We start from the raw sequence: 144,179 nt of genomic DNA on the forward strand, positions 1-144,179 counted from the left end.
TTAATCATACAACTTATATATATTATACTGTTTAGAATAAAACAAAATAATAATAATAATAATAATAATAATAATAATAACAATAACAAAAGCTAGGATTACACACAAGCCTTAAGATATTTATTTTGCTTCTTAACTGTTTTAAGTGATTTAAATTATATTCTTCCCCTTTATCTATAATGATTCAATACACATCTAAAATTTAAAATCACTCATTATTTTCTTTATAAAATTTTAATATATTACAAAAGCTATATCTCATGGATAAGGATGTGCCTTGAATCAATTAAAATGGTTAAGAAACAATTACAAAATTATAATTTTGCCTTTTTTGGTAGTAAAATATAAGGAAATTAGAATTTTAATTATTACTAACATTATCCAGTGATTGATTTATATGATTAGTTAGGGGGAATTCTACTGTGGTCAGCTTCATTATGACCACCACTAATTTGCCTAATTTTTCCTATTTTGTAAAATCTGGTCAAACCCCTTTTTTACAATAATTTTTTTTTTATTTCTTTTTCAATCTTCCGAAATTCTTTTTTTTTTTTTTTTTTTTTCTGATTTCGAAAATATTTTATTGAAATTAGTTTTTAATGAAATACAGAAATAAGATTAAATTACAAAATTCAAAATCAAAGATTGTTCTTCGTTGTTCTTCGAGCTTTTTGAATGTTGTTCCTTCTTCTATGGATGAATTTCACCACCAATTATTGATTTGTGTCCCTTAAGAGTTAATTGTGCATCGATGGATATTCAAAATATGGCCTGCCAGATCTAAACAGCAAATTCAAAACTTGAAGATATCCTTCCGAGTTCTAGCAAATTTGGGATTGTTGTTAAATTCTAAAATAATTGTTTTTTATCGTAGAATATTCATCTTTTGATGACAAATTGTTGATTTCATGCAATTGAAATAAAAAATTTTAAGGACACGGATCATTAATTAGTGGTTAAATTCATCTATAGATGAAAAACATTGAAGAAGGTTGAAGAACAACGAAGAACACTGAAGAACACATTTTGATTTTGATTTTTTAAATTTAATCTTATTTTTGGATAAATAAAAGATGTTTTTAACAAAATAATTGAGTTAAGCACACAATTAATTACTCAATTCTTTAAAATTTCACCTTTTAGGTACTCAATTCTTTTTACTTTGCTTTTGGGTACTGAGTTAAGAATTCAAGCCAAAAAAATTAAATCAACTAAAGAATTGAGTACCTTGGGTTAAAGAATTTAGTACCCTTGGTTAAGTATGTGCGCCCCACCCGATTAAAAAATTAATATTTATATATATAAAAAAAATGCTCAATTGCTCATCTCTCTCTCTTTCATACAAGGTGGAAATTTAACGAGTAATTATTTCATTATGTTTGTAATTTTTACCCCATTTCAATCCCTAATTTCGTTCTCTATTTTCTAGGGGTTTTCTCAGATCCTCTGATTTTGATTTTTTCGATCTTCTTGTTTTTTAGGGGAGTAACTCAGCAGAATCTAACTTCATCGACCGATGGAAATCTTCGTCTCGAGGGGGGTTTCTCGGATCGTTTGAATGAATCTGGTACTCCACTTTCTTATGGATGTCATGTACGGAGTATGCAATAATACACACTCAAATGCATAATATACCTTCAACAAAAATCTGTATTTACGTTTTTTTTTATCTTATCTGATACCCAACAAAGATATAAGAACTTCCTAAATTTTATGAACCTGAAAATTTTCCAATATTTTCAAGCTAAATCTTAGATCACATCTAGTCGCAATGATTTTAACTTAACATCCTTTTTGAGAAAAAGTCTCCAATCTTATCAATTAGATCACCAAGTTTATACCTACAGCATGTCAATTCGGGTAGATAAATGCTACTTGTTTGGGGTAATTTTACCCCGCCACGTGGTCCAATCAGAGGATGACACGTGTCAGCTCCAGATTGGTCTAAAATAGACTAATCCTTGCTTGACACGTGTCACTCCAGAAATAAAGGAAAAATGGCGGCCTTCAGGCCCAAATCCCGAGGACGCCGTAAAACGGCGCAGCCCACCAATGATTAGGGTTCAGTACCCTAATCAGGGGCACAATTCTCAAAGTCCCTATAAATAGGGACATGTCCCTCATTTTGAGGAAAGGTTTTACCATTTATTACACAATTCACTCTTTGATAGAGACATCCTGAGCTTGGAATCCGAGCAGATCCCTACCTAAATTTCCGCACCTCTTTTCTCCCTTCAAGTTTCTAACTTGTGCGTCGGAGGCGGAGCACCACCCAACTGGTGTCTCCGTTTGTTTTGCAGGTACAGCTCACCCCGGATCAGTCTTCGTGTTGTAACTCTCCCGAGGGACAAAAACAACCAAAACATTTGGCGCCGTCTGTGGGGAGAGTACCTCGAAGATGGTTCAAGAGTCTGTATCACCCCTCAACCGTCTGGGCGAAGACCCAGACGTCTTTACAGACCATGAGGAGGATGAGGATCCTCAGGTCGAAACCTCTACAGCTGAGGACAGCTCACTCAGAGTCAAGCGCATCCGGCCCAGAGAGACTCTGGAGCGGGGTGCCTCCCAGGCGGGTCCAAGCAGACCTACTGGGCAGCCGGAAGGGGCAACCCAAACGGCAGCTGGATCGGCCCCTGTCACCCGAGACGAACTCATGAGGTTCATGACGAGTTTCAAGGGTGAAATTACAAAGCTGATCACCAAAAGCCAGGCTGGCCCAAGTAAAGGTCAGTCGGCGAAGAAGACTCCTCCAGAGAAGGGGAAGTCAGTCAAAAACCGGCAGCCCACTCCTCATCCAAAGGAGAAGGCAGCCGGGACCATTGATTGGTCGAAAATTCTCCTTCCTGGGGGGAACACCAATAACCCTCGCCGGCCCCATCAGCCGGTGAGAAGTAAAAAATCAACTCTCGATGCCCGGGAAATCATCAACCGGAAGAGAAATCAATCGCTGTCTGAGTCGGCTTCAACGTCGAACTTTCCAGACAGCTTCAACAATATTTCTGCAGGGAGTGCACCCTCCTTGCATGAGAGTCAGACAGGCGGTAATACCGTCCATTTTGGCCCTCATAGGATTGGAAATGTACCGTATGTGCCTACTCAGGCTTACGGGCAATATCCTCCTCACTTCATGCAGCCGGCCTTCTTTGGGGGTCAGGCGGCATATCCAAATGTCCAGCCATTGGACTGGCAGCTTCGCTTGCTGCGCCTGGGTGAACAACCTTCTGCGTTCACTCGGGAGATAACCGAGGCGGCTCAGCCGGCCAAGGTTAAGAATGTGTTGGTTGGTACCTATGATGGTACCACCAATCCGGAAGATCACCTCATGGCTTACACCAACCTCATGTATCTACAGGGGTTGGATGATGCCACTTGGTGTCGATGCTTCCCGGCTACATTGAAGGGCATTGCCCAACAATGGTTTGGCAACCTGCCAGCCGGGTCTGTAGATAGCTTCAGGAAGCTTGCCTTCTTGTTTGCTTCAAACTTCTCGATGAACATCCCTGCTAAGAAAACAAGCCTTGATTTGAGCACTGTTAAGCAGGGAGAGAGAGAAGGGCTGCGCTCATATGTCAGGCGGTTCAACCTGATCCGAATTCAGATTCAGGGACTGTCTGATGAGGTAGCTTTTACAGACTTTTTTAAAGGTCTGAGAGACGGGTCGACCTTTAAGTTCGACCTAGTCAGAAAAGGGGCTTTCACCCTACAGGCGGCCCTGAGGGAGGCGGAAAGCTACATTCAAGCTACCGACCTCTGCTCGCCTGGTAGCCAGTCAGACTCCAAGAAGTCTGACAAACAGAAAGACAGCCGGTCAGCTCAGCCGGCTAAAAACAAAGAAGAGAGCAAGAAAAGAAAAGAAATCTGGGCGGTTACTGACTCTGACCAGCCGTCCCAGAAGAAAAAGAAAGAATTTAAACCGTACGTCCCAAAGTACGAGTTTAATAAAGACTGCAACTCCATCTTCATGGAGGTAAAGGACCGGCTGTCCATTGAGAAGCCGAATCCTATGAAGAGTTCTGTCCAGTCACGGAACAAGAATAAATTCTGTCAGTTCCATGAGGAGGTCGGCCATGACACCAACGACTGCTTCAGTCTCCAGCGTGCGTTGGACCGTCTGGCTGACAAAGGGCTGTTGAAGTCCTACGTTTCCAAGTCCCCAGCCGGGGCAAAAAAGAAAAACAAGGGTCAGTCCTCCGAGACTACCCCCCAGCCTGCTAGTAGCTCGGATACCGATAAGGAGCCGGTCTACACTATAGCAGGCGGGTTTTCATGTGGTGGCCCTACCATCCGGGGCACCAGGAGCCATCTTCGAAAGATGGACAAAGATGATGATGAGCAGGCGGAAGCCATCTCCTCCTTCCCAGACGTCTTGATCACTGAGAAGGATAGGGGCAGTGTTCGCCGCCCGCATGATGACCCGGTGGTCATTGAATGTAAGGTTGCCAATCAGCTGGTTGGACGGATCCTTATAGACACCGGCAGCTCATCAGATATCATCAGCCTCCGGTGCTTGCACAAGCTGAAATACAACATCAGCAGCATGCATCCGGTCACCCACCCCTTGGTTGGTTTTGGGGGTGGGATGGTCTACCCAGCCGGGAGAATTGATTTACCCATCCGGCTGGGAGAGAAAGGTCAGGGACGACATATTGTCGTCAGATTCCTGGTCGTTGAGGAGTTGACCGCCTATAACATCATTCTTGGCAGGCCAACCCTCAACGTAGCCAAGGCGGTAATCATCTCTTCCCTCATGCTCATCAAGTATGAAAAGGATGACGGCTCTGTTGGTTCCTTGAATGGGGATCAGAAGACGGCCCGAGAATGCTATCTTTCGGCCGTCCGAGATACCGTGGCCCCAGGCGGTCAGGAACCAATAGACCTTGACACCGTCAAGGATGCCGACCCAGCTCCTGCCCCATCAGCAGCCGGAAAGAAAAGAAAGGCTCCTCTGCTGGCGGAGGTGAAAAAAGAGAAAAAATAGCAATCACTGACCGGTGAACGGTCAGATGAGCACCGTCCCCAACCGGCTGGTGAAAGCATTGATCTCGTACTGGACGACAGCCGTCCAGAACGCACTGTTAAGGTTGGGACGGTTGCTCATGCTACCTTGGGTGCAAGCTTGCACCTTCTGCTGAAAGAATTCAAAGACATTTTTGCCTTTGAAGTGGAAGAGATGCCAGGCGTCAGCCCGGATCTTGCTGTCCACAAAATCGCCGTGGACCCCAAAAAGAAGCCCATCCGGCAAAAGAAAAGAAACCACGGCGAGGAAAGAAGTCAGGCGGCAGCTGCCGAAGTCAAAAAGCTGCTAGACGCCAGGTTCATTCGGCCTTGTAATTTCCCCGACTGGGTGGCCAATGTGGTCCTTGTGAAGAAACCGAATGGGACCTGGCGCATGTGTGTTGATTACAAAGACCTCAACAAGGCGTGTCCAAAGGACAGTTACCCGCTTCCAAAGATCGACAGTCTGGTCGATTCTACAGCCGGTCACGCCTTGATGAGCTTTATGGATGCCTACTCCGGCTTCCATCAGATACCCCTGTGGAAGAAAGATCAAGAGAAGACGGCCTTCGTCACTGATCAGGGGCTATTCTGTTATACTGTGATGCCGTTTGGCTTGAAAAATGCGCCTGCCACTTTCCAATGGATGATTAATACGGTCTTCATTAATCAGATTGGGAGGAATGTGGAGGCGTACATTGATGATATGATAGTCAAATCCAAGCTACAGACGGATCACCTTGCTGATCTCCGAGAAACATTCACCACCCTCAGGCGGCATAAGGTTATGTTAAATCCTAAGAAATGCGTCTTTGGTGTTAGGTCTGGGAAGTTTCTCGGATTCCTGATTGATCAAAGGGGGATAGAGGCTAACCCCGAAAAGATACAGGCGGTGATTGACATGAAGTCACCCCGCTCTGTTAAGGAAGTTCAGAGACTCACCGGTTGTCTGGCCGCCCTGGGGAGGTTCCTCAGCCGGTCAGGTGACAAATGCCTCTACTTCTTCCAAGCAATCAGGAAGAAGACTAGATTTGAATGGGGGGATGATGCTGAGGCGGCGTTCCAGAGGTTGAAAGAGCATTTACATTCTCTGCCTAGGTTGGTCAGTCCTTTGCCTAGGGAAACGTTGTACATGTACTTAGCCGTCTCAGACCATGCCCTCAGCGCCGTTCTCCTTGCTGAGCGAGACGGCGTTCAGCTCCCGGTTTACTTCATTAGCCATGTTCTTAAAAATGCTGAACTCCGGTACCCCATGGTTGAAAAATTTGGTCTCGCCTTGTATATGGCATTCAAAAAATTGAAGCCTTACTTTTTGGCACATCCGGTGGTGATTTACACGGACCAGCCACTCAAGCGGCCAATGTCTACCTTGGACTCATCCGGGAGAATGTTGAAATGGGCTATTGAAATGCAGAGCCTTGAAATCACTTACGAACCAAGAAAGGCAGTGAAAGGTCAGGCGTTTGCCGACTTCATTGTGGAAATGACTCGTCCGGTGGCTCCGGATAATCTTGATCAGGTTTGGAAAGTGTACGTAGACGGGAGCTCTACAAAGAACGGCTGTGGTGCAGGGGTAATTTATGAGTCTCCTGAAGGAGACAGGTTTGAGTATGCACTACGCTTCAAATTTCAGGCCTCTAACAATGAGGCGGAATATGAAGCCCTGCTAGCCGGCATACGCATGTGTAAGGCGGCAGGGGCCATGAAAATTGACGCCTACTCTGATTCTCAGTTGGTTGTTAGCCAGTATGAGGGAAGCTACGAGGCTACCCATCCGGCTATGGTTAAATATCTTCAGGCAGTCAAAGAAGAGACCAAGGCGCTTGAGGAATTTCGGCTGAATCAGGTGCCTAGGTCGGAAAACAACCAGGCGGATGCATTGTCAAAACTGGCATCTTCCGCCTGCCATGATACGCCTCGGTCAGTCTTCTGGGAAGTTCTTGAGAAAAGAAGCATCTATGAGGATCCCATTGGAATTCTGGACCGAAGCTCTACCTGGATGGATGACATCCGGGCCTATCTCTCAGACGGCACACTCCCTGATTCGCCACAGGAAGCAGCCGTCCTGAAAAAGCGAGCTGCAAGATTCGAGTTGAAAAATGGAGAGCTCTTCAAGGCGGGTTTTCTGAAGCCTTTACTGAAGTGTGTCACCCCAGAAAAGGGGAAAGAAGTTCTCGAAGACTTGCACTCGGGGTTCTGCGCTTCTCACATAGGCGGCAGGTCCCTAGCCGTCAGAGCCAGACGACATTACTTTTGGCCCACTCTTGAGACGGACGCCAAGGAGTTGGTGAAGAAATGTGACAAGTGTCAAAAATTTGGCAAACTCATTCACCGTCCGGCTACTGATCTGACGTCCATCCACAGCCCAATCCCGTTTGCAAAATGGGGCATGGACATTCTAGGTCCTTACACGCCTGCTCCAGGCGGAAAGCGCTATATCTTAGTGGCTGTGGATTACTTCACCAAGTGGGTTGAGGCTGAGGCGGTTAAAAACATCAAGACCTCAGACGTAATTTCCTTCATCTGGAAGAACATCATCACCCGGTACGGGGTACCCATGTCCATGGTTTTTGATAATGGTCCTCAGTTTGAGACGCCTCAGCTAAAAACTTGGTTGGGAGATCAGGGGATCTCAAGCTATTTTGCATCTGTTGGCCGGCCCCAAGCAAACGGCCAAGTTGAAGCTTTCAACAAACTCATCTCAGACGGCATTAAAAAGAAAATAGAAAGAGCCGGAGGTTTATGGGCAGAAGAATTAATCCATGTCCTGTGGGCCATCCGGACAACAGCAAAGGGGGCAACCGGCGAAACCCCATTTCTCATGGTTTACGGTGCTGAAGCCGTCTTGCCCATCGAACATTACGAGCCGACTCTCAGAGTCATGTTGTATGATGAAGAGGCAAACTGGGAAGCAATGCGCCTGGCATTGGATTCACTCCCAGAACGCAGGGGCAATGCCGCCTTGCGTCATGAGATTTACCGTCTGAGGATGACGAGAGCCTACAACAAAAAAGTACACAAGCGTCCCTTGAAGGTTGACGACTTAGTGTTACGAAAAATGGAGGCAACCGGTAGGGCCAATGAGTTGGGAAAGCTAACCCCAAATTGGGAAGGCCCCTACCGGATCTATGAAGAAGTAAGGGACGGCACCTACCGCCTGGAAACTCCAGACGGAAGGCGCCTGCCTAGAACTTGGAATGTAGACAATCTTAAAAAGTACTACTTCTGAGAAGGTAAACTTTTTGTAAACAGTGTCAGTTAATGAAGATTCAGGCTTTGTTTGCAAAATTATCATTTGATTATCCATCCGGGTAATATCCAGGCGGATTCCCCATTTATCTAAGTTTGATACTTAGTGAAGGTTTCGTTTGTTAGTCCGCCTGGGTAATACTCGGATCTCTTGTTTATTTAAGTTTGATTTTGTTTATTCAATTGTTTGGCAATCCGCCTGGGTAATACTCAGACGGATTCTCCATCTACCTAAGTTTGATACTTAGTATGATACTATCCGCCTGGGTAATACTCAGACGGATTCTCCATTTATCTAACTAAGTTTGACACTTAGTATGATCAAATATTTGTTTGTCCGTCTGGATATTACCCAGATAGACTCGTATGCTCACAAAACTAAGTTCGATACTTAGTGTAAATTCAACACTGATTAAGAAACTAAGCACAAAAACGTTTAGTGGCTACACAACCGGTCTCAAAAAGGACCAGAGGCTAAAATGGCCGGATGGTTGCTATTTTTATAAAATCGCCTGTCCCAACATGGACAAAGGCGTCCGGCGACACCCCTCCGGGTGCAATCGTCGCAGAGAGCGGATTATCTGTCGGTTCTATGTACCCATACAGACGGCAAAAATTGAACGACCAAATTGGTCAACTCATAGCCGTCTGACTAAATAACCTACGAAGGACGAAATTCCTAAATACCGGATGCCCATATGCATCAGTCGGTAACCGGCTAAAGTTCTCACTTGGTTATTTATTTTAAAATTGCACCTCACCCCAATTGGGGCAAGAGGTCAATGGCTATGAAATCTCTACCAAGACGGGCAAAAGTCGTCTGGGTATTGACTGAACGCCTGTTGATGTACGGTTGTGCACTTGGTTTGGGGCAATCACTATTGTGATTGATTGACTTACAAACATACCATGCTCTTTGCAGCATCAGACGTTTTCAAGTCAATCAACCAGCTCCAATTGAAACCAATCACACAGCCGTCCAGGGGCAAAGACAGCCGTACTACTGATTAGTTAGGCAAGAAATCGCCGCATGCTTTTGATAAGTTAGGCAAGAAAATTTAAATGCTGAAAGATCAAAACCGACTTAGTCGGTGTAATTCATAAAGTCCATCCAACCAAACGGTTGTAATGGATCAAATGTTAACCGGACCCCGTCCGGGAGAAAGAAATTGTTAATTAACACGGCTCCACAGCCGGTAAATACAAGAATACTCGGCACGCAGGCCGGAAAAAACAAGTCTTGGCATACAGCCGCTGAATCAAAAATAAAAAAGAAGCAAAGGTTGGCATACTGCCGCTGAGTCACTTCTGGCTCGCAGACGGGGCCCCCTGGCCTGCAGACGGAGCCTCCTGGGTCTCCCCCTTCTCCTCATCATCTGAGGGAATTTGGTGTGCTTCGCCGGGACCAGGAAGCTCAGGCGCGGCTGGCTCGCTGCTGCTGAGCCAAGCTTCAAAGGAGGCAGGCTCTGGCTCGCCCTGCTCTCTCAAGTACACCACGTACTCGGCATAGCTATGTGCCACTGCCTAGATGCGATAATCAGCTTCTGGATACAAGGCAGCCCAAGCAATCTTCATACGGGCGTCGTTGTCAGCATCACTCTCAGCAACCAGGCGGTTTTGCTCCGCCTCCAGGGTTGATGCAAAGTTTTGCTGAGCTAGAGCAGCATCCTTCTCCAGCCTCTCAACCTTGGCTTTCAGTTTGCCAAGGTCCGCCTGAGCCTTCTTGAGCGCCTCATCAGCCTTCTTGGCGCTCTCGTCTGCCTTCTTCTGGGCCTCCTCCGCCCCCTTCTTGGCCGCCTCAGCATCCGTGGCCCGCTGGACGGACGCCTTCAGATCTAGCTCCAGCTGCTGGATTTTAGACGCCTGTGTCATAATTATTGCTTTAGTTTCAAGTTCATTTACGATAGTTGAGTGCAAAGCAATATTATCAGCGTCTATGGCGGATTTCTTGGCCCTTTTTACCTCTTCCCGTTTGTGGGAATAAGGACGTTTGAGCCCGTCCACTCGCAGCATGGCCTGCAAAAGCAGGCAGTATAAGAATTACAGGCGGGATAATTACTTGGAAAAAATAACAGTGAATTACCAAGTTTCTTACCTCAGCCAGAAGGGACAGAATGCGTTCAAGATTGAACGTCTCTATCCCAGGGATACTGTCCTTATCCCTTTTCCGGACGGCATCCAGCATGGCCTTGGCGTGCTTCTGGACGTCTGGCCAGCGAGGAGATTGATCTGCACCACAATCAACACGTGATGAGTGCGAAACTAAGGCAGCACCTATCTGTTGCCGACCGTCTGAGGATGACGTCTGTTGGGAATGGGATTTCACCCGTAAAGGCCACCCCAGCTCAAGCGGGGATTCAAAAGGGTTCTTACCTTCAGAGCCGTCCAAGCGGGAAACGCTGGCAGGCGTGGTAAACCCCGCGGCTGGTGATAAGGGGTTGACGAGATCAAAGCACACACTGCCGCCTATCTTCTCGAACCGCCCCGCAACCCGCATTGTTTTAGCCCCGGCTGAGGCGCCAGGGGTTGACGCAGAGGCGGACTTTTTTATTTTATTAAGGGCGGCTGGGGCCTCCTCTCTAGCCCGTTTGAGGTTCTTCTCAAACGATTTCCCAACTTCTCCCCCCTGTGAAAATACAAGTCAAGGTTAGTATCCGGGCAAGACAGTGTATAAAATACTTAAGAAAAGGTCAGGCGCTCGATACCTTGGCCCTGAGCTCGGCCGCAGCTTTCTCCGCAAGATCTTTGCGGATGGTCGCAGAAGACCGCTTGGGAGTTTTCTCCGACTGCAACATGTTTAGCGCCTCTTCTGCAAAAAAGAAGGAAATTGATCAGAATCATAAATCAATTCCGATAGAAAAATACTACAGACGGTGAGAACCCAGGCGCATACGTTTATCAAACATGTGCCCTAGCCCGCAGGCGGCTAGGAAACATTCATCCCTGAACCAGGCGCTCTTGGGAATCCAATTCTTAGGGACTTTTATTGTTTCCCCGGTTGACAGAGTTGCGTCTGTGAGGCCGAAGAAGTCGGCCTCGATTATTTTGTCAAAGTCTTCCTCTGGGATCCGGGGAAGAGCACACTTCCTACCCAACAAGTCGGGCTTCTTATTATACAGACGGAATTCATAGTTCTCCCGTCTGGTTGGGGCCGACATCAGGTAGAACCTGTGTTTCCAACCGTCGAACTTGGAAACCTTGTCCAAGGTCATCATGTATTGCGGCTGTGTGGTTAGAGTATACCACGCTCTCCAGCCGCCTGGGCTTCTGCTGAGATAATGCATGCTTGCAAAGGCCTCCCAGCCGGGGTTAAGCCCTTGGAACTCACAAGCGGCAACATACCCCAGAACGTTGGTCCAGGAGTTGGGGGTAAGTTGCCAAACCCCAAGGCCGTAGCCTCTCAAAATCGCCCTCACCGCCTGGTGAAGTGGGAAGCGAAGGCCGGCTTTGAACGCCGCCTCATAACAGCCAAAATAGCCGTTGGCGTTTTCTTGATCATCCCCCCAGGCGATGGTGCCCAGCTCAGGCGGCACCCGGATTTTATACCCGTCTCCGAGCGGGTGCATTTTCTTAAAATTCTCCAAGTTCTCCCCCATCTGGAGTCGGTCCTTGGAAGAGACGTGGATGCTGAAGGGATCGTCCTTCTCGCTCCACTTTTTCCTTTCTTCCTCCTCGCTATCCGGAAGAGGGGGCAGGTCATCGCTGCTCTCTGAGGTAGAGGCGGAGCTGTCACTCCCCGTCTCCCCCTCACTTTGGTCCATGGGGGCAGAGGCGGCCTCGTCGCCGCCTTGGTCACACTCTTCCAAGAAAGAGTCAGCAGGGGTTGAGGGGGCACGCGGAGGGGATCTCTCCAGAGCCGTCTGGTCTCCCTGGCCAGACGATTCTCCCTCAGGCGTTTGGCCGCCTGAGCCTTCGCTCCTATAATTCGGATCAGTAGCTGTCTGCTTTATCCGAGCCATGGTGTCCTGCACAGACACATAACTGGTCGGAATCCTTGGCAAAGGGTGGTCCCAACACCCCGAGCCGGCACTCCCAGTCCTAGATTCAGCCGTCCCTGGTGACCGGCTGGACTCTAACCTAGGTTGTGCCGTGTGTGTTGGTGATGCATCCATTTATTGCAAGAAATATGTACAAACGGGGAAAAAAGAAAAAGAGCTGAGAGAAACAGAGACGGTACCTTTGGATTTGATATCTGAAGGCGGGTCCGGCTGGGTTGTGGAAGAACAAAGTTTCTTGCTCGCGCCTGATTCAAACGGGTGTCTTCTGCTCTCTCGAAGTTTCTCTCTCGAAAATTTTTGTAAACGTACAAAATTATGAGGGTAAAACGGCTATATATAGAGGGTAAATTTGGGGGCATTCCCGTAATTTACCCGGAAGATGGACGGTTACCCTGAAACGGTAAAATTACCGCCAACCGGAGCGTGACATGTGTCACAGATGCCACGTGGCGTGCCACGTCACATCTGTGAGGGGCAAATGTTTGGGGTAATTTTACCCCGCCACGTGGTCCAATCAGAGGATGACACGTGTCAGCCCCAGATTGGTCTAAAATAGACTAATCCTTGCTTGACACGTGTCACTCCAGAAATAAAGGAAAAATGGCGGCCTTCAGGCCCAAATCCCGAGGACGCCGTAAAACGGCGCAGCCCACCAATGATTAGGGTTCAGTACCCTAATCAGGGGCACAATTCTCAAAGTCCCTATAAATAGGGACATGTCCCTCATTTTGAGGAAAGGTTTTACCATTTATTACACAATTCACTCTTTGATAGAGACATCCTGAGCTTGGAATCCGAGCAGATCCCTACCTAAATTTCCGCACCTCTTTTCTCCCTTCAAGTTTCTAACTTGTGCGTCGGAGGCGGAGCACCACCCAATTGGTGTCTCCGTTTGTTTTGCAGGTACAGCTCACCCCGGATCAGTCTTCGTGTTGTAACTCTCCCGAGGGACAAAAACACCCAAAACACTACTGAACAGAAATCGAATCAACTCATAAAAACCAAAAACACATAACTAATCGTAATTTTGGAAAACAATGATGATGAAAACCAGCATGTTTTCATTTCTACTTTGTTTCGCATTGTTTTATCATCAAGTATTATCTGATAATCTTATTGATCAGCAGGATGTCAACTCAAACTCAAAGGTAACATACACTTCATAAATTCGTAATTATCCAGTAGTTATTGTTAAATGAGTTAGCAGCAACTTAGAGAGTATAACAAAAGTTTTTGTTATAACATTGTTGGGGCCCACATACTTAACCAAGGGTACTAAATTCTTTAACCCAAGGTACTCAATTTTTTAGTTGATTTAATTTTTTTTCACTTGAATTTTTAACTCAGTACCCAAAAGCAAAATAAAAATAATTGAGTACCTAAAAGGTGAAATTTTAAAGAATTGAGTACCTAATTGTGTGCTTAACTCAAAATAATTTCAAAAAGAATTAAAAATATTATGTATATAATTTCAAAAAATCAAAAAATAATTTCTGGAAAATAGAAAAGAATTTAAAATAGAAAAAATTTAAAAACAAGCTTTGACTAACTATTTAAGGAAGGAAAAATTAGCCAATCATATTCAAGTAGAGTGATGGTTATAATGAAGCTGACCATATTATTAATATGTTCTCCTTAAAATAATTATATTAAGTAAAAATATGTTAAGTTTAATAAGAATAAGTTATGTTCAGTAAAAATAAGTTATGTTCAGTAAAAATAAGTTATGTTCAATAAAAATAAACTCGGTAATAATAAATTCAGTAAAAAAAAAAAAAAAAAAAAAAAGTCAAGTTCAAGATCACTAAATATAAGAAAGTTTAGATTTAGTAAAAATAAGTTAAGTTCAATAAAAATAAGTTAAGTTAAGTTTGATATTTTTGGTCATCTATTTTTTTAGAACTAGGTTAGATCCCGTTCGATGCACGGTGATCTTTATATATAGTTATATATTATTGATTGAGAAATATTATAATCATATATTAGTCAGAAAATAATAAAAGTATGTGATATATTAATTTGATATTTGCAATTTTAATTGTAGCTTCCAATCTAATATACTTCGTATATATATAAATGGGAGTTTTTTCCCGAGTTTTTGAAGAGCCACATAAGATTTAATTTTCTTTGCGCGCTATGTAGGATTATAAATTTTTGTTGTAGCCAATTAAATAAGAGATTATTAGTTTATTTTAGAATTAAATAATTCAAATGCCACATAGGAAAAATTGGCGAATGAAATTTTAAATATTATATATTATTATTTAATGTTAGGAGTTTTAACTAAATATATAACAAAATTTAGCACATTAATACAAAAGAAAAAAAAAAATTATTTTAAAAAAAACAAACAAACCGTGCATTGCACGGGCTTCATCTAGTACACAACTAAAACAAAGTAGGCAAAAAATCTGAGCAATATTTTTTTTATTGTAAAATAGGTCTCTTATTATTTTATATATTATTATATTGCCCAATTTTTTTAGAAAGATTTGTGGATGAATCTTTTATTTTAAATATAATAATTATTACGTGTCAATATGGAATATGTACAAAAAAAAAAATATTATGATTTTTGTAAATGATTTTGTTTCCTTAATTATTTTTTTTTTTAAAAAAAAAAAAAACTAAGGACACACCAGAAGATGACACGTGTCACCGTTGGTATGTCTCTTTTTTTTTTTTTTTTTGGTGAAAAAAGAGGGGGCTAAGCCCAATAGGAAGAGACAAAGAAAAATAAGAAAAACAAACAGAAACAAGTCAAAACAAGAACAAACGAAACTAAAACTAGCCCCTAGCCTCTACTTGTTGACAGACACAAGCCGAGCTCGAGCTACGCCTCCCAAATCCTCCAATAAAACAGCACGAAGGTCCAACGGGACCGCCTCCAGAATCACCAACCTTTGCTCTAAATTAACCCCAAAGTTAGCTAACCAATCAGCCGCACGGATAGCCTCACGAAAGCAATGAGACACTCGCACCACCCAACCTTCGCGATCAATTAGAGCACGACACTTACGAACCACATGAATAAAAGGAGAGTGAGATGGACAATCTTCCATCAACAAACGAACCACAACCTCAGAATCCACCGATAGTTGAATCCTTCTATGCCCACTGTTCCACGCCAAAGCAAGTCCACGAAGAACACCAAACAGCTCTGCTTTCGTACAGGAGCAAAAACCACAGCTAGACGCAAACATCTCGAAGAGCTCACCATCAGGGCCTCTAATAATGCCACCCGCTCCTGCTTTCCCCGGATTTCCTTTAGATGCTCCATCCCTATTCAAACGAACCCAACCTATATCAGGAAAGTCCCATCTAATATACTTTTCAATTCTGACTTTTCCTTGATTTATCAATCTCTTGCTGGCAGAATCAAAAGCATGTCTAATATCCCCAATTCGAGCCATAACAAACGCCACTTGATCAAAAGGAATTTCAGCTTCTCTAGCAAAGCAACGTTCATTTCGCCAGCGCCAAAGCCACCACACTATAACAGCAAAAGCCGTAGCTCCTCCATAAGCATCATCTGCTTCTTGACCATCTATATTTTTCATAATCCAATCTTGACACGAGGTATTGATGATTGATTGATTGATTAAAAAAATATATTTGAGTATATTTAAAGATTTTATAGATACCGTGCTTTAGAAATTTTGTAAAGAACCAAATGAGTTAAAAAAAAAATATTATACTTGTATTGTATAGAGGCCTTGGGCCGAGCTTTGGTGCTTCTTTTCTAGTCAAGGGAGTCCTTCCTAGAAGATTTGTCTCGCTATATTAGAAGAGGTAAGTTGTATTTTCTCTCTTTGGTATAATAATCCTTACTTATCAAAAAAAAAAAAAAATCTATGAAGCGGATTATTCCCTTAATACAAAGCAAAGAGTTTAAACTCTTAATACTCCCTCCGTCCCTTAATAAAAACCTTGAAATCCCAGAATTAGAGAAGGAGGTTATTGCGTTGCTGAAGCGGATTAAGAAGTTCTCAACGACGCAAGACATCGGGGCTCGTGCTGCGGCTCATATCTTTACTAGGGTAGACTTTGTTATAGCTAAAGGAGTGAGGATCCAGATTGTATCTTGTCAACGTTGTTCGTGACTGTAATCCCCCGTATTTAAAAAAAATATTATAAATGAATTTTGATTTTATTTATAATATTTATGTGTGTTTTTCCGAGATTTAAGTTTTAAAGTTCCAAATTATTTTTGGGTTGATGATTGATTTTGTTCTAAAAGGATTTTTAATTGTCCATTCTACAATTTATGCCATACATATTAAACAAAGCTAGCCCATTTCATTTACCTAATTGGCCTATTAATTTTATGAGGCACAATCTTAAAACTAACCCTACACCACTCTCTCTCCTATAAATACCCCATACATCCCCAAAATTTTCCCCACACAAAAGGTTAGTCTTATTTTTCCTCCTCTTTATTTTCTTTATTTTATTTTTCCTTTATTTAGTTTTTCCTTTTTTTTTTCCTTTCTTTTCCTTTTTTTTTTTCTTTCTTTTCTTTTTTCTCCTCCTTCCTACGTGAGCCATGCTCACAACTTACCCCTGCTGCCGCCACCTGGTGGCTGCTGCCGCCCCCCTGCCGCCGCCGCCGGCAACCCTGCCGGCCCACCAGCCCAGCAGCTGGCCCACGTGGCCTTTACTTCTTCTTCCTCCTTTTTATTTTTATTATTTTGTATAATTTTATATGTAATTGTTTTGGGTTTTGTTTTTGTAGTATAAAGATTATATTTTTAGTATCAAAATCATATTTTTAATAGTTTAAACTTATAATTTACAGATTATAATGTTGATTTAATTTTCAGATTTTATAATTTTTAAATCTAGGGTTTTAATTTAATCAAATTGGTATTTTAGGGTTCTAATGAGCAATTAATTTGGGGCTTTTGTTCCTAGTCAATTTCTATTGATTAATTAACCATAAAAACATGTTTTAAAAGGAAGTTTTAAGGACTTTTAATGTAGATAATTGCTAGAAATTTTTGTAAGTATTAATTTGTGATTATTGGTTGTTTTCTAGGAGGTAATTTTTCTCTAGGAGACCTTTAATTAATTAAAAGTGGCGCAAATGATTGTTTATACGAGGTACGTACATGTCTACTTCGTTGCAAGTAGTATCATGTTTAGGTACCAAAAGGAAAGAACTTAGTTTCATGATTAGAGAACACTTGGATGGAAATTGTTTGGTTATATATTTAATTAATTCATGTATTTATGTTTATGAGGCATGTTTTGGTGAATTAATTATGCTTGTATGGAATTATGGATGCAAGTATGTGGAATTATATTGGATTAATTGTTTGTATGGAATGTTGATACAAACATATTTTATTGGATTGGTTTGGTAACCACATTTGGATTATTAAAGGATTGGAATTGAATGGTTTAAGTGGAATGAATTTATTAATTATTCCACAAGGTTATTATTATTTATTTATTACTCAATCATAACTTGTTAGTATGTTGAGTAAAGGTGGATTAAGCCGAAATGGCTAGCTGGGTTGACTATGTTCAACAATTTTGAATAATTTGGAAGTTTAATTGGAATTAAAGGTCAATTTGTGATGTGATCACCATTGTCCTAAATAAGATTAAAAATGAATTGATGTATGATTGTTATGTATGGTCTTCTTGATTGAGTCGGCTATTAATTAAAATTGTAATCACGTAAAGTGAAACATGGATGAGCAATAAAACTCTGGAAAGCGTGCACTTCTAGAGTATTGACAATTATGGGTTGGGGTACACAGTGGTAGCCCGTGGCTTTTCGAGGCTTGTTTGATCAACATGTCCTCTTCTCTTTTGGTACTTACATTTTATTTTATAATGAAAGTTAGATGGGATCCTAGACTAACTTTGTGAGAATAGAGTCGCGCCCATTCTTGCATCACGCTAAACTTTTATTTCAAATGGTCATTTGGGACCAAAATGATTTGGTGGATTGGACAACCTCGTCTATTGCTTACCCCAAACTAAATAAATTAAATTAATTAAATTATATATAAAGAGTCAAGTGTTTGGAATTAGTTCATAAGTATGTTGAGTCAATTGAATTGTTTAAGTGTGGAGTCTTGATTATTGAATTCACATTGTATGTTATTTACTTTAATTAGTTGAGCATGTTAGGTTTTGTGCGTTGTAGCTTGTATGTACTCAGCTTTGCTTATTGCGTGCTTTTGTGTGTGTTTTCTTTGGTCATGGTCTTCGCCTTTCAATGACCCTGTGATGATCCAATTATTACACTTGTATTATTGGGGAGCAGTATTGCACAGGTTAGCTTGATGATGTGAAGTTCGAGATTTGACAATCGCATTGTCAAGGGATGGTGTGATTGAGTGTATTCGTTCTTTGTGTCGAACTTATTTATGCTTGGCTATTTTAATTATGTTTTGGGATTTTGAATATTGGTTTGGTTTTAAATAAGGGCCTTATATGGTTCCAATTTGTAAGCTTTAATTTATTGATTTTCTAAACTATGTTATTTTAAAGACTTAAGTTTGATTTTCCGCTGCGATATTTTGATAAAGCCTTAACGTTTTAACACGTGGCGGTAACATGTCAATGGTTCTCCACTATTTTATTTAAAGTAAGTGGTTTGAAAAAGGGAGAATTATTGGGGTGTTACAGTGACACCCTTGTTGATATTTGTTTTCGGTCTGGGATTTCTGCTCGAAAGGAGGTTAACGTTAGGTTGACTGGAGGGAACGACGGGGCTCTTCGTCCAGCATATGTGTTGCTTTATTCCTGGGATAAAGGCCTTGATGTATGTGTTGACTTGACGGGGTTTTCACCTTGACACAATCGGGGCTGTCTGACTTCGTTCCCGGTCGTGTTGTGTCTGTGGCGGCTCAGCGAAAGCGGGACAAGTATGAGGCGTGTTGTAGGGCGACTATTGGTTATGGTTTTCTTCCTTTCTCCTTTTCTTCGTTGGAGAATTAGAGAAGGATGTTGTTGCGTTGCTGAAGCGGGTTCAGGTGTTCGCTAAGACTCAGGATATTGGTGCTCGTGCTGCTGCTCACATGTTCAGCAGGATCGGGTTCACTATAGCTAGAGGGGTGGGGGCCCAGATTGTATCTCGGCTCCCCACCAATTTCTTGTAAATTGATTGACTTTGTAGGTTTTTTAATAATAATAATAATAATAATAATAATAATAATATTATTATTATTATTATTATTATTATTATTATTATTATTATTATTATTATTATTATTATTATTATTATTATTATATTATAGTAGTAGTAGTAGTAGTAGCAGCAGCTGAGCTAAATGTAGCTGAACTCAAGCCCAAAAGAACATGGCCTATCTACTTATACTCTCTCCGTGTTATTTTAAGTGTTACACTTAATCCAGCTGTGTTTTAAAGTGTTACACTTCTATTTTTGGCAAAAAGGCTACATTAAAATATTATATCTCTCTCCACTCATGTCTCCACCCAAACCCACTACTACTTTTTTTTTATTATATCTCTCCTCTTACATTCATTATTTTTCAATAAACTATTAACTCTACTATCTTTCTTTTAGAATTTTTCAATATTCCAATTACCCCATTTACCTCTTATTTTATTTAAGTCAATAAAATTGCCTAAAACTATGTGCCGATCAAACTGTAACACTTAAAAAAAACACGGAGGAAATATATCTAAAACTCAAGGCAAACAATTGCTATCTCGCCACGTGTCACTATATCTTCTATCATTATGCCATGTGTCATCCTCATTCTTCAGTATCTGAAGAATAAGGATGAATTTGTTAGTCATCCAATGAATTTAGAAAAGATGGTATTGCATTAACAGGTTAAGAGGCAAGTTTAGAGCAGGAATTTATCTGCACATTCTCTGACGGATGTGAGAGAGCTGAGATCAAGCTTAAGAACATCGATTCGAGCAGATTTATTATCTTTGAGAATCATCTCCTTGGCTTCATTAGCAGCTTTCAAGTTCCTTGCAGCAATTATGACATGGGCATTCCGAAGTGCCAACACTCTTGCTGTCTCCAACCCTATTCCACTTGCTCCTCCTTCACATTTGCAATTTCTTTTTCAGTTTTCAATTCTACTCCAATTAATAAAATGAAATTAAATATAGAAGCACCTGTACTAGGGGAATACAAATAGAAATTTGTCCTTGAACATGTAGTATTTGTCTTCTTCAACTAGCTTACCAAGATATCCTTGATTATTCAGCAAATTTACCAAAAAAAAAAAACAAATGATATATTTCCTCCTATCTTTTTTAGGTGTAATTTTGTTTGATATAATACTATTCACACACTTTTATTTGATCGTCTTACATAACTAATGGGATCTTGTCAGATAAGTCTCGAAATATACTTAGAAAATAATAACTTTTTACAATTTTTGTTAAACATAATTTAAGATATTTATGTTATAACACATGCATTGACAATTTTTTTTTTTTTTTAAAGAAATACATTGGTTTGACAAATATAAAATCAGTATATCACTAACGTTGTGAACATGTATACTTTTTCTTGTGTTACACATTGGTTTGCCCACGTTGAAAGATTTTTTTTTTTTGTTTTCAATCCAATATTCCGTATAAAGCAATTGGAAAGTCTACTCAAATGTACTTTAATCTCAGATATTATTTCCCAAAAGAGTAAAATATAAAGTGATAAGTAAACATTAATGTTACTATTATGTCAACTGTGAGTGTGATGAACTGCTGATAATGACAGCTTCTTGTCTCATGAATTAAACTGATTAGATAGGGAATAGTGACATAATAAATGTACGTATTTTCCAGCTTCCAACCTCCACCCTAATAAATGTACGTATTTTCCAGCTAATTATTTCCAACCCACAAATTACACAAAAACTGTATATGCTAACAGTACAAGAAAATAACCTTTTCGTAGCGATTATTTTAACCTTTAGTATCGATTGTAATTGCAACAAAAAGCTTTCCCAATGAATATTCATTCGATACAATATCCCCCGTTGCCTTATGCAATCTCAAACTCTTATATTAAATGTTTCACCAATAAGTTATGACATATTATATGTATTCTTTGTCAAACAATATTTATACATCTAGTGTTGAAAAGGCTTTTCGTATCGATTTTTAGGATTTAGTGGCGATTGTAAATGATACGATTTCTCAAAATTATATAAATGTGTAAATATAGTGTTGATATGTATTATTATGTTTTCCGTATCGATTTTATATGGGAAAACCATGGCGATTGTAAAATGATACGACTTCCTTAATTAATTCACAAATAGACTTGCATATTGTAGCGAATGTACAATCACTACGAAATAATCGCTACGAAAAGACATTTTTCTTGTAGTGTAAGTTAATTTGTAGGTCCAATACTGGTACTTGGTAGAAGCTCAATTTTGGGATGCAAGTAGTAACTTCAATGTTGCCCCGTCCTTGTGTTATGGAACGAGGGGAGTAGCATTTTTCATGACGTACTTTTCTTCAAAACAACTGCCTCATTAAAAATACTAGATGAAGCCCGTGCGATGCACGGTTTGTTAGTATTTTTTTAAAAAAATATTTTTCATATTATGTGATTTTTGTTATTATATTAGCTTTAAAATATTAGATAAAATTCTTAATCTCAAAAGATAATATTTTGTATTTTATTAATTTAAACTTTAGTATCTTATTCGTCAATTTTGCTTACATGGCATTTGAATTATTTAATTGTAAAAGAAATTAATAATCTCTTATTTAATTGACTACAACTTAAATTTATAATCTTACATGGCGCGATAAGAAAATTAAATCCTACGTGGCTCTCTAAAAACTCGGGGAAAAACTCCCCTTTATATATATATATTAGATTATTAATTAGCTATAATAAATTGCGTTAGGAATTTTGTGATGAGTTGTGAAGTATAGATATATATTTTGTTTATACATAAAGTTTCTTCTAATCAAGGTGTATCTATTTATGAGAGATAGAAAGTTACAAGTTTACTAAGTACAATAATCTTACATTATTTATTAAAAGGTAGAGCCATAGAACGGATAGGCCTTCGCTTTACATTAATATTATTTTCAACATTTTTCCGTAAATCTATACACTCCATATATATATATATATATATCAAATGTTCTTGTTGACAATTATTTATTTATATTTATTTTTTGTTTACTAATTTGTTCCATTAGATTGTTATAATTTTTTTTTTAAAATTAAGGGAAATTCTCGATGGTAGCCTCCAACTATTGCTTATTCTCAATGGTAGCCAATTTTTTTTTGGATTCTCAATGGTAGCACTCTACTTTTTAAAAGTTACAACCGTAACCTTATTAACTCTAAACCGATAAATATCTGTTAACTTTAATTATAGTCAATCATTTTCTTTCTGTTAACCATTTTCTCTCTCCTCCCCTTCATAAATCTTCCATGGCAGCCACCTCCACCTCCAACCCCTCCACCACAACACCCTCCACACTCCACGATACACCCACCCCTTCTCCGTCCCCCTCCCCCCGTCCAGTGCAATGCCACCCCTTCAAGTCAATTAAACCAGCCCACAACGACAATATAACACAATTCCGCCATTTTCATCTCTTTGAAGCTCCCTTCAAAGGCATAATCTCTCAATTTTATTTGGCATTGTTTCTTGCTTCTTACAAAATTGTGAAAAGCTCACCAAACCTTTTTATTCCAATTGCTACCCCGTCATTCTTGGGATTTTGATCCTTTTCCTTTTCCTTCACCGCTACCTTCGCCGCCATTGCCGTCGTCCTCTAAAAGTCATATAGCTCCTTTCTTTATCAATAATAATCTACAATTTGTATTCTCGGAATCTCCTTTCTACTTGTACAATCATTTTAAGGGTTTGTTTTACCGACAGGACAAAAGGAGTTTCTCCGTCAAGCTCCGACGATGAACGATGGTGGGTCAACTGTGAACCACCCAATTTGGCATATAGCTACAATTGGGCTTCCACAATCTGTAATTGCTTCAATAACTACTTTCAAGTATACAAAAAAAAAAAAAAAAAAAAAAAAAATGAACGGGTTTTTTTTTTTTTTTTTTATGGTTGCGATATATCGATCTTGTTCTGTTTGTTTGACCTAGTTTGGTGAAGCTGATACTTATATATTGTCAGTATAGTCATGCTTTTCATATTTAATTTCTTGTATTGATACTTAGTTAAGGTTTTATAAGAATTGCCCTCATTTGTCGGTTTGCTGTTTTGAATGAGATTGAAAGGGGTAATTCTGGTACATGTAAGGGGGTTGAATTTCAGTCGCTTGACAATGGAGGGAGGGAGGAGGGTGGCTCGACAGTAGAGGGAGGTGGGAGGGTGGCTGGGAAGTGGAGGGGGAGGAGGGTTTTTTTTTTTTTTTTTAATTTTTAAAAAAGCTAACCTTGGTTTAGATTAAGGTTAGATTTAACAGAAATTTATCAAAAATACATAATAAAGGTTACGGTTGCAACTTTTAAAAAGTAGGGTGCTACCATTGAGAATCTAAAAAAAATTTGGCTACCATTAAGAATAAGCAATAGTTGGAGGCTACCATTGAGAATTTCCCTAAAATTAAATATAGTTTTAACCAATGTTAGGCAATTATTATATCAACAATCTAACTTTTGTTTTGATGACAAGAGAAATAAAACAAATAAAATTAATGTTTTTAATGAGAATTATTTAAAAGTTAAATATACCCTGAATCTTTTCAACTGGAAAAAGTAATCAATGTAACAATTACTTCTACTACATATAGTGCTGTCAAATTTCAAACCGAAACCGTTTAAGTGCCCGAAACCGACCGACTCAAATGAGAACCGAACCGATTAAAAACCGAATTTTTTGAAACCGAAAACCGACCCGAACCGTATTTTAGTAAACCCGAAACCGAATCGACCCGAGTAATGGTAAACCGTTTAAGAACCGAACCCGTTAACAAACCGAACCGAATATAAACCGAACTGAATGAAAACCGAACCGAAAAAGAACCGAACCGTATCTAAACCGAAACCGGTTCCAACCCGAAACCGTTTAAACTGGCAAAAAAACCGGTTACACCGAACCGTTAGCAAACTGCTACCCGTTTGCACCGAACCATTTAAAAACCGAACTGATTGTAAACCGAAGTTATAAACCGAACCGTTTATGAACCAAACCGCTTCTAAATCGAACCGTTTACAAACCGTTAGTAATCAAAACTTCACTTACAAACCGCTGCTTATGCTTTTTAGTCAATTGCATCCAATATCAGAAAAGCATACTTACAATTTAAACAAGTAGGTATATATCTCTGAGAGACTGAGATAGATAATATTAAATATAATTTAGGAAATAGTCTATGCAACTTATATGGCATGTGGGCAGTGTGCCTAATTGCCAAATTTTGTCTGCTCAATCTGGTACAAAATACAGTAATATATATTACATGTAACATTTGATTAAAAGAAAGAGAGTATTAAGTTACAATTTATATACTCATATGTAATATTTGGTAGCAAGACATGATAAAAAAAAGGGGATATATTGAAACATCTGAAAGTTGATCATGTTACGAGTTTTGGAAGCAATTACATACAAATAGTTGGGAAATCTTCCTGCCCAACTAGGTCCTTAGCCTCACAAAAGCCTACACTAAAAATGGTTGTGCTATTTTGCTACAAGCATATATGAAGTCTAACAAAGTCCTAAAACTGTAGACATGGCAGCAGCAGAACAGCATACAAGCAGAACAGCAGACACAGCAGAACAGCAAAGACACACCAGAACACAGCAGAACAGCAGAGACACAGCAGCAGCAGACATGGCAGAACGGCAGACACAACAGAACAGCAGACAAGCAGAACAGCAGCAGCAGAACAGAAGAGCAGCAGACATGGCAGAACAGCAGCAACAGAACAGAACAACAGACATGGCAGAATAGCAGCAGAAGAACAGAAGAACAGAAGAGCAGCAGAACAGAAAAGAACAGTCAGCAGACATGGCAATAAGCATCAGCAGACATTCACCCCAATGTAGCATCGCCTAGGCTTGAGGAAAAAGAAAAGCTATATGTGAGCAAAATTCAGGAGGGAGGCAGGAGGAAAAAAAGCTATTTAAAATAAAAAAAAAAAATTAAAGGACGTCAATACCTTCCGAATTAGATGCAAAAATTTCATCTATCACTTCTTTACCAATTTCAAGGACGTCTTCTTCAATATCACAATCATAACCACGTAACCAATTTTGTGTGGTAACCAACGCCTCAACATTCTTAGGCAAAAGCGCACTCCTATACTTGTTTAAAATACGACCACCCATGCTAAAAGAAGACTCAGAGGCTACCGATGTTATAGGAATGGCCAAAACATCCCTATCCATAACAGCTAATATAGGGTACACCCTAACTTGAGATTCCCAATACTTGAGAACATCATAATTCTCCCCTTCAATATATGGTTGACGAGTAGTAGTCAAATAATTATCAATCTCCATCGATGGTCGGTTTAATGGGCCATCATCATCATCATCATCAATATTCTAGAAAAGTTCAAACAAAATGCTTTTATTAAATAATAAAATTAAAACATACAATTATTATTATGTAATATTTTAAGAAGGCGGTTGGCCCTGATGGGGTACCGATAGAGGTGTGGAGGTGTTTGGGTAAGATTGGTATTGATTGGTTAACAAACCTTTTCAACAAGATATGGACGGCTACAAGGATCCCACAAGATTGGAGGAAGAGCACCTTGGTCCCGGTTTATAAAAACAAAGGAGACGCTCAAGATTGTTCTAACTATCGAGGAATTAAGCTTATGAGCCATACTATGAAGTTGTGGGAAAGGGTGATTGAACAAAGGTTGAGGGCATGCACAAGCATTTCAGATAACCAATTTGGTTTTATGCCTGGGAGATCTACTATGGAGGCAATCCATTTGATAAGACAAATGATGGAGTTTTATAGGGTAAAGAAGAAAGATCTTCATATGGTCTTTATTGATTTAGAGAAGGCATATGACAAGGTGCCAAGAGAGATACTTTGGTGGGCAATGTTGAAGAAAGGTATCCCACGAAGGTATGTAGACCTAGTTAAGGATATGTATCGGGATGTGTCAACAAATGTGAGGACATGCGGAGGGTTGACAAAAGATTTCCCTATTACAATCGGATTGCATCAAGGGTCTGCATTAAGCCCTTTTCTTTTTGCAACGGTTCTAGACGAATTAACTAGACCAATTCAAGATGAGGGTCCATGGTGTATGCTGTTCGCAGATGATATCGTTTTGGTGGATGAGACTAAGGATGGGGTTAATGTCAAGTTGGAGCAATGGAGGCAAAGGTTGGAATCTAGAGGGTTTAAGCTAAGTCGGAGTAAGACTGAATATTTGGTATGTCGTTTTGGCACTCAGAGGGGGACAAGCAATGAAGTGGTGAGTTTGGATGGAAAGGATTTGACCATGAGTGAATGTTTTAAGTACCTAGGGTCGATCATCCAGAAGAATGGTGACATTGATCAAGACGTGACCCACAGGATTAAGTCAGGGTGGCTTAAATGGAGAGCGGCCACGGGAGTGCTATGCGACCGCAGCATTCCCTTAAAGTTGAAGGGAAAATTCTACAGGACTGCCATAAGACCAGTGTTGCTCTATGGTACAGAATGTTGGGCTTCTAAGAAAGAGCATATTAAAAAGATGGAGGTTACGGAAATGCGCATGTTAAGGTGGATGTGTGGAAACACTTTAAGAGATAGAATCAGAAATGAGGTTATTCGCAAGAAAGTAGGTGTGGCGGGCATTGTAGATAAATTAAGGGAAAATCGTCTGCGTTGGTTTGGACATGTAAGACGGAGACCCGAGGGTGCACCGGTGCGAAGAGTGGAAGAGTGGGACCATGGAGGGATTAAACGAGGAAGAGGGAGACCAAAGATGACTTGGTTGGAAGGAGTGAGGAAGGATATGAAGTGCATGGATTTACGTGAGGATGAAGTTTTGGATCGTAAGGGATGGAGGAGAAAGATTTATGTTGATGACTACACGGAATAATCAAATTTGGTTCATGTTAGCCGACCCCACTTTTGGGATTAAGGCTTTGATTGATTGATTGAATATTTTTAAAAAGAAATTAATTACCTTGAATATGTCATCATCGTCACCATTTGATTTATGGGTCACAATTGGGATGGTGGGGGGAACAATTGTACTTGAGTTAAAACCGGAAGACATAGATGAATAAAAGTTATACAACTCCAAAAGAGCATCTTTAATCACCTTTGCCTTTTCAACACATGCCTCCTCAACATAAAGCACTTTCAACATCTTTGTCACTTTAATAAGCTTATAGCGAGGATCAAGAACGATAGCAATTGAAAGGATCAAACTATACTCATCCCAATAGCCCTCAAACTTTTCAAGCATAACTTTTGCCATGGGTGCAAGTTTAGGGTCTATATGGGCTTTAGTTATCGTGTGCTCAATTTTCAAGACAATAGCAAAATACAAATTTGCAGTAGGATATTCTGAACCAAAAAATAACACAGTGATTTCATAAAATGGCTTTAGGAAATTACATATTTTTGCAAGGGTATCCCATTCATCATCCGAAAGTTTGAATTCATAACCCATAAACTTATCGATAACCACTTTCAAGGCTTCCTTAGCTTCTAAAGCTTTTCGGAGCATCGTATAGGTGGCATTCCAACGAGTCACAACATCAAGACGTAACTTACCATTAAACACACAATTAGCCTCAAAAATAGCATGCTCAAATTGAGTAAGCCTAGAGTCCGAAGAATCAATATATTTACAAACTTCACGCAATTTTTGAACACTACTATCAACTTCTTTCAAACCTCTTTGAACAATAATGTTCAACACATGAGCTGAACATCGAATATGAAAAAATTTACCATTACAAGGAAGAGGAGAAGTCAACATTAAATCTTTCTTCAAAAGATTAACCATAACATCCATGGATCGAGCATTATCAACGGTAATTGCAAAAGCTTTACCCTGAAGCTTCCACTCCCCAATAAGTTTAAACACAAATTTTTCTATCTCAACACCAGTATGAGGAGGACCACAATATCTAAAATTCAGAATTTTAGACCTTAGACACCAATTTTTGTCAACATAATGTGCAGTTAAAGTGAGATAACCTCGATTAGTGCATGCTGTCCGATCCACAAGTCACAAGTGAAGCTAACTCTACCTTCAATTCCAGAAAAAGTTTGCAACAACAAGGACTTAAACTTATCATGCTCAACAATACAATATTTCAAAATAGTGTTTCTAGACACATGCTTCACATTAGGATTCAGATTCGTAAAAACTTCCCTAAGGCCATGATGCTCCACAATACTTAAAGGATAGGAATGCAAAATTATAGCTTTAGCAAGCAATTGTAAATGACGAGTTTGATTAAACAAAGGCTCAACACCACTTTCTTTATGTCCAGGATGATGTGGATGTTTTTTCATGCATGAGGTAGTATGAGCTTTACAAGTGGAGGTACCGGCCGTACCTGGTGCTTTATATTCATTACCGCAAACATTGCATCGGGCATATCTTATCAGAGCAACACCAACCAACTTATCAAAAAAGGTGTAATGCCTCCACACATCTGATGTTCGTTGACGCTTACTACCACTAGTGTTAGTGACTTGTTGTTGAGAAGAATCTTGATTCTAAACAGTGTCTTGAGAATCTATAGTGTGCTCATCATAATTTCCAAACCCTTGCTCCATTACTAAAAAAATAGAAACAAAACAACAAATTTCATCATAAGTGGATGTAGTTGAGCAAACAATATTTGAAACAAAATCAATACTAGGCCACATATTCAGCAATCTTAACAAGAATTACAAATTTACAACACATTCAACAATCTATCTTGATGAAAATGAAGCACATGTTAGAGTTAAAATGCAACATATATTCAGGAACAATAAAATGCAGCATATATTCAGCAACAATAAAATGCAGGCACATAGCAAGATTAAAATGCAGGATATACTCAGCAATCTATCTTAATAAGATTAAAATGCAGGATATACTCAGCAATCTATCTTAATAAGATTGAAATGCATATACAAAAATTTAGATGAATAACAGTAACAGGACATAAAGCAAGGAAACATGCCACAATAACATAGGCACATACAAAAGATACATAGCATAATAACATGACTTTCTGAAAAGTGAACTAATAACAGAATATCAAAGAAAACTACCTATAAATCTAAACATGTATAACAATGTAAAAACCAAAATAATCAATTAAAACACTAAAAAAAGGCTAAAAACAGGATACCAATTTGATATTTCGGTATAAATTGAGACTTCCACTAAGTAAACGAAACTAAATTGACTGAGGGTACATCAAAAAATATATGCCAAGTAGTGATTATGCCTCTTATCCATGCAAGGAAATAAGGATATATATCCGTAATTCACTAATTCCTTATAAACAAAACCCCATTCTTCAACACTTTCAGTCAATTCATCCATTCATCCCCAAATTTACATTTTCAATTGCCATGCATTACAAGAAATACATATACAAAATAGAAATAATAAAAAAAAAAAAAAAAAAACCAATTCATACACCGAATTTACATGATACCAACAAAACATATCAATTAAAATCTAGAGAGAGAGAGTGGTTACCTGAATTTGGAGCATTTAGGGCAGCAAACACCAATGACTCAATGAGAGAGAGGCGCCAGGACAGCTTTAGAATCAGGACAACAAACACCGTGAATGAGAGGCGCCGTGAGACGGAGAGGCGATGAGACGAAGAGGCGCTTAGCCGTGAGAAGGAGAGGCGCCGTGAGGATGAGTGGTAAAGTGAGAGTGGTAAAGTGAGAGTGAGAGTGAGAGTGAAAGGGTTTCAAAAGGGTGAGAGTGGTTTCATGTAAATCTAACCATTGATTTTTTAATCTATGGTTCAGATTGGTGATCCGTGTGTGTTGTGGGAGAAAGAATCTAACCATTGATTTTTTTAATCTATGGTTGAGAATGGTGATCCGTGTGTGTTGTGGGAGAAAGAATCTAACCATTGATTTTTTAATCTATGGTTGAGAGTGGTGATCCGTGTGTGTTTGTGTGTTGTACATTCATCTACAAAAATATTATTCCCTCAATTCTTTAGTATTTTTTTGCCCCATTTGATCGGGATCAGTGCCCAAGACACGTATTAAAATATCTACTAGTATATCTTTATTTGCATACACGTAAAAATTATAAAAACGTTATATTAATAAAATGTATAAATAGATTAATTTAAAAAGATCACTAATGAGCTATAACTTTGTACTAATACATACGAATAACGATGATACGAATATTTATCTATGAGATATTGAGATGGTTAGATACCACGTGTTAATAATGTGTACACAGTACATATGATCGATTGAACTAATCAATATGACCTTGTTAATTAGTCATTAGTGTTTTCTTTCATTATACAAATCAAAGCACTTTGTAATATCTTCATAATTTCATGAAAATATATAATGATAAACGAGTCATAATTATCAGTCTTGTTGACTAATCAAGTATCGAATTACCAAATTGCAAATTTCCATTTCACAAGAAGTCAAGAACTCATCAAGTCATGATTATGGTTGTATGCGTAGTATATAAATGATTAAATAAGAAGCATATAATAACCTAATTGTATAACAATAATACATTAATACACTAACTCTTATAATCTACTTCGTAATAAACTAGTAAAATAAGTATGACTAAACTTGAAACAGAACATAATATGTATTTATAAAATAAATGAGAATTTGTTTATAATATGTTGCCTAAATATGAAATGATTCGCGACTTGCCGACTTTATTTAAAACCTGTGAACGCAAAAGGTTAGCAAGTACTATCAAATTTCAAACCAAAGCCATTTAACTGCCCGAATCCAAACAACTCGATAAACAATTTATTTTTTGAAATCGAAAACCGACCCGAACCGTAATTTAGTAAACTTGAAATGGAACCGATATGAATAACGTTAAAGTGCGTGGTTAAACCATCGAAGTACCGAACCAATTATAAATTGAACCGAAAAAGAACCGAACCAGTTAAAAACTGAACCGAAAAAGATCCGAACCAGTTATAAACCGAATCAAAAAAGAACCGAACTGTTTCCAACCCGAAACCGTTGCCAACCCGAAACTGTTTGAACCGGGATAAAAACCGTTTACACCGCACCGTTAACAAACCGCAACCCGCCTGCACCGGACCGTTTACTACCCGGACTGTTTACAACCCGAACTGAATTAAAACCGCTTAAGAATAAACCGAAACCGAATCGAACCGATAACTATTTAAACCGAACCAAAACCGACCCGCGAGACAATTAAACCGATTCCAAACCGACCCGATTAACTACCGAACCGATTTCAAACCGAACCGAAACCGAACTGTCAAACCGTTTTGACAGTGCTAACTACATACATTACATATTTACATATTGGGATCGTGTAGACCTATGCAGAATTTCAATCCAATATGGAAAATTCTTCTTATGTCATTAAAAAAACATACTCTTTCCGTCCCCTTTTGATAGTACGTCTCTTAGATCATCTCCATGGTGAGACTTAATTTGGTATTGAAATACAAAATGAGTTGTTTTTTACCTCCAATGGTGATACTATACCCAATTTTCAATTTAGCAACATTCATGTGAAGTCTAATTTTCCAATGGTGAGACACTCTAAAATATACAAATATCACTTTCAATTTATGACCCACCAAATCCATTTTTTTTTTCTTTTGTGAGAAGTTGTTTTCTAATTTGTATTTATTTTGAAAACGAAAAAGGTAAAACTTAAATAAATTACAAATATATTAGAATATTGACAAGGGACCCACATTTTTTGGCAAAAGATACTCAAAGTTGAGTATCTAAACTTAGCAACTTTCTTTTGGAGTTGCTAAGTTTAGATACCAACTTATTGATATACATTGCAAAAAATAATCTCTTTCTCCTAAAAATACTCACTTGAGTCTCACCATTGGAGAGGGTCTTATAGACAAATTCTAGTCCCAAAATGTTCACCCCATTTGCTTTTTCCAACAACCAATAATATTAAATTTTTACCAAAATTCCCTCCAATTTGCAACAATATTTGTGCAAATTTAACTTTTTCATGTAAATTTTATTTTCTCATGTATTTTTATTACTTTCTTTCGCTACTTTTTTTTTGCATACCCAATGTCAATTTACTTTTTCAATGCATTTTAACTATTCTTATTTGTGTTTATTAATTTCCATGAAAAATGCCCATAAGGGACTATCAAAAGTGGACGGAGGGAGTAATAAACATTTTGTCTTTACGATAGCGTTTGTCATTATCAATCCCTCGTTAGCTCCAATTCTGGCCATTTACAAGTATGCATAACATCCAATGGATTAGGTGAAGTGTTGTAATTGCCCAAAATAATACTCCTTCGTGTTTTTTTTTAAGTGTTTCACTTTTCATTTTCAGTCGTGTTTTTTTAAGTGTCATACTTCCTTTTTTGGCAAAAAGCTACATTAAAATATTACATTTCTCTCCTCTCATGGGGTCTCCACCGAAACCCACTATTACTTTTTTTTATTATATTTTTCCTCTTACATTCATTATTTTTCAATAAACTATTAACCCTACTATCTTTCTTTTACAATTTTTTAATACTTTAACTATCCCATTTACCCTTTTTTTTTTAAAAAAAAAAAAAAAAAAATTACCTTTTATTTTATTTAAGTCAATTAAATTGCCTAAAACTATATGCCGGTCAAAATATAGCACTTAAAAAACATGGAGGGATTAATAATAATAAAAGAAAGATGAACGTAGTGCGGCTATAAAAAGGGGACCTCAGCTATGTTTACAACACAAAGCAAAAACAATAAAAGAAACATCAAGTAAAAAATTCTAAGTAAGCTAGCCAGCAACCTAAGCTAATTAAGATATGGAGATGAAGAAGCAGCAGCTAAGTTGGATGGTGATGGTTGCCTTATTGGTTGCGGTCGCTGTAGCCGAACCCGAGCACCGCCAAGTTGAACCCTTAACTGCCACCATTTCTTACCAAGTTCCACTTTCTGATATCATTCAGCTTGGTGGTAACATGAATACCGGCCTCACTTGTCAGGCTAAGGGCCAACCATGCTTCGGTCCAGTCTATAGATGCTGCGATCCATGGTTCTGCTCTAGCATCGCCGGAATATGTGGCTAATTATCCAGCTTTTATCCAATAAAAAACCCAATGCTTATCTTATGCATGTATAGTTAGCATTGGAGACGTAGTCGTCATAAATAAAACATGCAGGAGGTGTTTGGTTGAGATTCTTGAGAATGGAAATCAAAAGCCCCTAGCTTATTATGTTCCTATGTAATGTGCACTATTTCTGTCTATCAATAACAATACATCTATTATTCCTCTTGCATAATTGTAGTATTGTACCATCGGTAAAACATCAAAATTTGACGGCGACTACAATGCAAGATATACAACTTAATATTTCTCTTTAATTTGATTTTATCAATTTTTTTTTTGACATAAGCTTAAGCAAATTACATATAATTATTAAAGGATGAAAGATTATTGCAGGCTATAGTAGCTAAGTCATGAGTTTTCTGGACCAAATCCTGTGAAACCTTATGGATGCAACACCAATCAAAACATGTGCTCAGTTGTCGAATTCGATATGTCGTCCAACGAAGACCAATATCACTTACCTGTGTATTCCTCAGTAGTACACTAGTAGAAAAAAAGCATTAGGCACCCCCCATATGGCACCGGTTCAGCCTAAACCGGTGCCCAAAACCGGTCTAGAATTGGGCGGCTTTTTACCAAAAGAGAAAAGGCACCGGTTCAGCCTGAACCGGTGCCAAATATAAAAAAGGCACCGGTTTGAACCGGTGCCATTCGAACCGGTGCCAAATTCAAAACAAAAAAAAAACCGCGTCTTTTCCTCTTTTCTTCCTCTCTTTCTCTTTCCTTCCCTTCATTCGTTCATCCCTTCTTTCGTTCTCACTCAGAGTAGTCGTGCCTCCACCTTTTCCCTCCACCACAGCCGCCACCTTCACCGGCGCTTTCAGGTGCCTAAACCACCACCGTGAATCTCCCTGCCCTGCCCTGTCCTCCACCGCCTTTCTCTGTGCGAAACAAACAACAACAGTACAGCTGCAGCGCGCACCGCCTCCACCTCCACCAGCGCGCACCGCCTCCACCTCCACCAGCGCGCACCGCCTCCACCTCCACTAGCGTGCACCGCCTCCACCTCCACCAGCGCGCACCGCCTCCACCTCCACCAGCGCGCACCGCCTCCTCCACCAGCGAGGGTCTTTTCATTCTCTCATCCCCTTAGCTTCTTCCACCTCCAACTAACTAATTTAGGGTAAGTTCATCTTTTCAAGTTAATGGGTTCATCTTATTTTAGATTAAAATTGTGCTTAGATTGTATATGAAATGCAAAGAAAATTAATGGGTTCATCTTATTTTAGATTAAAATTGTGCTACATTGTTGGGATTAAAAGTTGTATGTTTGTGCTACATTGCTGGCTGTGAAATTTGTTTATGATGCCTTGTTTTGGGGAGTTTGGTTTTTGATAATTGAATCAGTTTAAGGATTTATTACTGAATCAGTTTAAGTTCATCAGTTTGGTTTTTGATAATTGATCCTCGATTGATAATTGATAATTTGTATGTTTTAATGTGTATATTAGTGACCTTGCTTCTAATTAGTTGTGATTAAATTAGAGAATTGTGCATAAATTAGAGAAATAGTGATATTGCCACTTAATTAGTTGTGAATAAATTAGAGAATTGTGAATACATTAGAGATTTGTGAATATATTAGAGAATTAGTGACGTTGCTAATTTTTGTTTTTTTTAATATATAGATTCATATGTGAATTGAAGCAAGAGTTTAATTAGCTTGAGGACTACGTACATATATATTGAGCTCAAGTGGGTATTTGCTATATTGGTATGACTACTAAACTTTACTTAGCTATATTTCTTTCTATTCATCCATTTAATAAAAGTTTATTCATGAAATTGCAACTTGTGTATTGTTTAATTGCAAATAAATACAACAATATATAGAATACTTGAATTGCATCATCATATGCCTAGATACCCGTTCAAGGCTTTCTCATTAGGAGAAAGTCTTGAATAGTCCCCGGTTGGGACTGTTCTTGAATGTGTACTCTCACTTAGGTGGTGAATGTATGTTTTCTTTTCGATTTTAAGGAACATCTCGGCTTACCATTTCCTCACTATGTTCTCTGGGTACATATGTGGGTAATTAATTATCTACATCGTGTACTTGGAGAACTAGGGGGAAATGCTGCCGGATTTTCCTTAAAATTGGAAAGTTGACATACATTCACTAGTGAGAGTAGACATTCAAGGATGGGTTAGGTTGGAGTGATAAGGACCCTTTGGAAACATGCATTTTTTCACTATATGAATGGCATATTCACGTTTTGTACTTGAATTTGATTTACATAAAATATGTAGCACTTACACATTATAATTATATGGTGCTATATATATGTTTAGAGACAATTTACTAAATGGAGAAGGATCGTGGTTGGATGTATGGTAGACGCGATACATTGGAATTTTGGAATGGGGTTCAAGAGTTTTGCGAGAGGGCTTTAGCTTATCAACGCACACTGGGAGGCAAAGGCCTTTATTGTCCTTGTGTTGATTGTAATTGTGTGAATGTGGTCGATAGTGTTGAAATCATTAGAGATCATGTATTATGTCGTGGGTTTAGGCAATTTTACCATGTGTGGATTTGGCACGGAGAAAGTGGAGAGTACAGTGGGGATCTTGATCGGAATGATGTGCGTGTTAGAAGCACTGAGATTCATGTGGACGAGGAATACGAGAATGATGAGTATATTGTTAATAATGGTGAGGATGGAGCCGATGAAGATCAGGCGGATGAGGTCGAGGATGAACAAGTGGATGAGATGTTGCAAGGTGTTGAAGGTGAAGTGTTTGAATTATTATCGGAGGCTTCCAAAAAGCCTTTGTATCCCGGGTGCAAAAAATACTCCAAACTATCGGCCGTGCTAACACTTTTCAACATTAAGTCGAAGCATGGGTGGACGGACATCAGTTTTACTTCTTTGTTGACCGCATTAAGTGATATGTTGCCTGATGGGAATGAAATTCCTAAGTCTTATTATTACGCAAAGAAGCTCATGTGTCCCTTTGGTTTGGAGTATAAGAAGATACATGCATGTCCTAATGACTGTATTTTGTATCGAAATGAGTATGAAAAACTGCAGGAGTGTCCACGATGCAAGCGGTCGCGGTACAAGCGCATGAGTTGCAATCCTGGCACGGAGGGACCTCCTGCTAAGGTGTTGTGGTATCTTCCCATTATTCCAAGGTTTAAGCGTCTGTTCTCAATACCAAAAGACGCTAAAAACTTGAGGTGGCATGCAGAGGGAAGAAAGAAAAACAGAATGCGGAAGCATCCAGCTGACTCTCCACAGTGGAAGAACATTGATTTGAAGTTTGAGGAATTTGGTAATGAAGTCAGAAATTTAAGGCTTGGGTTGTGCACGGACGGGATGAATCCATTTGGCACTCTTAGTACCCAACACAGCACATGGCCGGTACTTTTAATGATTTATAATTTGCCTCCTTGGCTGTGCATGAAACGTAAGTATGTAATGCTTTCATTGCTAATAACTGGTCCTAAGCAACCTGGAAACGACATAGATGTTTACCTTGCGCCGCTTATTGACGACTTGAGAAAGATGTGGGACGAAGGGGTTTCCGTTTTCGATGCTCATCAGAACGAGATGTTCACATTGCGTGCAGCCCTTATGTGGACCATGAATGACTTCCCTGCATATGGCAACTTGTGTGGGTACAAGGTCAAAGGGAAAAAAGCATGCCCCATATGTATTGATGACACATCAAGCGTATACCTGACTCATTCTCACAAAGATGTGTACCTACGGACTCGAAGGTTCCTTAGGCGTGATCATCCGTACCGTAGGCAGAAAAAGGCTTTCGATGGAACCGTGGAAGAGGATACTGCGCCTAGACCATTGACTGGTGCTGAGATTAATGCTCGGGTGAAAGGGATACAAACGGTGTTTGGAAAATCAGAAAAAACTATGGTCTCAGCTGCTCTGTTTAAGAAAGAATCAATCTTTTGGAAGCTGCCGTACTGGAGAGAACATGACGTTAGGCATTGTCTTGATGTGATGCATATAGAGAAGAATGTGTGTGATGCTCTTTTGGGGACGCTTATGAATATCCCAGGCAAAACAAAGGATGGAAAGGGTGCTCGGTTAGATTTGCAAGAGATGGGGATTCGTCCAGAATTGTGGCCTCAAGAAAAGGTCAGAAAGGGAAAGGAGCCGAGAATAGAAGATGAAAGTGTTTCGAAAAAAGGGAAGGAGAAGAACAAGGGAAAGGGAAAGGCCAAAGATGCGTCAAAGAAGAAAGATAAGGGTAAAGGGAAGGATGAAAAGAATTATTTACCCCCGGCTTGCTATACATTGTCAAGGGTAGAGAAACGTATGTTTTGTGCATGTTTGTACGACATTAAGGTTCCATCAGGGTACTCATCTAACATGAAAAGATTTGTAACCTTAAATGGAGAATTGAAGCTGACAAGTATGAAATCCCATGATTGTCACATTATGATGCAAGTATTCCTACCGATTGCAATCCGTGGAATTCTACCGAAACACGTGAGGGAAGCGATTACAAGCCTTTGTTCGTTTTTCAATACAATTTGTAGCAAAGTTCTTGATCCTTGTACACTAGATGCTTTGCAAGCTGATGTGGTTGTGACTTTGTGCAAATTTGAGATGTATTTCCCACCCTCATTTTTTGACATAATGGTTCATATGGTTCTTCATTTGGTGCGTGAGATTAAGTTGTGCGGTCCAGTGTTCATGAGGTGGTGCTACCCTTTTGAAAGACACATGGGTACATTACAAGATAAAGTACGGAACCGAGCTCACCCTGAAGGAAGTATAATGCAAGGGACAGTGGGTGAGGAGATAGGTAACTTTGTGGCGGACTACATAGCCCTTGCTCAACCTATTGGTCTTTCTACTTCTCGACATGAAGGTAGACTTGATGGTCATGGCACAATTGGGTCGAAACGAATGTCACCAGACCGAGATCAGTTCTTACAAGCACACCTTTATGTGTTGCACCATGTTTCAGATGTGCACCCATATTTAGACGAGCACATGGCTTGTTTGCGTGCCGAATTTCCATCCAAAGGTGAAAGGGCACTTATGCAGTTGCATAATAAGAAATTTGTTGATTGGTTTCGTGAACGAGTAATGAGTGGATTGAATGATACTAATGTGACCGATACAGTACGGTGGCTTGCGTACGGTCCTAGGGATAATGTCCGTTCATTTGAGGGATATGACATCAATGGGTACACTTTTTGGACCGAGGCTCGTGATTTGAAATCTTCCTCCACCCAAAACAGTGGTGTAACTCTTGTGGCGTCGTCAAGGGAGTTTGCAAGTTCTAAGGATAAATCACCTGTCGATGCGGAGTTGTCATACTATGGTCGAATTCAAGAAATATGGGAGCTTGATTATTGTGACTTCACGGTTGCTCTTTTCAAGTGTAAGTGGGTTGATAATATCAGGCGAAACGTCAAACATGAGGACTTTACTCTTGTAGATCTTGGCCACTTGAATGATAGTGCGGAACCATTTATCCTTGCATCTCAAGCTAAGCAAGTGTTCTACGTAACTGACCCAATGGATTCAAAATGGTCTATAGTGCTAGCTGGCAAAAGAAGAATCCTAGGCATTGGAGATGTTGAGGATGAGGAAGAATATGATGCGTTTGATGATTCAGCACCTTTCACTGTTCCTAGACCTGGAGTACTAAATGACATAGACAACGAAGCAGGTTATATGCGATCAGACCACAACGAAGGAATTTCAGAATGAGGTAGTTTGATTAAAAGTTAGTAATGGTTTCATTGTAAATATAGTTTAGTTATCATGTATATAGGAGCATAAGTAAGCGAAAATGATATATTTGTAGTTTGAAATTGCCTAAGTGTACTCATTATCATGCATATACAAGGTTATAGGACCATAAGTAGGTGAAACTGGCATAAATACCTTCTACTTAACCCAACTCCTTTGTTTTGTGTATGAACTAACATTTATTCATTCTAACAACCTATTTTCCATATGTAGATTGAAATTGGCATTTTGTACTCATTATCATGCATATACAAGGTTATAGGACCGTAATAAGTAGGTGAAAATGGCTAAAATAGCTTCTACATAACCATAATAACTATCATGCATATACTTTACTATACACTAATATTGTTTTATGATTGCTTTGACAGGTGCTTATATCTCATGGCGGACGATCATGATCCTCGTTTGGTAGAGGACATTGACGATGATGAGTATGAGGACGAGTACGAGGATGACGACTCCGATGATAGTGATGCTCCTTATGATGTGAATAAGGAGGATGACTTGGGTGAGCCAGAGGATCAGGCTCAAGAGGAGTTCGAGCGTAGGCTTGACGATTTTGAAAAGTTAGCTGAACGTGCACCGGCCATTGAAAATACAGCACGTGAGATTGTTGGTGAGAACCCGACTCCTGAAAGTCAAGGCCAAGGACAAGATGAAAACAACATAGGTGGTGGAGGGGGGGAAAAGGCACCGGCTGAAAGAAAAACAAGGGGTCCGACGAGAAGCTTTAAGAAACCGGACGGTCCCATGGTCTTGGAGTATGACAACAAAGGCCAACCCGGGCCCAAATGGCGTCGACAATATGCTAATCAAGTTGGCTTATGTTCGCGGAAAATCCCCATTACACTTGTAATGCGGCAAGTACCTCCGGGTTTGATTCAAGCATTTTGGGATGATACAAGGGTAAGTGTGTTTTTGGCACATTTAGACAATTTAAGATACCTTAACCTTATGATTGTTTTTAAATAGAAACCAATAATCGGTTTTAATTTGTGCTTGCAGAGGCAGTTTTCTATTCCTAATGATCCCGAGAAGAAAAAGGTGTTTGTCTCTTTATTAGCGGAAAGATTCAGAGGCTTTAAGACCAAGTTGACTAATCGGTGGATCCATAAGAAGAAGAAGGTGCAAACAAAGAAGAAGAATGCCAAAGAGGATAACCGTCTCCCGTGGCAAATATGGCCGACCGTGTCAAAAGATGATTGGGAAGAGTTCGTTAGAATGAAGAGTCAAAAGAAAGCCATTGTAAGTTTGTGTAAATCTGATGTCAATTGAATAATAGCTTGACACTTTTTGTATTAATGAGACTAACATTTTTTGTTTTGTAGGAACTTCGAGAGCAAAATCAAGCGAATGCAGAAAAGAAGGAATACGTCCATCGTATGGGTCCTAAGACTTTTGCTGAAAAGAGACCTGAGTGGGCCGCTTCGGGTTTATACCCTAAAGCGCTTCTAGTGGCATCGAAGGAACCCTCTAGTTCCACGATCACTACCTTGGTGAGTCGTGCCGGTGATTTCTTTTGTTCTCTCCATTCGTTTGATAAGAAAACCGGAAAATGGTTCATCAAGGGTCCGGAAGCTAAAAAACTGGCGGATAAGCTAGTAAGTTACCTATGAATTGTTGAAATTAAGTCACTTTTGCATCTAACCATTAACTGTTTTACTGACCTCATTTTTCCTTATGCTATAGCTTGAGCACACTCAAGAGATGGTGGAGGGCAAATTTGAACCAAGTATTGAGAATGACCCTTTCACCATGGCTTTGGGAAGGCCATACCCTCCAGGACGAGTAGTAGGTTCGGGAGGGTCATTGCTTGGATGGAATAAGGTGATGGGTCCCGAATACACAAAATCGGGTACATCTCGAGCCAGTGTTAACTCACCGGGGGAGTTGGATGCCAAGGTGGCATCAATTAAGGAACAAGTACGCAACGAGTTAGTTGGTGAATTTAATGCTTGGGCGAAGCTGATGAACTTACCGACTTTGCCGTTCCTCACGAGTACCCCGGTTGACTCATGTTCTGAACCAAAAGGACAAGGAGAAGGTGATAGACATGGAGGAGATGAGATACGTGGTGAAGATGTGTCACCTCAGGTAAAATCAACTGGGTTATTAAAAGTTTTAAAATACCGAGTTAATTGAGATTTTAGGTGCAATGATTGATGTACTGTTGTAGGTTCCTACTCCTACACATGCGGACTTGAGGGAGCTTGAAAATCCAACACCGCATGAATTTCCAGAGTTACAGGTAATTTGTAACCCTCTACCTTAATGAATTTTGTTATATCTATGTTGTTGTAAAAGTCCTACTTAACTATCTTCTTTTTATATATTTACTTGTGTAGGAAGACACCCGGTGTGCACTTCTAGCCCCGGGGCATGCAAATAGTACCGTGTTGAGTTTGGTGGCGTATGGTAGTGCCCAACCGACGACGGGTGCTACGGCGGGGCCACATCATTACTCTGTTGGGATCGATTCAGTGGTTGCGGGGTTCGAAGACATCCCACTACCCGTACCGATAGAGGAGGTTGAGATAACAGCACTTTGGCAAGCTGTAGGTAGCTTCGTTGATTGGCCACGTGCATGGGTGAAGTTGATTAATAAGGAGGTAAATTAGCTACTCACTTGACTATTTCATCATTTCATCAAAAAGTAGACATTTTGAGCCGAAATGGCTACTTACTTGCCTTTTTTCTTCATTTCTCAACTTAAAAACTTCTTGCATCTCAAAACAACTCATAATCACATATTTATAAGTGTTTGTCATTTCAAATTACATAAAAATCACCAAGTTCTAAGTTTTTGGGTCAAATTCATAAAAAAAAGCCATTTTGAGCCGAAATGGCTACTCACTTGCCTATTTTCTTCATTTCTCAACTTATAAACTCCTTGCATCTCAAAACAACTCATAATCACATATTTATAAGTGTTTGTCATTTGAAATTACATAAAAATCACCAAGTTCTAAGTTTTTGGGTCAAATTCATAAAAAAAAGCCATTTTGAGCCGAAATGGCTACTCACTTGCCTATTTTCTTCATTTCTCAACTTATAAACTCCTTGCATCTCAAAACAACTCATAATCACATATTTATAAGTGTTTGTCATTTCAAATTACATAAAAATCACCAAGTTCTAAGTTTTTGGGTCAAATTCATAAAAAAAAGCCATTTTGAGCCGAAATGGCTACTTACTTGCCTTTGTTCTTCATTTCTCAACTTATAAACTCCTTGCATCTCAAAACAACTCATAATCACATATTTATAAGTGTTTGTCATTTCAAATTACATAAAAATCGCCTAGTTTTTCATTTTTTTTTTTTAAAAAATAAGCAACTTCCGCCGCACCGGGAGACCCGAGGGAGCCGCCCCCGCTGCCGGAACAGCAAAGGCAGCCCCAACGAGGCCACAGCAGCCCCGACAGGTGGCTGCCAAGGCTGTAGCAGCCACGGCAGGTGGCTGCCAGACTGCTGCAGCCTCGGCAGCAGCCTGCCTGGGCTGCTGCAGCCTCGACAGGCGGCTGCCATGGCTGCTGCAGCCTCGACAGGTGCTGCTACAGCCATGGCAGCCGCCTGTCGAGGCAGCAGCAGCCCAGGCAGGCTGCTGCCAAGGCTGCAGCAGACTGGCAGCCACCTGCCGTGGCTGCTACAGCCTTGGCAGCCACCTGTCGGGGCTGCTGTGGCCTCGGCACGGGCTGCCTTCGCTGTTCCGGCAGCGGGGGCGCCTCCCTCGGGTTTCCCGGTGCGGCTGCCGTTGCATTTAAAAAAAAAAATATTTAAGCAATTTTCATCATTTCATCAAAAAGTAGCCATTTTGAGCCGAAATGGCTACTTACTTGCCTTTTTTCTTCATTTCTCAACTTAAAAACTTCTTGCATCTCAAAACAACTCATAATCACATATTTATAAGTGTTTGTCATTTCAAATTACATAAAAATCACCAAGTTCTAAGTTTTTGGGTCAAATTCATAAAAAAAAGCCATTTTGAGCCGAAATGGCTACTCACTTGCCTATTTTCTTCATTTCTCAACTTATAAACTCCTTGCATCTCAAAACAACTCATAATCACATATTTATAAGTGTTTGTCATTTCAAATTACATAAAAATCACCAAGTTCTAAGTTTTTGGGTCAAATTCATAAAAAAAAGCCATTTTGAGCCGAAATGGCTACTCACTTGCCTATTTTCTTCATTTCTCAACTTATAAACTCCTTGCATCTCAAAACAACTCATAATCACATATTTATAAGTGTTTGTCATTTCAAATTACATAAAAATCACCAAGTTCTAAGTTTTTGGGTCAAATTCATAAAAAAAAGCCATTTTGAGCCGAAATGGCTACTCACTTGCCTATTTTCTTCATTTCTCAACTTATAAACTCCTTGCATCTCAAAACAACTCATAATCACATATTTATAAGTGTTTGTCATTTCAAATTACATAAAAATCGCCAAGTGCCTATTATAAGTGATTGTGAGTTGAAACTTATTATTTCCCAAACTATTTCAGATTTCCAGTGGAAGCAAAACTTCAAAGAGAAAGAGGGTGGAGAAGCCTAAAAGAATTGATCAACCTAAGAAGAAGCTTAGTGAACAATAGTCCAAGAGTGAACAAGCGTCGAAGTTGCACTCTTCGAAAGGTTCACCCATGCCACCTACTCCAATTGTTGAAGACATTGTTCTTCAATCGCTCTCTACTGACATGACCTTTCTTCACAACCGTGCTTGTTATTTGGTCGATCCCATGGAAGTTGCACTTCCTAAGGCAATGTTCCACTATGATGAGGATGCAATTGCATGGATCAGCAAAGAAGATGTGAAGGAATTTCTGCGTGGTGCAAAGCTTAACATTTCCCTCATTCAAACATTCATGAGGTAACTTCAATGCCTACATAAAGTTCATACTTTTTTCAAGTTATTCAAATTGATGGTGATTATCCTACATCTGATAAATTAATCAATGTTCATGCACGCAGAGCACTACAGGAGCACTTAACTGACACTGATTCTCCGTGTAAAGTTGGGTGGTTATGCCCCGAGCAGTTATCCACTACTAAAATCATAGGCAACCCCCATGACGTGTTGTACTATGTTGAACAAAGTATAAGGGAATCAACGCGTGCGGGAGACAAGTTCATATTCGCCCCATGTTATAGAGAGTATGACTAACCATGTCAAATTCAATCGATTTGGCCTCATTATATGTTGACTCCTAAATATTAATTACCTTGTCTATTGTGAACTTATGTAGGGAGCATTGGAGCCTCATGGTGATTTGTAATTCCACTAACACAATTTATCACCTTGATTCAGCTCGATCATCGGAGAAGTGGCTCGTGAAGTCTATATTGCAAAAGTAAATATATATAGCAACCTATAGTGATGATTATTGCTAATAATAACTAATTTAGTAATCATACGACTAATCAAATTTGATTGTATTTTTTATACTACAGTGTTATGAAGAAGCTACATTGTCGTGCTCCAAAGGGTCCAACATGGAAGACACCGTTGGTAATTTACATGATATTATTGTGATTATCTTGAAAATCTATGGTAGTAAATATTTGCTCATTTCCTTTGCATGTTTCACTGATGTGATTTGTTTGTCATATGCTAGTGCGCACAACAAGAGAATGGAGTTGATTGTGCTTTGTATGTGATGAGATTCATGCTTGACATTGTGACTAATTGTACGGACACTCAACAGCTTGATGAGGTAAGTCCTAAAATTTCTTGAAATGCTATATTGATGTGATTTCTAGCCTTAGACACCTAATATTATCCAACAATGACATGTTATGAGAAACAAAAAGGCTATTTCACAAGAAAGGTAGAAAATGGGTTGAATAGAAGTCATATGGGCTATATTAGGGCCATTTTGTGTTAATATGCTCTTTTGATGTGATTTCTTTCCTTATACACCTATAACTAGATAATATTGACATGTTATGAGATAAATAAAGTTCATTTAATAAGAAATGTAGGAAATGGGCAAAGTAAGGTCATATAGGCCATATTCGGGCCATTTTGGGTAAAAACCGTCATAAACCTTAATAAAATGCTCTCCTATACAATTTTAGGGCTTACACACATACAACTACCCAACATTGACATGTTATGAGAAAGAAATAGTTCATTTGATAAGTAATGTAGAAAATGGGCTACATAGAAGTCATATAAGCCCTATTTGGGCCATGTTGAGTAAAATGCGTTGTTGAACTTCTTGAAATGCTATATTGATGTGATTTCTAGCCTTAGACACCTAATATTATCCAACAATGACATGTTATGAGAAACAAAAAGGCTATTTCACAAGAAAGGTAGAAAATGGGTTGAATAGAAGTCATATGGGCTATATTAGGGCCATTTTGTGTTAATATGCTCTTTTGATGTGATTTCTTTCCTTATACACCTATAACTAGATAATATTGACATGTTATGAGATAAATAAAGTTCATTTAATAAGAAATGTAGGAAATGGGCAAAGTAAGGTCATATAGGCCATATTCGGGCCATTTTGGGTAAAAACCGTCATAAACCTTAATAAAATGCTCTCCTATACAATTTTAGGGCTTACACACATACAACTACCCAACATTGACATGTTATGAGAAAGAAATAGTTCATTTGATAAGTAATGTAGAAAATGGGCTACATAGAAGTCATATAAGCCCTATTTGGGCCATGTTGAGTAAAATGCGTTGTTGAACTTCTTGAAATGCTATATTGATGTGATTTCTAGCCTTAGACACCTAATATTATCCAACAATGACATGTTATGAGAAACAAAAAGGCTATTTCACAAGAAAGGTAGAAAATGGGTTGAATAGAAGTCATATGGGCTATATTAGGGCCATTTTGTGTTAATATGCTCTTTTGATGTGATTTCTTTCCTTATACACCTATAACTAGATAATATTGACATGTTATGAGATAAATAAAGTTCATTTAATAAGAAATGTAGGAAATGGGCAAAGTAAGGTCATATAGGCCATATTCGGGCCATTTTGGGTAAAAACCGTCATAAACCTTAATAAAATGCTCTCCTATACAATTTTAGGGCTTACACACATACAAATACCCAACATTGACATGTTATGAGAAAGAAATAGTTCATTTGATAAGTAATGTAGAAAATGGGCTATATAGAAGTCGTATAGGTAATATTTGATTAAATACATATTTTTTGCCTAATTAATTATTTTTAAAATAATGTTTTTGTATTTCAAGTTTTGCAAGGTCCAAAAGGATGGTCCGTTGACAATCAAGGAGCTTAATGAAGTTCGTGACATGTTGGCGTCTTTCATCACCTTCAACATGTAAATGGCATGCATTGTAATTGTAAATTATTTATGTTAACTTTTGAACTATATATAACTTATTATTCATTATATATGTGTACTTACTATTATTTGTATATATGTAAGCAACTTTTTTTTTTTTTTTGTATTGCGTTTGGGAATATTTATATCTATATATATATATAATTGAATTCTTGTATCTAATATTATTTTTGTATATAATAATTAATAATATTATTATTAGTTATTATAATAATAAAATTATTAATTATTATATTTAATATAATTGCTGGAATTACAGGGTATTATTATTGCAGGTTTTTTGTAAAAAATATTATTGCACGATGGAAAAAAAAAAAAAAGAAAAAAAAAATATATATACAAAAGGCACCGGTTAGGCAGGAACCGGTGCCTAAACTATCCACCACCCAAAAAAAAATGGCGGGAGAGCAGTATTAGGCACCGGTTAACCGGTGCCTATTCCACCCTATGGCACCGGTTAACCGGTGCCTATTAATCACTATGGCACCGGTTTTGAACCGGTGCCAAATATGGGGTTTTTGGCACCCCTCAAATAGGCAGCGGTTCAAACCGGTGCCTTAGACCGGGTTTGAACCGCTGCCTAATGCGTTTTTTCTACTAGTGGTAGAATCATAGACGCTGAGTCCGTGTATATAGTAACTGCTGGCAATGACTTTGCTGCCGCCCAGTGTAGACCTTGTAGGCAGGCGTTCATCTCCACATGTAGAGCAGATTGGGCCAAACCACTGCTAGCTCCCCCTTGCCGTTGTCCCTGATCCCCCGAATCACAACTCTCTGGGCACCAACCCATCCCTGATCTATGAGTGTGCTTATGCCAAGATCCATCAACCAGAATAACCGTTGGAATTACATTCATCCCACTATTATGAAGTACAACACGCATAAATCCAGGTGGGTAGTCTTCAGCCATCTCCGGCGGGTGCAAAGATCTCAGACTTTTAAAAAAAAAAAATTTATTATCGAAAAAAATTTATTATCGATCATATGAATCAATAATAGCTTTATAAATCATCAACAATAATAAAAATCTTATCATCAATCTATGATGTCTTGCATAATAATAACCTTCCTACTTTTTATTAAGTATATTTTTTACTACCATAAAAATACCTATTTTTTATAATTACTACTTTTTTCTTTTTTTTTTTTTTTTTTTTTTTTTTTTTTTTTAATTAATTACTACCTTAAATTCATATTTCATTAAATTTTGCTACCAAAAATTGGCATCCTCAATATAAAACTTAAAATTAAGGGTTCGTTTGGGATTGATGTGGTTTTCTATTTTTTGTTTTTTTGTTTTTTAAAAGTATATGATATATGTCCCATAATGAATCAAAAATTATTTAAACATATTGTAGACACCCATTTGTGTCTCCCCAAAACCAAACCCGGTGATGAGTATCTTTCACGTCGAATCATAATTGAATGAAACGAAAGTGTGGAAAGGTCTAGTGTTGCGGAAAGTTTTAATTTCTTTTCTCTTCTCTCTGTTTTTGAAAACTTTATTTTAAGAAAACAGCCAATCCAGTTTGGTTGGTCCATGATATGGGTCCAATAGTGATGTAGTTGGATGAGGCTTGCAAAGACCTTTCCAACGATATATTATATGCCCAATTCCGATGAATATTTAGGAAGTTATGGCAAATTTACTAAACTGGGCCCGGTTTGAGCTTTATATGCGGCCCAATGATCTAGGGGAGGGCTTAATATGATTTATCATTCCTAATGCAATTAGGCATGGTTTTAGTCTTCTAGAATCTTCTAGAAGGTTCTTTTCATTCCTAATTCAATTAGCATTGATAAGTTGACTTTGTTGACTTTTCAGAGTTTTAATTAAAATCAAATAGCATTTTCGAAGAAATTATATTATTTTATCCTCAAGTACGGTAAACTTATCGGATTTTCGAAAACGCATTGAACTCAAGCTTGGCGTCCAACCCCAGGCCTTGGCGCCTGGAACCAGGCTTGGCGCCTGGCGCTAGCCATTGGCGCCTGACACTAGTGCTGGTGCCTGGCGCCAGCTAGCCAGGGTTGGCGCCAGCTCTGTTTCCTGAGCGTCAGACTCTGTTTTGTTAATTTATCTTTTTTGGCTGATTTTCTCTATAAATATCGTATTAAAAACTCCGTTTTCATTCATCATCTACATCTATCATTCACCAATTCTCTTCATTCGCAAGTTATTCACCTTCAATCAGTTTTCATTCTTTAGCATTCTTTTAATTTTCAGTTAATCGTTCATCTCTTTCATTCATCTTTCTTCAAAACTTGGTTTTTCTTATACAAAATTCCGCATTCGCAAGATCTAGAAACACCTAGCCATATTCGAAGTTGCCTTCGCCCTAGACGTGAAAGGTTTTAATTTATGAGGGTTTGGTCCCAAATCTCTATTTCAATTATTTAATTTAATTGTTTTGTTTATTATTTTCCTTGAAGTTACTAACGTGTGTATTTTGTTATTAGAAAGAGGTACGAGGCATCAAAGTAAGTATTTTAATTGATTAATTGATATTATGATGTAGAAATCATGTTTAAATTGTTATTATGATTCTTAGTATCATGTCTAGGTTATTTTTAATATTAAATATGATTGTTATGATGCTTCTTATTCTCTTCCTAATATTTATGATTGCTAGTATCATGTTAGGGTTAAAGATTTGATTTTTATTGCTTAGTGAAATGCTAGGGTTTGTTATTAATCTTGTTAGTATCATGCCTAGGATCTTGCTATTTTTATTATGCTTTAATATTAACATGAACATGATTATGATTATAATTGTTATAATTTATGATGATTATGAATATTATTAATATTTTGATCATGATTATTTTATTTATGATTATTATTGTTGCTTGATGTTTATTATTTATTGTTTGATCACGCCTTTATGCATGTTTAAAGGGAATTTGTAATGTAATCACGCTTAATAAGATAATTAATAATCTTGTTAGGGTTAATTGTGATTATAAATTCAAGTGATCGCCAATAACAGTTTATTTGCGCATTAATACTCAACCAACATAGATAAACAGGTTTAGGGTTAATCTATTGATTGCATGTTAGTTAAAAAGCGCACATGAATACGAGCAGAATAAAGTAGAGGCCTATTATTAGGGCAGGTTCAATCTCTTTTAGGTTGGATTTGTACCTTCATCCCCGAACCCTTATTTGGTTCATGACCTTATGGAGTTGACGATCTCTTGGATCGTTAAGGGGTGTAACCTTCACCTCGTGAACGGTTTACAAGTTCCTTAAAAACTTTTTGGCGACTCTTTTGCTCTATCTTCTTCCCTTTTGGACGCCACCGTACTTTAGTGTATGATCACAGTGGGGTTCAAGCTAGTGGGATTAAAGGCTTGAAATATTCCCTACACATATTAAAATTATAATAAATTTGAAAAATGACAACAGAAAAGTGGAAACACCTTTTTCTTGTTTCCTGTTTTTGGTTTTTGGTTTAAAAAAAAAAAAAGGAAACTGAAAACCAAAAATGATGCCAAACAAGCCCTTACTCATTCATTACGGTTTTTGTTTTTTCCATTTTTTTTTGGGGAAAACTGTAGGGAATAATTTCAAGCCTTAAAAATCCCACTAGCTTGAACCCCACTGTGATCATACACTAAAGTACGGTGGCGTCCAAAAGGGAAGAAGATAGAGCAAAAGAGTCGCCAACAAGTTTTTAAGGAACTTGTAAACCATCACGAGGTGAAGGTTACACCCCTTAACGATCCAAGAGATCGTCAACTCCATAAGGTCATGAACCAAATAAGGGTTCGGGGATGATGGTACAAATCCAACCTAAAAGAGATTGAACCTGCCCTAATAAAAGGCCTCTACTTTATTCTGCTCGTATTCATGTGCGCTTTCTGATTAACATACAATCAACAGGATTAACCCTAAACTTGTTTAATCTATGTTGGTTGACATTAATGCACAAATAAACTATTATTGGCGATCACTTGAATTATAATCACAATTAACCCTAAACAAGATTATTAATATCTTATTAAGCGTGATTGCAAGTACAAATTCCAACATGCAATAAAAGGTGATCAAGCAATAAAGAATATAAAATATGATACATATCAAGCAACATAATAAATAATATCAATATCATGAATAATAATAATAATCATCATAATAATAATAGTAATCATGAATAAAAATAATCATTATCAAAATAATAATAATAATATTCATAAATTATTATAACAATTATAATCATAATCATGTTCATGTTAATATTAAGGCATAATAAACATAGCAAGATCCTAGGCATGATACTAACAAGATTAATAACAAACCCTAGCATGTCACTAAACAATAAAAATCAAATCTTTAGCCCTAACATGATACTAACATGAATTAATATTAGGAAGAGAATAAAAGGCATTATAGCAATCATATTTAATATTAAAAATACCCTAGACATGATACTAGGAATATCATAATAACAATATAAACATGATTTCTACATCATAATATCAATGAATCAATTAAATTACTTACGTGGATGCCTCGTACCTCTTTCTAATAACAAAATACACACGTTAGTAACTTCAAGGAAAATAATAATCAAAACAATTAAATTAAATAATTGAAAGAGAGATTTGGGACCAAACCCTCAGAAATTAAAACCTTTCACGTCTAGGGCGAAGGGAACTTCGAATATGGCTAGGTGTTTCAAGATCTTGTGAATGCGGAATTTTGTATTTGAAAGAAAGAATTTAAGAAAAGAATGAAAGAAAGAGATGAATGAGAGAGAGAATGATTATTGATAATTGGTGAATCTTGGTGACCTTGGTTGATGGTAATTCGTGAATGAAAACGGAGTTTTTAATACGATATTTATAGAGAAAATCATCCAAAAAAGATAATTTATCAAAACAGAGTCTGAAGACCACAAAACTAACTTGGCGCCAGGACCAGTGGCTAGCGCCAGGCGCCAATGCTGGCGTCTGGCGCTAATCCTGATTCCAGGCGCCAAGGCCTGGGGTTGGACGCCAAACTGGATTTTAACGCGTTTTCGAAAATCTGATAATTTTACCGTACTGGAAGATAAAATAATATAATTCCAATCGAAAATGCTATTTGATCTGATTAAAACTCTGAAGAGTCCTAATTGAATTAAGAATGATAAGACCTTCTAGAATGTTCTAGAAGACTAAAACCATTCCTAATTACATTAGGAATGATAAATTATATTAGGCCCTCCCCTAGATCATAGGGCTGTACTTAAAACTCAAACCGGGCCTAGTTTAGTAAATTGGCCATAAATTCCTCAATATTCATCGGAATTGGGCTTATAATATATCGTTGGAAAGGTCTTTGCAAGCCCCATCCAACTACACCATTATTGGACCCATATCATGGACCAACCAAACTGGATTGACTGTTTTCTTTAAAAATCAAGTTTTCAAAAACAGAGAGAAAAGAAAATAAAACTTTCCGCAATACTAGACCTTTCTACACTTCGTTTCATTCGATTATGATTCGACGTGAAAGACACTCATCACTGGGTTTGGTTTTGGGGAGACACAAATGGGTGTCTACAGAAAACAAAAGGCAAAAATGTGAAAACCACAAAAATTAGTTTAACTGATGTCAAATTAAATTCTATTGATTTTATTTAATTTGCATCAAAAAACAATATAAGCCTTTCAAAATACGAAATATTTGTTTCCTTAATCATGCCACTTTAATCATATTGCTTCAAATTAGTTATTATTCTTTAACTTGACTATAAATAAAGATTGGAAAGACGTTATGGATTATTTGTAGTATGGAAAAGTATACATTTTATTGTAAAAAATTAAATAAATATTTATGTTAGGAAATCATGAAAATCTTATGCATGCTTGAATATGTAAACAGTAGTTATATAGATATATTTTATAAAATATACATAAGATAAGCCAATGAGAGGTTGACATTTGTCATCCTCACATTGATTTGCTTATCTTTTAGTATAACTAGTTTTGTGCCCGTGCGATGCCCGGGTTGTTTATTGATTAAAGATAAAAATTTTAAAATATACCATTGGATAAAAAATTATTTTATTGATGTGCTTTTGTGACGATTTGCTATCTAGTTGGCACCTGTAATGATTAATACTAATATTGGTGGAAATGTTCGATTTAATACATTAAAAAAATTAACAATTAATAAATTAAATAAGATAAATGTTCAAAGCCCGTTGGGTTGACCCGAACCCAAAACTTTGGGCAAGGGTTGAACATTTCTTGACTCGTAGCTTAAAGTGACCCAATCCGAGATGATTCATGACTCAACCTTAATTGACAGGTCTATGTAGTAATAAAATTCTTTTAGTTGTGAAGTATATTATTTTAACCGATTAGTATATATTATAAATAGATGTTTAACACTTTAAACTAATTTTTTTTTATTCAACATTTTTTTTTATCTTATGAAGTCTATTTGAATCGCTCCAACGTGGCGCGACACTTGGCGAAAAGTTAGAATGCCAAGTGTCGCAACGTCGCGACCTGGCTAAAAGTTTAGCTTTATATATTAGTTATGTGATATATAGATAGATAGATTGACTGACCATTATAAAACACATTTATTTTTATAAAAAATAACCTCTTATGATCTTTATACTAACATAATAACCTATTTTGTATTTCATCCCAAATCTAGATATTATTTTTCATCTTTTACGACCGCAAATTTTAAGATGTACCATGTTTCTAGGTGCACCACGCCTATACTTTTGAACATTTAGTAAAATAAATCTGAACAATTGTAAATTTTGAACATGTAATAAAAACATATGAACATCGCAAATTTTGAATATTTAGTTAAAAATTTGAACAAACGCAATGCACCACGCCTATACTTTTGAACATTTAGTTAAAAAATCTAAACAATCGCAAATTTTGAACATATAGTAAAAAATCCGAACAAAGCAAATTTTGAACATTTAGTAAAAAAATCTGAACAATTGCAATGCACTACGCCTATAACTTTGAACATTTAGTAAAAAAATATGAACAATAACAAATTTTGAACATTTAGTAAAAAAATTTGAACAATCGCAAATTTTGAATTATTACGAGTCAGACAAAATTTTGAAAGAAGTTTGTCTGACTCGTAATAATTCAATAGTTTTTTTTTAATATAAACTGAACATTTACTGTATTCAAATGATCATTTCTTTATAAAATATGAACATTAAAATTGCATGTTTATGTTTAGTTTTTGTGACGTGTTCATATTTTTTTTTACTAAATGTTCATTTTTTTTGTATAATGTTCAATATTTTTTACTAAAATGTTCAAAATTATAGATGTGGTGCATCTAGTTCTAGGTGCACCATGGTGCATATACTACTAATTGCTTTCATGACTCCATATTACAGAGTATATTTTTTATACAAATTCTTAAATGGACCTGGTTCACACTAAGTTATTTTGCACCACTAACATTAGAGACAATATGATTGTTTTATTAATAAAAAAAGGTCACTATATTAAAATAAAGGTTATTATGTTGAAATAAAAGTTAGTGTGACATTATAACAACTATAACATCTTAACTTTTTTTAATGAAATTTTTAATATAATGGTCAATATGAATAATAAAGATCATAATGTTAAAATTAGGTTATTATTCAACATAATTTCGTACTTTAAATTTATAATAATATATTTTTTTTTGAATAAAAATTCATAATAATATTAAAGGTCACAAATGTTTTAAAAAAGATTACTACGTTAAAAATAAGGTTACTATAATATAATTAGGGGCCACTATGTTGAATATAATGTCAGTTACGTGTGTATAAACTTTAAGTCCACAATAATATTATTGTAGACCAAGTTCACGCAAGATTTGTTGTATTTTTTATTATAGATTTCTTTTTTTTTTTTTTTTTAATCGAAATCAGCTTTCTTCTCTTTTAAACACTGATGGCATATTTATGTTGTTTTTTTTTTTTTTAAATTTCACATTTGATAGTATTTCATTCACCAATTATGTTAATTTTTTTTTTTTTTTTTTGACAAGACCAATTATGTTAAATTAAAAGATATATTTGTTTCTAGAAAAAAAGTTGAAAGATATATAATCTTGATTTATTTTATTATAAATAATTATTATCAATAATCAATAATCAATCAATCAATAATCAATAATCAATAATATAAAAGACACACCAGCAATGACACGTGTCATCTCCTGGTGTGTCCTTAGCTTTTTATTTTTTAAGAAACAAATCTTATACAAATATAGCTCTCTAAATTTATACAATATAATTACTTAAAATACAAATCAATCAATCAATAATCAATAATCAATAATCAATAATATATACTAAAAGACACACCAGCAATGACACGTGTCATCTCCTGGTGTGTCCTCAGCTTTTTATTTTTATTTTTATTTTTTAAGAAACAAATCTTATACAAATATAGCTCTCTAAATTTATACAATATAATTACTTAAAATAAAAAAAAATAAAAAAATTGACATATCCTTAACACAAAATATTTTTATAGCTATAAAAAAGACATTCTTAACATAAGTTTGATAACTTTTTACACATTTTATACCTGTAATCCCTTATTTTGATCAAAATTTGTCAACTATATTTTTAGATTTTATTTTGTTTGATTATAAATTATAACAATAGTTTAAAAATGATTATTGAAAATTTTCGTGCAAGGCACGGGAACTAACCTAGTACGAGTAATTACTTATATATATATATATATATATATATATATATATATATATATATATATATATATACTAAAAGACACACCAGCAATGACACGTGTCATCTCCTGGTGTGTCCTTAGCTTTTTATTTTTTTTTTAATTTTTTAAGAAACAAATCTTATACAAATATAGCTCTCTAAATTTATACAATATAATTACTTAAAATAAAAAAAAATTGACATATCCTTAACACAAAATATTTTTATAGCTATAAAAAAGACATTCTTAACATAAGTTTGATAACTTTTTACACATTTTATACCTGTAATCCCTTATTTTGATCAAAATTTGTCAACTATATTTTTAGATTTTATTTTGTTTGATTATAAATTATAACGATAGTTTAAAAATGATTATTGAACATTTTCGTGCAAGGCACGGGAACTAACCTAGTACGAGTAATTACTTATATAGGAATTTATATAAGATATGGTTAGAAAATAGAAATCTTCCATTATTTTACGATTATTTTCTTAAATTTTGGAAGAATATGTTTAGCGTATATTCAATAAATAAACTGACTCAAAAAAATCAGTAGGCTTAAAGTCCTCCACTCTATCCAAAATTGAAATATCCCTTCACCGCCTTCATTATACACCTTCTCCCTCTATTCTAACTAAAGAAAATCTCTATTCAAAAAAAAAAAAAAAAAAAAAAAAAAAAAAAAACTAAAGAAAATCTCTCATCTTGAGAAAATGAAGTCTAAAACAGAGAAAAAGAGTAAAGAATTATGGCCAGCAATTGGAATTGATCTCGGGACAACATACTCGTGTGTAGGAGAATGGCAACCTCAACACGACCGTGTTGAGATCATCGCGAACGACTTAGGCAACCGTACGACACCGTCTTGGGTTTCTTTCAATCAAAACGAACGTCTAATTGGTGAGGGTGCTATAACTTTTTACACATTTTATACCTGTAATCCCTTATTTTGATCAAAATTTGTCAACTATATTTTTAGATTTTATTTTGTTTGATTATAAATTATAACAATAGTTTAAAAATGATTATTGAAAATTTTCGTGCAAGGCACGGGAACTAACCTAGTACGAGTAATTACTTATATATATATATATATACTAAAAGACACACCAGCAATGACACGTGTCATCTCCTGGTGTGTCCTTAGCTTTTTATTTTTTTTTTAATTTTTTAAGAAACAAATCTTATACAAATATAGCTCTCTAAATTTATACAATATAATTACTTAAAATAAAAAAAAAATTGACATATCCTTAACACAAAATATTTTTATAGCTATAAAAAAGACATTCTTAACATAAGTTTGATAACTTTTTACACATTTTATACCTGTAATCCCTTATTTTGATCAAAATTTGTCAACTATATTTTTAGATTTTATTTTGTTTGATTATAAATTATAACGATAGTTTAAAAATGATTATTGAACATTTTCGTGCAAGGCACGGGAACTAACCTAGTACGAGTAATTACTTATATAGGAATTTATATAAGATATGGTTAGAAAATAGAAATCTTCCATTATTTTACGATTATTTTCTTAAATTTTGGAAGAATATGTTTAGCGTATATTCAATAAATAAACTGACTCAAAAAAATCAGTAGGCTTAAAGTCCTCCACTCTATCCAAAATTGAAATATCCCTTCACCGCCTTCATTATACACCTTCTCCCTCTATTCTAACTAAAGAAAATCTCTATTCAAAAAAAAAAAAAAAAAAAAAAAAAAAAAAAAAAAAAAACTAAAGAAAATCTCTCATCTTGAGAAAATGAAGTCTAAAACAGAGAAAAAGAGTAAAGAATTATGGCCAGCAATTGGAATTGATCTCGGGACAACATACTCGTGTGTAGGAGAATGGCAACCTCAACACGACCGTGTTGAGATCATCGCGAACGACTTAGGCAACCGTACGACACCGTCTTGGGTTTCTTTCAATCAAAACGAACGTCTAATTGGTGAGGGTGCTAAGAATCAGGCGGCTATGAATCCTGCTAACACCATCTTTGGTTTGTTCTTCATCCTTTTTTCTCTGTATTATTGTCATTAATATTTTGTGTTATTTTGTTAACTGTGGTAAAATAATTGAAAGTAATTAATCGAATGTTAGATTATAGATGGGATTATGATGTGAAATGTTCTTTCTCATAATCCATCATCTATTTGAAATTTACATTTATGTAGTTATCTACTTAAAAAATCATGTTAAATACTTCGAAAATATATATGGAGTACTCCGTATCTTTTGAATCTATAAGTGATACAGAGTAATAAAGATAATTGTCGAAAGTTATGCATTGAAATTCACTCTTTACATGAAGAAAATATCAATCTAACTGTATGTTCTTTTAATTTTTGTTCATTTATATGTCTTTTTATTATGAAATGTGTGCTTTGTTAAAGATTAAAAAAAAAAAGATTTTATTTTTTGAATTGTATGTTGTTCCTGCAAGGATCCGATAACCCGGTCCAAAAAGTCCAAAGCACGAGTGTATAACCCATTAAGCTCCTATCGGCCGGACGAGAATCTACACAGAGAGAAAGGATTAGCTAACCCCGGGGTGTTCCGGGGATAACCACTCCGATGACAAAGTTAGAAAGTGTTTAAGAGAAGATAAGTAAAAGAGAAAGAAGAGAGAGAGAGATAGAGAGAAAGAGAGTGTAATTAATGCCCTCATTAATGAGGTCTTACCTACTATTTATAATGATCTTCCTTGACAGCTGGCTCTCAATCATGTAAGGCTTCTTGAGCCAAGTGTCAAGTTTCTGTTGCCATGTGTCAAATACTGACCGACCGATATGTCTGCCTTGTGGGACATATCAGCTTATTTACTAGCTGAACTAGATTAAGGCCCATATTATAAAAGATGTCAGCCCGTTTCACATATCTTCCCATACAACTAATCCCCCAAGTGTGGACGTCAGACTATTTGTCGATGTTCACACTCTTGTAGCAGTCGGAAAAGTTTTTATTGTAAAACTGTTTATGATATGTTCAGGCTTTCATTTCTTGCTCTCTGTCGAGTATGTTGTTAAAATCATGTATTTGGGTTTTGAAGAAATAATTTTGGATTGTATTATGTAATATTATATTGTTGTTCTCTGGTTCGTATGTTGGTTACGTTATATATCATTTTACTGGTAGCAGAAGAAAAAACTCCGTTTTCTCCCCCAAGTGGCCTTGTATGCCGTAAGCAGACAAGGTCAACTTTTATAAAAACAGAATGGGAGCAGAAAAAACTCCGTTTTCTCCCCCAAGTGGCCTTGTATTCCGTAAGCAGACAAGGTGTACTTTTATAAAAACAGAATGGGAGCAGAAAAAACTCCGTTTTCTCCCCCAAGTGACCTTGTATGCCGTAAGCAGACAAAACTCCGTTTTCTCCCCCAAGTGGCCTTGTATGCCGTAAGCAGACAAGGTCTACTTTTATAAAAGCAGAATGGGAGCAGAAAAAACTCCGTTTTCTCCCCCAAGTGACCTTGTATGCCGTAAGCAGACAAGGTCTACTTTTATAAAAACAGAATGGGAGCAGAAAAAACTCCGTTTTCTCCCCCAAGTGACCTTGTATGCCGTAAGCAGACAAGGTCTACTTTAGAAAAAATAAATCGGGTCAGTTAAGTATATGAAGCGTCTACTAGTAAAATAAGCGGGAAACAGCTATTAGAGACAAACACGTGTCGTTAATCTGTGAACCTGCACTTTTAATTTTCAAATTTTTGAACCGTTAGATTTCTGACACGGTTGTCACTTCAACCGTTTTTTTTTTTTTTATATATTTAACAATTAACTCGCAACCCTTACTATTCATTTCACTTACTTTTCTCGCCATTTTCTGATAAACAAGATAAATTCTTGAGATATTTGCTCGACAAATTAGGATACTTTCCTGCCATCATCTGTCTTCTGCGCTAGCCTTATCGTCACCTCAGATAATTGTTGGAGCGTTCCATCGTTGGCGAATAGCTTAAGGTACTCACAAAACTTTTAATCCCAATTGACTAATTTTGATTTCGAGTTCTTTGGTTAATAACAATTTTTATTTAAAAATAAGAGACCAAATTGCATGTTTTAAATTTTGTTTCCTTTCACTTTAAGGTCTGTGAACCGAGAATTAGATGTCCAACAGTAGCATTGAAGAAGAACAACCTACCCTTAATACTACTAGGCGCCGACTTATTAGACAATCTTTAGGTAAAGACCTTGGTCGAACTGGAGAAACCACATCTTCACTTTCTGACAACATTGACGACCCTTTTCAGCCGTTATCTGTAGAAGAGCAAAAGAAGGCCTTTTACCGTCATAAATTGCTAGCCGAGTGCGAAAAAACTAACCGTCCCATTAACCCTAACATACCAGAAGACACTGAAATTCTTGAGGTTGAACCGGTTAGTGTTCGTTATCATTTGAGAAGTTTTGCTAATACTCAATTTGACCAATACGGCTCAAACGTGGGGCATATAGGTATAAATACCATGCCAAGAGTTAGGAGTACCAGTTACCAGCCTGAGGTTGCTGCTCGTGATGCCGCTGAAGAGGCTGGGTCGAGCAAAAAAGCTAAAGAAGATCAAGTTGCCTTGTCTTCCGAATCTGATGACACAGATACCCCTTCAAATGCCGAGAGAGTTGAACCTTCACCAGTCCATGAATCGGCCATTAATTCTGTCTTGGGTGATGATGACGCTCAAGAGGATAGTGTCAACGCTGATAACAGGAATGACATAATCGATATGACAGCTGAAATTATTCAAGAAGAGAATCTTGACGAAGGGTATAATTCCGAGACCGACGGGGCTGAATTCCGACAGCCTGTTGTCTTAGCTGCTAAAGGCAAAGTTGCAGGAGCTAAGATAAATGAAAAGTTTAGGCAAACGGCTTTGGAAAAAGATTATTGCCAGCGTGCCAAGCGATTTTATAAGCTTCCAGACGGATATGACCTTTGTGTTCCACCTTCTGGATCTTCAGTGCTCGATTTCCCAGATGGCCATGTTGCTATTTACCTTAAGCACTTCGATTTTGGCCTACGTTTCCCTCTTCATCCTTTTGTGGCCAAAATTTTGAAGGCCTGGAACGTTTGTCTTGTACAGCTTACCCCTCCCACCATTCGTGCCGTTATTGCCCTTATTTGGGTTCTGCTTCATAGGAACTATCCGTTAACTCTTAACGCTTTTAGACGGCTGTTAACTTTAAAGAGAGATGGGCAGTCAGATGGGTGGTGGTCTTTATACACCCAGCCTCACAAGTATACCGTTCACCTAAATTATCAAGCTGCAAAGGGTGGCAAGACAAGTTCTTTTTTATGTCAGTTCCTGATGACTTCCCACTCAGGAGGACATTCTTTCGGCCCCATCCAAAGTTTGAATCTATTCCTGAACGAAAACTTGGCAAACACGAGCGCAGGGCCGTCAACCATTTTGACATTATCGAATCTGATAATGGAGACGGCCGGGTTCGTATCACTCCTAAGGTGTGGGTGCCGAATGCTGGATATATTCTCGGCAACGCCCCTTTATCTCACGTTGGTCTTTGCTGGACTGGCCAATATGGTACTAACTTACTTATTAGTAAATATCTCCTTCCATTGTGTCGTCTGTTTGTCAAGCCTTTAGTTATATATACATATACTTTTTATCTTTGTATGTCTATTCATAGTATGATTCTGATGTTATGTAAATATTCTTTGCAGGTGTTGATAAGTCAGATAACAAATTTCTAGGGCTTTCTTCTGACGGCAAGAGAGTTATCAGACGCTGTCCTAAGGCTACAAAGCCTTTGTACGATACTCTCACCACACATTGTTCCCGTACTCCGACCGTCAGCGCAAAAAGAAAAGCCGAGAGCATGGCCGACGAAAATGCCAAGAAAAGAAAAACAACGTCCCTGGCCAATCGGCGGGGTACTTTTCCCAGATCAGGCATTACTCGGCAACCTGAGGATTGCAACAAAAAGAATTAGGCCGAGAATAAGGAAAAACTTCCTTCCCCTAGGGTTCAAGTGAAAACGGTTGTTCAGAGTTCTGATGCAATCATCAAAAAGGTGGTTGACAGTATTGACGTTGAGGACCTCACCAACGTTGAATCTCCTACCTTGCCTCAACCTAACATACCGGACCAATCAGCTCCTCAAACTGTTACTACTGCTGCTGGGGGTTCCGATACTAGTGCTCCCGCTCTTATCTACCAATCCAATCAATGGATCGAGCGTCCCAACGAGAGGATACCTGAGGTTGTTCTCAAAGGATTTTCTGTCCCACCCGGCCACTCTGGGGATAAATGGCAACCTGCCATAGATGCATGCCGGAACGAGTCAATGATTACTGATGACCCTATGTTAGGTGGGACTTTGGGTTATCGTCTTTTAAGCAATTTAACCCTCCCAGTGGATAGACCTGCTGGCGTCATTGGTCCTTTGGCTGCTATGCACATGCACAACATGATGAAGGTTGCCTTCATTATATATATATATATATATATATATATATATATATATATATATATATATATATATATATTATATTTTTATTATTATATATTTTTTTACACATACTTGTTACTAACTTTCTGCTTTTTATGGCTTCGCAGGCCGTCATGTCTGGCACTGAGCTTGTTGAAATGTACCGGTATTATCAAGAACAACATCATCAATCCTCTGTTAGTCAAAACGCACTTCAAACAGCCCTGGACAACGCTGATAAGGCCCTGCAAAAACTAAAAGAAGCAAAAGAAAGAGATGACCTTGAGATGTCGTCTCTCAGGGAAACAACTTCTAAGGTTAAAGATCTCGAGCTAGAAGTGCAGCAATTAAAGACTCAAATTACCGAGAAAAACAAAATTGTCAGCCGCGTTTCTACTCTTGAGAAGGATCTCAAGGCCGCCAAGGGCTCTATTCATGATCTTCAAGAAAAAATCAAAATATTGGAGGCAGATAAGCCTGGAATCCGTCAAAGGGCTGTAAGACGTTTCTTGACATCTCAAGAGTTTTGTACGCGGCTTCAGAACCGCTTTGACGGAGGATGGACCGCTGCCAAAGATGCATTGCCCATACTGTCGGCTGCAAGAAAGAGGACTGGACTGCCATTGAAAAGGCCTTTAACGAGGAAATTTTCAAGATCCCATCCGGCTTTGAGGAGCAAGAGTTTGCAGACGAAGATCTTTTTAATCTTGCTCCAGTAGAAGATGAGGGTATTTCGGACCCCAGCATCTTGGACTCTCCAGCTTCCGATGGTACACAAGCTTAATGGGGCGGGCAGTCATCACCGGCATCTTCTTGCGGGTCTTGCGTTTTTGGGCCTTATCAGCTTTGATTTAAACCCTGTATTTATTTGTTTTTGTTGGACTTTATATTCATAATGCTGTTACATCGGCATATGCCCTTTTTGTGGTGATGCCTGTCGACTATTGTGTCTAACTACTCATATCATTCTGAACATGTCGTATTTACTTTGAAACTTTTAACATGTCATGCACTTTCATATTTGCCTTATTATTTTAAAATAATTTTAACAGCTATCAGCTTCTCTTTTTTTTTTTATATGCTATCAACTCTCTTTTTTTTTTTATCCGTTTTATTGCTATACGACTGCCGGACTTTATTATTGACTTTATTAGTTATCAGCAACTTCACCATAGCTGAAGAAAACTTATTTAAAAACAATTCGAACACAACGCTATATATATATATATATATATATATATATATATATATATATATATATATATATATATATATATATCCGTTTCACCCCCACAATTTATATGGTTAAGAAATAATTGTATACACTTGTTGCTGGTTCATTGCATAACACTGATCACTCACTGCGCTATAACTTTAGCCAGTTAAGTATCCTCTCGGCGATCGTATTTAAAGTTACGCTTCAATTCAGCATATACTTAAATCGATTTAACCGGTAATATACATTGAACCAACAACCTCGCGAATCAATGGTTATAACTGATCAGGTTATAAGGTCATTGACTTCACGGAAGTGGTTTTTAGCTGTCCATCCTACATAACGATGTTACTGTTAGGTAGAGGATGCCTATATCAAGAAAACTTTCCTTTGAAACTACTTGTATTTATTATTTCCGAACACTTAAAATTGCTCATATTTCCAAATATAACATATTATTCAAAATATTTCTTTACTACAGCTGTGTTCCAAACATTCTTTAACGGCTTTCCATCCATTCCTTCTAGGTAATATGAACCCTGCATCACCATATCTCTAATACGATAAGGTCCTTCCCAATTAGCCGATAACTTTCCGTCTTCATTCCCCTTCCCGGTTGCAGCTGTTCTCCGTAGTACAAGATCCCCTACAGCGAGAGGTCGGTGATTGACACGCTTGTTGTAAGCCTTTGCCATTCTATTCTTATAAGCCGCCGATCTAATCGCTGCTTTTTCACGTACTTCCGGTAGGAAATCCAGCTGCTGTCGTAACAAAAGATCGTTTTGCTCTTCGCAATAGTGTTGAATTCTAAATGTCGGCAAGCCTACCTCTGCTGGCACTACTGCTTCCGTTCCAAAAACCAATGTAAAAGGTGATTCACCTGTTGCTTCCTTGGCCGTTGTTCTGTCAGCCCACAATATTTCTGGGACCAAGTCAGCCCATAACCCCTTTGCGTCTTCTATCTTTTTCTTAATTGCCGTTATTATCTGCTTGTTAGCTGCTTTCGCCTGTCCATTCGATTGCGGATGGCACATTGCTGCATACGCAAATTTAACCTTGTACATTGTCAGGAGTTCCTTTACCGGCTTACAATCAAATTGAGTTCCATGGTCGAAGACTATTGCCATCGACAACCCAAACCGCGTGAAAATATTTTTCAAAATGTATTTTTTTTACTTCTGCTGCTGTTATCTTTGCTACCGGCTCTGCTTCAATCCATTTTGTAAAATAGTCGATAGCTACTATTAAAAATTTTCTGTTGCCTGTTGCTGATGGAAATGGCCCTACTATATCCATTCCCCATTGCGCGAAAGGAACTGGATTCAATATCGGTGTTAAATCATTTGGGGGGAGGCCGATAACTGGGGCATACTTCTGACACTTCTCACACGCTTTCACATATCGAACTGCGTCTTCATTCATGGTCGGCCAGTAGTAACCTCTTCTCATTGCTTCTCTTGAAAAAGTTCTCGCCCCAAGGTGATTACCACATGTACCCTCGTGTATTTCTTCAATCAACCTTTTTGACTCAACATCACCTATACACCTCATCAGTGGAAATGAGAAGCTTCTTTTGTACAACTGCCCTTGATGCATGATGAACCACGCGCCATTCTTTTGTACCTTCCGTGATTCCCCTTTATCTGCCGGTAACACCCCATGGATGAGATATGCTAGTATGTCATCATACCATTGGGCGACCCTATCAATACATAATACTTGTTCTGGTGCTTCACTTATGCTTTTCTCACCCAGTATTTCAACCATCACAGTTCTTTCTAAGTTGTTAAAGCTTGAGCTTGCCAACCTTGCCAAAGCATCTGCTTGCGCATTTTGAGCTCTCGGTACCAGCCTTATCTGAAAATATTGTAGTTGTGTCGTTAATTGCTTTAACTTCTCTAGGTATTTAACCATTGTTGGATCTCGTGTCTCATAATCTCCATTGTATTGACTTGACACAAGTTGGGAATCGGTTATAAGCACTAGACGCTTTGCTTCAGCCGCAAGAGATAGTTGGATTCCTGCCACCGCTGCCTCGTATTCGGCCTCATTATTTGTTGCTCTGAATTTGAATTTTATTGCATACTCAAACACTTGCTTGTCTGGTGACGTTATGACTATGCCAGCCCCTGATCCCATTGATGTCGCAGATCCATCCACAGATACCTGAATTGTTATATGTTTGCAACAGCAAAGATGTCATAATATTAATATGTATTCGATTGCTATGCATAAATAATTATTAAAAACATCAAAAGTTTTATTAAATTTTGGTCACTAAATTACAATCTATTTAAACCTGCCAGGTGCCTATATCTTCTTCTTCATCCAGATATGAAGCCTCTACTATGAAGTCTGACAAGGCCTGTGCCTTTATTGATACCCTGGGCTTATAATGTATCTCATACTCCGATAACTCCACAGCCCATTTCAGCAGCCTTCCCGACGTATCCATCTTGTGCAATGATTTCTCCAGCGGATAATTTGTTAGGACATCTATTGGATGTGCATCAAAGTATGGTCTTAACTTCCTTGCTGCAACTACCACTACTAACGCCATTTTCTCGATTATTGGATATCGGCGCTCTGCTGCATTCAGCACATGACTTACATAGTATATCGGCATTTGTTGTTTCTTCCTCTCCACTACCAGCACTGCAGCTATCGTCTTTGCAGACGCTGAGATGTATAATTGTAACTGTTCCCCTCTTTCCGGCCTTGCAACCGTCGGGAGAGATTTCAAATGATTTCGAACCACCTCTAGTGCATCTCGCTGTTCTTTACCCCATTCAAACACTTTGTTTTTTTTCGTAGAACCACAAAAAAGGGAAGCGCCTTATCAGCTGATTTGCTAATAAAACGAGTTAGCCCTGCCATTCGGCCAGTCAACCTTTGTATATCTCGGATCGTTTTTGGCTGCTTCATCTCAAGCACTGCATTCACCTTGTCAGGATTTGCGTCTATTCCCCGTTCACTGACCATGAAGCCCAAAAACTTCCCTGATCGGACTCCGAATACACACTTCTCGGGGTTCAACTTCATCTGGTATTTTCGCAAAGTTTCAAATGTTTCCCTCAAGTCCGCTATGTGATCTTGCTTTTTCTTACTTTTTACAATTGTGTCATCCACATACACCTCCACATTCCGGCCCTTTTGCTTTTCAAAAACTTTGTCAACCAACTTCTGATATGTTGCCCCTGCATTCTTTAACCCGAACGGCATGGCTTTGTAGCAAAATACCCCTGCATCCGTTATAAAGGTTGTCTTTGGTCTGTCGGTTTTGTGAAGGCTGACCTGATGATACCCTGAGAACGCATCTAGAAAACTGAGCATCTCATGACCAGAAGTGGAATCCACCAGTCTATCTATCTGGGGCAATGGATAACAATCCTTAGGGCATGCCCTATTCAAATCAGTAAAGTCAACACACATCCGCCATTTTCCCGTTGGCTTCCTAACCATGACAACATTTGCCAACCACTCCGGTTATGTGCACGGTTCAATGAAACCAGCCGCTAGGAGCTTGTTAACTTCAGCCTGTATTGCCTCTATCTTCTCAGTAGAGAAGTTACGCTTTTTCTGTCTTACCGGCCTGAATCCCCTATTGACATTCAACTTGTGTTCCATCACCCCTGGGTGTATTCCGGGCATTTCACTCGCCGAGAAAGCAAAGACATCGACATTTTCGCGCAACAGGCTTATCAGATTGCACCTCATGTCCACGTCCATATCAGCTCCAACCCTAACCGTTCTGCTGGAGTCACCTGGCTTCAACTCAACCTGCACCGTTTCTCCTCCCGATAACGGCCTCGGAGCTGATTCCGGCCTTGTATCAAAGTTCCCCATGGACAAATCACGTACTGTGGGCTCCAGCTCCTTTTTAGGATTATTTGGTACTGATCCATCTCCAACCGGATTTTTCAAAGCCGTTAAATAACACGACTTCGCCATAACTTGCCCCCCATGAACCTTTTCTACGGCTCCTAAATTTGACACATAAGCTATTGTTAAGTGGTATGTTGATACAACAGCTTGGATATCGTGAATGATCGGCCTCCCAATGATCGCGTTGTAAGCTGATGGAACATTGACAAATAAAAACTCTGCCATCACATCCCTCGCTGTAGACCCATCCCCCAGTCGCACCGGCAGGACTATACTCCCCTCTGGTCGCACTGAAGAATCATTAAATCCGATTACTGGGTATGATACCGGCGTCAGGTATTGCCTCCCTATCATCATCTCATTAAAAGCCTTCGTAAAGAGAACATTGGCTGAACTTCCTCCATCTACCAGAACTCTTTTTACATCAGCTCCATTAATCTTTGTAATCAGTACCAACGGATCATCATGCGGAAAGACTATCCCCCTAGCATCCTCTTCGGTGAACACTACATCTGGGATTGAAGTTGGTCTGGGACGGCTATCGGTATCCAGGGCATTGATTATATGGCGATGCTCTGATAAGTGCTTCTTTGCTCCACTTATCGTCCCTCCATGCACCGGCCCTCCAGTTATCACATCAACTCCTCTTCCCGTCGATAACGGTGGCATTTCTCCACCTCCCTGACGGACTACATTACCCTGCGGCCTTTCTGGCCTTGCCTCAAGCTGTTGTCTATCAGGCTGGCGGGGTGGGGGCTGGCTTCCACTCGCATTTAGCCGGTATTGAGATAAATGACCCTTCCTTATCAACTCTTCTATGTTATCCTTCAACTGCGTACACTCTTCTGTATAATGGCCCATATCCCTATGAAACATGCAATATTTTTTGGCATCTCTGGGTTTAGCCTTCATGGGAATCGGCCTCATCCAACCTTCCCTATTCTGGTTTACCGCATAGATTTCCGCCCTTGGTGTATTGAGAGGGGTATACGAACTGTATCGCATTGGTGGTTTTGCTGCCCTTACCTCCTGCCGACTTCCACCCCTTCCCGGGGCAGGAACTCTTGACCTACCACTACCGGAGGCCGCCCCTTCAGCCTGATACCTTCCAACTGATATACTCTTATTGCTTGTCTTCATCAACTCTTCTTTTTTAATGTAATCATGTGCCTTGTTGAAAGCGGCTGCCAACGTTGGAAAATTCTTCCTTGTGAGATATCGCTTGAACTCAGAATCATTCAAGCCATTCATGAGAGCCATTACGGCTATTTCTTGTTGCAGTTTTGGGATTGTATTCGCCTCGTTATTAAACCGCCTGATATAGTCCCTTAAAGACTCATCCGATCGCTGCTCTACTGCCATTAATTCCCCTGAAGTCCTTTGCCTCACATTGTTACTAATGTACTGCCCAACAAACATCTCTGTCAACTTTGTAAAGTTGTCTATAGTTCCGTTTCCTAGGTTGTTAAACCAATCTGCCGCCGCCCCCGTCAGATTTGTCGGAAAGACCTTACACCATACGACGTCTGAATTCGTATACAAGATCATGTGCCCCTCATAAGAGGTTATATACCGACCTAGGTCCCCTCTTCCATCATACCGGCATGTTGGCATCTTTATCTTTTCCATAGGCTGATTCAGGATTTCTTGTGTAAAAGGCGACGCCCTCAATTGGACTACCGTTCGTACCGCCCCTAACTGCTAGTTTTGGGTGCTGACAATGGGACCCGTAGACTGAACTTCTGACTCCCATTGAGTCGGCTGCGACCTTATCGGCGACCTTTCATGTCGACGCCTCTGTGAACCTCCTGCTCGGTTCGACTGGTTACCATGACCAGCAAGCGGTACCCTTTCCCCATCTTGGGTTGCCTTAGCCTCTTTCCTTTTTCTACTCATGGCAGTCATTACTCTTGCTGCTGTTTCGAGCTCTTCTGGCGTGAATTCAGCCATTGGATCATGTTCCCCTTCCTCCTGACCTTCTGGGGTTAACGACATATGGAAATGGTTATCTTCCAACGTATGAGTTTCATCTTCGATTTCAATCTCCGGATTTTGTGTCCCCATTCCCATTCTAACTGTCCGATTAACAACTTCTCGGCTATCGGCGTACTCTGGTTTTCAGGCTTTTTTTTTTTTTTTTTTTTTTTTTTTTTGAAGAGTGTGAGGTTCTTAGGCGATAGAAGCAATTATAATTCTCCCCTCCTTCTAGCGCCAATTGTTCCTGCAAGGATCCGATAACCCGGTCCAAAAAGTCCAAAGCACGAGTGTATAACCCGTTAAGCTCCTATCGGCCGGACGAGAACCTACACAGGATTAGCTAACCCCGGGGTGTTCCGGGGATAACCACTCCGATGACAAAGTTAGAAAGTGTTTAAGAGAAGATAAGTAAAAGAGAAAGAAGAGAGAGAGAGATAGAGAGAGAAAGAGAGTGTAATTAATGCCCTCATTAATGAGGTCTTACCTACTATTTATAATGATCTTCCTTGACAGCTGGCTCTCAATCATGTAAGGCTTCTTGAGCCAAGTGTCAAGTTTCTGTTGCCATGTGTCAAATACTGACCGGCCGATATGTCTGCCCTGTGGGACATATCAGCTTATTTACCAGCTGAACTAGATTAAGACCCATATTATAAAAGATGTCAGCCCGTTTCACATATCTTCCCATACATATGTAATTACTCTGTATTTTACTATTGTATGTTAATTTTGTTACCTTATGTTCTTGGGTGTTAATTTTCAATAATCTTTAGGGTAAACTAATTAATAAATAAGGAATATGAAATTCCATAGAAAATCAATCATGAAATTACTTTTGTACTGTAAAGCATAAAAGAACAGCTGTTGGAACCCTTTTTTTTTTCCTGGATAATTAGTTATAATTCTATGATCAGTGGTTACAACCCTTACATGAAAGTTGCTCATTACGGGCTTGTTCATATTTACTGTACTGAGCTGAACTGAACTGATTGGAGCTGAACTAAACTAAACTGAACTGATTGGAACTGAACTGAACTGAACTAAGCTGAAATGAATATTTTATGGCAGAGGGAAATTAAGAGCTGAACTGAACTGAACTGATTGGAACCGAACTGAACTGAACTGATTGGAGCTGAACTGAACTGAAAATACGTAAATATGAACAGGCCCTACATAATTTCAATTTTATGGTCTTAATTCCAATCATTTTGTAATCGGTTTTGGACTAAACTAGTCTTTTGATTATCATGGCTGCGTTGAGATTTGTTCTCATTCCTATTTGATTTAATTTCTAATTATGTGGTACAAAATGTTACTCCCTCCGTCTTTTAAAGTCCGTGTCTTGTTTAGAATTTTTTTATGCAAAAAAAGTCAAAGTAGGATTAGAAGAACTTTTAGAGACAAAGGGAGTAGATTAAAAAGACATAAAAGTTTGTGATAATGTCAAGTACTCCATATATATCATGAGGGAATTTATGTTTGTTTTTGTGTTATGTAAGAGGAAATTTAAAATGTTTTTGGTTTATATTTGTAATTGTGCTTTAGATACATCTCAGTGATAATTAATATTTTCATTGATGGCAGATGCAAAGAGGCTTATAGGTAGAAGATTCAAATATGAAAATGTGCAAAAAGACATGAAACTCTGGCCATTCTTAGTTGTTGCTGCTCCTGATGGTGCCAATGACAAAAAGCCTATGATTTTGGTAACCTATGAGGATGAAGAGAGGCTATTTGCTGCTGAGGAGATATCTTCTATGATCCTCGGAAATATGAAAGACATTGCAGAAGCATATCTTGATTTAGAAGTGAAGAATGTTGTCACAACTGTTCCTGCCTACTTCAATAATTCCCAACGTCAGGCAACAAAAGATGCCGGAATCATAGCTGGACTCAATGTCATGTGCATTCTTAATGAACCAACAGTTGTTGCTATTGCTTATGGTCTGAAAAGGAAGCTTAATTGCTGTACTGATGCTGCTTCAAGGAATATTTTGGTTTTTGATCTTGGTGGTGGAACTTTTGATGTGTCTATAGTCGAGGTGAAGAAGGATGCCTTTGAAGTAAGAGCAGTGTCCGGTGACTCTCACCTTGGTGGAGTAGATTTTGATAATAGAATGATGGACCACTTTGTAACCGAGTTTAAAATGAAGCATGACAAGGATATAAGTGCAAATCCTCGGGCACTTGGAAGGTTGAGAGCTGCTTGTGAAAGGGCGAAGAGAGCCCTCTCTTCAACTGTAGAGACTACTATTGAGATTGATGGTCTCTTCGAGGGTTTTGATTTCTCATCAACCATCAGTCGTGCAAGGTTTGAAAAACTAAACAAGGATTTGTTCATGAATTGTTTGGACCCTGTTGAAAAATGTTTGAAGGATTCAAAATTGGAGAGGAATGATATTGATGATGTTGTCCTTGTTGGCGGGTCTACTCGGATCCCCAAAGTTCAGAAATTGTTGCAGGAATTTTTCAATGGGAAGGAGCTCTGCAAAGGCATTAACCCGGATGAGGCTGTTGCGTATGGTGCTGCTTTTCATGCTGCTATGTTGGCCGGTGTAGATAGTAGCAGTAAGAACACTGTGCTTGTGGATGTAATTACTCCCTTATCCCTTGGTTTTAAGGATTACAATGGTACGATGGTAGTTGTGATCCCTCGAAACACACCGATTGTTAGAACATTTATAGATAAATGTGCTTATGATGTTCATATATGAAGTTTATATTATGCTAGGTGTTGAAGAGGATTAGCATAATGATTATACTTAGAGGTATGGCAAAGCAATATGTATTAAAGTGACAATACAAGGCAAAATTGACTAATTTGTGCTTTGCCCTGGCTGCCAGGGCAAGATTGCCCTGTAGGGCGAGCACGAGTAAAAATTGTCAATTATCTCAATTTCATTGAGATGTTGCTCGCGCCCGGTAGGGCTCAATTGCCCGGTTTGACCGGGCGGAGTTCAAAATTGACGGTTTTTGACAGTTTTGAACGTATTGCTTTGTGAACGGACATATCCGTTGGATATTAATTAACTACTCTTCATATAAACTCTATAAATAGGAGTTTGTATGACATATATGAAGAAAAAAGGATGAGAAAAAGAGATTATCACAAAACTTGCTTCTTTTGAGAGAATTTGATCTATAGCATTTTCTCTTAATTGGTTTTACAAACACTTGTACACAAACTTTTTGTAGATTGATTTTGATAAACAACCAAAATCAATTGTCTCTTCTTTGTATCCCAATAATTATATCGTGTTAACCCTGTTGTTTCGTAGAGGGTCGATAATAAATTATTAGGAAAGCGGCTATGATACGTGCCTAGAAGAAATATCCGGTCCCTTGGTAAGGGATATCTCGGTCGTTGGACAATCACCCTAAAGCCAAACAATAATTCTACCTAAACCAACCTAAGACAAGTCTAGGGTAAGTAGAGGATCGTATCCAAAGGGAATGGGTAAGTACAGAGAGTATGAAACGGTTGCAATCTAGTTCGGTCACAAATTGGGGGTTTTGATTAGGTAACTACTATGGAGACAAACACTAGGGGGAAATAGGGATCGACTCCAACCAAACCAATGGATCAAAACAATAGGCAAGCATGAACACAAATTGGGTGATAGAGAGGGCACTCAACATTGCCTTCTTTCGAAGCCACAACACTAAGCATTCCTAAACCAAACTCAACTAACAAGATAGGCCAACCAAGTCTTAACGATGAGAAGTAGACTACTAACTCGGGTTTGTCTTTCGATCGGTCCAAGAAAGCATTAAGGCACAAGCAATTGAGATTTCTCACCTAATTGTTGCAACTAATACTACTACATCATTCAAACAAGGAACCATAATCAAGAGGAATTTAGCATAATCATATAAGAAAAGGCTCACAACTAGACTCCATCTCTCAATGTAAGCATAGAAGTGAATACATGAGCAATAAGCGGCCATCCAATTACACATGCAATTAACCAATTCTTTAACAATCAATCATCAACCCAAAATGAACATGCAAGCACATACATCAATCAACCCATGGCTTGGTTGGGTCTTCACCCAACCCCTAGCTAATTAACTACTCACTAAACATGGTGAAGGACATCAAAATAACAAGTTCCAATTCAAGCACTAAATTAACAAGTTGAGAGGAGTAGTAGGAATAAGGTAGATTGGACATGCAACAACAATTAAGCAAGATCAAGAGAGGAATTAACAATTCAAAGTAAATAAAAACTGAAATTAAAGAGTAAGAGATAGAGGAAAGAGATTACTTAAAATGCTTCAAAGTTGAGAAATTGTTGAATTCAAGAGAACAATCTTCAATTAATCTATTACAATGATTGAGTTTGAGAAGTTCTAAGCTAATTAATGAGTGATGAAAGAAACTAAGGGCCTAAGGAAACTAAAAGGGAAAGAAGATCCCAAAATCTGAAGTCAAACGTCCTATTTATATGCCCAAAAATTACATCGTAAAATCCGTCAAAATTGGTCTTCAGAACAGGAGGAGCGCCCGCTCCAGTAAGTAGGAGCGCCCGCTCCTATGCGTGGAGCGCCCGCTCCTGGGCTCTCTACATGCCCTCTCCTCTTGCAGCAGTTTGGGGCAGAATGTAGGAAAATAGGGAGGAGCGCCCGCTCCTTGAAGGCTGCACGCCCGCTCCTTATGTGCAGGGGGAGGCAGAATGTGGCAGTTAAGGTAGGAGCGCCCGCTCCTACCTAGGTGCACGCCCGCTCCTACTTTCCTTTGCTTCCAAAGAGTATTTCTTCATGCTTATGCTATTTAGCCCATTTTTCATTGTACCTACAAGCACGAGCACACACATAAAAAGAAACGGGGAAGCCAAAAGATGCAAATTAGCACAAGAGGAGTTAGAAAAAGGGATTAAAGTAGGGGAAAGAGTACAAAATTGTGTTTAGAAAGCCATGATAAGTGGACAAATAAAACACTTATCATCCCTCTTGTTCATTCCTCCAGTTTTTGTTCTAACAATCTAATAATTTATTAATCGAGTTGGATATGTATTCTTCTATACGTAACGGGGCCATCAACAATTTAATTATGTTGAGAGTTTAAGGGTGTTGGTTTTGTCATGAACAATGTAAGATGAATATCTAATTTTGTTGACAACCTTAAGCAAGGAAAGAAGGGGTGAAGTATGGAACGTGATACAAGATTCAATGGAAGGTGAAGGTATTCTCATGTTCAATTGAAGATCTCATGTTCAATTGAAGATTAATACGGTAATGACGAAGCGAAGTAATTTTGCGGTTGCTTAATATTTCCATGGTGAATGGGTTAATTATTTTTCATAATTAATAATTTTCGTTCAAGTTTAAGTGGGAGAATATACTGCAATCTTTGTAAGTTATTTGGCATTGCTTATTTATTTTCATGGTTCCTTATGCATGATGATTGTCACGGTTTTGGTGAGTTGCTTGGTTAATTGCCTAGCTTTATGCATGTTTTATTATCTACTATATGATTATTTTATATGGTATGTTCATGACATGTTTAATCAAATGGTTATTTTTGATGATCATGTATTGATAATAGAGGAGTGTTAACCATGTGTATTTAATAATTTTGTTTTATGTGAAATCATAAGATACTCATGTTTGTCTGAAGGGGTATGATTCACAAGATGGTTTTTATTATGAGTTGATTCATAATGTTGTCTTGTGTAATGATTTCAAGGCAAAATCGGTTGTATAAGTGTATATATGAAACAAATTGATGGCAAGGAATTGTTTGTCAAATTTTGAATATATGTTTAATTATTTCTTATACATGGAATTGATTTTGGCGTATGTTAAATTATTAAATGATTTTATCTTTCATGATGTCCATGTTTTTGGAAGAAGAATTATTTCTTGATTATCATGATGAAAAAGATAAATGATTATGGCATATTATTGTTTTCTTTTGTTGAATTTTTATGTCATATGATGGTTATGAACATTAGTTTTGACATGTAATTTATCTGTTCATTTATGGATGTCGTCATTTTATTGATGTTTTTCTATGGTTTAATAGAAAAATGTGTATTATTAACTTTGTATACCTTTCTTGGTGATATAGAGGGTATGTATGTACAAGGCAAATATTTTGTGTTTTTAATTTCACAATGTTGTCTTGGGTTAAGATTTTTTCGTAACTCATTAGTATAAGTGTTTATACATAAATTTGTATGTCAAATTTGTATATATGGTTGGGGAATTCTTATACTTGAAATGATTTATGAATGTTAAATTAATTGACTTATGAATGTTGTGATTTTCATTTTCATGAAAAACAATTTTTATACTTGGTACTAGTATAATGAAAGATATGCGTTTATTATCTTTGACTTAAACTTTTTAATAGACATCTGTGATAAATCCTTTGGTGTAAAAGGATGATTTAATGCAAGGCAGTAATGGATTAGGAATTTGTTTGTTTTTCAAGAATATGGTTAGTTTTCATGGAGAAAGTTTATTCTTCATGATGATAATGTTCTTTGTGAAGGAGGTTTATTCTTCATAAAGATGGATTGTTCTATGGAGGAGGTTCTTCATAAAGATGGGTTGTTTTTATGAAGGAGGTTTATTCTTCAAGAAGATGGTGTTCTTTGTGGAGGAGGTATATTCTTCATAAAAATGGTTTAATTTCTTGGAAGAAGTTTTAATTCCTTTCAGCATTACATAAGGCTTGCATGATACTTTATAAGTATGGACAGTACATGATGTTGAAATTAAATAGTTTAGGTGTTTTTGTTATGAGAAATGTCTTATGGTTTACTTCCATGTACTATATCACTAATGTATGATTATGGTGATTGTGAATTTTATACGATTTAAAAATTTTATTTAACTTGGCGGAATTTTGGCCAAAGTATTGTCAAGTTATGTTAATGTCGTATAAAATTCTGATGGGATGAGAATTAAGCCCAAAATTTAATTACCGGTAAAGAAAACTCAAAATTTAATTACCGGTAAAGAAAACTCAATTCAACGTCTAGTGCAACGCTAGATCTTGAATTCAATGAGGATTCAACTTCACTTGGTGATTTGAAGCACTATATTTATTAATATATCCCAAGGTTAGTGCTTAGTATTGCAATGTAAAGAGGTTGAAATTTACTTCTTAATAGACTTTTGGGAGGTTGCTCATATTGTAAGAGCATGTTTATATTGAAAGTCTACCTATATGAGTAAGAAGTTTGGCCGCTTCACCAAGTTAGGGGCTTAACTTGGAGATACTCATGAATTGGATATGGACACAAGGCCCTTAATGGTGTCAAGGTTACATGAAAGTTTGTATTAAACTTGTGTGTATAGTACCTTCAATGGTTCAAAGTGGTTGTATGATTCAAAGCTTAGTCTATCATTATGATCGGAATCATTGTTAAGTGTATTATACTAAGTGAAAATTCAATCGTTTCGACATTTTCACAATGCATGAGTTTGAGTGTTTGTTTATTAAGCAAGGCATAAGCATTATACATTTATTTATAAATGGAGGAGGATTGTTGGAACATTTATAGATAAATGTGCTTATGATGTTCATATATGAAGTTTACATTATGCTAGGTGTTGAGGAGGATTAGCATAATGATTATACTTAGAGGTATGGCAAAGCAATATGTATTAAAGTGACAATACAAGGCAAAATTGACTAATTTGTGCTTTGCCCTGGCTGCCAGGGCAAGATTGCCCTGTAGGGCGAGCACGAGTAAAAATTGTCAATTATCTCAATTTCATTGAGATGTTGCTCGCGCCCGGTAGGGCTCAATTGCCCGGTTTGACCGGGCGGAGTTCAAAATTGACGGTTTTTTTTACAGTTTTGAACGTATTGCTTTGTGAACGGACATATCCGTTGGATATTAATTAACTACTCTTCATATAAACTCTATAAATAGGAGTTTGTATGACATATATGAAGAAAAAAGGATGAGAAAAAGAGATTATCACAAAACTTGCTTCTTTTGAGAGAATTTGATCTATAGCATTTTCTCTTAATTGGTTTTACAAACACTTGTACACAAACTTTTTGTAGATTGATTTTGATAAACAACCAAAATCAATTGTCTCTTCTTTGTATCCCAATAATTATATCGTGTTAACCCTGTTGTTTCGTAGAGGGTCGATAATAAATTATTAGGAAAGCGGCTATGATATGTGCCTAGAAGAAATATCCGGTCCCTCTTGTTCATTCCTCCAGTTTTTGTTCTAACACCGATCCCTGCAAAGAAGGAGTCGAGTTGGACTACTGTTAATGACAACCAGACTTCAGTGAAATAATGGTGTACGAGGGTGAGGCAACTATTTCCAGGGATAACAACTACTTAGGTAGCTTCTTGCTTGAAGGCATTGCACCAGCACCTGCACGTAAAGCGAAGATTAAAGAATGTATGAATAATAAGAGGGCTGCCCAGTTAATCTTCATGATTAACGTTTTTTGTCAATCTTCGCAGCCACATCAGCTTGCTGCATTTGAGGGAGTCCAGTAAGTAACCCAATCAGCATCCTAGTCACATGTTGAAGTATACAACTTGGATGGAAATGATTAACGGCTCCGTCACTTGCTTTGTCATCATTAGTTGCATTTATTGTTGGTTTGACCATGCAAATATATGTCATGAGTTCATGACTCATGAATGTTGGGTACGGGTATATGTCATGATCTTCGTTATACAATCTAAATTTGAATTGCGATAAATAATCAAAATCACACCACAAGCCAATTTACCATCTATCAAACAAACAACCTAACCCATTTCAATAAGACTATTAACATTAATTAATAGATACTCCGTAATAGATTGGAACTATAACTCTACAAGGCTAATTTGACAACTTTTACAAAAAAAAAAAAAAATACTCCTTTGTATTTTAAAATTTAAATGTCAATTGTTACTTCTACTTACAACTTAATCATTCCAGTCAGTTGTGACTTCTACTTACAAGTTTCAACTATGGATAAAGCATAATGTATAAATGTATCATACTAAATCCAATAGCAATGTATTTAATACGAATGAAATACTACAAAGAACAAATTTATGAGACCACCGTACCCGAATGAGCATATTACATAGAAGAATAGCTAACCTTATTATCTGTGAAAAAAACTAAACTTACTGAGTAGGTATTACTCACTAAAGAAGATAAAAACGCTAGACATAAGGTATGTAAAAATAATAAAATGATAATGAACCAAGAAAGTCGTTCATGAAGCAGTAATTATGCACGTAAATTAGTGTCTTCTTAAGGTGTTTGAGTATGTGATAAAATGATCCATCATTACCTGAAAATAAGCTAACATAAAGTATGTAAAAAAATGAGAGATACTACCTCTCACTTTTTTTTTTTTTTTTGGGAAATTCTCACTGGTGAACTCCAATTATATAATTTTACATGGTAAACATTCTTAAAATTAATTATCAATGGTAAATCTAAATTATTGATTACCATTGATAAGTGTTATTTCCTTTACTATAGTTAGTTTTTTATTTTTTTTAATTATATTAAAATTAAAAAAAAAAAAAAACAACCTTCCCACAACCCACTGCCCAGCCCCCTCCCCCATCCAAGCCCCCTCCCGGCGGCCGGAAACCGGCGACTCTCCCCCTAGCGCCGGCGACCACCCACTCTCCCTCGAAAATAACCTCCCACCACCGCAAAACCCAAACCCGTTTCCCCGACACCACCCTCTCCTTGTCTGAATCGGCCCCCCCTCCCCTGACCCCTACCCCGATTCGACCCCTATCCCTTACGCGTCCCCGAAAACCGACGAGTTCCCTTCCCCTTTGGCGCAGTGTGAAAACCTTAAACCCCACCAAAACCACCTTAAAACCCATACCCGATTTCTGGGTTTGGTTTAAAAACCCTAAACGAGTTTGGGTTTTGCGGTGTTTTTGGGTTGGGTTTAGGGTTTTTGGACCGGCGAACAGAGGATGAGGGTCGCCGGGGAAGGGGGCCGGTTTTCGGGGTGGTTAGGGCGGTCAGCGGTTGGTTGTTAGGTGGCGCACCGGTGAAGGATGGTTGGGCAGCCGGTGCCCCGGCGTGGGTGGGGGTGGGGAAGGGAAAAGTGGGGGAATTAGGTGATTTTCTTTTAAAAAAAAAACTAACTAAACTAACTATAGTTAAATGTTTAGTTAAATTAATCATTAATGTTACCATTGATTTAAAATAAAAAAGTTAAGTTTACCATTGATATTTAATTTTAAGAATGTTCACCACTTGGAAAATTAAATAATTAGAGTTCACCAAAGAGAATTTCCCTTTTTTTTTTTTTGACGGAAATATTACCTCTTACTTAATCCCATACAATTAAAGGTTAAATTTGATAAAAATCATTTAATTAAGATAAAACAATAATCAAACCAAAAAAAATTTAATCAAGTTTCAGTAATAATTTTATTTGAAAATTTAATATTTTTTTGAATATTAATTATTTAATTAATTACAAATATACGTGCAATTACTATCATGCCATGAACGAATAAGCAAAAATACTTTTTATTAAATGGATTAATAATCTTGTTGTACACGTTTCCGAAGTGGTTTTGCATGTATCAAATATAAAATGATGATATACATTTATATAGAACCACGTTTTATAATTATTTAATTATTTTCTAATAACTTGTCATAGAAGCCAAGATCATCTATTGGTTAATGGACAAAAAAATCAAAGGGTGCATGATACCATGAGTCCATGACAATAAACTATGCAAGTCTTCATTTGTTACTCAAGTCTTCTTGTGGAAGTCAATAATAGCCAAAGTCATCATTGAGGTCATAGTCTTGCATGTTGAATTCAAACAAGCTTTGCATGTGGAACACAAACTACTCTTGCATGTTGAATTGAAGTCTTGCATGTCCAATACAAAGTTTTGCATGTTTGAGGTGTAGGGTGTAGACTATACCCTTAAATGACCTACTCTATACTACACATATACTAGCTTCTTATGCATCACTAGTTTACTACCTATAATTTTTTAGCAACTTAAACAATGTATTAAGAATAATTTTTGCTAAATTTACAAACATATACTTCACTTATGAATAATTTACAAAATCATGTATTGGTATCAGTATTGAAATTTACTTTAGATATAATAATTGATATAAATTTTGTTAATTGGATACTTTCTCAAATAAAATAGCATTTAATATTTTACAATTACATTCGTATTTCAATGAGATATAAAATAACTCATAGATTCAATTTTATATATTATTACAAAGTCACAGCCAGACAATAGTACAATACCATGTACGATTATATACACTTTTGTTAAAATGGCCATTTTGGTAAAAGATCCGAAATCCAATGAAAGTTATGTGAAACCAGTTGGTTCTTTAGGATTTTTTAAAAGGTATTGAAATGATGAGAAATCCATCTCAGATTCAAGCCCGGATGGTGGAGTGAAAAATATAAGACCTAAATTTCCACTTCTTGTTCTGCAACATCTAGCCATTGCAAGAAGAGAAATAAACTAGCAAGGGATTGATAATTTGATAATATTGACAATCTTGTGCCACTTACCTGGTATATATAGATGTAATCTGCATGGGTCAACATATTTCTTGATCAAGAAGTTATCATTAAAGCTAAATACAAGTGTAAGGCATTTATTGGTGGTAGGTACTTCATAGTAATGTAGTACAAGTAACATTTAGTAAAATATGAACTCCTCATTTTTAAATAGTGTTTCAATTAGATCAAAAAATAAATTATATCTTAATAATTGAGTGAAGAAATTTAAAAATACTATGTGGTATAACCGTGTTAGTAAAATTATTGTGAAAAATAAATAAATCAAGTGAGTTTCATAGTACATTGAAACTAAGATATTGAGATAGAAGATTTCATACATACATATTACTTTTCGATTACCATAGAGATCGAGTATTGAGGAAGACTATGTGAATTGTTATATATGTGACACTAATTTTAACACGAGCGAAAATCCATTTCAAATATATAAATAACAATCGTGAGCATAAATTAATAGTTGGACATGTTCATTTTCGTTTTCGAAATATTTATAAATAAAGTTATTTTGTTCATATCCCTAATAATCAAAAATCTATTTGACTCATTTGATTCAACTAGCTTTGTTGAATGCATCCAAATAACAATTCGAATTATAAAAGCTTTGTATGAATGTGTTTGACTTTCTTTTTTTATCAATTAGCTTAGTTGAATGCATTTGACGTTTATTTGATTCTAAAATCTTTGTTTGAATATGTTTTACATTGATTTGATTCAATTAGCTTAGTTGAATGCATTAAACTTTCAATGATTCAAAAAACTTTGTTTGAATGTGTTTGAAATTCATTTGATTAAAAAAACTCTGTTTGAATGTTTTTGACTTCCATTTGAGTCATTAAGCTTTGTTGAACGCATTTCACTTTCATTTGATTCAGTTAGATTTGTTGAATGCATTTCACGTTCATTTGATTCGGTTAGTTTTGTAAGAATGTGTTTGACATTCATTTGATTCAACTAGCTTTGTTGAATGCATTTGACTTACATTCGATTCAAAAAGATCTGTTGAACGCATTTGACTTTCATTTGATTCAATTAGCTTTGTTGAATGCATATGATTTTCATTTGATCCAAAAGGTCTTGTTTGAATTTGTTTGACTTTCACTTGATTAAACTAGCTTTGCATTTGACTTTCATTTGATTCAACTAGCTTTGTTGAATGTATTTGAATACCTAGCTTTGTTGAATGTATTTGAATTTCATTCAATTCAACTAGATTTGCATAAGACTTTCACTTAAAATTAAATTTTTTTTTAGGCGTAACAAAAAAAAAAAAAAAAAAAAAAAAAAAAAAAAACAAATATTAAAATTTGAGCCCTTTGTTTGATAGGTGTTTGACATTCATTTGATTCAATTAGCTTTGTTTAATGAATTTCATTTTCATTTGATTCAAATAACTTTGTTTGATAGGTGTTTGACATTTATTTGATTCAACTAGCTTTGTTGGATACATTTGACTTTCATTTAATTTAAAAAGGTTTATTTGAATGCATTTGACTTTCATCAAATTCAAGGAACTTGTGCACAATAGCTCATTTGATTCAATTAGCTTTGTTGAATGAATTTCATTTTTATTTGATTCAAATAACTTATTTGAATGTGTTTATTTTTCATTTGATTCAATTAGCTTTGTTGACTGCAATTGACTTTCATTTGATTCAATTAACTTTGTCGAATGCATTTGACTTTCATTTGATTCAAAAAGATTTATTTGAATGATTTTGACTTTAGTTTGATTCATAAAGCATTGTTTTAATGTGTTTGACTTTCATTTTACTCAATTTTAGAGGTTTATAGTATGTCAATGGTCTCTTTCCTTAAGAAGAGATCATTGATACCCACACTTGAGGGTATCGAATCACTTGAATGTTTTTTACTTTCATTTTATTCAACGTATTTGAATGTATTTGACTTTGATTTGATTCAATTAGCTTTGTTTGAATGTGTTTGAGATTCATTTGATTCAACTCAAGCATTTGACTTTCAATTAATTTCAAAAGGCTTCGTTTGACTTTCATTTGATTCAATTAATTGATTTAAAAAAGCTTTGTTTGACTTTCATTTTATTTAATTAGCTTCGTTGAATGTCATTGACTTTCATTTGATTCAAAAAGCTTTGTTGAATGTGTTTGACTTTCATTTGACTCAATTACTTTTGTCGAATGCATTTGACTTTCATTTTATTCAAAAAGCTTTGTTTGAATGAGTTTGACTTTTATTCGATTCATAATGCATTGTTTGAATGTGTTTGACTTTCATTTGACTCAATTAGCTTTGTCGAATGCATTTGACTTTCATTTTATTCAAAAAGTTATGTTTGAATGAGTTTGACTTTTATTTGATTCAATTAGCTCTGTTGAGTGCAAATGATTTCCATTTGACTCAATTAGCTTTTGTTAATTGCATTTGACTTTCATTTGATTTAAATAGGTTTGTTTTGTTTGGTGTTTGACTTTCTTTTGACTTAATTAGATATTGTTAAATGCATTTGACTTTCACTTTATTCAAAAAAATTTGTTTGAATGTGTTTGTAAGGTGTTATATTATCTGATATTTTTTTTTAAATAGTAATATATAAATCAACATCTAAATTGACTTTAATGTGATTCATTTACCTTGGTTGAGTGCAATTGACTTCCATTTGATTCGACACACAGTTTCCTTTGATAATTTATCTCTTACCAAATGCCCACCAACTCAAAACAAAAACCATAAAATTTTCATTACTCCCTCCGTGTTTTAATAAGTGTTACACTTCCTTTTTTGGCAAAAAACTGCATTAAAATATTATATCTCTCTCCTCTCATGGTCCGCATCCAAACCCACTACTACTTTTTTTATTATATCTTTCCTCTCACATTCATTACTTTTCAATAAACTATTAACCCCACCATCTTTCTTTTACAATTTTTTAATACTCCAACTACCCCACTTACCTATTATTTTATTTAAGTCAATTAATTTGCCTAAAACTATGTGCCGGTCAAACTGTAATACTTAAAAAAACACGTAGGGAGTATCAATTTCGTCATATCTACAATTACATTGAATCGTAACATAAGAAAATAATAAAAATACCAAAATGTAATTAAATAAAAATATCAGATAAATATAACACCATACAAATATAACTACAATATTAATTTAGACGGTGATTAATATATTACAATTTTTTTTTTTTTAAATATCAGATAAATATAACACCTTACAAATTTAACTACAATATTAAATTAGATGTTGATTTATACAAATAAAGAAAGTAATTCTATATACTTTGGAAAGATGCATCCTTCTTCCCAAATCAACCGAATTACAATATAAATTTACTATAATATTCAAAATCTATTTTACTGAAAGTTAAGCAAAATTTGCATGTTGATTTATACAAATAAAGAAAGTAAATATACATAGGGAATATGCCTCCTTCTTCCCAAAGACAAACTTTTAAATAAAACGGATGTTCGGTAAATTACTGAACATCCGGTATAAAGTGACAATAAAATGTGCAAAAGTTATCCTGACATATATAAAAGTTATTTATGCTGCATTGATAAATTTGACAAAAGTGACACTAAATATGACAAAAGTGACACTAAATATGACAAAAGTGTACCCGATGTTCAGTAAATTACTAAAAACCGGGTGTATACAAAAGTTTTCCCTTCCCAAATCATATTCTGCCACTTGTGGAGTAATTACATTGAAACAAATTTGCATGAATTGATGAGAGTTTGTTTGACTAACGTAATAATATGGTTGATGGCAGCCGTGAAATCCAACAAGGTTTGGGCGTGTGCCGTGAAGTCCAACAAGGCTGAGGCTTGCACATGTTGGATGCTTAGTCAAGGCAATTATATCCAGTCAGCTGCTGGAATTGACAATTACATCCTCAACTAACCAAGGTGAAATACTATAAATACCCTTAGATTGACAAAGTTTGTCTATCATGAAGATAAACTTGGAATTCCATATTGACTGTGGCGGCAGAGGTAGGCTCTGGAAACAAGAGCCACCTAACCATAACTGAACATAGCGGGAAATTATCCAAGGAAGAGATTGATAGGAAGGTGGAAGAAGCGAAAAAGTTCAAAGCTCGGGATGAGGAGCGCAAGAAGGCAGTTATAGCAAAGAACAACTTGGACAATTATATTTACGAGATGGTGGACACCATGAGAAGCTACAAGAAGAGGATCGGGAGAAAGAGCAAGAGGAAGATAGACGATGCTATAGAGAATACAACCCAATGGTTAGACTGGAACTACATGCTTACTGAAGCCAGCAAGTTTGAGGAAAAGGTGAAGGAACTTGAGAGCATTTGCGAGCCTATCATTGCAATGATGGAGTCCGATGATTCTGATGTGTTTATGCGTTGTGCTTCTCCAAAGATTGAGATTATAGATCTTGATTGATCGAACTAGCTCACTGTTAGTGTACATAAGTTATTACAAGCTGAGGTTGAATTTACTCCTCAAGAAAATAGAAGTAATGAATCTTTCATTATGTCGCGTATATTTTGCTTTGATATGGAGTTTGTTGTTTGTTTTTGTTAGGATTCTTGTTAGGAATATAGGAAAATATATTATTGTGATATATTTTCCATATAGATCTTATGATATTATATTTAGGATAATAATATATCTTAGTGATATTCTAAGATAGATTTATGGAAGTTTATATGATCTGTTGATTTAATTTTGGTTGCAACAAAATTGAAGCTTAATATTAGTCATTCTGAATATCTTATGCTTTGCAAGTATAGTGTTATTCGCTAGCCTATTACTATTAAAAGAATGATATAGAGTGGCTAGAAATTTTATAATTAATTTAACACTCGTTAGCCTATGGTTTCAATGGTTTGGATTAAGCAAAATTGGAATTCAAAATTTTTTTTTTTTTTTTTTTTTTTTAGAGAAAATTCAATATTTTTTTTGCCAAAGACTTAATATTAGCATTTATTTTGTGGGAAGGGTTAAGTTTGCATAAAGAGATTTTAAAATCAGCATAATGGTCACCCACTCTAGTACGGAGTATATACTTGTAATTGAATATCCTTTTTAACACACAAAAAAAAAAAAAAAAAAAAAAAAAAAAAAAAAAAAAAATCACTTTATCACTTCTATTCACTATTACTAAAAACAAATCATTGCTTACATCATTAAAATTAAAAGACACATTTTATGAAAATTTTTCCCGTCAAAACTATTTTTGACATCAACAATTGTTTTCTCTCTCTCTTTTTTTTTTTTTTTAAAGAATTCTTCCTAAATTCTAAGACTATAGAAATACAATATTATTTCTTTCAAAATTAATTAATGAGATAATAATAACAGTTTTTTGAATTAAAAAAATTGACAATTATTTTAAACAAATAATATATTTTTAATTTGTGCAACGCATGGGAATAAACTAGTTCTTTATAATTTTCTAATCTAATTTGGTTCAAAAAACCAACCCCATATGGATATATTTTAGGAAAGTTGTATGTGCTTAGGAAATAATTATAAGTGTTTGTTTCCTAATCTAACTAATGATCAGATAAGTTGGTTACCTATTTCATGTTCTAGTAAACAGAGTATACACTAAAATAAAATTACTAATATCAAAAGATAATATTTTATTTTTAATTAATCTAAACGCTCTTCATTAATTGGTTATTAAATTATTATTCTACCTAGGAAAAAACTCCCTATATATATATATATATATATATATATATATATATATATATATATATATATATATATATATATATATATATATATATATATATATATATATATAGGAGTATTCGATGGTAAATCTTCCACAAAGTAATAAGTCAATTGAATTCCAATTTATCAACATTATAGTGGAGTTAATTCAGAAACAATAACGATGAAAGAAAAGGGAGATAATCTATGGCCGGCAATAGGAATCGATTTAGGGACTACATACTCATGTGTGGGAGTATGGCAGCCACAGCATGGTCGAGTTGAAATCATTCACAACGACTTAGGCAACCGTACCACGCCGTCTTGTGTAGCCTTTACCAAAGACCAGCGCCTTGTTGGTGAGAGTGCCAAGAACCAGGCTGCATTTAACCCTACCAACACCGTCTTTGGTTAGTCTTCCTCTCTTTGTTATTATGCATGTTCTTTTTTTTTTTTTTGTTATGGTTTTGTAGGGTACATTAGAGATAATGTAGAGTAATAATCAAAATTTGCTGTTTTCTCTATCTCATCTTATTGCTTTCTTTAATTTCATGCTTGTTTGATTTGGTTTTCTTTGATTGATTCTTGATTAATGTAGTTATTCTTCAATATTTGTTGATTCTTGATATTATACCTACTTCCTAGTATATGTGTATAATATAAATTGATCTACACAATTAATTAAATCCTGCTTGTAATGTCATTGAAAAGGTGAAAGGTTTAATTTATTCACGAACTTAATTGATACATGTATATGGGTTAAGAATATATGGACTATAAATGTTCATGCCATATTTTTTGTTTCACTTTTAGAAGACTAAAAATGATTGAGGGTTATTATTCTTTTCCTATAAAAAATCATGAAATAAAATAATTAAGATATTTGGCTGGTTATGATTAGAATTTGGAAATTTTCCCAATTGTCAATTTTTTTGCTTACTGCAAATCTGTAATGTAATAGTTCTAATTCTAAGTATGATACATTGTGTTTTGATTGGTTTTAATATGCTGTAGTTTTAACTTGCTTGACTTGGTTATATTGATGACAGATGCGAAGAGGCTTATAGGTAGGAAATTCAATGATGAAATGGTACAGAAAGACATGATCCATTGGCCATTTAAAGTGGTTGCTAGCCCCGATGCTGGCGATTTCCAAAAGCCTATGATTTCAGTAACATATGAAGGTGAAGACAGGACATTTGCTCCTGAAGAGATATCTTCTATGGTCCTAGCGAAAATGAAGGAGACTGCAGAGGCCTACCTAGGCTCAGAAGTGAAGAATGCTGTGATCACCGTTCCTGCTTACTTCAATGATGCTCAACGCCAAGCAACTAAAGATGCTGGTACCATTGCTGGGCTCAATGTCATGCGTATTATTAACGAGCCAACAGCTGCTGCCATTGCATATGGTCTAGACAAGAAGATTAATAGAGATTGTACTGGGAAGAAAAAGATTTTGGTTTTTGATCTAGGAGGTGGAACTTTTGATGTCTCTTTAGTGGCTATTAAGAAGGATGTGTTTGAAGTAAAAGCAGTAAATGGTGACACCCACCTTGGTGGAGGAGACTTTGACAATAGAGTTGTTAGCCACTTTGTAAATGAGTTTAAAAAGAAACACAATAAGGACATAAGTGGTAATCAAAGGGCTCTTGTGAGGTTGAGAGCTGCTTGTGAGAGGGCAAAGAGAAACCTCTCTTCAATTACCGAGACTACTATAGAAATTGATTGTCTGTTTGAAGGCATTGATTTTTTTTCTACCCTGAATCGTGCACGGTTTGATAAGATAAATATGGAGTTGTTCATGAATTGTTTGGGCCCTGTTGAGGAGTGTTTGAAGGATGCAAAGCTGAAGAAGGATGATGTTCATGATGTTGTTTTAGTTGGCGGGTCAACTCGGATCCCTAAGGTGCAGACCTTGTTGCAAGAATTTTTCAATGGGAGAGCGCTCTGCAAAGGCATTAATCCTGATGAGGCTGTTGCCTATGGTGCTGCTTTTTTTGCTGCTGTCATGGCCGGTGTCGATTGCAGCAGTAAAAACACTGTGCTTGTAGATGTTACTCCCTTATCTCTTGGTATTGAGCTTATTAGTGGTGCGTTTGATGTTCTGATTCCTCGAAACACACCAATCCCTGCAAAGATGGAGAAACGATATACTACTAAATATGACAATCAGTCGGCAGTGCAAATTTGTGTTTACGAGGGTGAGAGACCCATTGCGAAGGATAACAACTTCTTGGGTAGGTTTGAACTCCATGGCATACTTCCAGCACCAGCGGGTGTTCCAATAATTATGGAGTCTTTGAGCATAGATGAGAATGGTATCTTGACTGTGACAGCAGTGGATAAAAACACCGGAAACAAGAATCAATTAACCATTACCAATCACAGTATGAGGTTACCTAAGAAAGAGATTGATAGAATGGTGGAAGAGGCCATTATATTCAAAGCTCAGGATGAGAAGCGCAAGGAAGCAGCTATAGCTAAGAACAACCTAGAAATGTATATCGACAAGATGACAAACACCTTGAAAAGCTGCGAAATGAAGATTGGGATAAGTGAGAAGAAGCTGCTCGGCGATGTGATTGAGAGGATAACCCAATGGCTAAATTGGAATTACTTGCTTCCAGAGGCCTGTAAGTTTGAGGAAAAATTGAATGAGCTTCAGAGAACTTGTGAGCCTATCTTGGAAAAGACGCTGGGAAGTCGGCGGTATCGTTACCTATTTTTAGAGCTTGATTGAATTTGGTGGACTTTTCTAGTAGAAAAATAATTTTTGTAAGTCATTCTAATGCTTTGCTAATGCACATACTACTATATACAATGTTTTGATCAGATGCCAATATAGTAATGTGCTGTTAGCTAATTACTGGGATGATGCATGTTTAAATCTGATAATATGTTTGCAACATAAGTCAAGATAATGTCAAATATAATAAGGAAATAAAACCAGATCAAATTCTTGCAAAATACTGAAGTCATGCAGTAGTATTCATTTTTTACAGGACATACAGTAGACATTGAGCAAACCGAAACTACCTAACATTATATATGATCACCAAGATTAATTCTGGTACATACTTGCAGCATAATCATACAATTAGGGAGGTTAATTTAAGGTTTCGAGTAGGATAATATTACAATCCCCTGCCACTGGCAGCATAATGCTGTTCCAAAGAGTAACACAGCAGGAAAAAGGCATGATTTCAGATACAAAACATCTTAAAAGTAAACAAAAGATTAGAAACCAGTTTACCAGGTTGGAATCCATAACCATATACTGGAGATAGATCTTCAAGCCTATTCAACAAAGTTGTTATCTGAATTCAAGCTTAATCAACTTCGACAATATCATTTCCCACATTAGTGATGCCTGCCTCAGCATCACACAGTTTGTCCATCTTCTTGACTATGGGTTCGCAGACACTCTTGAGCTCTTTCAGCTTGTCCTTGAACTTAGAAATTTCTGTAAGAAGGAAATTCCAATCCATCCATTGTACTGTTTTCTCAATGACATCCTCCATCATACTCCTGTCCTCAAGCACAATACTCTTCTCAGCTTCAAGAAAGTACCTCATGTCCTCAAGATATTCTTCCAACTCATTCATAGCTTGGACCTTTACCTTGCATAGCTCATCCTCGTACCTATACTTCTCAGCTTCTCTCAACATTCTTTCAACATCTTCCTTCGACAAATTCCCAGTTTGATACGAAATGGTTATTCCATTCTTACTGCCAGAAGCCTCATCTTGGGCATAACATTTCATGATACTATCAGCATCAATTTCAAACCACGCCTTTATATTAGGATTTTCTTTGGGTGCTGGAGGAATTCCCGAGAGTTCAAATACACCCAAAAAGTTATTTTTGTTGGCAATGGGATTCTCACCTTCATAAACATTGAAAGTTATTTCACTTTGGTTGTCTTCTGTTGTTGTAAATTCCTTCACTTTCATTACCGGAATTGGAGTGTTCCTAGGGATTATGACCGACATCTCTCCACGATGATTTTCAATGCCAAGAGACAATGGAGTAACATCAACAAGCACGTAATCCTCATTATCTACACAGCTCAAGATTGCAGCATGAGCTGCAGCTCCATGGGCAACCGCCTCATCCGGGTTGATACTTTTGCAAAGCTGCTTCCCATCAAAGAACTTGCTCAGCAATTCTTGAATCTTAGGGATCCTACTTGACCCACCAACTAAGACAATTTCATCAACGTCTTTCTTTTCCATTTTAGCATCTTTCAAACATTTCTCAACAGGACCTATACATCTCTTGCACAGATCAAAGCTCAACTTTTCAAACCGAGCACGAGGGAAACTTGAAGAGAAATCAATACCTTCAAAAAGGCAATCAATATCTATACTGGTCACAGCAGCAGAAGAAAGGATCCTTTTTGCCTTCTCGCAAGCAGCTCTTAGCCTCCCAATAGCCTTGGAGTTCCCACTGATGTCCTTACGGTGCTTTCTCTTAATCTCATTCACAAAGTAATTCACTATTCTGTTGTCAAAATCTTCACCACCTAAATGAGTGTCTCCACTAACTGATTTGACTTCAAATGCATCACTTTCAATCGTGATCAAAGAGACATCTAAAGTACCCCCGCCAAGATCAAATACCATCACATTCGTTTTGCCAGTGGCTGCCTTTCTGTCTAGGCCGTAAGCAATGGCAGCAGCTGTTGGCTCATTAATGATTCGTATGATATTCAAGCCAGCTATAACTCCAGCATCCTTGGTTGCTTGTCTCTGCAAATTGTTGAAGTAAGCTGGCACAGTGACGACAACATTCTTAACTGTTACTCCAAGATAGGCCTCTGCAATTTCTTTAATCTTCGAAAGGACCATAGCAGAAATTTCTTCAGCAGTAAATTTCTTCTCTTTGCCCATATAGGTGACCACAATCAGAGGCTTCTTATCCTCATCATTACTAGGAACAACCTTGAAAGGCCAAAGTTTGATGTCATTCTGCACAGCCTCATCATAGAAGCCCCTACCTATAAGCCTCTTCACGTCTGTCATCAATTAATTTTAATGAATTCGAGGAGGAGATTAAATTAACATTCAAAAGATTGGTTATTTAGTACCTACAAACATTATATAAATGAACTATGGAGTACTAACCTAAAATACATTTTTATGTTTACAAAAAATATGGAGCATAGAGGCCTCTCACTTTTGCAAAACCACAATTCGAAAACTCAGAAGTCAGAAACAACAGGGCCAAAATGCAGTCGTCAACACTCAATTGTAGGTAATCTTTACAGGCAATAATAGAGCAGATTATTGTTACATCTTGTGGATCGTTTTTATAGGGTGGTAGAAGTGCATACAAATACAGACCAGTTCAGAGTTCTGTGGGTTTTTAAGGAACAAAATATTCAACAATTCCAAATTCAAATCCTCTTATTCTAAAACTACTTTAACTTCCATATAAAATTTATTCCAAAACATGAACTTATTGTTTGGGATTGGAATGAGATCAATTTCATCTTACCCTTCAAAAATTAAAAACCTACCTATCACAAGAGAATGAAACTAGAATTTTTTAGGTAAGGAGAAAGATCAGTTTGAACTGACTATTCTCATGTATCAAGTTATCGGGAGTTCGAAGGATAAGAGAATCTCTACCCCTAAATACCCTTCCTATCTCAAAGTTAGAGCTAAAAATATAGTGAACATAACTCAATTCATCATACATCATAACAAATTCAAACATTATCTCACAACAGTGCTAGGAAAGTAAGTGTAGTAAACATGCTGAAAAAAGCTTCTAAATTTACAAGTTGAGACAGCAAAATTAATTTTGAAACAAAATAAGACAGCAAAATTAACAGAAAGAGAAAAGAACAAACCAAATATAGTGTTGGCAGAGTTGATAGTAGCTTGGTTCTTGGCAGCATCACCAATTAGGCGTTCTTTTTTTGTGAAGGCAACATAAGACGGTGTGGTACGATTACCTTGATCATTAGTGATAATCTCCACCTTACCATTACGCCAAACTGCCACACATGAGTTTGTTGTCCCGAGATCGATCCCGATTGCCGGCATTTTCTCCTTTGCCATTGTCTCACACAGTCACACACTACCTTTCTAAACTTCACTTCAGTAAATGGAAGAAAACAAAAAAAATAGAGATAATAAAAATGAAGCTCTTTTGAGTATGAAGTCAAGGTGACAGAGAAGTAGGTAATAAGGATGAATGAAAGAGTAATAAAAACAAGTAGGAAGTAATTAATTGCTTACATGAAGTGTTTTCCTGCCATCTTTCCCGCTGCATTTACTTCCCTTTCTTTTAACTTAATAATGAAGCAAAGGGAAGTGTGTAGTGCTGAATAAAAGTAGAATAGTTCCACAAGTTTTCTCTCTGAGTACCTATGGTTTTAGCTTAAATGATGGAAAAGGTTTTGCTTGTAGTAGCCCCTAAGTGTAAGATACTCTGTAATAAATACTCTCTTTGTCCTTTTTTGTTTGTTTGATTAGAGTTTTGTTGAACGGAACACGAAGTATTTAATTTTTGGTGAGTGAAGTAGATAAGAAAACATCAATGAGACCAAATGTAAAATAAGAGAGATGAGTAATACAATAGTTTGTCATAGACTCTCGTAGTACAGAGTAATTTATAAAAATTGACAAACTCTAAGGTAACTAAAAGAATACAAAGGGTCAAAGGGAGTACTCCATATAAAACTATTCGGCTAACTGTTAGCCACCTATTAAAAATTAGCAAGTAATTTAATCTGATAAAAAAAACGTAATTAAAAAAATCCTAGCGCCACCCCACGATGTTATTGTAAAGTATAGATGCAGAACATATAAGGAGAAACAATGGTAATTGATACGGAGTAACTCAAATTGTATGTGTAGTTTTTTTTAATGATTGTTAAGAATACATTGCAGTTATATCCCTAGCTATGGAGTATGAAGTGCAATTATGTTGGAGCTGTAATAATCAATCGGAACAAAAATTGACAGACGACCTATAAATTTGACATTTGGAAGTTAAAACAGAGAAAAATTACGAAAAATTATTTGTTATGGTGTTTACTGTTTAGTGTGAGTGAAATTGTCAAGCAATAATCTCACCAAAAAAAGAATTGTCAAGCAATAAAATGTACGTGATTAATCGTTATCAAAATTGAGAAAACATTTAGATTGGATTCATTACCAATCAATCAGTCACTGAGGGGGTGTTGCAAGCATTATAATCACAGTTATTGACACAAATTTCCTGAATCACTCCTTTAAGCTTTTATTAACAGTGTCATGCAAAATACAAGTGAAGTTACTATTTAAAACATTAATCATAATGAACCACTAATATTGAGCTTAAGTGTTCTATCCTGCAAAAGAATTACAATAAAATGAACTCTTACCATATTAATCTGTCTGCAAATTAAAATACGCGGCAACAACAGATTAATCCAAGTCAAGTTTGATGATCTCAATTTTTGCTCTGCTGCCACTTGCGCCATTACTACTCGTTGATGAATTCTGTGTCTCAAGCATCTTTTTGATAATTGGTCCACAAACGCCCTCGAGTTCTATCATTTTTTCCTCAAACTTGCAACCTTCTGCAAGAACCAAATTCTGGTCTAGCCATTGAATTGTCTGATTAATAGCAACCCCCATCTTCCGCCTCTCTCTGAGCCCAACTTTTGCTCCATGACATTCCAGCATGGTTGCCATGTTTTGAGTATATGTTTCTAAGGAATTCATAGCTTTTACCTTCTCTTGATACTGCTTATCCGCAACCTTAAACTTTTCAGCATCTTTCACCATCCTCCAAACCTCTTTTCTTGACAATCTCCCACTATGATAGTGTGGTATAGTTCTGAGTTTGTTTCCTGTCATCAGATCCTGGGAAGAGCAATGTAGGATTCCATCAGCATCAATTTTAAAGAAGACTTTAATTCTAGGAATGTGTTTCTGTGCTTGAGGAATTCCTGAGAGCTTCAATTCACATAAAAAGTTAGTGTCCGATGCTTCAAGTGTCTCACCTTGGTGAACAGGAATATATACTCGAGTCTTGTAGTCCCTTGAAGTTGTAAAGATCTTCTCCATTCTCGTTGGAATAGGGCTGTTCCTTGGAATGACAACAGCCATTCTTCCCAAATGAACCTTAACCCCAATAGACAATGGAGTTACATCAACAAGCCTCAGATTGTTATCATCAAAACAGCTCAAACTTGCAGCATAAATGGCAGCCCCACAAGCAACGGTCTCATCTGGGTTAATGCTTTTGTAGAGTTCCTTACCACAAAAGAAGTCTTGCAACAGTTGTTGAACTTTAGGGATTCTACTTGATCCACCAACTAAGACAACATCATCAACATCACCTTTAACCATTTTAGCATCCTTCAAGCATTTCTTTACATGTTTTATACACTCTTCAAACAAGTCCAAATTTAAGTTCTCAAATTGGGCACGAGTTATAGTTGAGGAAAAATCTGTTCCTTCTAGAAGACAATCAATCTCAATTGTAGCTATAGATGTTGAAGAAAGGTTCCTTTTTGCCCTCTCACAGGCAGCTCTCAGCCTTGCCATGGCCCTAGGATTTCGACTGAGATCCTTATGATGCTTCTCTTCAAACTCAGCTGCAAAGTGTCTAACCATTCTGATGTCAAACTCCCCTCCTCCTAAATGGGTGTCTCCGCTAACTGATTTTACTCGAATTACATCCTTTTTAAAAGTAACCAAGGCTACATCATAAGTTCCCCCACCAAGATCAATTACCAAAACATTTCTTCTCACAACATTGTTGCCAATAGGCTTCTGGGCAAGGCCATATGCAAAGGCAGATGCTGTAGGCTCGTTAATAATTCGTACACCACTAAGCCCAGCAATGGTTGCAGCATCCTTAGTTGCCTGGCGCTGCAGATTATTAAAATAAGCTGGAACGGTAACAACAGCATTCTTCACAGCTGAGCCAACATATGCCTCTGCAACTTCTTTCATTTTCATCAGGACCATAGCAGAAATTTCTTTTGCTGCAAACTTTCTCTGTTCTCCCTTGTAGGTAACTGCAACCACAGGCTTCTTGCCAGTTCCATGACAAGGGCTAGCATCAACCTTAAAAGGCCAAAGTATCATGTCCTTTTGCACTAATTCATCATCAAACTCCCGTCCAATTAGCCTCTTTGCATCTGTCATCAATTAGTTTACAAAGATATAAAGATCAAAGGGGTTAACATGTTACAAAGAGTGGTTAAGAGCAGATAGTTAAGCCAGGCTCATTCAAAATTTCCACGGAGGAGATATACATAAGGAAAGAATCACACATTCACACAACAAAAGGTTAATAAAACAATCACATACGGAAAATTCCCAGTTGAAGATTAGTTACCCATAGTAGTCCCATACCATAAGAGTTGTAGTAACTTTCTGCTTCACATCAACCCAACTTTTGGGTCTGAAATCCTAGTCCCTAAATTTGTTCACTTTCTATACCCAACTTTTCATAAAATTAAGAGAATGTATAACACGGAGTAGAGTATAGAAGGATTCCTGCCAATTATATCCCATGATTCATAAACAGATTAAATACAAGAACTCCATAAAGAAAGCCAACACCTGGCCTAAAAGGAAATACCTAGTGCGAGAGAAAACAACCATCATAAACTAAAGACTCTCAAATTAAACATTATCTTTTACAGATAACCTTTTTGGAAGAATACCATTAGCCCAATTGATAATCTCAGCTTTGATAAGCCTAGCTAATCCCTAAAATGTTTTTTTCTAGCCTATATTAGTGGATCAATTTACATAATACAATTCTGCAATCCTCCGGCTCATCCCCCTTTATTCTTCTCAAATCTTACTCCTATGTATTATCATTCTTGTGCAAACAGACTAGCTCTTTGAACCATCAAATACTAGAACTAAGTTTATCAACAAACTCTGTATGATTTTAATCTATACACCCATTGAATGATTTGGGATAAATATTGAAACAAGAAAAATATTCGATCTCTGTTGTACATCCACATTCCCCGAACACCTCATAAAACAAAAAAAAAACAAACCATCTGTTAACCCGATCTAAACTACTACCTCCGTTAATGGTGTTATCTGCAACTTTGGAGTATTATTTGTGAGGTATAAAATATTCTAAAGTTGCAGATAACCATTAACGAAGGTAGTATATAACTCAATCCTGAATTGAGTAGTCTATAATTATGACCTCATTTTTTACACATCAAAGTTGATCAACCGAATCTGGCCTAAAACTTAATGTTACTAACATTGATTAATGCATCATGATAAGCTATTAACTAATATGGATTAAATTAACCATCAAAAGCTAACTAACAAAGGAAGAATCAACCGATTTTCACCCAAATATGGCCCAAAAAGAACCAATCTTCACAACCTGCTATCCAATTCTATATCATCATTTAGAGAATGAATTATTAGAGTTAAGTGGATAATTTTCTAGAATTGTAAATTTGAGATAAGATAACCAAGTTCATACATGATACATTACCAATAAGGCCTTCCTAGTAGCAAAGACCGACCACGCCCCGTGTAATAAGTCACGGGTTCTAACCCCCTTCCAAGAATCACAAACTCACATTGGAAATTCACCAAATTTATATCATATTATTCCAAAATTAAACTAACATATCATAAATAGAAGCTTTCATAAACCAACTTCGACATTATAATTGGCATAATTAACCATTAATCATCCCAAAAATGGAAGAAAATTAAACAAATATGATAACAAAACTTAGAAAAGAAAAGAGAGAGAGGAACATACCAAAAATGGTGTTACAAGGGTTAGTGATGAGTTGGTTTAAAGCAGCATCACCAGTAAAACGGTCAGTTTGGGTGAAAGAAACACAAGACGGCGTCGTGCGATTACCATGATCATTGGGGATGACCTCAACACGGCCGTGCTGCCAAACTGCCACACACGAATGCGTCGTGCCGAGATCGATTCCGATCGCTGGTGGCGTATTACTCTCTTCCATTTTCCGACTTTAGAAATAAGCGGATTAAAGCGACTGGCACAGAGTAATTGTTGAGTGCTTTATCGAGCGCCGCGCCAACAGAATGGAAGACTCTGATGTTTGAAAAAATGCAGCTACTCAAGTACTGGATTAGCTCATTTCTCTTTCTCATCTCCTTTAATTATTGCTGCTCCTAATATTTTATTCCATTTGTCCTCGAAAAAACGACTGTTTTGGCTGATTTTGAGGATATTAAAAAAGTGAAAAAATAGTAGTAGTAAAAGTAAATTGAAAAGTAAAATTCACATAGGGTTGCAAAAAAGCAAGGATAGAAAGTAATAAAAATACATATAAAAAAAATTACTTAGGAATGCTAACTTTTGCACAAATATTATTGTAAATTGAAAAGTATTTTAATGCGAGAGCTTATACACATACAACTATTGTATGTTGTCCCTACATACAACACCATTAGAAATTTGACACATCAACAGAAAATGGGAAAAAATTAGGAGTCAAATATAAATTGAATTTAATGGAACTTGTGCCTATTATTTTAGCCAATAGAAACATGACAAATGAGAGTTGTATATAGGGACTACATACAACAATTGTATGTGTAGTCTTTACCATTTTAATGCAAATGGAATGATTATTTTGGAACTAGATTTAGGCCATAAGGATTGTTTTTTCGGAGATGGAGGGTGTACAAAATTTTAAAACTTGTCTTAAACATTAAAATTTTCCATAATTTCATCATTATATTTCAAAATTTGTACTAGTAAGGGTTTGTTCTCATTGACTGAACTGAACTGAACTGAGCTGAATATTTTATAAGAGAAGGAAATTAGGAGTTGAACTAAACTGAACTGAACTGAGCTGAACTGAAGTGAACTGAACTGAGCTGAATTGAACTGAATTTCAACGTAAGAGAACAGGCCCTAAGTAGAAACAATTGACATCACCTACACTTGTAATATTTATTTATTTTTTTTGTTATAATACTCCCCCTAATTCATTATACTACCTCCGATTTTTATTAATTGCAAATTTAGGGTATTATTTGTGAGATATAAAATATTTCAAAGTTGCAACTAAAAAATATCGAAGATAGTACTTTTCTTGTTGCATTTTTTAGTGACCCATCATTATTTATTTAGGTGATAATTTTGTTGTATAATAGATTAATAGTAATCCCTCCCGTTTATATTTATGCCCCCCAACCTAGAGTGTTTTTTTTTATTAATTCCTCATTTATCCTTTTTATTTTCTCATATAACCCTTATTTTAATTTAATGGTCTTAATCAAAATAGAGGGTACCAATGTACTTTATTCCAATAAAATAGATTGTCCCATTTTATTGTAATTGTCCCAATACACATTATTTCAAGAATCTCTATTTCTTTGATCTACACACAAGATTTCAAATGGTAACATCTATTACATATTACTAAAGGTGAATAAAAAAATTCTTACCAAAATGAAGGATCATTGTATTTAAATAAGAAGATTTGCTTTACATAAAATATAAACTAATTAAACTTACTAAAATATTAAAATTTTCATTATAACTATTATATGTGGTTATTTTTATTTATATACTTCATACTTTCTAATAATTGGTGTCGAGTCCTTAATTTTTTTTTATGTTGTTTTATAATGTTGTTGTATTATAATTACTCCATATTAAGCAACCGTGCATCTATTGTACATGAATTAATTAATTAATGTTGTACTTCACTATATAATTCAGTAAAATTCGTGCATTGCACTGAAATTTTACTAGTTAATCCCTCCTTACCTTACGGTAAAGGCTACACATACAATTGCTATCAGGGGCGAAGCCAGGATTTTAAAGTTATGGGGGCCGACTAAAACTTTAATAAAAAAAAAATAATGTAAAAATGGGTTTGATCCTATGATCTAATTAAAACCCCAAACAATGGGATTCAAACCACTACGGTGGCAATCATTAAATACAACTTAAGTTATAACAAGATAGATATTATTACCCCCTCCGTATTTTAATAAGTGTTTTCACTGTTCTCACTATGCACATAATGATTTTGACTTGATTAATTTACAATATATGAAAATCAAATGTCATTGTATAATACATCGTTAGATTCGTTATAATATATAACTTTCATAATATCAACTTTTCTATAACTTTATTAATATATAATTACATAAATTAATGGTCAAACTTGTGCCTCAGCGTATTTGGTCAAATTGTAACACTTATTAAAAACACGGAGGGAGTATATCTGTTTCATATTATTTGCAATGATTAGACAATTTTTCTCTCTATTTTATGTCAAATAATTGCAAATAATATGAAACGGAGATAATATTTATTTGAAAAACTTATAGGGGCCAGCAGTTAAGATTAAAGGCCACGAAATTGGTCCATGGGGGCCGGGCCTCCACCCGCCCCCCATGTAGCTTCGCCTATGATTGCTATATATGGTCGCTACATACAACTCTCATTTGTCATGTTTCTATTGGCTAAAATAATAAGCACGAGTTCCATTAAATTCAATTTATATTAGACTCTTAACTTTCTCCCTTTTTTTGTTGATGTGTCAAATTTTTAATGGTGTTGTATGCAGGGAAAAACATACAATGGTTGTATGTGTATCAGCTCTCGTACCTTGCTGGTGATAGTCTCTTTTAGCCAATTTTAAGTCCCAAAATAATAGTCTCATTTGCTTTTTTTTCAATACCATTAATACTTCATTCTTCCCTATTTGATAGTCTCTTATGAACAATTTTCACGAGAATTAATAAACATAAATAAGAAGTAGTAAAAGTATATTGAAAAGGTAAATTTTACATTGAATATGCAAAAAAGTAGAGAGAGAAAAGAATAAAAGTACATGAAAAAATAACATTTACATGTTGCACAAATATAGTTGCAAATTGGAGATAGTTCCTTATGGACAATTTTAACGGAAATTAATAAACATAAATAAGAAGTAGTAAAAGTACATTAAAAAGGTAAATTTACATTGGGTATGCAAAAAAGTAAAGAGATAAAGGAATAATATATGAAAAAAATAAAATTTACATGGAAAAGTTAGGGTTTGTTTGGCATTGTTTTTTGTTTTTTGTTTTCTGTTTTTTTTAAAACAAAAAACCAAAAACAGGAAACAAGAAAAAGGTGTTTCTACTTTTCTGTTGTCAGTTTTTAATGTTATCATGATTTTAATGGGTTTGTCTAATTTTTGATTTATTATATGACATATATCATATGAGTTTGACAACCAAAAAACCAAAAAACAGAAAACCACAACGATGCCAAACATTGCAAATAGGAGAGAGTAGAGGACTATCAATAAGGGACGGAGGGAATAATACTTATATGAAACAAAAGACATTTTTTTTTATTATGCCCCATTGGGAAGTGCTTTTGGTGTTTTTAAAGCAAGAATATGTTATACTGATATACTCCCTCCATCCCTTGTTGATAGTCCCTTTTGGCTAAAATTTAGTCCCAAAATTTTCACCCCTTTTTTTTCCAACCACCATTAATATTAATTTTTTACCAAAATTTCCTCCAATTTGCAACAATATTTGTGCAAATTTAACTTTCCCGTATAAATTTTATTTTATCATGTGCTTTTATTACTTTCTCTCTCTATTTTTTCCATACTCAGTATAAAATTATCTTTCCAATATACTTTTACTATTACTTATTTATGCTTATTAATTCCCGTGAAATTTACCCATAAAGAACCATCAATAAAGGACAGATGGAGTAGTTTTATCTCCCCCTAATATTTAAAAGGAAATTGTTATACATAGCCCTCAGGGCTACATATAAGCATTAAATTTACACTTGAAAATCGTAAAAAGTTAAGAAACATCAAAATATATACACTAATAACACTGATTTACGCGTGTTTTTGTCATAAATTCCTAATTTTATACAATTTTCGAAAGTATAATTAATGCTTATATATAGCCATTATGGCTATATATAACATTACTTTATTTAAAATACACAATGGGAAAAGTATAATAAACATAGGAAGTGTAACTTTCAACAAGTCAACTCGGTATCTTTTATGTAGCCAAACACACAATGTAAAGGTGTAATCAATTGCCAAGCTAAGATTAGTCTAGTAGTAAGATTGTCACCTTCCAATCTTTCCAATCTTAAGGTTGGAGATTCAATCCTCACTAGAGACACTTTGAGAGTGGGGATCCCATTCCCTTCCCCCTAACTCTCAAAGTGTTTGACCTGCAAATACCGAACTAAAAAAATTGCGAGGAGAAACGATCAAGGTCTTTCTCCTTACCTTAATACTTAAAAAAAAAAAGTGTAATCAATTGATTATACTCGTATTTGTTTATAACTCAAGAGTAACCTTATTATACTCACTTATATCAGATTACTAGATGAAGCCCGTGCGATGCACGGTTTGTTTGAATTTTTTAAAATAATATTTTTACATATATATTTATGTGCTAAAAATTGTTAAATATTTAGATAAAATTCCTAATATTAAAAGATAATATTTTATATTTAATTAATTTAAACTGGATAATGTCATTCGCTAATTTTGCTTACGTGTCAGTTAAATTATTTAATTCTAAAAGAAACTAATAATCTCGTATTTAATTAGCTACCACTAAAATTTATTATCCTACGTGGCGCGCTGAAAAAATTAAATCATATGTGGCTCTCTAAAAACTCGTGAAAAAACTCCCCTATATATATATATATATATATATATATATATATATATATATATTAGATTAGTAACCCATTAATTTACAAAGTAACATTAAAATCTCAAGAATAGTAAATTCAATTCATTATATTAGTAACATCAAATAATTATCAAAAAAAAAAAAAGGAAATTCTTTTTGGTAAACTCCAACTTTCTAATTTTCTAAGTGGTAAACATTCTTAAATTTTATTATGAATGGTAAACCTCAATTTTTTATACAAAGTTAAATATAACATTAATGATTAATTTCCCTTCAATTTTTTAATAGAAATATTTTTTATTAAAAAAAAAACACCAAACCCTTCACCCAGCCACTAGCACCACAGCTAGCGGCTAACCCCCAGCTGCAACGCCTGACCTCCCCACCTCCGGCCAGCGATGCTTAGCCTCCATCACCTGAGGCCGGCGATGCCCTGCACCTCTTCTTTTTCGCATTTCCCCAACGCAGCCCGCCCTACACCACCTCTGATCTCTTTCTCAATTCCCCCACCGCCGCTTGCCCCGCATCAATCACACCCCAAACCACTACGAAAATCACCACCCGTCCTCGGCGAACTCCCTTCTCTGTGAGCCGACCACGTAAACTCTAAAACAAACCCAAAACCACCGGAAAATCGAAACCTATTTGAGTTTGGTTTCGAAATCCTAAACGGGTTTGGGTATTTCTTGGTGTTTTAAGGTAGTTTTAAGGGTTGGCGAACTAGGGAGGAGGGTCGACGGGGAGGTTTGCTTGTTTATGGGGTGGTTTGGGGTGGGGTGGGGTCGTGGTCGGTAGTGGGGCGGTGAGGGAAATGGGATGTGGTGGGGTTCAATATTGAGAGAAAGAGAGGAGGTGAAGGTGGTGGATCGAAGGCCGACGCACTAGCGAAGGTGGAGCTGGGCGTTGGCGTTGGTGGGGTGGGGGGAAGTGGCTGGTGGCCGCCGGCAGGAGGGGCTAGTGGACGTTGGCAGCAGGGGCTGGTGGGCTGGTGGTAAGTTGGGTGGGGGAGGAATTTGGTTTTTTTTTTTTAAAAAAAATATTTTTATAATAATTTAATTATTAAAAAATTAAAAACTAACTATAGTTAAGGATTTTTAGTAAAATAACACTTATCAATGGTAATCAAAAATTGAGGATTACCATAGATAATAAAATTTAAGAATGTTTACCACTTAGAAAATTAGAAAGTTGGAGTTCACCAAAGAGAATTTCCCAAAAAAAAAAATATATATCAAATAATTAAAAAAAAGAAATTTCATTTATTCATTCTAATAACCTCTTCTTTAATTTAAGAAAAGTAACCTCATTTTTACATTTTAGTGACCCTGATCCATTTGGGTAACCCTATATAATCATCATTGTAAATTTGTAACCCTATAAGGCTATAACTCAAATGACACAATAATTACCTTATATGTGAACTTGTGAAATGATCACACCATAATCATAATCCCGACGAGGATTTTTCATCCATTAAGAGCAACTCCAATGGTTGCTTTCAAGGACTAGCTTGCAATTTTAATAATTTTCAAGCTAATAGCCCAACCATTGGAGTATATTTAATAATTAGCTTGGTCAAGCTAATGCCAAGCAAATTAGCTTAACTAAGCTAATTAGCTTAGAAATTAATTGTCTCTAATAAAATACTAATTATTTAAAAAAATAAAGCTGAAAAATCTAAATATTAATTAGCCTAACCATTGTGGTATGAATTAGGTAGCAGGAATAATAGCTTTGCAATCTTAGGCGGCATGGCAAGCTAATTTGACAATTAGCTTGCCATTGGAGTGGCTCTTAATAGCTTGAGTTTTTAATGACTAATAACACTCATTAATATTATAATGGCTTAGATGGTACCATCTTAATACCAACAACGAAGTCTATTAATACTAACAAATCTAATTGCATTTGTTGACACTAATAAGGAAAAATTTTGGTATCTAAATAATACTCCCTTCGTTTCTAAATACGGAGTATCTGCTCCATTTCACCTGGGCACTTTCATCGAAGCTAATCTTTAATCAATAATATCTTTTATTATCAATAAGCATAAATTCTAATAATTGAAAATTAATAATCTATTCATTGAGACGATTCAAACTTGTACTCAGAAGACTATATTTTTTCTTATGTATAAATCACAAACATTAGTCAAAATAGGATAAATAAATAGTACAAAATTTAGAAATGGAGCAAGAGCAAGTATATAAACACGGAGGGAGTATCATTTAAGCACAATTTATCAAAGTTATTGAATGAAGACTCAAATTATTAGAGGTAGAGAATTTTCCACTTTCTTATCATAAACTCAAAATATAATACTACCTCCGTTAATAGTTTTGTGCAACTTTGGGGGACTTTACAGTTCACGATGCAAAATTTGATAATGGTGATTAATGTATTCTAGGGGTATGTAATTAAGGTGGAGAGAGAATGTTTGTATAATTAATCAACCACCCACTGCCACTACCGCCTTCACCACGACCACCACCGCCTTCACCAATCCGCGAAACCAACCCCACAAAACCACCACCACTACCAACCCTCATGAAATTACCATTACTACCAACCCCCACAAAACCACCACCACTACCAACGGAAGACAAAAGCCAGAAAATCCCACCCCCATGAAAATCAAAACCCAGAAAAACCCACCCCACGAAAATCAAAACCCAGAAAAACCAACCCTCACGAAAATAAAAAACCAGAAATCCCACCCCAACGAAAATCAAAACCCAAAAAAACCACCCCCACGAAAACAAAATCCAGATCCGACAGAAAACCAAGAAAATCCCACAAACCCATTACGAATTGAAGTTCTTGAAAGTTGAAGAAAGATAAAGAAGATCTCAAATCCATAAAACATACTACAATTTTTTTATAAAGTTGAAGAGAGAGAAAAAAGATCTAAAAAAATTGACATGAGATAATGATAATGTAAGAGGAGAGAGAAAATATGGGGGAAGATGTAGATGATTGAAGATGAAAATGAAGATGAATGTAGATGATTTTGGATTTCTTGAGTTGAAGATGAAGAGTTGATGAATTAGATTGGGTTGGTTGGGGTGAAAATTAAGTGAGAAATTAGTGATTAATTAAATCTGATTATAATTAGTTTATTGTGTTTTAATTTTTTTAATGAGGGTAAAATCGACATCTGACTAGTTTTTTTTTTACTAAAAGAGGAAAGAAATTTTTTTGTTGCACATAATGCTTAGCGGACAAAATTGACAAAAGTTGCACATAACTATTAACGGAGGTAGTAGTTCATTTAACATAAATAAGTCTCCCAAAACTCTGTACCCACACCCTAATGTAGCATTTTAATAAGAGGAAAGGGGTAAATGACAACCCAAAGAATGTTAAAAAGTTGCAATTTATATTACACTAGAGAGGCAGACAGTAGGGTTGTTCATCAGTCTAAGACTGGATCGAAAAAATAAATATCTCGACCTGGTAATTGGACCGGGCCAATATCGAGTCCAGACCGGTCCGATCCATTTGTTTTTTGTTCAGACCAATTTTTGAACACCCCTACTAGAGATTACCATGTTGTTTGCACTTGCTGGGATGAAAACTAACATGAAATTGAACAAAAATAACATGTTTTCTTAGAAATAATAGCATTTTAAAAAATAAATTGTGTAGCAAAATTAAATTAATGGAGACTGCATGTCTATTGCTGGGATGCAGCATTTATAAATTATAATTAGAAGGCAAGGGCCAAGGGCACATAACATTTGACTTACATTAAAGCTAGCAGCAATGAAACAAATAGAACTGCATTATTCCTCAAAATTCATGATATATAATTTGCAGCCCCGTTCCTAGAAATTTATGGCCCTAGGCATAATGTAAGAAAAGGGCCCCTTACGTAAACAAATTTTTTTACACGCAATAACTTTAAATATAAGACAATGAAAATAACTTAAATTATTTGAATAATAAGTCTCCATACACAATACTGGAGTAATAACTTTGCAAAATATTTCAGTAATTGAATAAATATGAAACGGTGTAAATGAAAAGATTAATATTTTGAAACAGATACTCATAAAATCGGAAGATTAGAAGAAGAAGAAGAAGAAGAAGAAGAAGAGGTTATATTGCATAATTATCTCCACCTAATCGACATCTAAGTAATTTAATATTAATTGCTAACTAAATGCATTTATTATCTTTTTTAAAAGTAGCTTATTTTTTAACAAGTAAAAACTACAGTTTAGACAGTTTAAATTCTACAGCTATGCAAATTAATTTTTTTTTGAATTTTTGGGCCCCTTTCTGGCGTGGGCCCTAGGCGGTCGCACTCGAGGCCTACCCCTCCGGGCCGGCCCTGATAATTTGCTTTCATAGTTGGAAAGAGAGGCTTTAAGCATTAACAATGCCTAAGATTGCGATAAACAGCCTTAGGATAATTCTCAATGAGTTTGGTATAGCTCATTCATGTGTGACGCATTATTGATGTTGCCTTACCTGAAACATAGTGCACTGAATTCTGTCTGTGATGCCTAATTCTGCAATTTTATCATAGTTTATAACAGTAAAGGCTCATTGGAACTGCACCAAGTATATCCCATCCAACTATTTCGAGAAACTTGCTTAATATAATTAATTTCATGCTTAACAATGTCACAAATATACAGAAGCCAAAAGAAACCATTATTAAGACTCCTAGCATCAGTGTCTTATCCTAGCACAATATTCGTCGTGCACAAAAACTAGTCTAAAGAGCAACCTGCACTAACATAAACTACAAAAACTAGTCTAAAGAACAACCTGCACTAACATATACTATTAGCAATTTAGCATACCTGAAGCTTGTTTCAGAAAACTCCTAATAACCAAGCTTACTCACTATCACTGCTGATCTCAATTTTGGGGACACCCACCTTAGAAGCATCCTTTTCTTGCTGCTCGAGCATCTTTGAGACAATGGGCTTACAGATGCTCTCGAGCTCTTTCATCTTATCCTCGAATCTACAACAATCAGTGAGGAGATGATTCCAATCTAGCCAATGGGTTGTCTGCTCAATGGCATCCCCCATCTTTCTTCGGTCTTTCAGTCCAATCTTAATACCATGACTTCTCAGCATGTTTGTCATGTCTTGAGCATAGTTTTCCAAAGCATTGACAGCTTTGACCTTTTGTCTGTACTGCTCATCCGCGACCTTGTACTTCTCAGCATCCTCTCAATATCTTCCTTTGGTAGCCTCCCACTATGGTTTGTAATTGTGATTTCATTTCTGTTGCCAGTGGTTAACTCTTGGGCAGAGCATTTCAAGATGCCGTTGGCATCGATTTCAAAGCAGCATTTGGCTTTACCAACACCTTCGGCTGCTAAAGGAATTCCGTTGAGCACAAATTTACCCAGTAAGTTATTGTCCCTAGCTCTAGGTCTCTCTCCTTCATAGACAGAGAATGACATTCTAGTTTGAAAGTCTTCAATAGTGTGACAAATCTTCTCCATCCTTGACGGGATAGGAGAATTCTTTGGTATCATGACAGAAACAGTACCAATATAATTCTCAAAACCAATAGATAATGGAGTGACATCGACTAATTGGAAGTCCTTGTTATCAACCAGACCACTTAAGACTGTAGCATGGATGGAAGCCCCACAGGCAACAGCCTCATCAGGATTGATGTCTTTGCAAAGCTCCTTACCACAGAAAAAATCTTTTGACAGTTGCTGAACCTTAGGGATTCTGCTCGACCCACCGGCCATCACTATGTCATGAACATCACTCTTTTCCACTTTAATATCCTTTAAGCATTTTTCAACAAGGTCTATACACTCTTCAAATGAATCCATATTCAGCTTCTCAAAACGGGCACGAGTAATGGACGAAGAAAAATCAGTTGCATCAAAAAGACAATCAATATCAATAGTAGTCAAAGAAGACGAGGAAAGGATTCTCTTTGCCCTCTCACAAGCAACCCTCAACCTTCCAATAGCCCTTGCATTTCCACTAATGTCCTTCCCGTGCTTCCTCTTAATCTCAGCCACAAAGTGTTCAACCATTCTGTTGTCAAAATCTCCTCCTCCTAGATGTGTATCACCACTTACTCCTTTTACTTCAAACACATTATTTTCAATAGAAACCAAAGAGACATCAAAAGTACCTCCACCAAAATCAAAAACCAACACATTCTTCTTAGCATCATTGTGATCAAGGCCATAAGCAATGGTAGCAGCCGTAGGCTCATTGATAATGCGCATGACATTCAGTCCAGCAACTACTCCAGCATCTTTAGTTGCCTGACGCTGTAAGTTATTGAAATAAGCAGGAACCGTAACAACAGCATCCTTCACAATTGAGCCAAGATAGGCCTCTGCAGTTTCTTTCATCTTGGATAAGATCATGGCAGATATCTCTTCAGCCGCAAACTCCTTCTCTTCACCCTTGTACCTGACCACAATCATAGGCTTCTTGTCATCATCAGGACTAGCAGCAACTTTGAAAGGCCACGACTTCATGTCTTTCTGTACAGCAGCATCATTGAATTTCCGGCCTATCAGCCTCTTAGCATCTGTAATCAATAATTAAGAAACTTGATGTGTAAAGCATATCAAAAGGCTTGATAATAAACACATCTATCTATACAATTAGATTAATCGAAGGGCACATTATTCAGCTGTAGAAAGCTTTTTGAGTATTGCATATTATCCTGCATCAGCTACAATACACATCTATTGTCAAACATCAGCCACAATACAAAAGATGAACTTACTTTCTTACCCCGCAGCATATTGAACTCAGGTTTTACTCAACCATAGAGAAACCAAGAAGATCTTCATTAAAAAAGAAACTTAGTGATTGAAGCCAAAAGGACTGATCTACATTGTGTCCTGAATATAATTCTAAGTAGAGTGAGTTTTAGTAGGAAAATCTCATCAATGGTCAATGTTTATTTCCCTCTAAATTCAATACTAATTTTGAACATTACCTCTAACCCAAATAATCCACCGGTCTAACCCTGGATCTCTGTCATCTTCTTTGCTAGGTAGATTAGATTATGAGTTATGACTTGAACCATAGATAGTATATCAACATATTGCTTGAAAGTTTTTTTTGATAATTTTGGCGTGGTAATATAGTACTCGTAGCATATTAAGGACTATATGTGTGATCATTAGAAATTAGCTTGTCAAAATATTTTTGCTAATTGGTTTTCTATCTAGTTGTCACGTGTTGATTGTTTCCCCGATATCCCAGCACAATAAGTCCCATATGAGGCAACCTCCTTATGCTCGTGTGTCTTACTGATTGTGTATATGGTGCGAGTTGGTATCATTGCATATTGTTTCCTTTGTTTAGCTTGTTGCAAGCATACGGGGAAGGCTGCCTGGATCAAACCTTAGCCTTGATCCGGCCATCCGGGATTGCAATTTGCACTCTTCCTGTGAGAAAGTGCTCATGGGCATTTGTTAAGCTAACTCAAATTCTGTTTTGAAGAAATTAATGTACTAATAAACAACAATTTTAGACATAATAAGCATTAAGAGTTAAAAAAAAATAATAATAATAATAAGTTTCTTTTACCTCTGGGAATCTGGGATCACCATTTTTTTTATAGGATAATTTTGGCGGTAAAGTTATTCCCTCTGTTTGGATTAATTCCAACACTAGAGTGACTAGACTTGACACAGGTTTAAAATAAGGGTGAGAGGATCTATCAAAGTGAGAATTTCCTCAACACATCACGTTAATTATTCACAAATTCAACTTCAATTCAATCATATTTCGTGATTTTATACCAAAAAAAAAAAAAAAAAAAAAAGAACAACTTATTAGGTTCTGAATGTGAACATCAATAAAATTTAAATTTTTATAATATTTACAAATGCATAATCAAAAATAAATATTGCAAGTTAAAAAATTAAAATAAGGAGTAAAGTGTAAAATCTAATACTAGTATAAAAAAAGAAAGTAACACATAATCAACACCAATGGGAAGAAAAAAATAAATAAATAAAATTGCCCAACACTCCAAACCATAGAAAAAAAAAGTTAAAAGCTTGATTGATCAATTAAGCCTGATTATAAAATAAAAAGTTCAGCATCATTAAACAATACAAGTAAATTTCCTTCAAAAAAACAACACAAGTAAATCATGTAAAATACAAATGATTTTGCTTGCTATATATAAAATCGAATCAAAAAAATTTATTATTGGTGAAAATTGGTCATATAAAAATCAAAAGTAGTCTGTGTAAAAAATAGGGGAGGAAACAAACCAAAAATAGTATTGGAAGGGTTGGTGGAAGCTTGATTCTTAGCAGCATCTCCAATCAAGCGTTCAGTATCAGTGAAGGCAACATAAGACGGCGTCGTTCTGTTACCTTGGTCGTTAAGGATGACTTCAGCTCGGCCACGCTGCCAAACCGCCACACATGAGTAGGTTGTCCCGAGATCGATTCCGATTGCGGGCGCTTTTTCCGATTTTCCCATTTTTCTATCTTACAGGAGAAGTTAAACTATGCTGAATTGTGAATTTGTATATAAGAGGGAAGATAAAGTGATAGTGTATGTAGGATTTTGCTTTTCTTTACTTTCCAATGTACTGTAAAATTGTCTTTTTAGAGACGAGAGTCCGTTCAGAGCTTCTTAGGCGCTGTTTAGTACACCTGATTTTAGCTGATCTGGTTTGGTCTGATCTGATCTTATCTTATCTTATCTTATATGATTTGATCTGAACTTATATTTTCTGATCTGATCTGAACTTATTTTTTCTGATCTGATCTGAACTGAACTTATTTTTTCTGATCTGATCTGAACTTATCTTTTCTGATCTGAACTTATTTTTTCTGATCTGAACTTATTTTAATTATTTCAATATTCTACTTTTATTTTAATCAATATTAATGTTTTTTTTTTAAAACATATTAATGTTTTATTATTATTATTATTATTATTATTATTATTATTATTATTATTATTATTATTATTATTATTATTATTATTATTATTATTATTATTATTATTATTACTTCCTCCGTTCTATTAATATTGCAACAATGGACTTTTTGCACTATTCATCACTCTTGTTTGACCATATAATATGAGTTATATGTTAAGCAAAATATAGTCAAATGGGATCTTGTTGGATTTGTCTCATTTAATACTTTCACAATATCAACTTTTTATAATTTTTACTCTTACACAATTATAGATATTTAGCATATAAAATGTGTTTTGGGATGCGTAATTTCCTCCTTGTTGCAATATTAACAAAACGGAGGAAGTATTATTGTTAGGAAAATTATTATTATTATTATAAAATATTTTAGATCCCTTACAAATATTTTAAAAGAAACCTATGAGTATTAATATTATCAGATAGTACAAGGTAATATACTTGTAATATTTGATAATTTTATTATTTACAATATCCAACATCGTAAATGAATTTGTTTATAAGAAATTATTAAAATGGGATCCTAAAAAACCTAAATTGCAGATTAAATTTGTCATAGCTTTATAGGGAATTTTACAAATTTTTTGGTAATGTAAATGGTTGACTAAATTGAATTGAAAATTATCATTTCATATTTCAATATTCCAAACATCTATGGGTAACACCTCTATTTTCCTATTTAAAACAACATCTTAGTGTCATAATTTTCACACTCTAAATCAATCTCCTAAAATATTTTTCTATTCATTTGTTCAATAGGTTGTTTGTCTTTTATCTCCATCATAGGTAAATACTTCAACACTCTATGTCATTAATTTTATCATTTGTCTATTGTTTTTTTATAATGTAGGAAAATATACATTTATTTGATTTCATGAATTTTACATTTGACCTAATGCAAGTAATATCAATGAAAATGCAAAGCACAATTAATATTTTATCTTAAGTTCAATTCATTTATTTCAAAAGAATCCTTTTGATTATAATCCTGGTGCCAATTCAACATTAATGTCTATAATTTATGCATGAAATATTGATTCCAAAGTGCTCTTTATCATAGTGTAATGGCTGGTAGGGTAGCATGGTCTGAAGAATGTACGGAGATATTGTTGGACATATGCTTGGAGATGAAAGAATTTGGATATTTAAAGCTTAATTGGGATAGAATAGTGAGTACTTTGATCGTAAAATGTGGAAAGCAATTCAATATCAAACTAGTAACAAATCATTGGAATGATTTGAGATGTTTTGGACAATTCAAATCTCAATGGAAAATACTCACAATGATGCCAAATATAGACACTAAACATCAATTGGCGATTATGGTTGCTGCATTCACACTTCACAATTTTATTCGATTACATGAGTTGGATATACCCATTGATAGTGGTATAGAAATCGAACCAAGAGCAGATTATGATTTGTTTAACGAGAATCCTAAGGCTGTAATGAACGAAGTACAACTTCTTATGATGAAAATTATATTTGTAAACGTTTATAATTTGGAGCTTATAATGAAAATTTAATTATTATCGTTTATTGTTTGAACAACAACAACAACAACAACAACAACAACAACAACAACAACAACAATAATAATAATAATAATAATTATAGTAATAATAATAGTAATAATAATAATAATAATAATAATAATAATAATAATAATAATAATAATAATAATAATAATAATAATAATAATAATAATAATATGTATTTAATTTGAACTTAACTGATCTGATCTGAACTTATTTTTTCTGATCTGATCTGAACTTATTTTTTCTGATATGATCTGATCTGAACTTATTTTTTCTGATCTGACCTGATCTGAACTTATTTTTCCTGATCTGATCTGAACTTATTTTTTCTGATCTGATATGATCTGAACTTATTTTTTCTGAAATAAGTAAAAATAAGGTGAACTAAACAAGGCCTTAGTCCCCTAGGGGGCTAGGTGCCTAGGCGAACTGTATCCGTATTTACTTCTTCTTTTTTTTTTTTTTTTTTTTTTTTTTTGAAATCACATTTTTTTTTAGGGAATTTTTTGAAATCACATTTAAGTACTTTATTGTATTTTGATGTAATTTTAAGTTTCCAAATAAATTTTGCTTACACAATACTAGTATGTCAGGACTTGTTCTCTTTAACTTATTTTAGATACTTATTATTTATTCCTTAATTAATTCAGATCAGATAAAAAAGATTCAAATCAGACCAGATCAGAACTTTAGATTATCATTTACTTATTGCTAAATATCGTTAATTGCGTATTAATTTTTTTTATAAAAATTACATATTTAAAAAGTTCATAATGAGACGAATCTAACAAGATCCATTTTGATGATATTTTTCTTTATAGATTAATATTAAAATGCGGTCAAAGTTTAGTCAAATTGTTAAATCAGATCAGACCAGACCTGATCAGAAAAATTCAGATCAGACCTTTCAAAATTCAGACCAGATCTACTTGTTTTTGGTGAAGAGAACAAGTCCTCAGTTAAAGGTCTGTTCTCTTCTGATTATTTTCATTTCATTTCAGCTTACTTTAGTCAATCAGAACCGACTCTAAATCAATGCACTTTTATAAAAAAAAACAAAAACTAAAGATTTTTTTTTTTTTACAAGCTAAACTAATCTATCAAGTTCGATTATTTTGTTTTCTAAATAGGCAAAAGCTAACGAACGCCCCGGATGCGTTTGATAAGCTAACTTAAAGTAGACTAACTAACTTGAAATAAACATTAATTACACTGATCATCGCGTGATTTTGGCATAAATTCCCAAATTAATACCATTTTATGAACTATTTTAATAGGGATATCCAACACCCCGCAGGAGTTCGTTAGCAAGATCCATTAAAATATTATCTCCTTAAGGGCCTTTTCACATTTGCTTAATTTCAGTTCAGTTCAATTCAATTCAGCTCTAATCAGTTCAGTTCAGTTGAGCTCCAAACAGTTCAGTTCAGTTCAGCTCTTAATTTTCCTCTCTCATAAAATATTCATTTCAGTTCAGTTCAGCTCCAATCAGTTCAGTTTAGTTCAGCTCCAATTAGTTCAGTTCAGCTCAGTTCAATAAATGTGAACATACAGGCCCTAATTCTATTAAAAAAAATATTAGCCATTGGGCTTAAAAATTATTGATAAAATATACTCCTTCTGTTTCATAATGTTAGAGTATGTTCTCTTCAGATTATTTTCAATTCAATTCAATTCAATTCAATTTGTAACATCCTCCTCCCATAAAATATTCAGTTCAGTTCAGTAAATCAGAACAGGCCCTTAGGGCCTGTTCACATTTACTAAACTGAATTGAACTAATTAGAGCTGAACTGACCTGAGTTGATTGGAGCTGAACCGAACAGAACTAAACCGAATAGAGCTGAAATGAATATTTTATGAGAGAAGAAAATTAGAAGATGAACTGGACTGAACTGAACTGAACTGAAGCTGAAGTGAACAGGCCCTTAGTTCCATTTAGAATCTTGGAAAATTTGTCAAAAATAACACCACCTTTGGGCGGTCTTCCCATAATAGCACCACCTTTTGATTATTCCAGAGTAACACCACCTTTCACATGCATTTGTCAAAAATGGTACAAAACCGTTTGGTAACCTGGTTTACAGGTTACCTATGACACGTGTCACAATCTCATTGGTTAATTCTTTTTATTTTTAATTTTGATTTTAAAAATAAAAGAAAAACATAAAAAATTATTTTAAAAAAACCTTAAAATTAAAATAAAAAAAAAAAAAAACACCCTTCCAACCCAACCCCCACCACTGCCCAGCCTCCCCCACCTAGCCCCCATCTGCGGCCTCCCACGACCCTCCCCATTTCCTCCATTTTCGCTCAAGAATTAAAGTAGGCGCACGACCCTCCCCTTCCCTTCCTCATCCGATTGAAGCCGTACTCTAAATTCTCCATTGAAGCAGCTTATTCGCGTTATGTTCTCCATTGAAGTAGGCGCATCAGCCAAGTCGTCAAATTGAAGCTTCAATTTGACAATTAAGGGCATTTTTTGGTTTTTTCTGGAATTTGACAATCAGAAAAGGGGATTAAAAGGGGTGCCGGAAAGGGGTCGGGAAGGGGAGGGGGTGCCAAAAGGGGGGTCGGGATAAGGAGGGGGTGCCGGAAAGGGGGTCGGGAAGGGGTGCCGAAAATTCGGAAAAGGGTCGGGGAGAAGGTAGTTTCAGGTGGGTGGTCTTGGTAGGGGGGTGGGGGTCTGGTGGATGCCGGTGAAAGGGGTAGGCAGGAAGGATGGGAATGTGAAAGAGGGGGTTTATTTTATTTTTTTTTAGTTTTTTTTTTAAATGTTTAGGTTTTTTTTTTAAATAAAAAATATAAAAATATAAACCGACCACTCAGATTGGGACACGTGATCTAGGATTACATGTAAAACAGGTTACCGGTTTTTTGTTTTATTTTTGGCAAATGCATGTGAAAGGTGGTGTTATTCTGGAATTATTAAAAGGTGGTGCTATTATGGGAAGACCGCCCAAAGGTGGTGTTATTTTTGACAAATTTCCCTAGAATCTTTTAACTCTTAAAAATTAGAGGGAATCTTTTAAATTTCCTTCTATATAATAACAAAAATAGTCATATGAGATCTAGTTTTATTCGTCTCGATTAGTACATTATTAATATCTAATTTTAAAATTTTTTCTAATGTGAAATTAAAGATATTTGCAATTGAAGATTTGCATCGATATACGTAAATGAGACTAACATTATAAAATGGATGGAAACTCCGTAATAAAAATAGGTTTATGACATCATGTAAACTAAATAATAAAATTTGACTTCCCTAAAAAAAATTAAAAAACAAATATGGTGGTCTTTTTAACCAAGATGGTAGTAGTTTTTTTTTTTACAAAAATGATGGTAGTTTTTTTTTTTTTTTTTTTTTTTTTTTTGAGGGAAACAAAAATGATGGTAGTTATTTTATTAACAATAAAAAAAAAATAAAAAAAATAAGAGGGGTATTTTGAGTTAGTGAAATTTATCAGTTTAAAAAAAAAATTAGTTAAATTTATTACCCAAAATCCTCTTTCACTTTAAATATAGGATTTAAGTGTATAACTTCATTTGCACAAAGTTTTAGACATTTTATTTGTTGTGATTATATTATTCTTAATTTTTTAATAAGGGGATATTATTCTGAAATTAAAGGTACGTGAGTAAGGGTCTGTTCTCATACGTTGAAATTCAGTTCAGTTCAATTCATCTCAGTTCAGTTCAATTCAGCTGAGTTCAGTCAATGAGAACATGCCCTAACTGAGTATGTATGGAGAATTGGAGACCATAAGAAAAAGAAAAAAAATACGAAGTAACAACTAAAAAGTGAAGCAAGTGGATGTGGTCGTGTCATAAATACTCCTTTTGTTCCTTAATATATGACACAATCAAATTAAATATTACACAAATGTCAATGCACTAGTTTCATTTAAATTTGTTTTTATATAATTAAATATTAATGAAAATTATTTTATACATTATATCATAAAACTTTATATTAAAACCTATCTAACAATATAATTTATAATAAAATATATTTTTACTATAGTAAAAAAAATATGGCTAAATCTTATGCATAAACAGTGAAAAAAAAGTCCAATCTAATATATATACTTCCTCTGTTCTTTTTTACTTGACCCGTTTTGACTTTTACACTATTCACCATCCCTCCTTTGACCGTGTTTTGTGAATAATATGTAAGGAAAAACATATTCATGTTGGATCATTTTGACTTCGTCTCAATAAGTACTATCATAATATATAACTTTTATATTTTTAAATTATGGAGAATTAAAGTTATTGACCGTTAAAGTTTTGCATTGGCAAGCGTGATAAAAGAAACATGTCAAGTAAAAAAGAACAGAGGAAGTATATATAAAGGAGAGTTTTTTCCCGAGTTTTTAGAGAGCCATGTAGGATTTAATTTTTTTAGCGCGCCATGTAAATTATAAATTTTAGTTGTAGCCAATTAAATAATAGATTATTATTTTCTTTTAGAATTAAATAATTCAAATGCCCCGTAAGCAAAATTGGCGAATGAGATTTTTAAGTTTAAACTAATTAAATATAAAATAATATCTTTTGATATTAGGAATTTTATCTAAAATATGTAACAAATTTTAGCACTTAAATTAAAAAAAAAAAAAAGTTTTAAAAAAATTCAAACAAACTATGCATTACACGGGCTTCATCTAGTATCTCATGTATTATGAGACAAAGGAAGTAATAAATTATTAATTACTAGTATTGGACAAAGAAATTTTGAAAACGACTTCTTCATACTTCCTCCGTTTTTTAATAGTTGCAACACAATCTTCTTCACGCTATTTAAGAAAAGTGGGTCTCATGTGATTTAAAACACTTAAAATGGAGAAGAGAGATTGTTGAGAGTATAATTTAGTGGGCCATGAGATTATAATAAGAATAATAGTATAACTTTTGACATTAAAAACTTTTCAATTATAGTGTTGCAACTATTGTGACATTTTCATTTTAGGGAAGTGTTGCAACTATAAAGGATCGGATGAAGTATGTTATATTGTGATGATAATTGATATGTAAAACTTTAAATGGTACCATCTTATACTACTTTTTTTTTTTTTTTTTTGAAGAAACGATCTCATAATACTAACAAAGACGTCTATTAGTACTAACAAATCTTATTGCGCTGATGATACTAATAAAGAAGAACGAACTATTTTGGTATAATTTAAGCACTAGTGAGTAAGCCCGGGTGTTCGGGTTTCTACTGTTATAAACGTGAAATTGATAATTTTTTTAAAAGCTTTTCAAAACAGCCGCAATTAGGGATGTCAATGGGGCGGGGCGGGGCGGATGTTGGCCTTCCCATCCCCATCCCCACCTAATATTTTCATCCCCATCCCCATCCCCATCCCCATCCCCGCGGCGGGTCCAATTTTCATCCCCATCCCCGCCCCACGGGTACAACTCCAAAACCATCCCCGCCCCACCCCCCACTTGGATATCCATCCCCACCTAATCCCCACCAAAAACCCGCCTAATCCCCACCCAAAATCCACCTAATATCCGTATATCAAATACACAATCTTACATAATTAATACGAATTATAAAATAAAACATTATATACACATTTTTGTGTTATAATATAAATGTCGTACAAAGTATTATAATTAATATTGTATTTCATGTAATTATTTTATAAATAGAATAAAAGTATGTAATTTTGCTTTAAAAGATATATAGATGTGGGTATGAGGTGGGGATGGGGCGGGTACGAAGTGGGGCGGGGCGGGGATGGGGCGGGTACAACTTAAAATCCACCCCCGCCCCATCACCCATGGCGGGTATGATTTTTATCCCCATCCCCGCCCCACCACCCGCCAAACCGAGACCCATCCCCGCCCCAATGGGGCGGGTCTCCTACTTGACCCGCCCCACTGACATCCCTAGCCGCAATTGTTATTGTCAAACTAAAATTGAGTTATTCTTTGAATATATATATATATATATATATATATATATATATATATATATATATATATATATATATATATATATATATATATATATATATATTACTTTTTCATTTTTTAATTGAACCTTTGTGACACTTATATGAATTTTTTTTTCATTCAAATAACATAGTTAATATTGGCTTAGATTATTAAATAGTTTTATGTGTTATAAGATGTTGAGGGTTCGAACCCCCCTATCCTTGCACATCAACATTCTTAGGAACGCCTCCCACTAGATTAGTATAGATAGTTAAATACCAACAGATGTCACTAGAGTCCTTGAGTTCTAAAAATATCATGTTCTTGTAATCTTGTTTGTGCTTCCTAAAATAGAAAATTAACACCAAACCGAAATAAAATAAAATGTTTTTCTATTACCCACGACCTCAAGATTTAAATATAAGGTGTTAACCACTAAGCTATTACTATATTGCATGACATTCAATAAAGATTAAATATTAATAAAGATATTACCATAGAAATAATTTAGTAACTCAGGGCATCGTCCGATCCTAAAAACTAGTTTATAAATTATAAGAAGTATTTAGAAGGCAAGGGCACGCGGTGCTTCACTTAGTTTAAAGCAGCAATGAAAAATTGAAAAGTTGGGAACTATATTTTTCCATAAAATCCATGATACACTATATAATTTGCTTTCTGTGTTGAAAAGAGAGGTTTTAGTTTAAAGCATCATGCATCAACAGTGCCTATGATCGCGATAAACAACCTTGGGATAATTCTCAATGGGTTTGGTTATAGCTCATTCATTTGTGACGCATTATTGATGATGTCTTACCTGAAACATACTGCACTGATTTCAGTATGTAATGCCTAATTCTGCAAATTTATCATAGTTTATAGCAGTAAAGGCTCGCTGGGCAACTGCACCAAGTTATCCCATCTAGTCATTTCGAGAAACTTGCTTAGAATAACTAATATCATGCTTAACAATGTCAGTTATGTCACATACATACTGAAGCCAAAAGTAAAATTAAGACTCCTAGCATCCGGGTCTTATCCTAGCAAGTAGCACAATATTTTTCGTGCACAAAATCTTGTCTAAAGAACAACCTGCACAAACATATACTATTAGCATACCTGAAAAGCTTGTTTCAGAAAAAGATCTAACCAAGCTTACTCACTATTAGGATCCTTTTCTTGCTGCTCGAGCATCTTTGTGATGATGGGCTTACAAATGCTCTCGAGCTCTTTCATCTTATCCTCGAATCTACAACAATCTGTGAGGAGATGATTCCAAACTAGCCATTGGTTTGTCTGCTCAATGGCATCCCCCATTTTTCTTCTGTCTTTCAGTCCAATCTTATTACCATGACTTCTCAGCATGTTTGTCATGTCTTGAGCATAGTTTTCCAAAGCATTGAAAGCTCTGGCCCTTTGTCTATACTGCTCATCCGCGGCCCTGTACTTCTCAGCATCCCTCAACATCCTCTTGATTTCTTTCTTTGAAAGCCTCCCGCTATGATTTGTAACCGTGATTTCACTCCTGTTGCCAGTGGTTAACTCCTGGGCAGAGCATTTTAAGATGCCATTAACATCAATTTCGAAGCAGCATATGGCTTTGCCAACAGATTTGGGTGCCGGAGGAATTCCGTTGAGCATAAATTGAGCCAGTAAGTTATTGTCCATAGCTCTAGGTCTCTCTCCTTCTTAGACAGGGAAAAACATAGTAGTCTGGAAGTCTAAATAAGTGTTACAAATCGACTGCATCTTTGATGGGATAGGAGAATTCTTTGGTATCATAACAGCCATATCACCAACATAATTCTGGAAACCAATAGACAATGGAGAGACATCGACTAAGTCGAAGTCCTTTTTAATCAGACCACTCAAGACTGCAGCATGGATGGAAGCCCCACAGGCAACAGCCTCATCAGGATTAATGTTTTTACAGAGCTCCTTACCACCGAAAAAGTCTTTCAAGAGCTGCTGTACCTTGGGGATTCTGCTCGAGCCACCGATCAGTACTACGTCATTAACATCACTTATTTCCACTTTGATATCCTTTAAGCATTTTTCAACAAGGATTATACACTCTTCAAACAAATCCATATTTAGCTTCTCAAAACGAGCACGAGTAATGGACGAAGAAAAATCAGTAGCATCAAAAAGACAATCAATATCAATAGCAGTCAAAGAAGACGAGGAAAGGTTTCTCTTTGCCTTCTCACAAGCAGCCCTCAATCTTTCAATGGCCCTGGCATTTCCGCTTATGTCCTTCCCGTGCTTCCTCTTAATCTCAGCCACAAAGTGTTCCAACCATTCTGTTGTCAAAATCTCCTCCTCCTAGATGTGTATCTCCACTTACTCCTTTTACTTCAAACAATTTTTTTTCAATAGAAACCAAAGAGACGTCAAAAGTACCCCCACCAAGATCAAAAACCAACACATTTTTCTTGGCATCGTTGTGATCAAGGCCATAAGCAATGGCAGCAGCCGTAGGCTCATTGATAATGCGCATGACATTCAGTCCAGCAACTAGTCCAGCATCTTTAGTTGCCTGACGCTGTAAGTTATTGAAATAAGCAGGGACTGTAACAACAGCATCCTTCACAGTTGAGCCAAGATAAGCCTCTGCAGTTTCTTTCATCTTGGATAAGATCATAGCAGATATTTCTTCAGCCGCAAATTTCTTCTCTTCACCCTTGTACCTTACCACAATCATAGGCTTCTCGTCATCATCAGGACTAGCAGCAACTTTGAAAGGCCACAACTTCATGTCTTTCTGTAAAGCGGCATCATTGAATTTCCGGCCTATCAGCCTTTTAGCATCTGTTATCAATAATTAAGAAGTTATCAGCCTCTTAGCATCATATCAAAAGGCTTGTTAATAAACACATCTATACAATCAGAAAATCCAAGAAGGGAACATTATTCAGCTGTAAAAAGCTTCTTATTGTACTGTAAATTATCCACTTTAAATAAAAAGATCATAAAAAGTAATCTATTGTCAACCATCAGCCACAATAACCTGTTACTTTCTTAATCTGCATAGGCTGTATAACTGTATTGTCTAAAACTCGGGCAAAATAATCCGAATAATCCACCCCTGTGGCCTGTGATCTTCCTTGCTAGGTAGATTAGATTATGACTTGAACTATGACCTCCTTTACTCCAAAATACTGCTAGAAAATTTTCTTCATCATTATCATGGCCTGGTGTAGTTAATTATATATGGGTGCTGTTATATAGTCTCACACCTCCAAGTCATGAGTGGATTTTTTTTTCAATTGAGTGACATAAACATAAATATTTTTCATTTTTTAAGTTTAATGATTCAGTCATTCCTAAATTGTTCATTAGGAATTCTTAGCTGAAGATAGGAAAGTTATACTCCCCCGTTTAATTTTTTTTACTTGCAACATTTCATTAAGGTACCCTAGATTTATACTTATAAAATAACATAATGGAACTTGTTCAATACGAGTACGTCTCAAATCTCAATTGTTGGAATATTTACTTTAAATTGTTAGTGGTTAGTAATTAACTCCTAAGTAATTACTTCGTTTTTTATGGTGTTTAGAGAGCCACAAGGGCGGGGGTGAGAATCGATCCCAAGATCTTTTGAAATCGGGAGGGAAACTCTACCACTTGAGCTACCCCTCACTCTCTAAGTAATTACTTCGTGTTTGTGGAGTCTTAAATGTAGTGGGATCATATTCCTTATTTTTAGCTTAGTTTTGCTCTAATATGGGATCATGGGTTCGTTAATGTTTGGCATGATAGATTGTCGATACTTGATTATGAGATCATATTCCTTATTTTTAGCTCAATCCAAGGTAGTTTAATTATATTATTTTTTCCCCTCACTTATCTCTATTATTATAATTTCAACATCAATGTTTAGGTTATTACTCTGTTCACTTCAATTTTTATATTCTATAATTTTTGCAAATTCATAATTAAAGTTAGTGATAATTAAAATTTTGTATTTGCAACTGTATATAAACATAAAGAATACAATTGAAAAACTAAAAGAAAAAAAAAAAAAAAAAAAGTTATTAACATCAATGTAAAAAAAAAAATAAAAAAAAAACATTGTGCAACACTCCAAACAATAGAAAAAAAAAAAGTTATAAGCTTGATCAATTAGCTCGATTGTTAAAATAAAAAGGAAAAATTGTCCGTAATAATCCGACCTTTGCCTCTTCCGCCCAAAATAATCCCACATATCGATTATTTTTTAATAATCCGACCTTTATACCTCTCCCGCTCCCAATGGTCCCAAGTGACTTGAAACCGGCTAAACAAGTTACCATTTATAATTTGGAATTGTTTGGACATGTGTCACCACATAGTTGGTTAAAAAATTAATAAAAAAATTAATTAGAAAATTATTGAAAAATTAATAAAAAAAAATTAATAAAAAAATTTGGAATCTGGTTTGTGTGTGGTGGATTTGCAGCGGTGTGAGGGAGAGGGAGGGGGTGGTCGGAATCGGGGAGGGAGAGGGAGGGGGTGGTCGGGAGAGGGAAGGGATGGTCGAAAACGGGGAGGGAGAGGGAGGGGGTGGTCGGAAACTGGGAGGGAGAGGGAGGGGGTGGTCGGAATCGGGGAGGGGGTGGTCGTAATCGGGGAGGGAAAGGGGAGGGCTGGTCGGAATCGGGGAGGGAGAGGGGAGGGCTGGAGACGGGGAGGGAGAGGGAGGGGGTGGACGGAATCGGGGAGGGGAAGGGAGATGGTGGCCGGAATTGGGTAGGGGAGGAGGGGCTGCCGGAATGGGGTAGGGGAAGGGAGATGGTGGCCGGAATTGGGTAGGGGAGGTGGGGCTGCCGGAATCTGGTTTTAGTTTTTTTTTTTTTTTTTTTTTTCTTTTTTTTAAAAAAAACAAAAATTTTGTTTTTTTTTTAATTTTTTGACCAATCGTAGAGTGACACGTGTCTGGTAACTTGTAATAACAAGTTATGTGACCGGTTAGGACCATTTAAAGCGGAAGAGGTATTAAGGTGGGATTATTTTAAAATAATCCAAAGGTCGGATTATTATTAGCGGACGGCCCAAAGGTGGGATTATTGCGGACAATTTTTCCAAATAAAAAAGCTTAGCATCATTTGATAAATCATTTAGATACTAATGAATTTCTTCTAATATTTTATTCAATACAATCAAATCAAATTTTTTTTATCAATTTATGGTTATGGTAAAAAAAATTTCAATTTTTACTGTTAAAAAAAACACTCTATGAAATTGTAGAAAAGGGAGAAAAACAAACCAAAAATAGTATTGGAAGGGTTGGTGGAAGCTTGATTCTTGGCAGCATCTCCAATCAAGCGTTCAGTATCAGTGAAGGCAACATAAGACGGCGTCGTTCTGTTACCTTGGTCGTTTAGAATGACTTCAGCTCGGCCACGCTGCCAAACCGCCACACATGAGTAGGTTGTCCCGAGATCGATTCCTATTGCGGCCACTTTTTCCGACTCTCCCATTTTTTTTTAACTTACAAGAGAAATTAAATTAACTATGACTGAACTTATGAGGGTGTATTTTAGAGAGAGGATAAATACTGTACTGCTTAGACCACCAGTTGTATTTTACTATTTTTCTTTTTATTAAGAAAGGAAAAAAAAAAAAAAATTGTATCTTTATGAAATTTTTAATTTCCAAATGAATTTCACTCACATAATATTTTATTTTACTCCATTACTCCTCTATACACGAGTACTGTATTTTTTTAGGCGCATGCATAACTTCATTTTGCACGTAACTTTAAACGATTTATTGTTGTGAATTATTTATAAATAATGTTGGTAAAAAGTGAGTTGGATATATATATATATATATATATATATATATATATATATATATATATATATATATATATATATATATATATATATATATATATATATATATATATATTAAGAGACATATAATAATTTCCATATTATGCAATTTTTCCCTCTCAATATCCACAAGTCTTTTAGCAACTAGTTATAGAAAATTAAGCAACTTTATTAAAAAGATATGGGTTAATCTAAAATTCACTATTTAAAAAATTTTAAGGAATAAGGATCTTTATCATACTGTTATAAGATAATAACTTTATAAGTGGTAAAAAAAATTGTTGAATAATAATTTTAATATTTTTTTATTTTTATTTTAATTTTTTTTTACAGAGCATTTAATTTTTTTATTTTTATTTTTATTTTTTACAGAGCCACAAGGGCGGAGATGAGAAACGATCGTAGGATCCCTTAAAACCAAGAGGGAGCTATATATATCCCTTGCTCTTTGAATTATAAATTGTTGTAATTTTTTATAAAATATGGTAAAATCATGCATTACATAGGGCATAAGCTACTTTATTTGCAATATTGTCTATTACCGATATAGCCTGGCACGAACCTAACCTTTGTATAAATAATTTATTTGGAACCAAAAACCGATCCCAAATAATCGTTTTATCCAACCCAAAACCAAACCAAACCAAACCCGCTTTAATTAAACCACACCTAATGTCAAACTACCCTGCTCAATCAAACAGCAGGAAACCTAAAAGGCATGAGGAAACCTAAAAGGTGGAGCCATATAAATTTAAGGATTTTTTGTGAAAAACTACCTTTTATATACAACTTTTTGTGAAAAACTACCTTTTAAAAAAATTGTTGTAAATGACTACCTCTTTTTTAAAAAATGTTGTAAGAGACTACCTATTACTGGAATCTGATCGTTGACTTTTGTCGCCGGCGTTGACTAAGTCACGTGACTAGCACGTGCCCTTTAATGACCCATTTCCCACCCATTATTCCCCCAAATTTCACGAATTCCTCCAATTCAGCCCTTTTTTTGTAACCCTAGAACCCAAATGACTACCTCTTTTTTAAAAAATGTTGTAAGAGACTACCTATTACCGGAATCTGATCGTTGACTTTTGTTGCCGGCGTTGACTAAGTCACGTGACTAGCACGTGCCCTTTAATGACCCATTTCCCACCCATTATTCCCCCAAATTTCACGAATTCCTCCAATTCAGCCCTTTTTTTGTAACCCTAGAACCCAAATTTCTCGATTTCTTCTCCAATTCAGCCCCAATTTGTTGAATTTCCTTCCAATTATTGTAAGTTTTCCTTAAATCCATGTATATCTTGCTTAATTCGTGCAAACCCCCTTTTCAATTGTTAAGTATATCCGAAAATTGAATGTTTAAAGCAATTGTGTTTTTATGTATTGATTGCGATTGCGAATTTGATGCAAGTGCGACAGATTTTCCTTCCAGAGACTAGTGCAATTGTGTTTTTAATTTAAGGAAGATTGAAGTTTGTGAAAGGAATTTACAATAATTAATTTATTGTTGCGTTATTAGTGTACCGTGGTTAGTATGGCTGCTACTTGCACCTTAATGGGGTATGCTGGTGTTATTTTTGGTGGCGTCAAGAGGTAGAGATAGAGGGTGGCGGTGCGGTGATGGCGTGGGAATATGTGCTGCTACGAGAAAGGGAAGGTGCTGCTGCGAGGATCGCGGAATTGCGAAGTTGTGTGGGCTTGGATGTGTTAGATTCGACAGGTTAGAGGTGGTTTCAAGTGGGGTTGTGTTGGTTTTGGGATGCGTAAGGGTGTAGGCCGGGGTGTTTTGAGGTGGGTTGAGGTGTTGTGGTGGTGGGGCGGTGGTGAAGAAGGTGGTGTAGCTGGTGGTGAATAGAAAAAAAAGAAAAAAAAAAGTTTTTTAAGGTCATGTGACTGGAACATGGGTGGTCAACGCCAGCGACAAAAGTCAATGGCCGGATTCCGGTAATAGGTAGTCTTTTACAACATTTTTTAAAAAAGAGGTAGTCATTTACAACAATTTTTTTAAAAGGTAGTTTTTCACAAAAAGTTGTATATAAAAGGCAGTTTTTCACAAAAAATCCTAAATTTAATAGTATGTATTTCAATTTCTTATTTTTTATTTTTATGTAGGAGGGGTTTTTTTTATTTCTTTGACCAGATATCTAATTTATTTATATACTTGTATAATTTAAAAAAATTATTTTGTTATATTATAGTATGTCTACTAATTAAAAAATAAAATAATACAAGTATACAATATACTTTTCAAATACAAAAGTCGTCAACAACCTATGCAGATACAATTGTCTAGCTCATCTCTCCAATATACAAATGCGCAAATTCTATGTTACTCCTTAAGTACCGTGTGCATGGTACTCCAAGTTTATAAAATTTATGTTATTCTGATATGAACTTCTTGTTATTTCAAATTTAATATATGTTATTTTCTCACCCATCACTCTAGGGGTGAAAGTGAATCGGTGTAAAACCGAACCGAACCGAAAAACCGAACCGAATAAGGAATGTGGTTCGGTTTTTTGGGAGGGTGGTTAGGTTTCGGTGTCAAAAATAAAAAAAAAATTTGGTTTTTGGTTCGATTTCGATTCGGGAAATTGAAAAACCGAACAAAACCGAACCAAACCGAATTATAAGCCCAATCCTACAAAACCCCTGGCCCAAAACTAAATACCCTAGGTATATAATGAAAAATAAATAAAAAAAAACCCTAATTCCTCTCAGCCTTTCTCCACTCTTTCGTCCCCTCCTGTCTCCTCTGAGTCCTCTCCGACCACCGTCCAGTACACCAGGCGACCACCGTCCACGGTCCACCTGCTTCTCTTCAATTAAGGTATGCAATTTGCGAATTTAATTTGCAATTTTAATTTGCTCTACTTGCTAATCGTTGCTCTGCTACTTGCTACTTGCTTAAATCGTTGCTACTACATGTTCAATTGTGAATTGCTCTGCTACTTGCTACTTGCTTAAATCGTTGCTACTGCATGTTCAATCGGTTTGGTTCGGTTTTTTTTATTGTGAAACCGAAATAAATATGGTTTGGTTTGGTTCGGTTTCTAAAGTAAAGTGGTGTGGTGTGGTTTCTAAAATGAAACCGAATTAATTAAGGTGGTTCGGTTTTGGTTTGGGCCAAAAACCAAACCGAACACCGAACTTTCACCCCTACATCACTCACGTTTAGAGAAAGAAAAAAAATTATTAGGTTTTGAAACTTGGCTCTGATACCATGTCAAATTAATTCACAAAGTTCTGATCTTCTCATTTATCAGTTTGGCAATATTTATAAGAATACAATCCTTGGGAAACAATTCTCTAACCAAGATAATATTCCCAAGATCACAAGATATCATAAGATGTAATTATATACCTAAAATATATTATCTCCTAATAAGATATACTCTATCTTAACATTTCAATTTATATACATGTTATTTTAAAATAAGTATATGTTATTTTATATTTGCATGTTTTTTTTTTTTTTTTCCAACATTGATATGTACTTCAGGTTTATAAAATTCATGTTATTTTGATGTGAACCTCTTATTATTTCAATTTATATATATGTTATTTTTTAAATAAGTTCATGTTATCTTAACAAATGCTTATTTTTGTTAATACATGATGTTAAAGTAAATAAATGAATAACATATTATTTTAGCAAAATAACAAAAGGTTTATGCAAAATTACATAAAACTTAGGCAAAATAACTCAAGTATATTGGATATGGAGTACCGTGATCCATGAGCATATAATACTAACTCATACAAATGACTAAAGATGGGCATCGTGTCGTGCCGTCGCGGGCCGTGCTGGGGTGGGGCTCATGCCGTGCCGGCTTGGGGGCGGGACGGGCCGTGCCAAGTTTTGGCACACCCCAGCCCACGGCATGCCTGGCGGGCCGTGCTGTACCGGGCAACCACGATTTTTTAATGTGCTGGCAGGCCGTGCCGACGTGCCGACAATTTCAACATTTGTGTTCACGACACGGCCCACAGTCCACAAGTGGGCCGCCGTGCCGACACTACCCATGCCCACCTTTATAAATGTAACCTGTTGAATCTGGAATTTGATTGAACCGGTAACTTTTTAAACTATTATTGACCTAAACCGATTTTAACTTGGAAACTTTTAACTTTTGAACCTAAGATGTCAATCTAAACTATTAAACCTGAATTGTTTTTTTTTTTTTTTTTTTTTTTTTACCCATTGAAGACTCTTAAAGCTTTGTACCCCGTTACCCACAGCACTTACAAAAATTAATGGATGACAACTATAGGAAGGGTTTAAAAGTAAAGAGAAAAAAAAAAGTGGATGAATAAGTATTGGACATAGAAATTTTGAAAATGACTACTTTATATATTTTTAAAACTATAAATTAATTAACTGTTACATAAAAAGTAATTGCGATTATTATGTATTTATATGCTCCATATAAAAGAAAAATGACCTATAATGAAATATTGAAATGTGATCTACTTATGTCTTAGAACAGAGGGATTATTTGTAAATAATCTCAATTCGTACAAAAGTTTTATAACCATGTTTAAAAACATCATCAAACTATACTAGTTTCAACCTAAGACATCCTTAAGTTTCCTAGATATAGTGGCATAACAAACAAACAAACAAACAAACAAAAAAAACATTTACTGTGCAGTACAATCAAATGAATGGAGATTGCACCTCTATTGCTGGGTTGCAGCATTAATAATTCGAAGAGAAGGGCACACTGTATTTAACTTCAAATAAATCAACAATGAAACAAATGGAACAATATCATTTTCATATAAATGGTTTGTATTAGAATTTTTACCTATTCCATGACATATAATCGCGTTCAGAGTTGGAAAGAAAGGATTTAAATTAAGCAGCAACAATGCCTAAGATCGAGATAGACTACATTAGGAAAATCCTCGATGAGATTTTATTGCTTGTTCATTTGAGACGCACTGAGGTTAGCTTACCTGACGCACTGAGATAGACTACATTCTGCATTATTATCCTGTCTGTGATGCCTTATCCTGCATTTATATCATAGTTTATAACAGAAAAAGCTCACAGGGTAGATGCACCGAGTATCTCATATAGCTATTAACTTGCTGAAAATAACTAATTTCATGCTTAACAATGTCATATTTAAACAAAAGGCAAAAGAAATTACTGCTTAGCATCAGAGTTCTATCCTAGCAGAATATTTGTCATTCACAAAAGCTTGTCTAATGAGCAACCTGCACTAACATACGTATTATACTATTAACATACCTGAAGCTTGTTTCAGAAAACTCCTTACCAAAATAACTCCTAACACTTCTGATCTAAATTTATGGGACAAGCACCTTGGAAGCATCCTTCCCCTGCTGCTCGAACATCTTTGTTGTGATCAGGTTCGCTACTTGATTAAAGCTTAATCAAGTTCTATAATCTCGATCTTGGAGCAACCACCGCTGGCCTTAGCAGAATCATCTGCCTGCTGGTGCATCTTTGCGATCATAGGCTCACAGATGCTTTTAAACTCTTCCATTTTCTCCTCGAACTTGACAGCTTGAACAAGCAAATAGTTCCACTCCAGCCATTGGGTTATATGCTCAATCGCATCACCCAATTTTCTCTTGTCCTTGTTATTCAGCTTCCTTCCACTACCCCTAAAGGTTCCCTTTACCTCATATACATAATTTTCCAACTTGTTCTTAACTATGGATGCCTTCTTGCGCTCCTCATCCTCAGCCTTGTACTTTTCGGCTGCCTTCACCATCTTTTCAATTGATTCCTTTGATAACCTCCCACTGTGATTGGCGATGGTGATTTGGTCCCTGTTGTCTGTGCCAACAAGCTCTGCAGACACAGTTAGGATGCCATCAGCATCAATGTTGAAACAGACATCAAACTGAGGGACACCTCGAGGTGCTGGAGGGATGTTATACAGGCTAAATTCGCCCAATAAGTTGTTGTCTTTAGCAATGGGCATCTCACCCTCATACACTGCAAATAATGCGGTTATTTGGTTATCAAACGCAGTCAAAAGTCTGCTGTCCACCTTAGTTGTTGGGACAGTTGTATTCCGAGGAATTACTACTCTCATGTTACCAGAGTTTAATTGAATACCAAGGGATAGAGGAGCAACATCCACAAGCACAGAGTTCTTATTACTACCAACACCGGCCAATACTGCAGCATGGAATGCAGCTCCACATGCCACAGCCTCATCAGGATTAATACTTTTGCAAAGCTCCTTTCCACTAAAAAACTCTTTCAACAATTGCTGAATCTTTGGTATTCGAGTAGACCCTCCCACAAGAACAACATCATGAATTTCACTCTTTTCCATTTTGGCATCACTCAAACACTTTTGAACAGGTAACATACAATCTTGGAACAAATCCATATTCATCTTTTCAAATCGGGCACGAGTTATGCTACAAGAGAAATCCACTGCCTCAAAAAGGCAATCAATGTCAATAGTAGTCTCAGTGGTTGAAGATAGAAGTCTCTTAGCCTTCTCACAAGCAGATCTTAACCTCCCAACAGCCCTACAATTGGTACTTAAATCTTTGTTGTGTTTCCTCTGAAACTCAGCCATGAAATGGCTCAACAGTCTATTGTCGAAGTCTCTTCCACCAAGGTGGCTGTCACCACTTACTGCTTTTACTTCAAAAACATCCTTCTTGATGGAGACCAAAGAGACATCAAAAGTTCCACCACCAAGGTCAAAAACCAAAACATTTTGTGCAACATCACTGCTAGTACCTTTTGTATCAAGACCATAAGCAATGGCAGCTGCTGTTGGCTCGTTAATTATCCTCATAACATTCAGGCCAGCAATGACACCAGCATCTTTAGTTGCTTGCCGCTGGGCATCATTGAAGTAGGCAGGGACAGTAACAACAGCATTCTTAACTTCTGAACCAAGATACGCCTCTCCTATCTGTTTCATCTTCATGAGAAGCATTGAGGATATCTCCTCCGGAGTAAATTGCTTCTCTTCACCCTTGTAAGTAACTACAATCATAAGCTTCTTAAAATCATTTCCATCAGCTGTAGGAATCACTTTGAATGGCCAGAGCTTCATGTCTTTCTGTACCATTTCATCATTGAATCTTCTACCTATAAGCCTCTTAGCATCTACAACATATTTATTGAAAAAAAAAAAAATAAGATCTTGTTATCACCTTTATACTCGATCAAATTATGTCACTGAATTCCAATAATACACAACTATGTACAAACTGAAATCATCAGCACAAAATGACTAATACAAGTAGCTATTGCTAGACCGCTAGCTGTAGAAACTTCACATGTGAGATGCAAATATATAACAAGACAAAAAAGGTTACGTTCAAGGCAAGTTTAACACTTTAACAGGACATTTGCCTATTTTAATTACATCTTAGAGCTAACTAAGCTCACTAGCTCAGTGACTAAAGATCTATTAGCATCTTCTCGTATTCAAATGTTTGGTCTTTACTGCCATTTCCTTAATTGAAAATTTATGAGTTTAATTAATCATGACTACTTTCAGTAAGTATCAAATTCAAAAGCCAAAAGAAGACAATCTCTTTGCCATTGACTACTGAGACAATATATTGAAAAGATTCACCGGATAATTTTGCCAATAAATATGCATCGCCTTGAAATTTTATATGAGACACTCCACACTTAATGAATGACATAAAACATAATCAATATTATGCTCACATAAAAAGCCACTAACTTATAAAATATTTCTTGTCCAATTAAGAAGACTTCAATGAAAAAGGCTCCATTTTTTTTTATCATCTTTAAAGAAATACAATATTAAAGTGTTTCCCAACCAATTCAAACATCATTTAAAATGATCAAATTTATAACTAAACTCAAATTATACTCCCTCAATCAAGAAGTAATTTTTGAATTAAAATAACCCATTACCTCAGTTCACCACTCTATTTAAGTTTATTGTTTCAAGAAACAAGACCTTTACTTTCCAAAACAGTCATATCACTTTTATTTCCAATTCAATCAGACCAAGGGAGTGATTAATGATCTAAACAAGATGGCTCAAATTATTTGTGCTATCAAATAGTAATGTCTCAATTTAAGAACCCAATTAACAATTACACTCTTAAATTGGCCATACTAATTTTTAAATTAACATAACCACAACAAAGGATTCATCATCTCTTTCGGTCCTTCCAACCTCACTTAATATCAGGATTAAAGACCTTTACTTTTCGAAGGTCCCAAAATAGTGTACAATTATCACTTTTTATTTCCAATTCGGACCGAGGGAGTAATTAATGATCCAAACAAGATGGATCAAATAATTTGTGCTATCAAGTAGTGGTAAAGTCTCAACCTAAGAACCCAAATGATAAATACGAAGTACATTCTTAACTTGACCCATACAATATCTCCAATATAAATCAAAATCAACCAACTACATTTTGTCATTCAAAGTTTAAGGGCATACATGATTACATATAACCCATCTTATTTTAAGATTAAAAAATAAAGGTAATTTTTTTATATAGCAACATGACTAACAAGGGTTTCAATTTTTTTTTTTTAAAAAAAAGAAAAAAAAAAAGGGGGGGGGGGGGGGGGGAAGCTTAAAGCACAAACCAAAGATGGTGTTGGTAGGATTAATTCCGGCTTGGTTGGTGGCAGCCTCGCCAATGAGACGTTGGGTTTCGTTGAATGCGACCCAAGACGGCGTCGTACGGTTGCCTAAATCATTGGTGATAATCTCAACACGGTCGTGTTGCGGAGACCATGCTCCGACACAAGAGTAAGTGGTTCCGAGATCAATTCCTATGGCCGGCCATAATTTTGGTTGTTTATCTCCGTTCATCATCTTCAACTTACTACAGTAGACTTCTCACTTTTTTCTGCACAGTGTAAACCTCTGTTTGAAATTTTGAAAGGTTGAAACTTGAAAATGACTTCTTGAGTACGAGTGGAGAAAAAAAAAAAAAAGGTCTTATATATTGTGTGGTAAATTTTTGTGTGAAAAATTAAATAAAAACAATCATCAATCAATCAACCATTTTAGAAATACATGACTTATATCACGTGTCATCTCTTAAAATCATAGTGGGAAACAAATCATTAAGGGGGCGTTTGGTTCGCAAACTGGTATGAGATTGGAATCAGGAATGAAACCATAGTGGTATGAGTTTGGAACTTGATTCTTAAAACCATATGTTTAGTATGCTTATGAAATGCAATTTTTTTTCTTTCATTTAATACCTAAAAGTATGAGAATGAGTCAAACTCACCTCCCCCCTTAAATTGAAGAGGGTCTTACACTTTATATTATACTTTATATATGTTAAGGGGCGTTTGGTTCACATAATTAAGGTATATGGTATGGTTTTAGAATGGTTTAAACCCATACCTTATGTTTGTTTTATGATTTTAAGAGTTTCAAACCCCCAAGGTATGATGTGAATTTGACTCATAGGTATTAAATAAAACTATTTTAGAACTAACCACCCATTTAGTTTTTTTATTTTAAATTACCACCCCTTAAATTAAATAAATGCTCAGATTACCACCTATTTCAAAAATCCGGTGGATTTTCCGTCTGTGGGCCACACCTAACACTTATTTTGACCCTTTTGACTAATTTTCCCCCGATTTTTCTCTTTGAAAATGCTCTCCTAACTTCAATTCACATTTTCTGTTTAAAATTTTGTAGAATTTGGTGAAAGAATTGTGAATTAAAGTTTAGAGAGTGTTTTTAAAGTGAAAAATCGGTGAAAAAATCAGTCTAAAGGGTCAAGGAAAGTGTTAGGTGGGGCCTATAGACGGAAAATCCACCGGATTTTTAAAATGGGTGGTAATCTGAGCATTTATTTAATTTAAGGGGTGGTAATATAAAATAAAAAATTAAACGGGTGATTAGATCGAAAATGATTATATTTTTTGGTGGTAATTTAAAAATTAACCAAAAAAAGAAGACAGTAACATTTTTTTTTTAAATGAAATTTGAAGTACACTAGCTTATTTGGTGGTACAATGATCTAATATCTTAAACATCCTTGGCATCAATACTCCATCAAAACTTCATTTCAGCAATGATAGGATCCACAATGCTCTGGAACTCTTTCAGCATGACCTCAAATTTTCGATCATTATTATGGTATTGTCAATGGCAAATTTAGCACTCTCCAACTTCTTTTTATATCTTCCTCGAAACTTCTTACAATTGCTAAGAGCATCTTGCATTTGCTCAGCATATTCTCGCAATGCAAGCTTGGGTTTTAGAACTCTTCGGAACTCCTCATCCTCTGCCATTTACTTCTTTCCTCAATCATTCGATCAATCTATGCATTTGATAGCCTAATCCTTTAATTTGACTTGTGATAATGATTTGGTTTTTGTTGCAAGTGCCTTCATGATATGCTGACAATGTCAAAATCCCGTTAATATCGATTTCAAAGCAGACTTTGAGCTTTTGATCACCTTTGGGTGCTGGAGGAATCCCAAACAATTCCAATTTGAATGAAGTAAATCCATAGCCATGACATATAGCTTTAAAGACATCTATAAAAGCTTATAATTTGACACTTATTTTTAATTGTTTACATTATATACACTAGAATTTTGGTGGATTTGTAGTGTATTGCATGACCTAGTTCATTCCAAGTTACGTTTCATATTGACAAATATAAAGGAAAGAATTTTATTTAGAATCGTTTCACATTGATAGATGATTGTTTGGTAGACATCAAAATACATGAAACATTTCAAGAAAGAAGCTTGAAGTGTTGTTTGATTGGCATGATCAAGGACGGATCCAAATTAAATTTGTTGAACCAAACACAACACATTCGACAATAAATTGGCAGATAAGGTGATATTACTGATCCAAGCAAAGTTGACACATTAAGTTTAGTTTATTAGTCTTATAATATTATTTGCATCGACATAGCACAAAACACGGTCAAAGTTCAAAAAGAATGAAAGAGTTAATGAAGCAAAAATATAATAAAGCAAAAGTGTAAAGAGCTTTTGGAAGCAATATATCTAAAACAAATTGTAAAGAATACTAGTATCCAGAGGTAGAAGTAAGTGACAGGGAAATAGCAAAGGGGAGACCGAAAAATGCATAACATTAGTCTTGCTTGATGCCAATTTAAAAAGACGGAAACCATGCTTTTAGAGCAAAAATGTAAAGAAGAGTATAAACAGGGGAGACTATCCTGTATAAGTCTAAAACTACACTGCTCATTGCTCAGTGCTCACCTCAATATTCTCTAACTTCTAAAATGTGTAGTATTAGTTTTACGCTTTCATATGCAGCTCTTTCAGTGCTCAACTCATGTCCTCAAACTTAGAAATTTCAACCTAAGACATCTTTAAATTTTCTTAGTAGTGGCATAACAAACAAAACATATTTACTATGCAGCAAAATCAAATAAATGGAGCTTGGACCTCTATCGCTGGCTTCTTGGTTGCAGCATTGATACGAGTAATTCGAAGAGAAGGGCACACAATATTCAACTTATAATAAACCAACAATTATACAAATGGATCATTACTCCGTATCATTTTCATATAGATGGTTTGTATAAGATTTCATCCCTAAGTTCCATGATATACAATTGCGTTGAGAGTTGGAAAGAAAAGCTTAAAATTAAACAGTAACAATGCCTGTGATTGAGATAAACTATGTTAACAAAATCTACGATGAGTTTTCTTGTATTTGAGACGCATTGATATTAGCTTACCAGAAACATTCTGCATTATTATTTTGTCTGTGATGCCCTTATTCTGCATTTTTATCATACGACTAGTTCATAACAGAAAAGCTTAGAAGCATCCTTCCCCTGCTGCTCGAACATCTTTGTCGTGATCAGGTTCGCTTCTTGGTTAAAGCTTAATCAAGTTCTATAATCTCGATCTTGGAGCAACCATGGCTGACCTTAGCAGAACCATCCTCCTGCTGGTGCATCTTCGCGATCATAGGCTCACAGATGCTTTTAAACTCTTCCATTTTCTCCTCGAACTTGACAGCTTGAACAAGCAAATAGTTCCACTCCAGCCATTGGGTTATCTGCTCAATCGCATCACCCAATTTTCTCTTGTCCTTGTTATTTAGCTTCCTTTCACTACCCCTTAAGGTTCCCTTTACCTCATATACATAATTTTCCAACTTTTTCTTAACTATGGATGCCTTCTTGCGCTTCTTATCCTCAGCCTTGTACTTTTTAGAAGCCTTCACCATCTTTTTAATTGATTCCTTTGATAACCTCCCACTGTGATTGGCGATGGTGATTTGGTCCTTGTTGTTTGTGCCAACAAGCTCTGCAGACACAGTTAAGATGCCATCAGCATCAATGTTGAAACAGACATCAAACTGAGGGACACCTCGAGGTGCTCGAGGGATGTTATACAGGCTAAATTTGCCCAATAAGTTGTTGTCTTTAGCAATGGGCATCTCACCCTCATACACTGCAAATGATACAACAGTTTGGTTGTCAAATGCAGTAGTAACTCTGTCGACCATTTTTGTAGGGAGGGTTGTATTCCGAGGAATTATTACTTTCATGTCACCACAGTGTAATTTAATACCAAGGGATAGAGGAGCAACATCCACAAGTACAGAGTTCTTATTACTACCAACACCGGCCAATACTGCAGCATGGAATGCAGCTCCACATGCCACAGCCACTAAAAAACTCTTTCAACAATTGCTGAATCTTTGGTATTCGAGTAGACCCTCCCACAAGAACAACACGAACGGTCAATTCGCAACCGCCACAAAACCGCCCCTCACACACCCTCTCACCACCACAAAACCTAACAAGAAAACCTCCGACCAGCCACCTCAAACCCTTGTTAAAGTCGCCGCCGACTCTTGTTCCCCTAGTTACAGCCGGCGATCCTCCTCGAAATTGAATCCCTAAAAACTGATTAGGGTTAGTGCGTGGTGGTGAGAGGGTGTGTAAGGGGCGGTTTTGTGGTGGCTGCGAGTTGGTTGAGGTTGGTTGTGGCTGCGAATTCGCTGGGTTCAGGTTTTGAATTTTGGTGGTGGTGATTGGGTTACGGGTTGTGGTGGTGGTGCGAGTAGTTTGGGGTGGTTATGGTGGGATTTCATGTCATGGTGGTAATGAGAGTGGTTAGGGGATGGGTGTGGTGGTGAGAGAGTGGTTCTGGTAAGAGTGGTTAGGGGATGGGCTATGGTGGTGAGAGTGGTTAGGGGATGGCCATGGTGGTTGACTGGTGTTGTTGGTGTTCTGGTGGTGTTGGTAGTGTATTGGTGGCGTGCTGGTTGTTGTGGTGGAGGAATTGGTGGAGAGAGAAAGAGGAGGAGTGAGAAAGGAAATTGAGTGAATTGAAAAAAAAAAAAAATTTAACCTGTTTAACAAGTTAAAGGTCAAATGGATCTGTTGGAGAAGGTGGGGTATAAAGGTTGGATTTTTGAGGAATAAATTGAAGGTTGGATTTGTAGGGGAAAAAAGTGCAAATGTTGGAATTTTCTTTTCCATTTTTCCATTTAAATTCCATCTTAGAGCTAACTATGCTCAGTGATTAGAGATCTATTAGCATCTTCTCATATTCAAATGTTAGGTCTTTACTACCATTTCCTTAATTGAAAATTTATGATTCTGATTAATCAATTACTTTCAATAAGTATCAAATTCCGTCAAAAAAAAAAAATTTAGTATCAAATTCAAGAGACCAATTCAAAAGCCAAAGAAGACAATCTCTTTGTCATCGACTACTGAGATAATTTCTTGAAAAGATTCACCGGATAATTTTGCCAATAAATATGCATCGCCATGAAATTTTATATGAGACACTCCACACTAAATGAATGACACAAAACATAATCAATATTATGCTCACATAAAAAGCCACTAACTTCCTTATAAAATATTTCTTGTCCAATTAAGAAGACTTCCAATGAAAAAGGCTCCATTTTTATATCATCTTTAAGGAAATACTTTATTAAAGCGTTTCCCAACCAATTCAAACATCATTTAAAATGATCAAACTTATAACTAAGCTTCAAATTATACTCTCTCAATCAAGACGCAATTTTTAAATTAAAATAACCCATTACCTCAATTCACCACTCAATTTAAGTTTATTGTTTCAAGAAACAAGATCTTTACTTTCCGGATTCTCAAAAAAAGCTCTTTACTTTCCGAGCATCCCAAAATAGTATATTACTTTTATTTCCAATTCGATCAGATCAAGGGAGTGATTAATGATCTAAACAAGATGGCTCAAATTATTTGTGCTATCAAAGAGTAACAATTACACTACTATATTGGCCATACAATATCTCCAATATAAATCAAAATCATCCAAATACATTTTGTCATTCAAAGTTTAAGGGCATACATAATTACATATAACCCATCTCATTTTAGCATACACTAGTAGAAAAAAAGCATTAGGCACCCCCCATATGGCACCGGTTCAGGCTAAACCGGTGCCCAAAACCGGTCCAGAAATGGGCGGGATTTTAGAAGAAGAGAAAAGGCACCGGTTTGGCCTGAACCGGTGCCTAAAATTTCAAAGGCACCGGTTTGAACCGGTGCCAATTGAACCGGACCCAATTCAAAAAAAAAAAAACGCGGACTACCTTCTTCTCCTTCCTCTCTTTCTCTTTCTCTTTCATTCCTTCTTCATTCCTTACTGTTTCATTAGAGCTGGGTTTCGAAAAACGGCAGCCTTCAATCCTTCCTCTCTCTCCCTCCACCATAACCGTCACCTTCACCGGCGGCCACCAGGGGTTTCGAAAACCGGCCGCCTTCAATCCTTCTCCAGCCACCAACATTCTCCCCCTGCCCTTAATTCTCGAATTGAAACACCGCCGTTGTACGAGTTGAAACACCACCAGCACTGTACGAATTGTCGAAAACCAGCATTGTTCGAAAACCAGCACCTTAATTCTCCCCTGCCCTTGTCTTTTCCCTTCCCTGCCCTTCTCTGTCTTTCACCGCCCTCCAGCCACCAGCATTGTTCGAATTGAGCAGCAGCGCACCGCCTCCACTTTCGCGTTGTTCCCTCCACCAGCGCGCACCGCCTCCACCTCCGCGCTACCTCCACTAGTCGCACCACCGCTGCTACCTCCACCACCGCCTAAGGTATATATATAATTTTTTTTATTTTTTCATTGTTTGTTTATTTAGAAATTTTGAATACATATTATACATTAGAGTAATTTTGTATGTTTAGAGTAATTTTGAATACATATTATAGATTAGAGTAATTTTGCATTACCTTGTTCCTTAGTTGAAAAATTTATAAGTTTTAATGGGTTATTTTGAGGTTGATTTAATGAGTAATTATGAATATAATAGAGATTAGTAAGAATGTTACTTAAATAGTTGAGTTCTTATATGTTTTAATGTGTAATTTTAGGTTGTTTTAATGGGTAATTGTGAATATATTAAAGAATTAGTGACCTTGCTACTAATTAGTTGTGAATAAATTAGAAAATTGTGAATAAATTAGAGAATTGTGATTACGTTAGAGATTTGTGAATAATTTAGAGAATTGTGATTAAATTAGAGAATTGTGCATAAATTAGAGAAATAAATAGTGATATTGCCACCTAATTAGTTGTGAATAAATTAGAGAATTGTGAATACATTAGAGAATTGTGAATATATTAATTAGATAATTAATGACGTTGCTAATTTTTGTTTTTTTAATATATAGATTCATATGTGAATTGAAGCACGAGTTTAATTAGCTTGAGGACTACATATTGAGCTCAAGTGGGTAGTTGCATTGCTATATTGGTATGACTTATAAACTTTACTTAGCTATATTTCTTTCTATTTATCCATTTAATAAAAGTTTATTCATGAAATTGCAACTTGTGTATTGTTTAATTGCAAATAAATACAACAATATGTAGAATACTTACATCATCATATGCCTAGATACCCGTTCAAGGCTTTCTCATTAGGAGAAAGTCTTGAATAGTCCCTTGTTGGGACTGTTCTTGAATGTGTACTCTCACTTAGGTGGTGAATGTATGTTTTCTTTTCGATTTTAAGGAACATCTCGGCTTACCATTTCCTCACTATGTTCTCTGGGTACATATGTGGGTAATTAATTATCTACATCGTGTACTTGGAGAACTAGGGGGAAATGCTGCCGGATTTTCCTTAAAATTGGAAAGTTGACATACATTCACTAGTGAGAGTAGACATTCAAGGATGGGTTAGGTTGGAGTGATAAGGACCCTTTGGAAACATGCATTTTTTCACTATATGAATGGTATATTCACGTTTTGTACTTGAATTTGATTTACATAAAATATGTAGCACTTACACATTATAATTATATGGGGCTGTATATATGTTTAGAGACAATTTACTAAATGGAGAAGGATCGTGGTTGGATGTATGGTAGACGCGATACATTGGAATTTTGGAATGGGGTTCAAGAGTTTTGCGAGAGGGCTTTAGCTTATCAACGCACACTGGGAGGCAAAGGCCTTTATTGTCCTTGTGTTGATTGTAATTGTGTGAATGTGGTCGATAGTGTTGAAATCATTAGAGATCATGTATTATGTCGTGGGTTTAGGCAATTTTACCATGTGTGGATTTGGCACGGAGAAAGTGGAGAGTACAGTGGGGATCTTGATCGGAATGATGTGCGTGTTAGAAGCACTGAGATTCATGTGGACGAGGAATACGAGAATGATGAGTATATTGTTGATAATGGTGAGGATGGAGCCGATGAAGATCAGGCGGATGAGGTCGAGGATGAACAAGTGGATGAGATGTTGCAAGGTGTTGAAGGTGAAGTGTTTGAATTATTATCGGAGGCTTCCAAAAAGCCTTTGTATCCCGAGTGCAAAAAATACTCCAAACTATCAGCCGTGCTAACACTTTTCAACATTAAGTCGAAGCATGGGTGGACGGACATCAGTTTTACTTCTTTGTTGACCGCATTAAGTGATATGTTGCCTGATGGGAATGAAATTCCTAAGTCTTATTATTACGCAAAGAAGCTCATGTGTCCCTTTGGTTTGGAGTATAAGAAGATACATGCATGTCCTAATGACTGTATTTTGTATCGAAATGAGTATGAAAAACTGCAGGAGTGTCCACGATGCAAGCGGTCGCGGTACAAGCGCATGAGTTGCAATCCTGGCACGGAGGGACCTCCTGCTAAGGTGTTGTGGTATCTTCCCATTATTCCAAGGTTTAAGCGTCTGTTCTCAATACCAAAAGACGCTAAAAACTTGAGGTGGCATGCAGAGGGAAGAAAGAAAAACAGAATGCTGAAGCATCCAGCTGACTCTCCACAGTGGAAGAACATTGATTTGAAGTTTGAGGAATTTGGTAATGAAGTCAGAAATTTAAGGCTTGGGTTGTGCACGGACGGGATGAATCCATTTGGCACTCTTAGTACCCAACACAGCACATGGCCGGTACTTTTAGTGATTTATAATTTGCCTCCTTGGCTGTGCATGAAACGTAAGTATGTAATGCTTTCATTGCTAATAACTGGTCCTAAGCAACCTGGAAACGACATAGATGTTTACCTTGCGCCGCTTATTGACAACTTGAGAAATATGTGGGACGAAGGGGTTTCCGTTTTCGATGCTCATCAGAACGAGATGTTCACATTGCGTGCAGCCCTTATGTGGACCATGAATGACTTCCCTGCATATGGCAACTTGTGTGGGTACAAGGTCAAAGGGAAAAAAGCATGCCCCATATGTATTGATGACACATCAAGCGTATACCTGACTCATTCTCACAAAGATGTGTACCTACGGACTCGAAGGTTCCTTAGGCGTGATCACCCGTACCGTAGGCAGAAAAAGGCTTTCGATGGAACCGTGGAAGAGGATACTGAGCCTAGACCATTGATTGGTGCTGAGATTAGTGCTCGGGTGAAAGGGATACAAACGGTGTTTGGAAAATCAGAAAAAACTGTGGTCTCAGCTGCTCTGTTTAAGAAAGAATCAATCTTTTGGAAGCTGCCGTACTGGAGAGAACATGACGTTAGGCATTGTCTTGATGTGATGCATATAGAGAAGAATATGTGTGATGCTCTTTTGGGGACGCTTATGAATATCCCAGACAAAACAAAGGACGGAAAGGATGCACGGTTAGATTTGCAAGAGATGGGGATTCGTCCAGAATTGTGGCCTCAAGAAAAGGTCAGAAAGGGAAAGGAGCCGAGAATAGAAGATGAAAGTGTTTCGAAAAAAGGGAAGGAGAAGAGCAAGGGAAAGGGAAAGGCCAAAGATGCGTCAAAGAAGAAAGTTAAGGGTAAAGGGAAGGATGAAAAGAATTATTTACCCCCGGCTTGCTATACATTGTCAAGGGTAGAGAAGCGTATGTTTTGTGCATGTTTGTACGACATTAAGGTTCCATCAGGGTACTCATCTAACATGAAAAGATTTGTAACCTTAAATGGAGAATTGAAGCTGACAAGTATGAAATCCCATGATTGTCACATTATGATGCAAGTATTCCTACCGATTGCAATCCGTGGTATTCTACCGAAACACGTGAGGGAAACGATTACAAGCCTTTGTTCGTTTTTCAATACAATTTGTAGCAAAGTTCTTGATCCTTGTACACTAGATGCTTTGCAAGCTGATGTGGTTGTGACTTTGTGCAAATTTGAGATGTATTTCCCACCCTCATTTTTTGACATAATGGTTCATCTGGTTCTTCATTTGGTGCGTGAGATTAAGTTGTGCGGTCCAGTGTTCATGAGGTGGTGCTACCCTTTTGAAAGACACATGGGTACATTACAAGATAAAGTACGGAACCGAGCCCAACCTGAAGGAAGTATAATGCAAGGGACAGTGGGTGAGGAAATAGGTAACTTTGTGGCGGACTACATAGCCCTTGCTCAACCTATTGGTCTTCCTACTTCTAGACATGAAGGTAGACTTGATGGTCATGGCACAATTGGGTCGAAACGAATGTCACCAGACTGAGATCAGTTCTTACAAGCACACCTTTATGTGTTGCACCATGTTTCAGATGTGCACCCATATTTAGACGAGCACATGGCTTGTTTGCGTGCCGAATTTCCATCCAAAGGTGAAAGGGCACTTATGCAGTTGCATAATAAGAAATTTGTTGATTGGTTTCGTGAACGAGTAATGAGTGGATTGAATGATACTAATGTGATCGATACAGTACGGTGGTTTGCGTACGGTCCTAGGGATAATGTCCGTTCATTTGAGGGATATGACATCAATGGGTACACTTTTTGGACCGAGGCTCGTGATTTGAAATCTTCCTCCACCCAAAACAGTGGTGTAACTCTTGTGGCATCGTCAAGGGAGTTTGCAAGTTCTAAGGATAAATCACCTGTCGATGCAGAGTTGTCATACTATGGTCGAATTCAAGAAATATGGGAGCTTGATTATTGTGACTTCACGGTTGCTCTTTTCAAGTGTAAGTGGGTTGATAATATCAGGCGTAACGTCAAACATGAGGACTTTACTCTTGTAGATCTTGGCCACTTGAATGATAGTGCGGAACCATTTATCCTTGCATCTCAAGCTAAGCAAGTGTTCTACGTAACTGACCCAATGGATTCAAAATGGTCTATAGTGCTAGCTGGCAAAAGAAGAATCTTAGGCATTGGAGATGTTGAGGATGAGGAAGAATATGATGCGTTTGATGATTCAGCACCTTTCACTGTTCCTAGACCTGGAGTACTAAATGATATAGACAACGAAGCAGGTTATATGCGATCAGACCACAACGAAGGAATTTCAGAATGAGGTAGTTTGATTAAAAGTTAGTAATGGTTTCATTGCAAATATAGTTTAGTTATCATGTATATAGGAGCATAAGTAGGCGAAAATGATATATTTGTAGTTTGAAATTGCCTAAGTGTACTCATTATCATGCATATACAAGGTTATAGGACCATAAGTAGGTGAAACTGGCATAAATAGCTTCTACTTAACCCAACTCCTTTGTTTTGTGTATGAACTAACATTTATTCATTCTAACAACCTATTTTCCATATGTAGATTGAAATTGGCATTTTGTACTCATTATCATGCATATACAAGGTTATAGGACCATAATAAGTAGGTGAAAATGGCTAAAATAGCTTCCACATAACCATAATAACTATCATGCATATACTTTACTATACACTAATATTGTTTTATGATTGCTTTGACAGGTGCTTATATCTCATGGCGGACGATCATGATCCTCGTTTGGTAGAGGACATTGACGATGATGAGTATGAGGACGAGTACGAGGATGACGACTCCGATGATAGTGATGCTCCTTATGA

The 144,179-nt window shown here is 36.2% G+C and overlaps 6 protein-coding genes and 4 pseudogenes across 6 annotated transcripts; 3 read left to right on the plus strand and 7 right to left on the minus strand.

The window, feature by feature from the left end:
- Nucleotides 1-24,995: 24,995 nt before the first annotated feature.
- On the minus strand, nucleotides 24,996-27,660 carry LOC145638122 (zinc finger BED domain-containing protein RICESLEEPER 3-like). The gene is made up of 3 exons (XM_081689081.1): nucleotides 27,334-27,660; nucleotides 25,354-25,741; nucleotides 24,996-25,246 (listed from the first exon to the last, which is right to left on the minus strand). Exons 1-3 carry the CDS (start codon nucleotides 27,628-27,630, stop codon nucleotides 25,227-25,229), a joined length of 705 nt encoding a protein of 234 aa, XP_081545207.1. The 5' UTR covers nucleotides 27,631-27,660; the 3' UTR covers nucleotides 24,996-25,226.
- A 5,506-nt stretch (nucleotides 27,661-33,166) lies between these two features.
- On the plus strand, nucleotides 33,167-47,495 carry LOC145640519 (uncharacterized). The gene is made up of 5 exons (XM_081691783.1): nucleotides 33,167-33,373; nucleotides 40,216-40,455; nucleotides 40,539-40,811; nucleotides 40,900-41,037; nucleotides 47,445-47,495. The coding sequence occupies exons 1-5, from the start codon at nucleotides 33,167-33,169 to the stop codon at nucleotides 47,493-47,495; spliced, it is 909 nt and encodes a 302-aa protein (XP_081547909.1).
- Nucleotides 47,496-57,042: 9,547 nt separating this feature from the next.
- On the plus strand, nucleotides 57,043-84,739 carry LOC145640520 (heat shock 70 kDa protein 18-like; annotated as a pseudogene).
- Nucleotides 84,740-86,189: 1,450 nt separating this feature from the next.
- LOC145640521 (heat shock 70 kDa protein 18-like) lies at nucleotides 86,190-88,760 on the plus strand. The gene is made up of 2 exons (XM_081691785.1): nucleotides 86,190-86,430; nucleotides 87,070-88,760. The coding sequence occupies exons 1-2, from the start codon at nucleotides 86,205-86,207 to the stop codon at nucleotides 88,758-88,760; spliced, it is 1,917 nt and encodes a 638-aa protein (XP_081547911.1). The 5' UTR covers nucleotides 86,190-86,204.
- Nucleotides 88,761-89,349: 589 nt separating this feature from the next.
- Nucleotides 89,350-92,137, minus strand: LOC145640522 (heat shock cognate 70 kDa protein-like). The gene is made up of 2 exons (XM_081691786.1): nucleotides 91,878-92,137; nucleotides 89,350-91,037 (listed from the first exon to the last, which is right to left on the minus strand). The coding sequence occupies exons 1-2, from the start codon at nucleotides 92,086-92,088 to the stop codon at nucleotides 89,350-89,352; spliced, it is 1,899 nt and encodes a 632-aa protein (XP_081547912.1). The 5' UTR covers nucleotides 92,089-92,137.
- Nucleotides 92,138-93,441: 1,304 nt separating this feature from the next.
- LOC145640523 (heat shock 70 kDa protein 18-like) lies at nucleotides 93,442-96,998 on the minus strand. The gene is made up of 2 exons (XM_081691787.1): nucleotides 96,785-96,998; nucleotides 93,442-95,168 (listed from the first exon to the last, which is right to left on the minus strand). The coding sequence occupies exons 1-2, from the start codon at nucleotides 96,996-96,998 to the stop codon at nucleotides 93,442-93,444; spliced, it is 1,941 nt and encodes a 646-aa protein (XP_081547913.1).
- Nucleotides 96,999-106,547: 9,549 nt separating this feature from the next.
- LOC145640524 (heat shock cognate 70 kDa protein-like) lies at nucleotides 106,548-110,153 on the minus strand (annotated as a pseudogene).
- Nucleotides 110,154-119,267: 9,114 nt separating this feature from the next.
- LOC145640525 (heat shock cognate 70 kDa protein-like) lies at nucleotides 119,268-123,577 on the minus strand (annotated as a pseudogene).
- Nucleotides 123,578-129,336: 5,759 nt separating this feature from the next.
- LOC145640526 (heat shock cognate 70 kDa protein 2-like) lies at nucleotides 129,337-131,028 on the minus strand. Its single transcript, XM_081691788.1, has one exon. It carries the CDS (start codon nucleotides 131,011-131,013, stop codon nucleotides 129,337-129,339), a length of 1,677 nt encoding a protein of 558 aa, XP_081547914.1. The 5' UTR covers nucleotides 131,014-131,028.
- A 4,764-nt stretch (nucleotides 131,029-135,792) lies between these two features.
- LOC145640528 (heat shock 70 kDa protein 1 pseudogene) lies at nucleotides 135,793-136,422 on the minus strand (annotated as a pseudogene).
- Between the last annotated feature and the right edge of the window lie 7,757 nt (nucleotides 136,423-144,179).

The sequence above is a fragment of the Chenopodium album genome, chromosome 7, assembly GCF_948465745.1.
Source record: "Chenopodium album chromosome 7, dcCheAlbu1.1, whole genome shotgun sequence".
NCBI classification, from domain to species: domain Eukaryota; kingdom Viridiplantae; phylum Streptophyta; class Magnoliopsida; order Caryophyllales; family Amaranthaceae; genus Chenopodium; species Chenopodium album.

Excerpts from the sequence above, each read along its gene's own strand:
- LOC145640522 (XM_081691786.1), bottom strand. The coding sequence starts at position 92,088 with ATGGCAAAGGAGAAAATGCCGGCAATCGGGATCGATCTCGGGACAACA. Across the intron at positions 91,038-91,877 it reads CTCTGCCAACACTATATTTG|ACGTGAAGAGGCTTATAGGT; the intron begins GTTTGTTCTTTT and ends AATTGATGACAG.
- LOC145640523 (XM_081691787.1), bottom strand. The coding sequence starts at position 96,998 with ATGGAAGAGAGTAATACGCCACCAGCGATCGGAATCGATCTCGGCACG. Across the intron at positions 95,169-96,784 it reads CCCTTGTAACACCATTTTTG|ATGCAAAGAGGCTAATTGGA; the intron begins GTATGTTCCTCT and ends AATTGATGACAG.
- LOC145638122 (XM_081689081.1), bottom strand. The coding sequence starts at position 27,630 with ATGGCAAAAGTTATGCTTGAAAAGTTTGAGGGCTATTGGGATGAGTAT. Across the intron at positions 25,742-27,333 it reads ACGATGATGACATATTCAAG|AATATTGATGATGATGATGA; the intron begins GTAATTAATTTC and ends GAACTTTTCTAG. Across the intron at positions 25,247-25,353 it reads TTTTGCATCTAATTCGGAAG|GCGATGCTACATTGGGGTGA; the intron begins GTATTGACGTCC and ends CCTCAAGCCTAG.
- LOC145640519 (XM_081691783.1), top strand. The coding sequence starts at position 33,167 with ATGGAGATGAAGAAGCAGCAGCTAAGTTGGATGGTGATGGTTGCCTTA. Across the intron at positions 40,812-40,899 it reads AAAAACTGGCGGATAAGCTA|CTTGAGCACACTCAAGAGAT; the intron begins GTAAGTTACCTA and ends CTTATGCTATAG. Across the intron at positions 41,038-47,444 it reads CATTGCTTGGATGGAATAAG|GTGGGTAGTCTTCAGCCATC; the intron begins GTGATGGGTCCC and ends GCATAAATCCAG.
- LOC145640521 (XM_081691785.1), top strand. The coding sequence starts at position 86,205 with ATGAAAGAAAAGGGAGATAATCTATGGCCGGCAATAGGAATCGATTTA. Across the intron at positions 86,431-87,069 it reads CCCTACCAACACCGTCTTTG|ATGCGAAGAGGCTTATAGGT; the intron begins GTTAGTCTTCCT and ends TATTGATGACAG.
- LOC145640526 (XM_081691788.1), bottom strand. The coding sequence starts at position 131,013 with ATGGTACAGAAAGACATGAAGCTCTGGCCATTCAAAGTGATTCCTACA.